The 125,249-nt window shown below is 47.7% G+C and overlaps 3 protein-coding genes across 6 annotated transcripts in view; all 3 read right to left on the bottom strand.

Annotated features, from left to right (window-relative positions):
• Positions 1-4,165: 4,165 nt before the first annotated feature.
• LOC144158417 (putative thiopurine S-methyltransferase) lies at positions 4,166-72,863 on the bottom strand. Of its 4 annotated transcripts, XM_077689293.1 has the most exons (10): positions 72,601-72,863; positions 40,898-40,960; positions 26,820-27,346; positions 25,516-25,608; positions 21,986-22,115; positions 21,308-21,360; positions 12,634-12,708; positions 12,298-12,383; positions 4,452-4,496; positions 4,166-4,381 (listed from the first exon to the last, which is right to left on the bottom strand). In XM_077689293.1, the coding sequence occupies exons 3-10, from the start codon at positions 26,918-26,920 to the stop codon at positions 4,266-4,268; spliced, it is 699 nt and encodes a 232-aa protein (XP_077545419.1). In that variant the 5' UTR covers positions 26,921-27,346; positions 40,898-40,960; positions 72,601-72,863; the 3' UTR covers positions 4,166-4,265. The 4 variants fall into 4 exon arrangements, with proteins under 4 accessions (XP_077545419.1, XP_077545420.1, XP_077545417.1 ...); XM_077689294.1 differs by lacking the exon at positions 40,898-40,960; XM_077689291.1 differs by lacking the exons at positions 4,166-4,381; positions 4,452-4,496; positions 12,298-12,383; ... (3 more) ...; positions 25,516-25,608; positions 26,820-27,346 and having other exon boundaries at positions 38,830-40,960.
• Positions 72,864-82,402: 9,539 nt separating this feature from the next.
• The window catches only part of LOC144159809 (cAMP-dependent protein kinase type II regulatory subunit-like), a 56,387-nt gene continuing 13,540 nt past the window's right edge, over positions 82,403-125,249 (bottom strand). The window contains exons 3-10 of the mRNA XM_077691491.1: positions 106,010-106,036; positions 103,257-103,309; positions 102,396-102,479; positions 99,044-99,415; positions 97,335-97,409; positions 96,112-96,177; positions 90,732-90,783; positions 82,403-82,886 (exon numbers count right to left, since the gene is read on the bottom strand). Coding sequence (XP_077547617.1) covers positions 82,687-82,886; positions 90,732-90,783; positions 96,112-96,177; positions 97,335-97,409; positions 99,044-99,415; positions 102,396-102,479; positions 103,257-103,309; positions 106,010-106,036 — 929 coding nt within the window. The 3' untranslated portion in view covers positions 82,403-82,686. The remainder of the gene's footprint in view (positions 82,887-90,731; positions 90,784-96,111; positions 96,178-97,334; positions 97,410-99,043; positions 99,416-102,395; positions 102,480-103,256; positions 103,310-106,009; positions 106,037-125,249) is intronic.
• LOC144158416 (uncharacterized) overlaps positions 121,624-125,249 on the bottom strand; it is a 12,855-nt gene continuing 9,229 nt past the window's right edge. Inside the window, exon 2 of the mRNA XM_077689290.1 lies at positions 121,624-124,304. Within this exon, the coding sequence (XP_077545416.1) occupies positions 122,405-122,959 (555 nt within the window). The 5' untranslated portion in view covers positions 122,960-124,304 and the 3' untranslated portion in view covers positions 121,624-122,404. The remainder of the gene's footprint in view (positions 124,305-125,249) is intronic.

The raw sequence follows: 125,249 nt of genomic DNA, 5'->3' as shown, positions 1-125,249 counted from the left end.
TTGTGATGACATTGCCTTGCTTATCCTTAAGTGCATACATCTGATTTTTCCCCACGCCAAGACGTCTCTTCACTGCTTTCAGGCTACCTCCGTTCTTTACAGCGTATTCGATCCTCTCCATATTATACTTCCGTATGTCAGCTGTCTTACGCTTGCTTATTGATTAACTTCGAGAGCTCGGCTAGTTCTATTCTGTCAGCTGCGGTAGAGATTCTCATGGTTTGCCGTTTCCTGATTAGATCTTTCGTCTCCTGTGAAAGTTTGCCAGTATCCTGTCTAGCCATAGTGCCCCCGACTTCTACTGCACACTCCGTGATAATGCGTGTAAGGTTGTCGCTGGCTTCCTGTGGCGTAAGCTCGGCTTCCTCGTTAAGGGCGGAATATCGGTTCTGCAGCGCGATCCCGAATTCTTCTACTTTACGTCTTACGGTTAGCTCATTTATCGGCTTCTTTCGTACTAGCTTGTTGCGCTCCCTCCTCAAATCTAGCCTAATTCGAGGTCTTACCATACGGTGGTCACTACACCTTACCTTTCCGAGCACTTCCACATCCTGCACGACGCCAGGGTTATCGCATAATATGAGGTCTATTTCATTTTTGTGCTCCCCATTCGGGCTCCTCCAGGTCCACTTCCGACTCTCCCGTTTACAGAAGAAGGTATTCATTATGCGTAGGTTATTCCGTTCTGCAAACTCCACTAGTAGGTCCCCCCTGCTATTTCTACAGCCCAGACCATAGTTCCCAACTGCCTTGTCTTCAGCCTGATTCTTGCCTACTTTAGCATTGAAGTCCCCCATAACTACGGTATACTGTGTTTTTACTTTAGCCATTGCCGATTCCACATCTTCATAGAGGCGTTCCACTACTTGGTCGTCGTGGTTGGATGTGGGCGCGTAGCCCTGCACCAGTTTGAGCTTGTACCTCTTATTTGGCCTAATTACAAGACCTGCTGCCCTTTCATTAATGCTATACTATTCGTCTATGTTGCCAGCTATGCTTTTATTGACTAGAAGTCCCACTCCCAGTTCTCTTCTGTCCTCTAGACCACGGTGACATAGGACGTGTCCATTTTTCATCACCGTAAAGGCTTCGCCTGCCCTCCTAACCTCGCTAAGCCCTATTACATCCTATTTAATGCCCTCTAATTCCTCGAACAACACCTCGAGACTTGCTTCGCTAGATAAGGTTCGCGCGTTAAACGTTGCCAGGTTCAGATTACATTGGCGGCCTGTCCGGATCCAGGGATTCTTAGCAACCTCTGCTGCGTCACAGGTCTGACCGCCGCCGTGGTCAGTTGCTTCGCAGCCGCTGGGGACTGAGGGCCGAGGGTTAATTGGCGTATTAATGGGAGGTTGTGGCCGTTACTACACCAGGGTGGCCAATCCTGCTCTGGTGAGGGAGTGCATTACCGGCAATGGTCGCCGGGGTCGGGCCGCACCCCAAGCCCCTTTGTGCAATTCCATGAATACGCGGATTTTTTTTTCCGGTGGGAATTGTCCGGCACCGGGATTCCAGCCACGGTCCTTCTGCACGCGAGGCGGGTGTTCTACCTCTACGCCATCGCTGCACAATGAACGTATGTATGTATGTATGTATGTATGTATGTATGTATGTATGTATGTATGTATGTATGTATGTATGTATGTATGTATGTATGTATGTATGCATGTATGTATGTATGTATGTTGTATGTATGTATGTATGTATGTATGTATGTATGTATGTATGTATGTATGTATGTATGTATGTATGTATGTATGTATGTATGTATGTATGTATGTATGTATGTATGTATGTATGTACGTATGTATGTATGTGTGTATGTATGTATGTATGTATGTATGTATGTATGTATGTATGTATGTGTGTATGTATGTATGTGTGGGGGTGTGTGTGTGCTTGGCTAACTTTTCATGCAAGGTACTTCACGACTACCACGGATGCTTACTTAGTTTTCTCTAAACAAGGCTCAAAATCCTTCACGGAGAAATCTAACAGTGAAATCAAAGCCTTGTTGAAGGATTACTTGCTGCGCCTTGCCGTGTCCTTTTGTACCTTAAATAGCAATATCATCAACTTTTCAGGCAGGGAAAAGCTTTAGATGGTAGTTTTCATTCAGAATACTGCAAAGTTCTCCGGAATGTTCAGCCTTTAGGATGCTAAACAGAAGCATGCTAACACGGCTCCCTCGAAAGCTCCTCGCTGAAGCACTCTCCAAGTCGAAAAGTGGAACCGCAACCTTATAAGGGCTCGGAACAAACACCTTTCGAGAGAAACGTGTTAGCTGTCCACTCAGACGTCTGCCACGCAAGAGCCATAGTCACTAAGACGTTATGCGCTGTATGCAGGATTACGAACACACCCGGCACGTGCTGATATCACGTGTCTCATGGTCGGCGCTCTCTTCACTCTCCACTGTACTATCGCCCGTTCTCCTCTGTTAGGCACTCGTGCTACACAGGGTTTTCTCTCAACTGATACGAAAGATGCGAGGATCGGGGCTATATACAGCTTCGGTATAACACTCGCACATTCTAAAATCACATTTAGGTTTGACTCCAGTTGCCGCCTCTCCAACATCTTCTTTTCCTCTTCGACTTTCTGAACTTTCCATTGCTATGCCAAGGGAAACCTCAGTCATTCAAAGGTCCCAACGGAATCATCTGTAAGTACCTTCGCAACCTCCCGAAATAAGTCCTGCTCGTTCTGTTTGATAATTTCAATAATTACTGGGAAATCTGGGATTTTCTCTCCAATCTCAAAATAGGCCTAATCTTTCCGATTCCCAAGCACAAGAAGCCTGGAACCAGTACAATTGACCTCGCCAACCTTCGTTCCATCGATCTCACACCCATATTCTGAAAGCTCATCGAACGTTTCTTAAGCAATCACTTCACCCACTATGCCTAAAATGCATTCAACATTTTCATCCAGCTCGAACCGACTTTCGCCCCAACTAAGCACAAATGACAGCTTCTGGCTTCTACGCTTTTTCTCTTCCCTTCATTTTCGTTTTTTAATGCTGTAATAAAACATTGCATCTCGAAACTCCCTTTTTTGTTGCATAATTCCTGCCAAGGAAACACAACCTGTCTGTATATGACAACTGTATTTGTACGTTTGTATTCCTTATTACTTTCTCTCCCCACTAATGCCTGTGAGGTTGATGTCGGTGTCTTTGTAAGTAAATATATAGTTAAATACTTGTTCATTTGATTGATAGTGCACCAAACTTAGTAAGCAAGACGTAATAACACAGCATATTCCCTAAGTATATTTTAAAATAACAACACAACGAAAAATGACAGCCATGTTAGATTTATATTTCAAAAAGAAAACAAAACGAAAATGAGTAAAAAGCCTAAGAAAAATTAAAAATTAACAACAATGAAAATAAGGACGCTCGAATGAAAAGGCGATTAAAAAATATTGACGTTTACTACACTCGCCAATGCGAACTTTGTGCGCAGCGCGAACTGCAGGTGCAGCACGCAGTGCGTGCTGGGTTTCTGCTCGGCTGCACCGCCCTCCCCCCACATACTTTCCTCCTCCGTCTCCTTCGCTCGCTCTGTTACGAGGACATCGCTGCCGCCACCCTACAGCACCGGGCGCCAAAGGGCTGCGCACTAAAAAGTAGTGCAAGAACAGGAGAGATAGAAGTAGTAAACTCAAAACAAAATTTTTGAAGCACCTGTACGAATACGGCGGTGCCATGCTCAAGAAGTCAAAGGGATTTGCAATCGCGTATCGTCGACAATCTGTACTGTTATTGACATGTTTTCGTATTGCTTGTATTCACTGGCGAGGCACGCATGCAAGCATCCACGTGAGTGCGCCGTCACTGGTTACGTCGGGCTCCGCGGGATGGCGGTACTTGTCCGTGCTAAGCACATGACTGTGTTGCGCTCTACCTCACCGAACGCAAGGTATTCGAGTCTACCCTCGAGTCCAATGTGAGTGCGATTAATAACATCTCTGTTGACCCCACCGTTGAAAATCGGGTTGAAGCGGAGCAGACGACGCACGCCGGTGTTTTTTTTTCTTCGGCGTGCGGGTGCAGTGGCCCAAGGCACGCCATGTCTGTGGCGCATCGACCATGCGTGTGGCCGTTTCCAGTGTTGCCAAGCGAAGACATTGACAGCTAAACTTTTCAACGAATACCACCTATAGTCACTACACTTGCCATCCGGCACTTTATTTTAAGCACCTATCCTTATAAATTTTCATGAATATTGAGAAGACATTAAAATCCTTAAAGCTCTTGACTAGAAGACACCGTTGCGTTGTTTCATGTGCCACAGCGTCTCCTTGATTATCCTGTTCTTCACGTAGGAGCGTTCAATGAAGGTCACGCCAAGTCTGGTAACCTCGAAGTCGTCCCCTGCAAGAATGTCACCATGATTAACCCAGCCAAAAACTAACACCATTTTGTTCGCTGAATTTTGACTTACCGTACAGTTCCTTGATAAGGGGCAAATCTACGTTCTTTGGAAAACCTGCGAGTATTGTTGAAACACATTTTGTAATTTGCGTAGGAATTTTCTCTCTACGCAGCGTTACTGAAGGCGAACCAAAAATTGCCTCATTTCTGCTCCTCTCGTTGCAAATGTTGACGAAAGACGATAGTCGATCGGCTGGCGCCCCTGCCATGTAAATGCTTCCCTTCTCTTTCTCGCTGACCTCTAATGCTCTTCCTTGCTTTCCCGTCTCGTTACTCCCAAAATAACTGGCTGGAGGTTTGGTCAAGTCAATTTGAATTTACCGCGTTCCACTGCTCCAAATCGGGTGCCTCGATTCCAGCGCTGCCGTACGGCGGAGACGCGCGTGAATCGAGGTACCCTACTACAACGTTTATAGAACCGCGTTGCCGTACTCCACGAGCCTGCCAAGCGGAACGCGGAGCCTATCTAGTGGAACCTTTCGTAACTGTTGCCGCAACTGATTTCTTAAAATGCCGCTAGAAGCTATAGTGGCGAGGGCGACAGCAGGCGACGGAGTAAATTTTCTTTCTGCAGTGGATGTAGTATTTCATTTCGCCAAAATCAAGCATTCCTATTTTTTTATAAATGAACACTGTAAATATCACTAATTTATTGATTTCCTGCCTTATATTTGCGTAATGTCTTGTTCTTGTTCAACAATGTTGACAAGTATGAACATTGACACCGGACTTAGACATTTAGATTTGGCTGTCGGTACATAAGACTATTGCGCAGTTTCTGTTTCAAGTTTTTTCGGTTGGCTGAATTGAGTCAAAGACAGACAGGCAGACAGAGAGAGAGAGAGAGAGAGAAATAACTTTTATTTACATAGTGGATTAGGGCGCGGTGGGCGCAACCCTGAGGGTTGCGACGACTTCAGCCGCTCGAGTCACGAGCTCCTTCTGGAGCTGGGGGTCCGAGCGGCCCAACGCCTCCATCCACTGGTCAGGGGAATTAATGAAAGGGAATGGGTCCTCTGCACAAGCCCACATTTGGTGCTGGACCGTGGCCCTTTCACCGCAGCGGGGGCAGAGGGGGGATGGGTACAGGGAGGGGTGGATGTGATGCAGGACGGCTCTGCAGGGCAGGGACTCCGTTTGCAGTTGACGCCAGAGGCGTTCTTCCTCTAGAGTGAGGGATGAGTGGGCGGGGGGAAGCTTGCGGCGGGAGAGGTGGTAATGCTGCGTGACCTCTCTGAAGGTCAGGAGACTATCCCTGGTTGATCTGGCTCCATGGAGGGTAGAGTCCACATCGTATGCCCGGGTGACAAGTGCTCGGGCTGCCGTGTGGGCCGTCTCTATCCCTCCAATGCCCGTGTGAGCCGGGAACCATTGGAGTTCGACCGTGTGGGATGGCGAATTTAGACAGAGAATTTTGTGTGCCTGGGCCGAAATGAGACCTTTGGCGTAGTTTTGGACGGCCGTTTTCGAATCGGAGAATATAATTTCTGGGGTGGGCCTTTGTGTTAATGCCAGCGCGATTGCCGCCTCTTCTGCTACATGCGGGTGTCGGGTACGAAGGGTGAGGGTAGCAAGAGGAGGAGATGACGATGAGTTAATAACGGCGATAGCGAACGCCTCTTTATGGCGATATTCTGCAGCGTCCACATAAAGGTTAGCTCTGGAAGGGGGAAATTTTCGAGCTAATGACATGGCTCGATGCGTCCGCCTTTCGGTGTGGAATGATGGGTGCATATTTTTTGGGATGGGTCGAATGAGGATACGATTCCTGATTGACGATTTAATGCTGCACACTAACGCATTCCCTTTGGCTGGGCCGATCCCAAGTCTCTCTAGGAGGAATCTGCCCGCAGAGGAGCGCGCCAGGCGGTTGACTTGGCCAGTGCGGTGGCCTTCTATAAGTTCTGCTGTTGTGTTGTATGTCCCTGTTTCCCCCAGTCTGGCAGTGGAAGCGTTCGGTGGTAACTGCAGAGCAGCTCGGAATGCTTTGCGAATTAGGCCATCTACTTTCCTTATCTCGCTGTCGGTAAGGGATAGATAGGGAAGAGCGTATGTAATCCTGCTGATTAGGAACGCTTGGACAAGTCTCAGGCGCTCTTGCTCTTTGAGGCCGTGCTCTCGAGCAACGATCCTTCGGAGCAGGCCGATTACCTGGGTTACATGTGCCGAAAGCTTTTTGAGCACCTCCGTGTTGCGCCGATTACTCTGCAGCGTGAGTCCTAGGATTGTGAGGCTAGTGACTCGAGGTACAGGCTTTCCGTCCACTGAAACGCGGATGGAAGCTTCTCGGGAAGGTCCTGATCTTTTAGCGGGCAGAACTAAAAGTTCTGACTTTGTTGGGGAGCACTGCAGGCCCGCTACTCGGGCTCCTTGTACGACGGCTCTAGCACCAGCTTGAAGGGTTTCTTCGATGGAGGCATCACTTCCCCGAGTGACCCATAGGGTAATGTCATCTGCGTACATACTGTACTGGAGGCCGGGCACTCGGTCCAGAGCGGAGGCTATGTGTGATACTGCTAAATTGAATAATAGGGGGGATAGAACCGACCCCTGCGGCGTGCCAAAAGATGGAAGCTGAAGTTCTGGTGATTCCAAGTCCCCCAGTCTTAGCGTGGCTGTTCGGTGAGATAGAAATGCGCGAACATAGTTGTATGTCCGTACGCCCGGTCCTATACGCTCCAGCCCTGCCAAGATGGCTTTGTGAGATACTTTATCGAATGCCTTTGTTAGATCCAAGGCCAGGATTGCTGCTGAGTCTCGCGAGGGAGGGTCCTTTAGCAGATCGTAATATAGTCTCAGGTGGACATCGTTTGTAGCAAGCCCGGCCCTGAAGCCATACATATTGGGTGACAAGAATTCCTGTTCTTCTGCTAACCTGTTTATTCGAGTTAGAATGATGCGCTCAAATAATTTTCCTATACATGAGGTGAGCGATATTGGCCTAAGATTTTCTATCGAAAGCTGCTTGCCCGGCTTGGGGATTAGGGTTACGTTAGCATGACGGAATTCTCGAGGAAGAGTGCCCTCCATCCAATGCTTATTAAACAGCTTAGTGAGGTAGGCGATCGAGCCGTCGTCCAGATTTCTCAGCATTTTATTTGTTACACGGTCTTGCCCTGGGGCGGAAGACGTTCGCACGTCCTGTAGCGCTCCTCTGACTTCAGCCTCTGTGATTTCCTCGTCCAAGGAGGGGTTAGGTGGCCCGGAGTAGTCCGGGTGATTTTCGTGTTCGCCGTCTGGTACATATCTTCCGATGAGGTCTCGAATTGCCTGGTTCGGATCAGTCTCAAGATGTCTGGTGAGCTGGGTAATTTTGTTGGCCTGCTCCGTTTTAGAGCGGCTTGGGTCAAGGAGGTGCCTCAGAAGGGACCAAGTCCTCTTCATGCTCATAGAGCCCTGTAGCCGATCGCATAGCTGTTCCCATCCTGATCTGACTAGTTTGGCAGAGTAACATTCTATTTCCTTGGTTAGAGTGGCTATCCGTTTCCTTATGCGCTTGTTGTGCTTTTGAGTACGCCATCGCCTTTTGAGGCTTTTAAGAGCTTCCCACATATGCTGCAATTTAGAGTCGACGTGTGGCGTCGGTATTTCCGGATCTAGTTCTTGTTGATGATTTCTTACGTCCCCCAGGAGCTGATCCGTCCATTGAGCTAGGTCGAGCGTCGGGGAGGAGGGCAGGTCCTCAGCTCGTCGTGCCTCCCGGAAAGCGTGCCAGTCTGTGATGACAGTCTGCATGCGCTGTGGTGGTGTGGGGTGTTTGAGTGTCGTGTGTAGCTGTATTATGTGATGATCACTGCCTAGTGTGTCATCGAGCCTTCTCCATTCTGTATGGCCCACTCTGTAGGTTAGGGTGAGGTCGGGGGTGGTGTCTCGTTGTACACTTGTTCCCTCCCTGGTTGGTAGGTCCGGTGGTGTTTCTAGCGTCAGCTGCTGAGACTGAATTACATCCCAGAGTTGCCTGCCCTTTTTGCTATCCCTAGGATAACCCCATGCCGTGTGTGGAGCATTAAAGTCTCCAGTGACTATTAGGGGTGAGCCCGAAGCGGCTTTTTTGGCGGCCAGGATCAGTGATCGAAAATTATGTGCGCGTTGCTTGGGGCTGCTGTAAACGTTTAGTATGTGAATGACCTGTTGTGTCCTACGCTTCGGGTAGACCGTTACAAAGTCGTGAGGGATCAAACAGCTGTCAAAGTGTGTGTGTTGGGCAGATATGTTTCGTTGTACTAGTACTGCAGTGTCGTGTTGTGTCTGCAAGGACTGGTATCCTAGACATTTGACCCGCTTTCCAGGTTCCTGTAGCGTAATTATGTCAGGGGGATTATCTACTTTTTCTAGCAGTAGCTGTAGTTCCGCCCGTTTCCGAGCAAAGCCCCGACAATTCCACTGCCAGAGCACGACTCCCTTTTTAGAGGCCTTCATCAGTGATGTCATACATTGGGGCATTTTGGGAGTTTATCCGTGCAGCCAGGTCTCTGACACTCGACAACATCTCCTGGTGCATATTTTCAAATCGAGCCTGCATTTCGCCCTGGGCGGTGAGTATGGCTTGTACCGCTTGAGTGTATTCATACTTGTGCTCCGCTAGCGACCTTTCTAGACGGCCTAGTCGCTCCTCCGAGGGTGGCTCGGGCGAGGGAGGCATTTCCCCTTCGGGTGGGTTGGGTGCTTTCCGTTTTGGCGGGGGGTCCTCTCGCTTCGCAGTGCGTAATAGATTGATCTCTTTTTTGAGGGCGGCATTCTCAGCTCGCAGCGCGGCCATTTCGAGGCGCATGGCTTGTAATTCGCGTGCTATGTCAGATGACAGGGAAGGGGTGGGTTGGATGGGGTTGGATGATGAAAGGGGAAATGCTGGCATGCAGGTTGGGTTTCTGACCAGGGGAGTAGAGGCGCTGGGGCCGCTCACCTGTTGCCGTGGGGGTCTTCCACCTTGTTGGAGGGCGGCTTTGTAGGTGCCTTTGGGTCCTGCCCCGTGCTGGTTTTGGGGTGGGTGCTGCCCCGTCTTGTGCTCGTTGCCCTCAGGAAGCTTGTCTCGGTCCTTGGAGCTCCGGGCCTGGTGCTCTGGGTGGGCAGTCCGTGTTCCGTGATGGAGTCCAGGAAAATCTACGTCCCGGCCGTCCGGACCTTGGAGCAGGTGTCCTTGTTCAGAGACCGCCTGAGCATACGAGGAGGGTGGCTTGCGGGGTTGAAAGCGTCTTGGGCAGTCCGCGGAGCCCGTGGAGTGAGGGCCCTCGCACACTATGCACCGGGGGGTGCACGGGTGGTCACCGGAGGGATTCGTCGTGCCGCAGCGGGAGCAGCGCTGGTGGGAACTGGCGTTCGGGCATACGTCTTGTCGGTGCCCGGCTTGCCAGCACGCGGCGCAAGCCTCCGTCTTGCGGCGAAAGGGTTTGCACCGGTACGTCGTTGCTCTGTATCGTACCCAGAAGGGAACTCGGTGACCGTCGAACAGAATTTGCACCATGTTGGAATTGTTCAAGCGTTTGGCGTCAAGAATTGGTAAGTCCTGGTTATAGTTGAAAATGCTGTCCTGCACTTGTTCGGGGGTGTCGTCTTCTGGAATATTGAAGATGATTCCCATGGTCGTATTAGCTGGCGCGGACACGTGAGCGGCTATTTCGAATTGCTGACCGCGGAGCACAAGACTTTGAATGCCGACATATTTGGTGGCACGGTCTTCTGAAGGTGTGCTGACGAGGAGATAATTAGCCACGTGGTGCACTCGAATTTGATCCTCACGGTTCGGTGGCACTCCCGCTTGGGCCAGGATTGCATCTGCTAATGTAGCTTGCGCTATAGATGAGAGCGCGAGTCCTCCTCGGGGGCGCAGGACAATTTTCACATCAGAAGATGGGAGAGGCGAAGCCGGCGGCGGGCGACGCGGGGAACGCTTTTTCTCTTTCCTGGGTGCTCGTGCGGCGGCCGAGGCGTTCGTGGATGCAGTAGACGCACGTGCTTGGTCGCGCAAGGCGCTTTGCCGGTGGCGAATCGTAGCCCACCCGGGCTGCTGTAGCTCCTCGGGTTCGATGTCCTCCCCTTCCACGATGCTTTCCATGCTGGGTCTTGCGATGAGCGACGATGTGCCGGAGCTCGCGCCGCCGCTTGCAGATGTTGAGCCGGCGGCGACGGCGACTCCCTAGGCCTGTTAGGCCTAGCGGAGCTGGTAGCGTGGGAGATTTCCAAAAGGCTGTAACTGACCGTTGGGTTGGTCCTCGGCCACGATGTTGGTGTCCTCAGTATTGGTGTGGCTTGCCGGTTCTCGCGGTGCACAAATTGGCAACGTGGAAATGAATTAAACGGCAAGACAGGGGTCCAAAAGCGGAGCCGACGAGAAATGGGTTCGCATCGCGTGGCCCCCTAGCGGCTTTTTTCCAGGCAGACAGACAGACAGACAGACATGTAGATAGACAGAAGGACATGCAGACAGACTATAATTTCTGCGTTTCAGTAGCCCAAGAAAGACTCGTCTTTAAAACACCGATTTCGAAGCGCAGTTCTTTATGGCGTGTTGGCGACATCGTGTCCGCCAACCATTCTGTTCATTCATGCACCGTTACAGCGCGCCGAAATGGCACCGCTGGCCGACTTACAGTTGCCGGAGCGGCAGCGGAGGGCTTGCCGATATCTGTGTGGTAGGCAGTTGATAAACGCACACTACGCGGTTGCGGTGCGTTAGCTGCAGTGGGTCCTCAAAACGAGTGTCAGGTTCATACGTCGTGCGCGGAATAAGGATACAGCTGTGCTTTAACTATGAAGTTAACCCCGAAGGCTTCAGAGGCAAGACCGCGAGTTGTTTGAAGGGGAAGCATCACTACCGTAATGTAACATCCTCGCCATGTTGTCACAGCATCAGCTCATCTGATGTTTATTTTATTTTCGAAGTAGTTTACATTTAGGATTCTAGACATCCGCCCACGTTTGAACACAATATTTAATATAGGCACCCAGAAGTTCTTCTTTAGCATTGCCAAGCATTGTGCGACTAAATTCTAATGGCAGCCAATGTATATTACGTTTGAAATACTGGGGACTTGAAAAATTGTACATTTGTCTTATATGCTCGCAGCAATGAGTGACAGAAAATTTTGCCGTAGACGTACTTTCAGCGAACAATTTTTTTTTTTTTGAGATTCCAGGCCCTGCAGTCATGCGCAACGCAGCTAAATACTTCACGAGTTCCACAATTTTGCAAATTTTGGGAAACCCTGCTGCACCAGATGAGCGCTGCTCATTTTTTTTACGAAAGCTGACATGGCCGGTACGTGTAATTACAGTTAAGGCCACACGCAGCTTTGCAGTCGAAGTTCTCCTCCATTACTTATTTTAGAGCAGCGCGTAAGCCTTCAATTCTTGTCCCAAGTTCACCCTCCCAAGAATAAGAATAAGGAAAAAATATTTTTCCTTGTTTCGAAAAAAAATTCGACCAATGAATTGTGAACATGTAAGACCGCAGAATATAACTTTGCTTTGATGCATACACAGGAAATGTTTCATTTAGATATTTTCTGACGACAAAAAGTTGATTAAATGTTCACATTAGCATCTAGCAAGCCCTGTGGTGCATGCGCATGACTTTCTACAGTTTTTTACCACACGCATACGTTCCCTCTTTGGCAACTCCTCAAACACACCCTTGCTGGGGCCGTATTTATGTTTCCTGTAGGAAAACGCACACAGTTGAGACGAGGTTCGCAATTCCAATCATGGTGTAAAGTTTCGGTAGCATTTTTGCAGTTAAGGTATACCCGGAAAAGAAATTGTTGGCGCTAAGCCTAAAAGTCACGGTTGATTGTACATTTTTCAATTATTTGAAAATCGGTGCCGTTTATACGCGAGATTTTTGATGTTCAAATACGCACCCGAAAACGTAGGGTCGTCGTACTCGGTGGTGTAGAGTCCGTACGAAAAACCGGGTGCCACAAGGGAGCGCATCAGAGCGACGTATCTGTGGCGAATTAAATGGTACAACTAAGCTGACGTCAGCGCATAAACAACGGTACATTTAAAGTAAAGCTGTAGACCGGGCTAGTTGGTAATTCATAGTAATCAAATGTAGCGCAGCAGAAGCACACAAGGCACAAAGAATACAGAGCGCTCGACCGTGTGTATTCTTTCTGTCCTGTGTGTTTCTGCTGCGCTACATTTGATTACTATGTACATTCAAGCAAGCATGATGACGTCTGGTGCGTTCTCACCGAGTTCTGTCCTCCAGTCTAACCGACACAAGTCCACCGCGATCCCAAATGATGTCCATGAGGCCCGCGCACTCTCTGAAAAAATACAAATACAGGTGAACACTTGCGTAGGCATTACAGGGTCACTAACTCATTCATTCATTCATTCATTCATTCATTCATTCATTCATTCATTCATTCATTCATTCATTCATTCATTACATAGTGCAGCCCAAGCGCTTTGCAAGAGTGCGAACAGAATTCAGTAAAAAAAAAAAACCTGCAATTCTTCGCAGACTAAGCATACGCAGAAGTGAGGTAAAAAAACGCCACAAAACAGATAAACAGCAATAGGTAGGATAAAGAATTTCCTTAGGCAAGAGAAAATACAGCCACCGAATAGGGCGTTCCCACATTCAGCAGTACTTGGGGAAGAAATAGAGCACAAGTGTCCTAGTTCTGGCATAAAAGGCGAGTTTTTTAGTTCCTGACTGCCCCTCGTCAAAAAGACGTTTGCGGGTGATATACATAAATATTCTCAGATTTATTAAAAGCGAATTCACTAGGATGTAAAGAAATTTTGAGGCCGACCTTTGGCTTTCTCAAGGGGTATTTCCACCGCCTCCCAGTTTATACGAATTGCCGCCGAAATCGGCTCACTGGAGCTGCACTCAGTCACCTCTTGGGTGTCACCTCTTGGGTTATCCCGCCTTGAAGAAATTTTTGTTGACGAGGCTATACATAACGCTGTCCTTCCTCCCGCCTCACCGCAGTATTGTTCTACTTGGTCTCTCCAGCCGAACCGTACCCTCCCTAATATTACGTAACTTTATGTTTCGTTACGAATCAGCGAGCCGCTGCGCTTCAAGCTTCGTGCAGCGCTTTTCTGTTATGTGGTGAAGCCTCCACTACGTGCGCCTTTCGTGTAAAACATAGGTATATCAGTCTTTTTTGGTAAGATGACATGTCATCACCCCGATACAAAGGGGAAACCAATAGAAATCATCATCATCATCATCATCTTCGAGTAGGCGTCTCTGTGTCGGTGACCCAGTCTTACAGCGACCGCCAACGGATCCCAACATGCGCAGCACGCCTGGGCGTGATTCAAACTTCGGCATGATTTAGACTTAGGCGACAACGCGACGTGTAGACGTAGAGACACGTCCGAAGAACGCAGACACCGTTCCGGAGACCTCCTCTCTCCCCTCTCTCTGACTCAGCGGGCGCCACTACTACCGACCCCTCCCGAACTCTGGAAAGAGCGTTGTGTGTGTCTGTACCATGTCGCGCAGTGTCCAGAAACTAGAGGGAACGCTTGTTAGACCGTTAGAGCCCCACGCGCTGAAGTTCATTCCTGTTGGAGCAGCGAATCAATGCTGTCACTCTGCTCGAGTTCTGTACTGTAACCTCGCCCGCCGGGGCATTGTTCCTGTATTGCTTCGGCTCAACTCTCGCCATGCAGTAAACGAGTTAAGTTTGCCTGTGGCTTATTGTCGTCATCTTCAAGGCGCAACATTTGCTGGCTGCTCGCAATTCACGACGCTACCACACGCATGATGGAGACGACGGAGCTCGGCTCAGAGACGCCTTCCCGAATGCATTAGTTTACAAAGGCACAAAAGACACGGAAGAAATATTGAGGTAAGCACAAATTGGGAGCCTTCTACCATATGACTAACAGAAAAGGCAGGCTCAGTTCACAGACACGGGGACAGTATCCGCGCTGTTAGTCATATGATAGAAGGCACCTGTTTGTTTATACCCGAGTCTTTCGTACGTGCCTTCTGCGCCCCGGTAAACCGGGACCTAAACCAACTCGCCACGCTTTGTTTTCACCTAACTTAACTAGTTAAATCACCTTATTTCACCTTGTCCCCTCGCCTCAAGCCAGAAACACACCAACCCTGACGCTGCAGTTTTCGCATCGTCATGGAATCGTGCCTTACCTCCTACTCGTCCCCTGATGCACCCCTCATATAAAGACGCTGATCTCCTATATGATTGATTAATTTATTGTAGGGTTTAGCGCGCCCACGCAACGCAGGCAATGAGGTGGGCCGTAGTGGAGGGCTCCGGAGGGATCCATACCGCTGTTATGACGAGATTTAACAACGTGACTCAACTAGCCCCAACCACGACTGATTTAGCGCCTTCCCTTGCTTCTGCATTTTCCCCAACCACGGCCAAGGGGTCCTCATTGGCTTAATAAATGACATTTAATTTATTCATACGTTCGTGGTCACGTTGCGCTCCACGAGAAGTATAACCTAGTTAGGCCGGCTAAGGAGTAGAAAAAAGTTCCAGTCGTGCCTATGACAGATCAAACGAATCGCCTTCTGAATTTCTTCAACTCCTAAGTACTACGCTTTTCTTCCGTACACTGTCCAGCTGTATTAAAGAATTGGTCTAATTGGAGTTTTGGGGCAATTTATACCAATTAGAGCTCTTTAGGCGCGCCGAAATCTCGTGTACACCTGGGCACATCTGCATAACAGACGCACTTCCTCAACACCGAAAATAAAATTCGTGATCTCGGGTGTGGCATCATAACGCCTTCGTTGCCGCACAACCGCAGCGGGTGCTGACAGAGTCGAAGTTAACGAGAAAACATGTTTATGTATCATGACAAACTGAACATTCAGAAAACCTTCCGCCCCCGTATTACCTAGACAGTTATCATACAAAAAACTGCATGCAGCTTAAACGGGAATAAATCGAATTGCGATCAGTACAGAAGGGGAAAACGTGCACGGAACACAATGAGGCCGAGGAAGCGCTAAGAAAGATAGAAAAAAAGCCGGCGTGCAGATGGGCTGACTAACGCAGTCACCCGTTTCAAATCACACAGAAAGGCCGCCTTGAGGAAAACTTGGCAGATAGACCAATTCCCTGCTAGGCTTTCCTTTAGTGTCAAATCTTTGATCAATGCACGCAAAATTTTATAAAAAAATTCCTTGAAAAAGATTCCAACACAACCAGGTATTCTTTAGTTATCGCCGCAGTAGTCAAGACCATTCCGAGCATCTCGTGCCACAAGATACTTATACTATGACGGCGAGCATTGAGTACAGCATTAATGTTCGCCACGAAGTTTGTCCTCCCATCTTTTTTGCTACCGTGTAACAAATGAATACGATGATATTTACGGAACTTCAATATATGTATGCAGATCCCACGAGCAATGAAGAGTGGAAGATGCAATGACATATAGAATATGTCAGAATTTTGCACATTCAATGGAGGAAGGGGTAAATTCGTTTAGAGTTCAAAAAGGTTTTGGCAGTAGTGTAACGTACCCACTCCGCAATGTGAGGAAACTGAGAGACCAGCCTTTATCACAATGATGGGGAAAAGAGTACAAGACACCTAATGAGATTGTTTTAGCTCCAAAACTTCAGCCAAGTATATCGCGAACTTGGTCTTCGTTTTCAGAGATAATCATTTATCCTCGCCCCCCCCCCTTCCCCCTCTCCATTTTTCCTCTTCGCTATAGATTCTTTCAAAGCACATTCATCAAGTTTGGTGCATGTACTGCGGCGCCTGGATGTTCAGCGTTGACACGCCATTGCCGGGAGAGTAGGAAATCCTCTCAGGCAATTAGGCTGCGGGGAAATGCCACCGAAAAAGAACAGCGTATGGAAGTGGTTCTAAAATGGGTGTCCGTGGACTCCAAAGGTCCGCGAGAGCAGTTGAGAGGTCCGCGAAGCTGCCCTGAAAACTCCCCCCCCCCCACCACCCGCCATTCCTTTCTCGATTCTGCCAGCACTTGCTGCTGCTGATGATGATGACGATTGCTATTGGTTTCCCCTTTGAAGCGGGGTGATGACATGTCATCTTACCAAAAAGGACTAATATAACCATGTTTTAGACTCTTGGTTTAATACTAGCGCTGCTTAGGGCAGGCACTAAAGCTTATTAGGCCCGAAATACCTTCTTTTCCCTGTTACAGGTGGTAACTGTCCAAGGCAATATTCCCCTCTCTGCTTTTCGTCCACCAGCATTCTAATCTTCTTTTCGTCCCCTCGACAGCCTTGAAGTTACCTTCCTCTCTTATACCCTTAAATCCTAGAGCTTCTGAAAGCCCAATATTCCCTTTATGTAGATTTGGATGGATACCCTCACATTCTAACACTATGTGCCGCATAGTTTCTGTTTCTTTTCCGCAGACCACACATACCCCATCATTTCGTGAATACTTCCTCACAAAATTCTTAGTTCGCAGGCAACCTGCTCTAGCCTCAAAAAGCAAAGCACTGCCCTGGGAATTATCGTAGAAATTTTCCTTTCTGATGTTCATCTTCTCAGCCCTGTACATCTCTAACGACGTTTTAGCTTCCATTTTTTCCCTCCATTTATTCGTTTCAATCTGCCTTGCCTCTTTTTGGTTACCTTGGCTGTTTTGGATTCCCCACTGTTCTTTCCGTATTTCATCGTTAGCCTTCTAGTCTTTCTTAACCAATGCGTGTCCGCGCTTTTCAAGTATAGGTACCTAAAAACCCTAGCTGCCCACCTTCGTTGATCCATTGCCCTCAACCTCATCTCAAAGCATATTTTACTCTGAGCTTCTCTAACTTCAAACGACGCCCAGCCCATATCTCCCTGAACTGCTTCGTTAGTTGTTTTTCCATGCGCGCCTAAGGCCAAACGTCCTACCGTTCTCTGGTTTACTTCAAGGCCTGATAGAACGTCTTATTTTAAGCAGAGTACAGCATTCGCAAACGTGAGACCCGGAACCATTACTGCTTTCCACATTCCTCTTACTACTTCATATTTGTTATACCCCCACAGAGCTCTATGCTTCATTGTAGCTGCGTTTCGCTTTCCCTTAACCTTAAGTTGCTCCTCGTGAGTACTTAAGTAGTTATCCCCTTCGTTTATCCACACTCCCAAATATTTATATTCCTTCACTCTAGGTAATTCGCCTTGCTGGATAGACACTACGTCGGTGGTAACGTCATTGAAAACCATTATTCCTGATTTTTCTGCACTGAAATTTAACCCGAGGTCAGTGGCTTCCTGGCCACAAATATTTATTAGCCTCTGCATATCGGTTTGGTTATCAGCTAAAAGAACAATGTCGTCTGCGTATAACATTCCCGGAATATGCTGTTGTACCACTTCGCCTTGCAGCATATGGGTTAGGCTAAACCCTACTTGACTTTCTTCCAGTTTCTTTTCTAACCCTGCCATGTAAAGCATGAACAGTATTGGGCTCAAAGGGCATTCCTGTTTCAGTCCCCGATGGATGTTGACCTGCTGGGCGCATTTCTGTCCTTCCCAAGTAAGGTGCACTCTATTGTCTTTATAGATTGCTATAAGGAACTGTACTAACTCGTCATCTAATCCCTGGAGTTTCAGCATTCTCCACAGCCGTTCTCTGTTTACGTTGTCATATGCCCCTTTAATGTCCAAGAACGTAATCCATAGTGGTTTATTCTGTGTTTTCGCAATTTCAATGCATTGCGTTATCACGAACAGATTGTCATCCAGTCGCCTGTCTTGTCTAAATCCATTCTGCAGTTCCCCAAGTATTTCATTTTCTTCCATCCATGCTTGAATTTCTGATTTTATCGCCTGCATTACGAGTCTATACACCACTGACGTTACTGTGAGTGGTCTGTATGAATCAATACTGGCTTTGTCTCCTCTGCCTTTATATATTAAATTCATCCTACTTTCTAACCAGTCCTCTGGTATTTGTTTGGTTTCTATCACCTTATCTATTGCCCTCATAAACGATTCTTTACTTTTAGGTCCAAGTAGGTTTATCAGTTGCATTGGTATTCCGTCCGGGCCCACTGCTGTCTGGGGGGAAACCTTTTGCTCTGCTTTTTTCCAATCAAGGTTGCTCAAACTTATTTCCCTTTCCGCAGTCTTTTGTGGCGCTGATGTTATCGGTGCAGGTTTCCCTACCACTATTGCCCTAAACTTCTCACTAATCACTCGATGAATATGCGCCAACGCGTGCTCTCCTTCTAAATGTTCCCCCTCCTCATCAATCAGGAATTTTTGATGGTTATCTTTTTTTGAGCTTAGTGATTTTACATGGTTCCAAGACTTCTTGGATGCGCTTTTGTCCTTCTTCCGTATTTCTGCCATCCATTGTTCGCTTTTCTGCTTGATCTTTGCTTGCACCATTTTCTGCACTTCTAGTTTTTTCCCACGGTAGACATCCAACTTTTCCTTCACTACCTCCGGTTCCATACCAGTTCTTTTTGCTTCTCTATGTTCTCTCGACGCCTTTCTTCGCTGGTCAATAGCCTCTTTTACTTCCTTATTCCACCAGATTCTCGGCTTTCTCTTCCCTTTCCATCGGTTTTGTTCTTTTGCTTCATTCATCTTACCCTTTATGAACGCAATCATTTCGTCGTAATCCCAATTTTTGCCTGGGTATTTATTGATTTCATCTTCCAATCTATCAGCGATGATCTTTAACTGCTCATTATTCAAATTATTTCCTCCTATTGTACCTATTTCTGCATTTGTCCGGGTTGCGCCTCCAAAGTGCAAGCTAAACCACTTGTGGTCGCTTCCTAAGCTGTCTGTTCCATTTTCATCTATCCTCATTTCCCGCAGCCTTCCGTATACTGTCTCGGATACTAAACTGTAGTCTATGCTGGACTGTCTGTTACCGCTTTCCCAAGTTATTTGTCCGTCACACTTGCTTTCCGTGTTTACTATTACAAGCCGGTTTTCCTGACATAGATCTATCACTAGGGAACCGTTGTGGTCTGTGTATCCATCCAAACCTTCTATATGGGAATTCATATCTCCAACTATGATTATTTCGCCCGAATCTTTGAACTCGTTTATATCTCTTCTCAAACAGTTTACCATTTCCTCATTTTCCTCCCTAGCACTACTTCCGGTCCACAGATACACCACTCCTAACCATGTATTTTTCCCCTCTATGGTGCCTCTAACCCATAGATGCTCTTTACAACTTTCATGCACTCTCTGCCAGTCGGTCCCTTGTTTAATGAGCATGCCAACACCTCCCCCTTTCTTCATTCCTGTGGTCCTGTTGCAACCTTCCCAGACATAATTGTCTATGATAGGTGGGGCTTCTAGGTCCCGGAGGTGAGTCTCGGCTAAAGCGTACACGTCTATTCCTTCCAGTTCAAGTTGCTTTTGAATTTCCACCCACTTATCTGGCTTTCTTCCTCCCTGCATATTTATGTAGCCGATTAAATATTTATTGCATTTGTTTTTCCCTTTCCGCTTACGGGGTCTGTTTTTGTCTTTTACAGAAAAGACAAAAACAGACCCCGTATCTGTTTTTGTCTTTTTGCTTGCAATGCAAAAAGGTGGCTTCGCCGCATTACATGTAAGTATATTTTATTCGCGTAGCACGTATTTAACATCTGCTTTCGCACAACGCGCCAGCTATGAGAACGAAAAAAAAATCCCACAGATAAGCAGCATATAGGTGGTTAGAAGACTTTTAGATTCAAGAGCAAATTGTTTAACATTATGACGCGCATCGTCATTAATGTCAAGCAGAAAAGGGGGGAGTTGTACAAGTCTGTGGGCAACGTAAGCTGCAAGCACAAATTGTTTGACATTATGACACCGATGAACTTATTCTCCATCGCGGGTTCACCCTTCACTCTCCGAAGCCCGGAAGGGGTCCCTGGGGCAGTCATGGCTGAGAACCACTGGCGTATAGAAAGGTACTGCGTACCCGCCCCATCGAGGAGGACGAATTTTTTTCGGTAACGCGTTGCGAATTGCAGCAAGTTAGGTTTCGTCAAGGGGGCTGACTAAACATCTTTACAACGTGAACGACCCTTGTTAACGCCCTGCTATGTTTGACATTTGGCAGGATTACCAAATTTCACCATTTACGTGGCTTGAAGCTTGGCTTGTAATGGACTTTGTTCCGATACCGCATGGACAGAAGTGTCCCAGAAATGTTTTGAAGAGCGCGCCGTTTCCCGAGCTTGTTCCGACTCAGTCGAGGACACTTCATGGCTGTTCTTTGAGGCTAGATATTTTTAGGGCGCAACCCTTTGGCGCCCGTCTCTGGGCTCAGCCGCGTCGGCGTCGTCGTGACCGAGCGAACGGTGGGAGGACTGACGAGTGGCGAATGATGGGAAGACGAAGACCGACGAATGAAAGAAAGCAAAGAAGGAGAGTGTCGCGAAATTGGGAGGGGAGGGTGGTTCGCCGTGGCGGCGCGAGCCAGCGCTCTCCGAAAGTGTGCGGTGAGGGCAGTATGCTGTGCCCGCACGAGGCGCTCGACGGCGCGACGCTTGGCGAAAACGTGAGGGTGGCGTGCGCGTGACTATGATGTGCGTTAGCTCAAGACGCAGTTCGCGGTCCCTTCATGAGACGCACTTCACGCCGCCGACGCAGAGGCTCACCATAGGAGCCATCAAGAGTGAGTTCTGAACTGCGAATGAGGCAACCGGTCGCGCGCTTCGTCAGCCGCTGCAGCTAAACGAGCTGCTAGAGCGGAGGCTCATCGCGGCCGACGCCAGAACCCCGAGTGAGTGCTGAACAATGAGTAGCTGCGCCTAAATATCGCATTAGGAAGTATCGTAATCGCCAGCCAATTTTTTTTAGGCTAGATATCCCCGAAAGCGCGCGTAGGCAAGATAGGTATTGTGCGAAAGCGTTTAGATAGACTTCATTTGCATCAGTTTGTCCAGTCCAAAATAGCGGGAAGAATGAATTTAGGGAAACCCACTTGGTGAATGCGTAGAGGTCGCAGATATAGACTTTCAGCATGCCATCAGATGTCTGCAAAGAAAAATAAATGCTAGTATCAGGTATTTGTAAAGAACATGACGCGTAATTTAAATGTCCGCCAGGTCAGATGTGAAATATGGACATAACGTGGCTCTTAAAAGTTTAAAACTTCATTAATGCGCCCTTGTAGCAACAGAAGCCTTTCCAGAGCAAACATTGGTCTCAGTCTTTCGCATCAGTAGCACTGCGCTTTTGCAACTTTGCAATGTTCGAGTCGTATCCAGGTTGACAATGAAAACTTTTTCTGCTCATCTCTTTCTTCTACAACTACTAAACCATATGCCACTGCAATATCCACTGATACCGCTAATATCATAACTGCCGCCACAACTGCGACCACAACAATTACTACCACTACAAATACTCTTACACCTCGCCAATCAGCTGCGCCTTCATCACAAAAACATCATGCTCTCAATAAGTAGCTAAATTTATAACTAAATTAATCTGCTTCTGTCACTGTAAGGCATTGCCAGCGGAATAAATTAAGCTAGGACGACATGCAGGAGCATGTGCACTGGAGTATACCCACAACTTTTTTCGCGATTTATTGACTTGCCCCGCCCTCAGCCGCTGTATAATGTCTAGGTACCTAGCACAGTAGACAACCGCACACCTGCAAAATCTTGCAGCCAGTGACCGGACAGTTGTTCTCCAAGACATCAAGTTGATTTGCATCAAAGAACTGACGGACCACATCCTCAAGGAACTCGACACCAACCACCTGAAAGCCGAGGTCGTAGAACCTGCAATTCAACGTTCACATGCATAATAGAACCTCCTGGAGGCTGAAAACAGTGACAATAAAAGTTGGGGGCTTTCGGTTACACATTGCCATTCGGGGGTGCGGAAAAGTCCTCCCAAGGCCCCAACACCTATTGTTGCTTTTATTCGGCCAGCTACCACAGAATGTCATGGCAATAAGCACTGGTGTGGGCGGATTGTTGATTACAATGTAGCATCCGCTGTACTGCATGTAGCTTGTGAAATGAATTACAGATCCAGGTGTCCAAACCCTGTATGCTTAGGACACTTCGAAAGCCATGACAAGCGCCCGCAAGAGACGCTTCAGTTATGAGAGTTAACAGCCTTCGCTAAACCAGCGTCGACCGAAGGCTGCGAACTCTTTCCCGCCCATAACCGCCCCTTTCTTGTAAGCGCGTAGTGTCAGCCTACTTTCCATACGGGTGTATTGCCCCACAGGGACTCTTATCTCCAGATAACTCAGCGTAAACATAGAAAGCCGAAGGATTCGAGGAAGGGCGCCTTATCACATAGCAGGCACCCAACCTGCTATTTGCAATGAGAATCTCATCGCAGGCTGTTAACTGCAGCAGGAAACACTGAATCTGGACTAAGGACGCCCTATAATGTATCTCCTGTTTTGCTACGGTGATACGTAAAGCTTTCAAGGCAAAAAGGAAGGCTGGATTTCGGTAACGATTATGGCTCCAGGAACGATTTCAGCCAGTTATCATCAGCCGTGATTGGCCATTGTATTTCTCTTAGCGAGGTCAACACCTTTTTTTTTTCTCTTGGGGTAGTCAGAAATACAAACTTGCTGTGACTAAACATCGGTTTAGATGGCCTATGTTTTTCTGATTTGCTGCACTGGAACTAGTTGGTCTTCATATCAGGCCAGCAGGGTCTACAAGGCTAGACCAGTGGAATGTTGCAGCCTCATGCGCGCGTATGAATTGGGGAGTGCTGAGACATGTGCGATTTGTGGTGAGATATTTATCCGCAAATTTCAGTGGATTTCCTCGCCGTTGAGGTATGAGGCCCACACTATGACTGTTTCCGAAGATAAGCAATTTCCCGGGGTGAAATACCAATCACGCATTCAAAGATAATATATGTTGCTAGGTGAAATACCAACCATTTAAGGGGCGGGGGTAGAGCAATGGTCACGCTAGTAGCTGGCATGTTTTCTGCCTGCTGCGCCGTGTCGGACTGTTTATATTGTTGTGATTAACGCCGGGAACTTGAATCCCAAAATGAAAACAGGCAGCACTCCAAAAAGAAATACGCAATAATTAAATAAAATAGCCTGGGAATAAGATGGTGGTTTCAGGATTCTTGACTTATTGGGCAGCATGTGTAAACTAAGCCGAGAACTAAGCAGAATCGGGAAAGAAGACTAACAAGACATCCATCCCAAAGCCTGTCAGTAAATAGTGGGAATCGAACCAACGTGTCATGGATAACAGTTGGATATTCTACCGACTGAACACCAGATTGTAGCATATCCAAAAGGTTCGGAAATATGAACTGCTGATCCAAAGATGAAAGAAATCAAGCAAAGTGAATCAATTCGTTTAACTCGCACCAAAGCCCCTGTGCAGGAGTGTGCGTTAGCAAAAAAAGTGAGCCGTACGAAACAAGGAAACCACGTTGAACTAGCTAGAAGCGTAGCATTTATTTCGATCGTATGCAATAATAAATAACAAGATCCTGAAAAACTGATCACCTGAATTTGCAAATGGGCATTGGTAGCATAAATTAGATGAAATGAGGCTAAAATTGCTCCGATGCTTCCAAGCTTATGCGTGGAAAGGGGAGGAAGTGGCATGATGCATTTCATCACGCGCCCCAAACATTTGTTTCCAGATTTCACCAATTGAACACAGAGCAGTGTAATCATAATCACCCCCTGGCACCGGGGAAAAATGCGCCCGCCCTTTGTGTTTCTAAAAGGCCGCGGCCGAAATTTCATTAGCGCACTGCGACACTCCACTGTTATTAAGATGTTTGCTAATTGCATTGGCCCCCTTTTCTTACGCTTCAGTGGCACCGCTTGCACTTGTATGTTGCTTTGCAGATGGTCAAACAGAAAGCAAGTAATCTGAACCTGATTTCTTTTTCTTTTTTCTCTTTATATGGCCCATTAAAGGAGCGATGAAGAGAAAATACAACTTCGTTTAATTTGAAAGAACTAGGATTCAGTATCTCACTCAGCTCCATTACAGCCCCAAAAGATGTTTTTTTAACGAAGAAAAAGCAAGAAGTATTTAAAAACTTTCAAATTTTGTGCCACAGTGACGTGTTATGAGCAAGAATGACGTCATACGGGCCAACAATAAAACATAATTTTCAGTGCGTTAACAGCACGTTAGCATTCAAGCGATGCGGTCAAATGGAACTAGAGGTCCCATTACAGACGTCCAGTCATGTGTCGTCGCGACAGGTCAGTTAGGCGGCCGCCAATCGCCCAAACAAGGTTCCGTGACGTCATAGAAAAGTTGCGGGAAATTGGCTAGGGGGTCGTGACTGCTTCACACGTTTTCTGTAATATCTCGGTTATTTGTTCGAAGATTGCGATGATATTGGTATAATTGTTGTCGGGACTAAGCAGTCTTTCTAATAAACCCAACTTGTATTTTGTCTTCATGGCTCCTTTAAGCGCGGTTTTCGGACCGGATGTGCTTCAGTATAAGCGAACCAGTTCTAACGTCTTTTGTGTTTCTAATCATGCGAACTTTTGCACTTTTTATTGTCAAGGTGATGATCACCAGAGTTGTGATTTACCTGCATGCTGCTCAGCAGAGGACTATCCCCTCCTTGGGAGGCCATCCATGTCACTTCCCATATTGTAAAAAGATAATACCGCAGTTGTCAGGCACGTCCGGTACATTTAGAGTGGTTAAACAGGCTCAGACTCGAGTTGGTCAAACATTAAGTTTTTGTCTTCTCTCTCTCTCTCTCTCTCTCTCTCTCTCTCTCTCTCTCTCTCTCTCTCTCTCTCTCTCTCTCTCTCTCTCTCTCTAACACACACACACACACACACACACACGCACGCACGCACGCACGCACACACGCACGCACGCACGCACGCACGCACACACACACACACACGCTCTCTCTCCCCAACTGAGGGCTACATGTTTTGTAGTATGTTTTAAAAATCGGGAAAGTATTTTATAGCCACAATTCTTCATTTACAGCGCTTTTCTAGAGTACAAAAACTTATTGACATTCGACCTAACATTCGAAGCCAATCTTTCTCTTTTCAGATATTGGAACTTCAATTCGATACAAATATTTTGATATCTGCAGGCCCCTTGCTTCCAATCGTCGCGAGAAAAATACCATTGCGCCATTCTACTTTTACAATGTGTTCAGTATTAGAAGCTGGTGTCAGCTTACCACTTGAGTTCGGTCGCATTTCCGCACATCGGCAGAAAGACCCTGCCTTGAGATTTTCCATCCAAAATAGCTGTTGCATTTTCTCGCAAGAGTCTGCAAATAGGGAGGAGGGAAAAAAACGCTGTAGTTATAAACAGGGAAAACTCGCGACACGTAAAACGCGCAAACCACTCGAAGCAGATGATTACTATTACCGCAGCAACAAACCGCTAAAGCTGTCACCATGGGAAGACTATTGCGTTGTCGCAGTAATCTCCTAAGGACAAATACCACCGCAACATCTTTTAATCACACGAAATAACTTTGTACTTATAATACCCTGACAACAGTGGATAAGAAAAGGGCTCAGTTACCTTTGGTTGAACATAAGAATACCTTGATTTTTACTGTTTTGATACCCATACTTTTTACCTTCATGTCATCCCATATTTCCTTTTCTAATTACTCTCTGTATGCCTAACTTTTTAGTGATTCCATTCACATTGAAAAATTGTTGTTGCTGTTGCTTTGTGTTTTTAGCGCGTCAGTGCAGGGCTACGCTGCACATCCAAACATTGTAATTATCCTGCTCATTTTTCTATTGTAATCCGTTCGCCTCTGTCGTTCCGGAGCTATTCACAATAACAAGTATATTTTAGGTTCCAACGTTTTTTTTTTTTTTTTTTGTTATCTTATGTCTCCGCGCGTTTGAAATCACGATACTGACTGCACTGACGCTTAACACCTAGTTCAAAGGGAGTGCTCAGATTTGGAGCATTTCTTTGTGCGCTAACTCTGCGTGCTTCCTAATATGAAAGTTATCGGTAGAACCCGGATGTACCGAATTCGAAACAGATCCGCTCCATAGTGTGATACAACCAATAATTTGGAAACCCCAGAGCGCAATCTATACCCAAAACGTATTTTGGAGGTGTTCATGCTGTTGGACATTGGTAACAATTCAAAACGTTCGAATATTTTTTTCGCCTTGCGAACTTTTGGTGTACGGTGCTGAAGCGCAGCTACAGAGCATTGTATTCAACAATTAATTGATGATAAGTTTATTTGCTCCCTCAAAACATCCGGGTGGCATTCGGTTTGTACATAACCTTGAACGGACTATCGTGCAGCAGGAAAGCTCGAGTTTTTCTAGTAAAACACAAATGTGAGGAACGTGAGAAATAGATGGTGTGCCCGACTCCTTGACGAATTGAATTACGTAGTTATCAAATAAGATTTTAAAATATAAACAATTCATTTTATATAAAACGATTGGAATAAAGGAAGCGGAAACAAAAATAATGGCCCTGCTACCATTTACTTACATGTGTATACCGTCCCGAGCCCAAGTCGAGTCTTTGCGGCTCCAGCGCCCGGACCAGTAGCCACGTGAGGCAGCTACTTCCGTACCGTCTTGAGCGGGCATTCTTAAGCCGGAGTGCGTTGGGCGCTAATCTCAACGACTGTGACTATGAGCTGTGCGGGAGAAAAACGTTTCGCGCCCGAGCGACTGGCCGCTCCTGCTTGTAGTGATTCCAACAGGTCAGACAGTAAGAAAAGTCGGCATCATCGCTAAATTGTGTGCCCCTTCCGCCTTATCAGGAGGCAGCCATTAAAGTAAGGCCAGTGGGTCAAGTCGCCAACCAGGTGGAGATAAAGTGCCACCAGCAACACGTGCAAGAGTCGTGCACGCGCTGTCAAACATACGTGTTACACACAATGATATACGGTTCCAAGGATACATTTCCGGCCAACAGCTCTGGCCTTCGTCGGGTTGTTGTCCGAGAGACTGTTGGCCAACAGAATGGGGCGCCCGCAGGTTTGCGCAGCGATCACTCACCGACAACGCAATCTGCATACACGGAGTGTTTCGTGGTTGGCGTGTACTGCCGGAAACGAACGAAAAGCAAATTGACAGCCGTCATGCCCAATAAAGGTAAACGAAAAAGATTCTTCAAGGTACTTAACGGGGCCATGCATACAAGATAGAAGTTGGTTTATTCGAAAGTTGTTTTATTGTACCCGCTGCGCGTGTCCGGAAGCAAACAATGCCGTATTCACGGATAAATTATTCAATTTAGGTTAAAATTTTGATTTTCCCGCCAAATCGTGTGTTTTGGTGACGTCTGCCAGGAAGCCATAAGAGCTGGTATTCAAATTAATTTCCAGTGCCTTATTGGGATCTGCAGCCTTCCTCACCGTCAGTCGTCCCAGATGGCGCTACAATACTCAGCCACGGAACGTTGTCCGCTGTTGCTTTGTTTTAAGTGCGAATGCACTTTATAAGCGACCCTGAATTCCGGCGACCGCCGTCCGTCCACATAGCAACAGCTGCGGGTGCGCGCGCTCCTCGTCTTCCTTGGCAACGGGGGGAGATGGGCGCGCGCTGCCTGGCCGCTGACATGGCACATACCCACGTGGGGGATTGGCCAGGAATCGGGCGTGAGAAGGGCTAATGCACCCGCTTAAAGGAGTACTGACACGAAATTTCAAAGCTGAGATCTGCTCTAGCAATCAAGTAAAACGACAACACAAATAGGTGTCTGTGAATAAATGCATCTTTCTTTCTTTGTAGTTGTGTGTGTGTGTGTGTGATCTCTCTTTCGCGAACATTACCGAACCGCGCAAATTCAACTCATGCATTCGCACTTTCACATTCTTCCCCTCGGGGAAATGCGGGGAAATTTTTTTAAACCGTATTTGCACCTGGATTGTTTTTGTTTCGTCAAAGTGATCGTTTCGTCAAACATGGGGTATGCTCGACCAACAGAGTCACGTAAGACAACGTCGCTTGCGCCAATCGGCCAGTGTCGTGTAAGACAACTCCAGAATGGTGGCCTGCTATGCAGCTAAGACAAGCATGGTGCGCCCAGTACCAACAGCAGTGCGCATCGGTACTTCTATGCTTACGTGTATTTTCGTAACTTCCACTGTTTACCCCTCACCCCCCCCCCCCCCCCCGTTCTTACTGCTATAAAAAAAGTGCCCTACATTTAAGCGAAAATAGCGCGTTCGGCAAGCTTATAAGCCCTGCCTAATTTGCATTTGCTTTTGCCGGCCTCAGCCAATCGCAGAGCTGGCGCGTAGGACATCATAAATTCTGTTGAGGGAAATGAGCTAGTGGGTCACATGGCCATTCCCTTTTTTCCTAATTATATAGCTTATTTGATTGGAGTGTGCGTTAACAGTGGTGTCAGTATGATTCTAACGAGGGAACCTTTTGAATGAACCAAATTTCTGTTTTGTCTGCATAGCCCCTTTAAGCCCGATTGGGGCTTTTATGCTGAAAGTCGTATGGGTTTTATAGTTATTAAAGACTCTCTTACTGCAGCTGCGTTGTGTTTGTCTCTTTCTCCGCTTTCTCTTCTCCGTTTTTTGACACGAATTTGTTCGACAGACAGACTAGACTGGGCCAACTTCACAGCAAAGCTTAGCCAGAATCGGAGCCAGAATTCTCCGTGGCTGGGGTGCACCTGTTCTACTCGCCTGCCGTCACGTTCACCTGTCAGCGCCGCACGCAGTGGGCTAACTCTTGTTCTGCAGCTTGTGAATTGCCCAACTGGCGGGGCGATAACGCACTCGGACTCTACTCTGGAGACCCCGTTTAATTCCAATACAATGACCATTACTAGTTCGAGTAATTAGACTTTGTTACTCTACGGATAACTATTATAACCGTTATTTTGCGTTCGTTACTTTTGTTTACACGATTCAATGTAATTTACTTTTCGGTCGTGTTTTTTTTTTTTTTGTAATGTTATATCTATATCCATGAACCTTTTGTGAGGCGAATGTAACATCTTAACCCCATGTAATAACCTCCCTAGAGGTCCATCGGGAGTTTTGTGAAATCAACAAAAATAAATAAATGAATTTACTGTATACCGTGGCGGTCATTTTCTGTAGCGCATAAACCCACCGAGGTGGCTTAGTGGCTAAGGCGTTGGGCTGCTGAGCACGAGGTCGCGGGACCCGCCGCGGTGGCTCAGTGGCTAAGGCGTTGCGCTGCTGAGCACGAGGTCGCGGGTTCGATTCCCGGCCGCGGCGGCCGCTTTTCTGATGGAGGCGAAAAGCAAAAACGCCCGTGTGTGCGAGATTTCGGCGCACGTTAAAGATCCCCAGGTGGTCAAAATTAATCCGGAGCCCTCCACTACGGCGCGCCTCATCGCCTGCGTTGCGTCGGCGCGTTAAACCCTACAATCAATCAACGAGGTCGCGGGTTCGATTCCCGGCCGCGGCGGCCGATTTTCAGATGGAGGCGAAAAGCAAAAACGACCGTGTGTACCAGATTTCGGCGCACGTTGAAGATCCCCAGGTGGACAAAATTAATCCGGAGCCATCCAGTATACGGCGCGCCCCACCGCCTGCGTTGCGTCGGCGCCTTAAACCCTACAATCAATCAATCTGTAGCGCTGTAGCGCACAACAACAGCGCCGGTTTTTTGGACAATGGGTCACTTAAGGCTTTCGCTTGAAAATAAATGGTTCACGTATATTTCAAGTTCTGTCACCAAATACTTGCAATATTCTCTCTGCCGTAGCCGACCGTTCTTTCAGACTCCGAACATTCGGACCTGCTGTTATATTCCGGATTTTCCCGAGGAACTGTACTTGTCCCACAGGAGTAATGCATATGAACAACGAATATTTCGGACAAAATATAGACAAAAGTTCGATTTTTCGGGAAGAATTTTCCGCGACAGAGCCACGGTGCGACTCCAGGACGACGCCATTTTGAATCCTGACCGCCTGGCTAGCTTCGGATTGGAGGGGAACTGGCGTGACTCCCGCCGGGGAAACCAACTTCGATCTTTCGCGTCATTTCGAGAGTTTGCACCAGGGGACAGCACCACAGTGTTGAGCGCGGAGCTAACGGATGACGAGAGTGTGCGCAAAGTGGCTACGCTTCCGCAACGCGAGGAGGAGGAGGAATAAACGTGTATCTAAGGTTGTCAGCCCTGGGGAAGAGTCCTCATTCCAGGACCCCTTGAGTCCGTCCGGCTTCTTGGGCTCGCTGCACCAGCCAAAGCTGCATGGTCGTCAGGGTCCGAGCTGGACAGTGCTCTCTCCCAGTGCTCAGGGGAGGGGAAAGGAAGGGGGGGGGGGGTAGGGGGGTTCTTATCAAAGCCCCACGTAATGTGGTAGAAGGTGCCCGGAGCCTCGCAGAAGCGGCATTGCGAGGAGTACAGGGTGGGGCCCAGAATGTGGGCTCTAGTGGGGTGAGGAAATGTGTTTGAATGCCTCGGAGGTGGCGACTCTGACTCCGACGAAGACACTCCAGACCGCCCGCACCCGTCAACGCAAGACATTGCCAACGCTTTGGAGTAATTGTTGTCCAATGTTTACGAAGAAACTGTGACGCTTGCAGAGATGCAAGCAGACGTTCTCACACGAAGGAGGAATTTAAGGCAAGGAACCCTTCGCGACTTGTTCAGTCCTAGCTGTTTAAATGAAATAAAGTTCGTTTTTGTGACCCGCAGATTTTTCGGACTGCTCTTTTATTCGAACTCTATTTCATTCCCCTCCAGGTCCGAAAAATCGCTCGGATACTGTATTGAAATATTGAAATCCCCGGGATTGTAACTTCGAATGAACGCTCTTCAGTTTTGTTTCAGAACGGCATTTCCCAGATTGTATACACTTGGGTCGAGCGAGCGAGCTAGGACGACAAGGCGAGCACTTAAAAGCATCGCCGTGTTTTGTTGGTTGTGCGCAAAGCCGGTCACTCGGAAAACATAAATAAACTCCACAATAAAATCTCCACAATCTGGGTATAGAGCACCTAGGCGGCGTCCCGGGGTAACGCTGTTCGAGGCGTAACCCAGAGGCTTCCAAAGCCAAGCGGTTTATATAGTCATAAGCGTTCGAAAATCGTGAAACGCTGGCGCTTGTCACACATCTTCCCGTTGTTTAGCGCAAAGAAAACTATAGGTACATTTGAGGGAAAATATACGTAATTAACCGGCAGCGCCCGCGTTAAGGACGCCAGTTGGGTTGGTTTTTACGATAGTAAACGCAAAATGTGGCAGTGCTACGCCGGCACGTGCTGGGAGAAAAGCACAAAAAGAACAGAACTCCCGCTGGCGCAGTTTCAGGCAGGGGCGCGCAAGCATTGCGAAGGGGGGAAATTTGAATTGAACGGGGTGGTAGCAGTATGCGGATAACGGCGGTACAGCCCACTATGGCGAAAAATTGCTCTTCACTTACGACAGCTTTTACATTGAGTGTAACGGCTTTAATTTTTTAGCAGCCGTCGCGCAGGATACAACTTCCGAGCGGGGCCGGTCTGCCCGCTCGAAACTCCCGGCGGCCGTGCTCCTCGCGTCGGCCTTGGTCTCGTCGGCACGCAAGTTTTAGAATAGGGGAAACGAGCGTTTGAAGTTCAAATAGAGGGGTCCCAAACACAGCATGCTCGCTTACTACAGTAATTGAAAATTTACACCGATGACTAGCGACACGTTAGCGTTTCCGCATGCGGTGCTGTTGCGGCGAGCAGGTCCCTCCGAGGCCCAGAAGCTCAGAAAAGGCTTACTTTATAGAGTCACCGCTTCGCGAAGCCCCACCGACGACGATCACCAGCGCAATATTTCACTGTACCATGGCCCCTCTCACGCATTTATAAGCTGATTTTAAGGAATAGTTCCGCTCTGGCGGGCGGTGACAAGTTTTTAGCTGCTGCGGTCTGTGCCGTATCGTGCATACTGTTGGAGCTTCTTGCGGATCTTCCGTCCAGCAGTGGAAAGAAAACAGGACAACCGAACGGAGGGGCGCAAAAAAGGAAAAGCAGTTGAGAGGCGCCTCTGGCCGTAAGGCACACCACGACTGGAGGGAGGGGTCCGCTATTGGTGACCGCCGAGGCGGGAGGAAAGCAACGAGAAAGACTCGGAGGGGCCCACGGACGAGCATCGCTCCGGCGACTGCTCGAATTGGCTCCAACGGGAAGTGTCAGAATTGGCTCCAAGGAAGTGCATCCCCAACAGCATTTGATAGCACCGTCATCTTGAAGCGGTATCGTGAGCAGCTCACGAGGCATTCGTTATCCACACAATAGGAGATATAGGTGCGTGCACACCCTCTATCTAGTTGTACGACTGGGAGATAAAATACATAGGATCATGATCGACGCATTACACGTGGTTGCCTTCATTTCCACAATCAACTTCCATTTTGTGTGTTTGTGTTATGGATTGCCTTCTGTCTTCCTTGTTTTTGATTCTAGTATATATTCGTTGTTGTTCTAAATAAAACTCAGTTGGCAGTTCAGCAGCGCACTGTTTGTCTTTACTCCCTGTCGTATCGTTTTTTGGCGCTGTTTTTTCTAAGTAGCATCATGCACCAACTCCGTTCACTTGTTCAGTTCGTAAGAATAAACATTTGAACAAACAAACGAAGTACTTTTTTTTTTAGTTTCTTTAAACACATTCGAAGAAAGAAGAAGTATTCCTACACATACACCGCAGAGTGTGATCCTTGTAGACCATGCAGGCAGATGCTGGATAACCCTTCACAAGCAAAGCAATAAATTTTAATCCGAAAGGGAGCAAGACAGGGAGATACCATCACCCTGAGGGAGACTCCAATCAGAAAGCACGCCCGTGAGGCTAAACATAAATGTGAATAAATCTAAAGTAATAAAGAATAAGCATGCCAAACGTCTTCTTCAGCTAAGGAAACGAAAGACTAGAAGGAGTGACAGAATACAACAACCTCGGACAGATGGGTAGTGTGATTTCAAGCACTAGAAAGGAATCCGGCGCAGAATAAGCAAGGGCTCGGGAGCACTCGGCAAGCACTCCCAAATAATGAAAATTAAGCTACCTCTGTCACTCAAAAGGAAAATCTACAACCAGTGCATACTGCCGGTGATGACATACGGAGCCGAAACTTGGCGCCTTACGAAACAACTAGAAAACAAACTTAGGTCGACTGAACGAGCCATGGAACGAATAACGTCAAGAATAACACTCAAGGTCAAGAAACGAGCTATGCGGATGAGAGAACAAATTAGAGTTGACGATATCATAGTTCAAATAAAGAAAAATAAATGGATTTGGGCAGGCCACGTAGTGAGACGAACGGACAACCGGTGGACAATTAGGGTAACAGAGTGGAAAACAAGATACGGTTCTAGATGGGGAACGCCAATAACACGATGCAGGGATGTGATAAGCAATTCTTCGGGGGTAAACTGTGGACTCGAGTGGCGCCGGACCGGAGCGTTTGGAGTTCATTGAGAGAGGCCTTCGTCCTGCAGTGGACCTGAGCAGGCTGATGATGATGATGATGATTATGATGGTGATGATGATGGTAATGTTTTCATTATTGCGCAACAAGACGCCGAGGGTGCTTATTCAATGGCCCGTACTGGCCGTCGACGTTTGCCCCTTTCGCGTTGCACGCTATTTGCGTTGTGACTGGAATGTGAGCCAGAACTAAAAATAAATAAAAACCCATAACTTTTATGCGTGCGTTTTCTAGCTACGCAAATATACCATGTCAACAGAAATAAGACGTTCAGTTAAAAACACAACGCAGTTATTTCTGATTGTTTCGTCATTACTTAGCGGGAGAATTGGGGAGGACCCTTTTACTGCCCCTGTAGCTCAGCGAATTCATTTATCTTCATGGTTTTGTGACTGAGTGTTTTGTTTGGACTTAGCACGTTTTGTAAGCTGCATTTTGTAAGCTTGCAAACAAATCCGGCTGTTCCGGGCACCTGTAAGAACTAAAAAACAACAGAAACAAAACCGACTCTTCCTGTGCCGGGAAAACGGGTGCGTGCTAAGCTTGTACAACCGTGTGAAACCGCAAACCAATCCCTTGTGTAATCACTGCCAAACCAAATGTCCAACCCCATCTTACCGAACCTCTTCAGTGAGCTGCCGTTGTCGCTCCGTCTGGCTTTCCAATTCCCGTAACTCTGGATTAGCTCACCGAGCATGCGCACGTTCACGGTCCGCTCCCGTTGCCGTTCTCTCAGGGCTGCCTGCTCTTCGGCGGCGCAGACCAAGCGCGGTCATCCATGGTCCAGCTGGCCTTGAACTTGCGAAAAACTGCGTGCGCGGAGCGAGCTGACCCCCCCTTTGCCTTCTCCAGAGGAAGTGATCCTGCGATTGGCTGGGAGTACGACGTGATACGGCGCGCCACTTGTGGGAACATAAAGTTTCCCCCGCCAGCTGCGGGTGGGGAGGGAGTTTTGGCGTACGACGCCAATACCAACACCGACGGCAACACGAGTCAGCCGATACAAGATTCTCTTGAATAATCCATCGCAGCGCAGGAATTTGCAGTCACTGTAACGTAATCGTCCAGGGCGCCTGGCTCACAACACCACACTAATCACGTTGCACAATATCTAACTGGACGTTCAAGCGTCCTCAAAGTATTATGAAAGACCCAAATAAGTAATATTGATCAAACCTGCTTTCAGGGTCGCTTATATTCGATTGAACTATAGCTGCACATACGATACGTCTTTTTAATATTTGTATATATACCTGTAGGGTCATTGAGGAGGAAGAGGCATAAACTTTATTTGTATGTTAATTGTGGACCTATGACATTGCCGGGCCTTCTCAGTTCAGACGTCACTGGGCAATCGCTGCCTGGCCGGCCCTGCCAACCAGCCGAAGCTGATCGCCGGGGTCCGGGCTGGCTTGCATGCCTTCCCACTGCTCATGGTTGCGGGAGGGTATGGGGGGAAGGGATGGTGTGTGGGAGCACGCCCAAATCATATGGTAGAGTGTGCGGGGTTTGGGGCACTATTTTCAGGTGGCGGAGTAGGAGGTGGGGTGGATGGCGTGGAGGAGGGAGCCGTACGGCTATGTGTTGGTTTCAAGGTGGCGGTAGGTGGTGGCTTCTACCTTAGTCAACTTGTCGCAAGGCGGGGGTAAGGTGCGGCATTCTAGGGAGTAGTGCGCGAAGGTATGTGTATTTTTGAAGTACAGAATGATACTTTTCCGGCAGTGGCGCTGGAGTGTTGGAGGGGAACGCCGAATAGATGTGCGTGCGGGCAGTGGCATGAGCTGTCTCATTCCCCTTGTCGTAGCCGGTGACCGGGGTCTCGGGGCTCACCGCATCGGACCAGGATTGAGGGGCCAGGGCGACAAGGAGAAGAAAGTTTTATGTACAAGTGGGGTTACATGGTCAGGATACCGGGGTCGAGCCCCAACCAATGGGCTTGCACGTCCTTAAAGGAGCCATGAAGAGAAAGCACAAGTTTGGTTCATTCATAAGATTGCCTCGTTAGAATCATACTGAAACCACTTTTAACGTAAACTTCGCTCAAATAAGCTAGATAATTAGGAAAAAAGGGAATGGCCATGCGACCCACTAGCTCATTTCCCGCAACAGAACCTATGATGTCATACCAGACAGCTCAGCGATTGGCGGAGGGCGGCAAAAGCAAACGCAAATTAGGCAGAGCTTATAAGCTTGCCGAACGAGCTATTTGCGCTTAAATTTAGGGCACATTCTTTTTTAACGCCCTAAGAATGGTGGGACAAACAGCGGAAGTTACGAAAGCACACGTAAACATACAAGTACCGATGCGTACTGCTGTTGGTACTGCGCGCACTATGCTTGGTTTAGCTGCACAGGACTGCAGGGCTTTCGGGTTGTTTGAGACGACACTGGTCGATTAATGCAAGCGACGATGTCTTACGTGACCGTATTTGTCGAGCGAGCACCATGTTTCACGAAACGATTGTCTCCATGAACAAAACAAGCCAGGTACAAATACGTTCGCAAACAAAGCAAAGGCAGAAAACGGCCTGCCGCGGCGTGGTGGCGCCATCTAGGTTCACTAACGGTAAACAATTAAGGCCCTGTGATGTCATTGCTGACCACGAGAACGCACGATTTAGCGGGAAAATCAAAATTTTAACTTAAATTAATTAATTTCTCAGTGAATAAAGCATCATTTGCATTCGGACAAGCGCTGGGGGCACTATAAAACAGGAAATCTTTCGAATAACACAAAAGTGTGTTTTGTCTTCATGGCTCCTTTAAATAAAGTTTCAGGTCCTTCTACGGGGTCTCGGGCTGTAACCGCACGAACCTATCACAGCACAGGCACCGTGTAACCATGGCCCCTGTCATTGGGCCCTCGGGGGCGTCCATTGGAAACAAACGAACCAATCACAGCGCAGGCTCCGTGTGTCCAGGCCTTCGGCCCGTGATTCTCCGGGGTCTGCAAAAGTGGTCCCACGTTCCGGTCAAGGCGAAGGACGCGGAGAGGGCACCGACCGTGACTGCCAGGGTCGCCAAATGGGCGCGTTCCTTTTCGTTGTGTAGCAATAGTCTCGGCATTTCCTTACCGTTCGACCCCGTGTTTCGAGGAAAGGCGCTTGCTTGGCTTCCCAGGAGCTCTCCGACCGTGGAAATGGTTGCTGGGCGCTTTGGGGTGATTCCACGAGCCGTACGAAATACACTTGCGATGCAGCAGGTAAGGCTCCGGTGTTTTGGTGTCTGGTCTCGGTCGCTGCACCCTCCAGAGACTTATGCCACGCGGACCACACAATGTATAGGCCAAGGGGGTTAGGAATGGACTGTAGGATGCGGAGGGCTAAGGGATCAATGATACCGGTGGCGTAATGGTGACAGGCAGATTGAGCATCTGTAACTATAGTGATAATGTATTGAGATGTAGTGGGCCATGAGGGCTATTGTGATCTTTTCTGCAGTTTTAGAGTCTTGTACGATTACTGTTGCAGAAGACAGTTCGATTCCTTGGTGGTCCGCGGTTGCAATTGCGAAGGCTGTTTTGGTATATTTGGCTACGTCAACGTAGCGGATGTTTCGGGACTTGACTCGAAGTATTCGCATGCGTGCATGTCGGCAACCCTGGTTATGAACGGGGTGCATATTCTTGGGAATTGGGGCGACGGAGATGCAATTACGTAGTTCCAGGAGGATGTGTTGGCGGGAGTTGTGGGTGTCAGGAAGTTGGTAGCCGAGACGACGGAGAAGGTGACAGCCAGTGTGTGTGAGATTGAGCCGTTTAATCTAATGGATATGATGGTCCTCTCGAAGTTCCTCAGCGGTGTTATGAATTACCACCTGCCAGAAAGTTGGTAGTGGAAGGTGTTGGAAGAACCCCTAGTACTAATTTATATGCTTTCGGGATGATTATGTCGGGTTGTTCACTCTTAACAAAAAAGCTCGTAAAAGGGTAGTAACGGCTGTATTTACTAACTCCATGCAGAGTTTACTACCCCCCAGAACGGTACGTAGGTCCTGCCACTAAGTGTGGAACCGTTACTAGTCATGATCATGCACTTAGTAACTGCTGCCTGTTAGATACTAACATTCACTGATAGTACAACATTCTATGAATTATTGAACATAATAACTACAGCTCTTTTTCCACAACAAATCACTATTAAAAAGTTTTTGCAAATCCGCATGCTGTCTTGTATATGTTCCGATTAAAATGCATAATTCTAAAATTGTCGCTAAAATATTTGATTTTTACGACAAGCCCACCGACTCTCTCAGGGGACTTTCCGCTGCGGGCTATAAAAGCAAGAACAGATGTATTTCTAAGGAAACTAAGTAGTACTCGCTCTCCTCGTGAATCCCGTTGGTTTTCTTGCTCAATTCAGTTGTTGATTGTCCGCTTGTGATGTGAGCGTGATGAATGCGTCTATCTCGCGCTGCGCACTCAGCAGATCCACATTGTTACGCGTAGCTTTTTACTAGGTCAGGCAATACCAGTTAGTAAAAGCAACTAAGTAACTAGTCAATACTGGGACAAGTAACTGGTAAGTGTTCTGTTAGTAAGTGCGCCGACCCTTTTTTAAGAGTGTTGGATTTCGCGATTGCTGAGAGCCCAATACGGGATTCCATATGTGATGCGGCTAATTAATGGGGCTTGAATGAGGCGCACGAGGTCGTTTTCTTTCAGTCTTTGTCGACGAATAGCAATCCGTCTGATGAGGTGTATTTGTAGTAGCGTTCGTTGTAAGCGATGGATGGTGGAAATGCTTGCGCCGTTCTAGTGTACATTGAGAGACTTTATGCACAACCGTAGTGGCTGCTTTTCAGATAGAGGAGAAAAGCGAAAACATTCCTGTGTCGATATTTCGGTGGACGTTATGGACCTCCAAGTGGTCACAATTATTCCGGATACACTACGGCGCGCCTCATAGCCCAGGCGTGCGGAACTTCGTCGTTTTAAAACCCCAAATTTTATTTTAGAAGTTTTATATTGCCTTCTGCATGCAACAAAATATCGCAAGCTTTTGTTAGGGATGTGGGAGCAGTGCAATGCTGTTGGCTTTACAGAGGGCCTACAAATTCGCCACCCGCAAACAGCGTGTGGCGGATCCAAAAGGGAAAGCGCGACCCAGACGGCAGATTCTCGTGGAAGCAATAGAACACTCAGTGCAAGGCAGTGGGCGCAGCTTCGTCTTCGTCGCCACAACCCGCTATCGCCCCTTTCCTGCGCCCTTCTATTCTTTATTTACAACAGACGCTGCATTGCAAAACTACATTTTATTTAGATAAGAGTTCGTACACCCAAATAGTATTTAAGGATATCCGTAACGGTGCACTGTCCCTAATTTATGTTTGTTCCTCTTCAACAAGACACCCGAGTAAATGTCGCTTTGATGTTGTCCCGCACTTCTGCCGTCGCCTTCCCAGTAAGCTTTTCCAGCGTTTCAACCAGACCCGGTGACTGGTGAACTTTTGTCAGTGCCTCCACACCCTCAACATCACTAACGTCGCCACCTCGCTTCACAAAATGGGCTGCCCTGTCTAGGAGACCACGGTTTCTCTTCAAGAGCTCTTCTATCTCGGATGCTTCCTCTGTGTCATCATCGGGATCCCAGACCACTGTGAGATCCGTAAGTGTGTAGTTTTCTCTGAGCCCCTGAAGGATAGCATGCACGTGTTCGGCAGCTATTTCGGCACACTCACAGATGTTAACACTTGTTAGGGTTTTGTTCGACGCCAGCAGCTCCGACAGTGACCTGCAGATTTCGGGCGTCAGTACATCCGCCACCATCGTGAAGTCTGTTACAGAGCGATTATCTTTGAGGGCGCTAAGGACCTTTATTAGAGCCTCATAATCATCTTCGACGCGCATGAGGTTTCGTATGGTCGTTATGGTTGAAGTGCGCCTTAAGACGTCCGCGATTCCATTGGCGAGCGCATCGAACGTCTTACCACTCGGGTGGAAGTGCAGCATCCGCACGGTATTGTTTTCTGCCACGGAGTTAAAGAAGTCCTCGAGGAGGTCAGCACGCACCGATGACGTCACTTCGACGGACACATCCGGAAAGTGCCTGTTTTCACGGACAAGCTTTGTGAGTTGCGGCAGAAACTGCTGTTTCCAGACGGTGTATACCCTCTTAAAGGTGTCCGCATACCTGTCCTCTCCACACAGAAGTAACACTTCTTCCTCTTGCATGTCCACCTCGGAGAGATCCACCAGCTCAAGGGCCGAGTTCACGACCAGAGCATTCGCGAAAGTGAGCACTGCTTTCGACGTCAGCTGGGTCCCGTCCAGAATTTCAAGCTTTTTCAGGGTGTCATTCGTTGTCAGCGCGTCGGCAAGCACTTGAGCTCCAGCGTCGCCAAGGTTGTCGGACCACAGCGCAAGCTCTTGAAGGGTCCTGCTATGTAGTAGGAAGTCCGCAATGCTTCTTACCAAGCCACCACCGTCACCTGTGACTATACACGGTGCCTGGTTGCGGCATCTCACATCCAATGCACGCAGGTTGCTGAAAACTTCAGAGAGACTTAAGCAGAAATCGTGACCATCGCAGTCGACGTATAAAAGGCCTAGCTCTTCGAGCGCCAAAGGTTTCTCCATGTCTCCGAAAATCAACTCAAGTATGTTCATTGAGGCGTACCATAGAGTAAGCTGCTTCACCGACGGGTTTGTTTCCAGGATGTGTCGGAGGGTACGGGCTTCCTCTTCCGAGAGCTTTTCCCCGTAGAGCAAACTTACAGGTCTTGACGTCGGGTTCACATCCTGGTCCGAGGAAGTGTCTCTTTCGTCGCTGTCAAAACTGGAGCACGGGCGTGCTGGAAGTCCTCTACGGAAAAACTCGCTGACATCAACTTCTTGATGCTCGGCGTCTTGGACAGTTGATTCGGACATGGCGGCAGTAAATACGAGTTGCATGCATTTAATATAAAGCACCGATGATTGAACTATGGTGTACGACTTCAGAAGGTTGAAGAGGCAACGCCATGACAAGGAGACCTGTTGCGCACATCGACTGGATCCTTGAATGCCAGATATTCTTTGTAGCGACGGTTACGCCGTAAAACCGTAAAAAAAGGGCCTTGGTCGCGATTTTCAATACGTCTGTACTGGTTCCGGTGGACGTTTTCTCCACAAAATTTCTCCTCTTCCCTTTTCACCACAGCTGTGGTGCCTCCCAATTCACCTTCAAATTTGTGTTGGCTCTTCTGCATACACTTCGCAGGATTGCCATGACCGCCAGGTGTGCCTGTAATTGCGACAGAAAAGCAGAAAAAAATGAGTGGTTTCGGGAGCAAGCAGGACATGCGGCGAATCGAAACAGCACCGATGCTGCACCCCCCTGGCAGCGAAGACTCCCACTGAAAAATAAATTTCCCTAAAACAATGGTTCCTTCGAAACCAATAGCAAGCATCAAAATGCACCAGCGATTGCGAAGACGAATTATAAATTTTGTTCATCAAATTGATTGTAATCTGAGAATACCAATTGTATTAATTTTGAAGTGAACCTCAAACATTTAGACTTACATTTCATCATCAATTGGCCTACAAGTGGAGAAACAGGTGAAAAGAAAAAAGTCACGACTAACACAAAAAATTAAACGATATAATTATAGAAAGCTTCTAATCCCAAAATTTACATTGGGTCGGTTTATATGAAAGTAAATAAAAAACGGTCAAAAATGCCTTAGGTGGGGGCGAAAGAACAGCACCAAAAACAAGAGATAAAAACAGGATCTGCTTCGTGCTGTCGCGAGCGGCGTTAAACACAGCAAAAACAGCACCAGAAACGTTAAAAACGGCGTTCGGTAAATTTAGCCGGCAAACATCCGCGAAACTCCGCTTGGTCGCGTGGTAACAAAACGCACGAAGACAATTCAACGGATACGCACTATATGACAATTTAGCAACATCGATTATCAATGCTTTCTTTCCTTGTATTTTACTCAGTAACGGTTTAAATGAAGGTTGTTCTGACTTCTTGCAGTTGATAAAACGCAATTGATTTGCAAGGAGGACTTGTGCCCGCTAACCAGATGTCACCGCTGTCACATTCCTAGCGGCGTATGGTAACTAAAGCAGGCATTTAATGAAGGTTGAGCAATTAATTTAATTTATTTCTTATTGGCCTGCCGCCTCTGTTCCTGTCCAAAAATAATCGATCCCGTAGCCAATTAGCACTACCGCCTTCGGCCACCAGGTTGCACCAACCATTTGTAAATTAAATAAGCTTTAATTTCTCTCCCACTATTTGTAGACTGCAGCAATGCTGCCTTTTCCTGGAACATTTTTTAATGAATACCGAGGAAACAGATGGGTCTCCAGCCGTTCTCAATACGAAATTTCATCGGAGCTATTTTAGGCTAGGTTTCAATACATTATTTCATGTCTTAATTCGCGCCAATACACGCGAGGCTCCACATGTAGCTGAGAGAGAGAGAGAGAGAGAGTAAGAGAGAACACAACGTTTTATTTAAGAGATCACGTGAAAGTGGCTTCCTATTCACGGGTATCCATGTGCCGTCTTGACCGCGGCTTCCCGCTGTTGCGACTCAGCCCGCCGCAATACTCCTCGGCTGTGCGGCGAAGCCTCCACAACGAGCGCCTTTTAAGCAGGCCCCCTTTGTCGGTGACTCACGCTTGCAGCCGACATTTCAAACGAGCTGTGACAGGCCTGGATCAGGCGCCTCGCTATCCGCGCGATCAAACTTCGGTGGCGTGCCGACGCAACAGGCCGAGACTTGTACGAAGGACACGGAAGTCCCGCGCCCGCTGCGAAGACCTTCTCTCTCTCCTCTCTCGGACTCAGCGTTTGCCGCTACTACCGACTGCTCACGAACTCTGTAAAGAGTGTTGTGTGTGTCTGTGCCATTCGTGACGTGTGCACAATCCAGAGGGAACGCTTATTTCGACCATTGACGCTTTGGGTATAAATAAGACCCCTCCAAGCGCTGTGTTCATTCCTGTTTGAGCAGTGAATCAATGCTGTGACTCTGCTGGAGTCCTGTACTGTAACCTCGCCCGTCGGGGCATTGTTCTTTGGCTTCGGCTCATCTCTCGCTATGAAGTAAACAGTTACGTTTGCCTACGGCTTCTGGACTTCTTCACGGCTGCAACATTGGCTGGCCGCTCGCTTCACCACGCTACCAAACGTATGTCGGAGGCGACAGAGCTCGACTCGGATCGGCCTTCCCGCATGCAGCAACGGGTTGTCAGCGGTGGGATGACAATGTCGAAACACCGCGCGAGCAGTTCGATAGCACTCGCTTTAACTCGGGAGGAATGAAAGGGAACGAGCAGTTGCGGAACGCGTAGAAGACAGATCCAGCGAGGACAGATCTCGCCCATTCAATATCGTCAGGCGGAAGCGTATTAAGAAGCAAATCGCGTCAAGCCACAAGGTGACAAAGCCCTTTGAGAACCCGGGGCGGAAGCAGGCGTCTGAGGCATTCAATGACACGTTAATTGTTTCACGTTCGGAACATTTAAGGAATGCTTAGGTGTCCTCGGACTGTCCTCGGACCGTACGCTAGCGGTATTGACACTACCCCTGTGGTGACAGTCAGGGATTTCAATCCGAATGTGTCGGAGATCGAAAAGTAATAGTTACGCGTTTGCTGTTGTAGACATTGGACTTACGAAGACACCGATCCTTCTCAACATACCCCCAGCGGCTTACGCGCATCGCTTTGACATTATCCAAGAATCTTTCTGCAGTTGCCAGGAGACTGATCAGTGTATATAATACTGACTTCAAAGCCATGGTGGCCGTCGTTACTAAGTGACGACTTCACAGATCCGCTGGTCGTCCGCATTCACAGGCAGAATGCCCGTAAATTTGTTTGAAGTTCAAGTGTTCCGGTGAACTGTGAACGCTACGAAATGCTTGTTTTTATTTCTCTGTGGATTGTAGCGATGTGGATTAGGTTGTGATAAACGTTCCGATAAACCTAGATCAGTTGCCTTATTTTAGAGAAACATGGGGCATTTCTAAATGGTGTGTTTAGATTCTTGGACCAACCCCCTTCACCTTTTTTTTTTTAAGTGAGAAACTTTATTCATAAAAACACGAAGTATGTACAGACTGTTTGGACCGATAGCTGCATAGGCTAGTGGCCGGTCCAATATAAAATTACAAGCAAATCACAAGCAATTCACAAGCACTTAAACGTCAGAGCTTAAAGGGCTGAAGAAAAATTGAGATGTACACAGGGCTACATGTCATACAACTGGAAAAGTACATATTCACAGATAGACACAACAAATACAACAGAAAAATATTGTCACTAAAAAGATGATTCACCTAACAAGAGTTTCAGATAAAATTTCACAAGACTTGTAATGCTGTTTTGCGGCCATCTTAAAATTTCTCGCTGTTTTCACGTCTATCGGAAGGTCGTTCCATATTTTGACTCCACTGAACTCGATCAGGCGTTCACCATATACATTGTTACATTTGGGAAGGTTGAAATTGAAATTCGAGGCTTGCCTTGTACTACGAGAGGGTAAGGTGAAAAGGCTTAATGGAAAGGGAGAATTGGTGTTTATTATATTGTTGATCACGAGCGAAATTTTGTAGTTACGCAAGGACCAAAACGACAGTACGTGATTATCATGGAAAACGTTGTTTCTGAAAAAACCTGAATCAGTTATCAACGCAGTCAATGCTCGTTTTCGCATACGAAGTAAAGGCGACAGGTAGGTTTTATACGTTTGCCCCCAAGATTCACAACAATAACTGATATGTGAATGACAGAATGCATAGTACAGGGAGCGTCGTACATCGTACGGAAAATAATATCTCTCCTTAAAGAGCGCGTGGCAACCAAAAGCTAGTTTCTTGCATGTGCTATTTATTTGTTCTTTCCAGTGTAAATGACAGTCAAAAATTACTCCTAGGTATTTGAAATGCGATACTTGCTGTATTAATGAGCTGCCGAGAGTAAGTGTAAAATAATTGTGGGTGGTCTTGTACCTAGAGTGAAAAATGACGTACTTAGTTTTGTCTGCATTAAGTGTTAAGCGGTTTTCAAAAAACCAAGAAGATAGGTTTTTCAGCTCACTGGTTATTCTGATTTGAATTTCCTGAAGAGATGTTCCGGAAACAACAAGAGCGGCATCATCTGCATACATTATTATTATATAACGCTCGAGTGTATTTGCCCGTATTTTGATTGTTGTTTGCTCGACCGTGAAATAATCTCGCAATGTCGTTTGTTTTTGCGTCTTTTCTCATGAATTAAAAAAAGTTCCTGACTGAGCGGTGAGCCTGGTCTTTTCACGTTGAAGCGGTCCATTGTTCGACGTCGGCCAGGGGAAGCAAAGATTTCAGGGTGAAGCTCATTATTTCAGGTACAAATCCAGTGAACGTCTGGTATTCCCTCTGACCTTCAAGCCCACCCAAGGTCAACCAAGCGCCTCATGCGGTTTCGCGGAGCCGACGAAAGCGCCACCGACCACGCATCGATCACCAGCCGAACCAATTCGCGGTGCCAAAAGAAGCGTCTCGCGGCCTTTCGAGAGCAGCCGTCTCGTTTGCTTGGCGCGGAGACGTACGTCGGAAAGCACTTTGTAAGGAACGAATCGGAACGGCATGCAATTTAAGCTCGGCTTTACGTCCATGTCAACAACCGGTGGGCGAGCCGCCGCATTCGGCGAATCACGATAGTGACTGGCGAGTAACCTAAGAGTGCAGGTTAGGTCTGTGAAAACAAAACAAAAAATATCCCCAGCTATCTCCACTAACGTTAAACCTTGGGAATGGCGAAACATGTAGTGTATAAGTGTATTCTTGACGCCTTGAAACGTTGAAACGTTCTAGATGAAACGTTCTAGCGCGAGGCGTTGGAAAACGAATGTCCCGGTGTTTTAGTACCGTGACTATATGATACTACAATGGCATGATGCGGCGACGACATGAGACGCCGACAACCCGAGCACCTAAGGGGCTTTGCCCCTGATAGAAGTGTGGTCCGTTCCAATTGATTGATTGATTGTAGGGTTTAACGCGCCGACGCAACGCGGGCGATGAGGCGCGCCGTAGTGGAGTGCTCCGGATTAATTTTGACCACCTGGGGATCTTTAACGTGCGCCGAAATCTCGTACACACGGGCGTTTTAAATGCAGAGCATTTCTTAGCCTCGCCTCTTCCTGCGTCGGACGACGTCCACAGCTTCGCGTCCGCAGCAGGTGCGCCTCTCCTCCTTCCCTCCTCTCTCTCAACAGCAGCTGGCGCGCGCATGCGTCGTAGTCAGCCCGTTCGCTCCGTCGCGGTCTCGGCGTAACAGGTGCGTGATAGCAGCGTGGTGGGGCGTGGAAGGGCGCGCGCTGCTTGCGCATGCGCGCTCTCCCCCCCGTACTGCTCTCCCTCTACTGCGCGCTGCAAACAAGGTAAATATACATGGTAGCGAAGCTTCGGGCGAAAAGCGGTTCAGAACCTATTGCCAGCGACATCAGCATGGGGGCTTATGGGAGTGGCGATTGAAGCGCGACTAGGTGAGGAGGGAACAAACACTAGTAACAAAAAACCAAGTTTTGTTCTACCACAAAACAACATTTATATTTTACGAACGATATTTATTTCTGAATCACATTTATTTAGGCCCAGTGTGCAAATAATTTATGAAAATGCTGTTCATTCTCAAAAAAAATTTTTGTAGCGCCCTCTGAAGAATGGCACATGTCATTGCTCTGTGATGCAGTCCTTGTAGTGTTCGGAAAGGCGCTCCTAAAGTTCGTCTGCTGGGAAACGCCCCTCGCGTGTTTTGGTGGTGTGCATTTGCATTCGTTCTTCCTTGTTAATTTGGTGTGCTCTTAATTTTTGCTGTGCATGGACTTGCGAGGTGCGTTGTATCGTCGGTGAACACGTTTAGTACCGTGCCCGCCGGGCACGGTGAACAACGGGACAATGCTGCCAACGGTTGGAGCGGAGCGCTTTCCTCGGTACCTACGGAAACGATGTGCTGCAAAAGGTTGCAACAACTCCCGTACGCCTGGCGTTTTACTGCACCATTTTCCTCTCATTTCCACAGGTAACGCGAAACTATAGTACTCTTAATACGTGCACGGGGGCTGTGTAAGGGGACGTGGTGGTGCTTCGAAAAAAAATGGGTCTTTGTTATGTCACAGTTATCTCTTGATTTCAGCTCAGGCTGGCTCGGAGCAAGTGGTGTCTATTTTTCTAGGACTTCTCAGCGTAGTACCACTCGAATTTAAACGAGTCGCTTTAATTGTCTATCTCAGGGTCTTCTCTATTGCATTACAACGCTTGTAGTAAGCCCGTACTTGTATGCCCAAGCATTATTTCCATCGCAGTACTGTGTTGTGCTGCTCCGTGCTGCGCTGCTGCCAGATCTTTCCTGCTATGTGCTTTTACATACTGCCGTCGCTTTCGTTTGAATTGATCCCTTTTTCCCCTTTTTACTTATCTGTTGCGACACTTGCCTAATAATGCAACCAGGAAATTGCAGGCGTGAATGCTGAGTGAACTTCTGTAAAAACCCATGTCTACTTGATAAGACGCCGGTGCAGCTGCGGTGTGCTCGCGGCACTTTCGTGAATCAACATTCCTGCGGCCCGGTTTTCTGCGTCAAGATGCAGTGCCTAGTTCTTTTCTCTTGTTTCGAAGTAGTTCTGCTGTTGACGCTTTCATTGCTCATAATGCTATGTGTACGGGTAAAGTCAATTTTTCGGCGCGTAAGTAAAATCATATGCATGTAGTGCCCACGAACATTTCGTACTTATTGTATACGTGCTGATTTTGTGGAGTGTGGTAAATTTGTCTTATGTTTATATGGAATAAAATTCAAATGCCTTGATTATAGCATGACTATGCGTTATTCTTTCTCTTACAACAGAAGTACACAAACTGAGCAAGCATTATATAACCTTGATCTATACTTAAGACACGCACGCAACCTGCGTATGTGCGACGCAATTAAACCCAGCAGTGGCGTTGGTAGAAATTGGTATCGGGGTAAGGAGTGGGCACGTTTTTTATATGAAAGGGTTGCCGGGGAGAGGGGTTAAGTGTCATTTTGTGCTCTGTATCCCAAGGCAGAAAAAAAAATTCCGGTCGGCGTTTGCCACCCACTGCAATCAAAATAAGCAACTGATTATTTTTATACAGCAGTGGAAGGCATGAATACAGAATAAAGGTTCAGAGAAGATGCAAGATGTTTTTATAATCAGCGAGGACGAATCATACGACAGTATGATAAAGTACGTTTCTTTAAAGCACACACGCCAAGGGCTCGCCAACTTGCGTCAGATGGCAATGACATGAGCCCTCAGCGATCAGAGGCCTGCTAAGGCTATATTGAAGTCAAATTTTCCCGCTAATGCCACCAAAATGACGTCACTTTCTGACCGGATCTTGCGTCACATCCTGTTTATTTTTTCTTCCGCCGGAAGTGTTCCCTCCTCACACAGATGGCGCTAAGCCCCATGAGCACCTAAAAAGCCGCCATTTTCTGAACGTATGGGCTTCTATGGAAGCTTCGCTACCAGTTATATTTACCTTGCTGCAAATATAGCGGCTAGCGGTCGCTCGTGTTTCAGTCACTGCGTTGCTCCTTCCTTCCTTGGTTGACGCTCGTGCCCACGTTTACTCGTGTCTGCTACTCCAGCATCACGGAAGAAGCGATGGAAGCAACACTGCCTTCAATCAGTACTGAGGCCCCAATGCTCTGCATTTACTCGTGTTCCCCTCGCGGGAAGGCGCGGGAATTTTTTTGCTTTTCGCCTCCATCAGAAAAGCGGCCGCCGCGGCCGGGAATCGAACCCGCGACCTCGTGCTCAGCAGCGCAACGCCTTAGCCACTGAGCTACCGCGGCGGGTTGGTCCGTTCCAAGAACTGTTGGTCCTGATAACACGCATGTCAATTTTAACGCAAGAAATAAATAACTATTCTCGGCAAAAAAGGGCTCGGGTTTAAGACCTGTAAACCTAGCTATCACGAACAAAATGTCTGCTCGCTTGGTTTTAAAGATGCTATGCACAGAGTGTTTCATGAAAGTTTGCCTTTGCTTGAGATATCGTGGCCTGTCCAGCTGTGTCCACAGACAGCCCAGCCGTCACGCCATCCATGGCGAGGCTGAGAAACGAAGCGCCGGCCAAGAAACCGCTAAACTCTCGCCTAATCTCGTGGTAACGCAGCGGCGAGCCTCCGCAGCGGATCACAAGGCGTGACGTCACACTTGCCATACTTAAGCCCGGCGGCCCAAGGTCAATTCGACGCCATGAACGACCTTGCCAGACGTGGCGTAGTAACCCTTTCGATCTATTAAGGTGTCGATTCACTAGCCACTTTCTCTCCGTGCCCCTGTGGTGTCACAGCGACTTGTTTATGCGATTGGCGATGCTAACAAACCCCGGCTGCGTGGTGGTTGTACTGGTGCCTACAGTACTATCTTGTCGGACCACTTGACTTTCAAAATGAAGATAACAGCAATGGCAACCATGTCCCTACTGGCGTTGTGTAGCACGAAATACGAATGTTTGCGAATTATCCTTCTTTTACAAACCCAATGTTCTTCAAAGTCGCAACGCACTTGAGCGAGTTATTGAGTCTCTGTAAATAAAATAAAATTTTACAGGGTCTTCACCATCTTGTTAAAAGGCACAAGTTTGGAATATTGAAAGCAAAGCGATCCGCTAAAACTACTTTGTCTTTTTCCTTGCCGTATGTCCTGGCTTTAAAACAGAATAGGCAATCCCCAATGCCGTGAATCGATCCGCCGCTTGAGGCACGAAAACCGGGCACGACGCGAGCCTTTTTTGTATTTTGTGGTTAAAACATTGTTTTCAGTGCCCCTTTATTAATTTTCGAGTGAGTCTACTCACTCACATAATTTGTTATCGCGAAAATCGAGCACACATTCATTTTTATTAACAAAAACACTGCAAGTACCAGTTATGTATCGATGTTTTCCCTCTAATATGTTTTCTTTTTGCTGAAAAATGTTGACAAATATGGAACATGTTTCTGCATTGAGTAAATTGAAAATTTTCACCTATACAAACGTCCCTTTTAAGAATTTTTTTTAAACTTGTGGTCGGGCGGCTGAATCTACGGACGGTCATACAGACAGACAGACAGACAGACAGACAGACAGACAGACAGACAGACAGACAGACAGATAGCCCAACAAAGACCAACATGTTTAAAAGACAGTGAGCTGCAAGATGTGCTATGACCTCTATCACCCCTAGTCACCAGTGGATATCACCAGTGGAAGGCACGTCAGGAAGTATCTTTAAGCCGGGAAGTACTGACAGTAGCCAAAACTAATTTAGGCATGAGCGCAATAATCATGCCAACGGCGCTATGCAAGCGCACGCTTGAACTTGATCCAGGGTCGGGCAGGGCTGAAGCAACTCCTCAAGAACAAGGCATGGTTGCCCGTGATTGCACACACAATCTAACAACACGTGAAAAGCTGCACACCGCGCCAACTATCTTTCCAGCCATCCAGGCGAGTACCTCTCTTCACCACAGAGCTGCCCGTATACCCCGTGAGCGAAGCTGGAAAATTGTCATCTGTGGACCCTTCGCGGCTGAAGACCATGCGGGAGCTCTCGCAAACTGTTACGCAAGGTTGAAGGAGACCAGACGAAAAGGCCATCTGAGTTGTCGGAGGACATCTCATCAAGATTAGGTAATCCCTAGGTCACACCAGACAATGGACAGTCATATGCGTCGAGATAGTACAAAAGCTACTCGAAATCGCGGGAAAGTCAACAAAAGCACGTAATCTACGTATCTGCCGTGAGCCAACTGCACGCTTGCGCGTGTGAATTGTACGTTGGTGAAGATTATCCGGGTGTAGGAACAAATGGTCCCAGAACAAATGATCCGGAACAAATGGCCCCGGAACTTATGGTGCCGGAACTTATGGTCCCGGAACAAATGGTCCCACCTCGAAAGTAGGAAGAAATGGCCCCGGAACTTATGGTCCCGTAACAAATGGTCCCAGGCACCTCTTCGGGCAAAATGATTCTATAAAACTCCACGTTGGTTTTCTGTTCAAATTTGTTGTATCTTGCTGGAGCGCAGTTTATAATTTCTTTAGTTCTTCATTTTTTTTTGTTTTCTTTGTTTTTCAGATTTCGTTAAACCGGTTATTTCAATTTACGCTATGATATCGATTAAACGCGGTATTTCTGCCAACCATGCAATTTTGGTCTAGTGCAGGGCATTTGGTCCGTTTGGGGAATTTTTTTATTCATTTTTCCACCGTTTTTCTCCGGCCTTTTTTATTTTCGTCTTCGCGTTTTTTATACGTTGAAGACGAATATTGTTATTTATTACTTCTCTCTCTCTTCAGTTATTCGATTTTTCTAATGTTTTCATTTTTTCTGTTTTCGACATTTTGGTTTATCAAAACATCGTTATTTCAACTATCTGCATTGTCACTAAATAACCAATGAATGTGCTACGAGCAAACACAGGGGAAAAAAGAAGCCACGTGGGAAACATGCGGCTCCATCCATGATTTACAGAATACATAGAGGCATGCCTCGGAAAGAAGCAAGCACTTTACGGGTGCGTGCGAAGTGAGTTCTATGCCCCCTCCCTTCCCCTCATAAGTTTTCTCACAGCATCCTTGATAAACACGCACCGGGGTTGCACCCAAAACCGGAGCGGTGCACGGTGCCCAACGACGGTGCGCGCCGGCACGGTGCATTGATCGAGGACAAACTGAGCGGTTCTACCCTAGCGCCATCTCTTAAACTGTGAAAGCAACTCATCAAAACGTTCACAAGTGGCTAAAAAGCAGCGTAATATGACACAGCGTCACTACAAAGTGATATTTATTGAAAGCTAATGATTATATGTACATGCAAGCCATATCCGTCACACATGAGCGACACTTCACCGTTTCCAGCTGCCTACAAGCTGCTTCTCATCTTCGTTCTGAGAGCCATAACGCGAGTGCCTGTTATGTTCCGCCCTTCCGCCACAGGAAGGGCGGAACATAACAAAGCATGTAGGTCTTCGTGGTCTAGGCACTCCAGTAACGTACTGTTCGTGTAATTCAGTCGAACGAAACGAATGCAAAGCTCCAACTGACTGGCCATGCATTCAGCCTTCTTTGCAGGGCACGAAGTTCGCGTCCTCATTTTCAATCTCCAGCCCTTATTAACGCCCTTTATGAGCCCGCGCATCGCTGTCTGATTAATTCGCAAGCAATGCATGCTTGTCAGCAACACTATACAGCCCGTTCCGCCTTCACACGAGTGCACCGATGCTACAATTCACTGTACCGATGCGCCGTCGCTGCAGCAGACGGCGGAGGAAGCCGCTTCGCCGGCGCCGTCCGCGATGCATCTCGGGATTGCACTCCGTCGCACCGTCGACTCTCACGGTGCGCGACGGGGCAACGAAAAACTGCCCCGCGACGGTGCGCCCCAGTTTATCGAGGACAGATGGTGCGCACCGGTGCGGTTTATCGAGGATAAAAAAGCGCACCGGTGCACACCGGTGCGCACCGGTGCGGTTAATCGAGGATGCTATCAGTCACCGAAACTATTTCCAGGCACGGCCAGACTTAATGCTCCCTTCCAGTTTAATGCTCCCTTCCAGGGTCTTTTTTTGGATGCAAGCAAAGCATTTGATTCTGTTATACCCACAATACTACTGCGAAAACTATATCTACTATGATTTCGAGGTCCATTCAGCAAACTGTTAGCTAACTATTTTTGCAATCGCTCACAGGTAGTCAAGATTGGTGATAACGTTAGTTCGAAAGTTCTCCTAAAATCTGGTGTCCCACAAGGGTCCGTGCTATCTCCCATATTATTCAATGTCTATGTAAACGACTTACCTAATCATATAACCCACTGCCAAATATTTCAGTATGCCGATGACACTGTTCTTCTTGCCAAGCACTCCGTTTACAGCAAATCAGTTGCAATGTTACAAGGGGATAGTCAATCTGTTATGGACTGGTTTTCCAGAAACTTTATTACAATAAATGAGCAAAAAACAAAACTGGTTTGTTTTCACAATCCACACAAGCAAATTGATCATACTGTACCCCTCGTTCTTCATGGTTCACGATGTAATAATTGTCAGTGCTCTCCTCTTCTATTATCGCCGAATGTAAAGTATTTAGGAATTATCTTCGACTCGGATATGACATGGAACAGTCACCTATCTATGCTCTGCAATAAGCTTCGGGGCTTGTCATGTACTCTTTATAACAGTCGTTTCCTCCTCCCCTTTCCAGTGCGTAAGATTATCCTACATGCACTTGGCTACAGTATCTTGAGATACGGAATCACTGTATATTTTCACTGTTCTTTCACTTGGCGTACGAAAATAAACTGCATTATAAAAACGTTGCTAAGAAATGTAGCCTACAATATCAACATTCCCGAAAATACCAGTTTGTTCTCTGCTTTACAATTGCCTACTTTTGACGCTTTGTTTTTGCACACTGTTGTCTCTCGCAATTTTTGGAATAGCGATTTTTTGTTTCGTTTTGTCCCTACAAGACCACTGAGACGTCATCCTTTGTTTATCACGCCCCGATGTTATACGCGATTTGGACGTTTTGTACGCAATTATTATGTTCCCGATATATTTAATTCTATGCCCACTGCTATTTACTCCATTTCATCTAAAAGCGCTCTGAAAATGTATTTAAGAAAAAACTTCTCTGAAGTTGCGTAACCCTGTGCCATACTGTATGTATGCATCACATATTGCTTACTTCCTAGAATTTTTTTCCTTTTGGTTTCATTGTACTACCGTTTCTTTTTCCTCTCCCTTTTCTTTTCTTTTCTTTCTTCTTTTACCCCTGCAGTATTTTATAGTGTCCTGACACTGGCTGCCGAGTACAGCCCGACAAGCCTGTCTGGCTTGGGCTGACCCGTCATGTATTTTGTTCCTCTATGAAAAATAAAAATATTATTATTATTATTATTATTAAGAAGATAGTTTCTGAGTCCGGCCGTGTTCCAGGAAGCCGCACCTGTAGCGGGACGCCGCTGGTAAGCGAGATTGGTGACAGGCACAGTCTCCAGACATGCGGATGTCTGATCGCTGGCATCGGCTGAGCCACTGGTCAAGCCATGGGCTGTCGCGACAGTCAGCACCATGGCCAATTTATTCTAAAGAGGGCAATGAGGGCCATCTCAAGCAAAGAAATTTGTTACCGAAGCGAGTGCACTTAGAGCCACTAAATAAAAAAAATTGTGGCAGCCCGTTATTTTATTCGCTTCAAACACCGGCCCTGGGCTGCCCAGTACAGCTGATTTTGATTGAAGTGTCTGCCACTGGTTTGCCTGATATTCGGAATAACAAAAAAAAAGGCGTGCAAAGGAATCACGCGAGGACGTACATGTGCGACAAAAAAACTGTATACCGCATTTCACTCAAGTAAATTCAGCCTTAGCAAATATATTATATATCAACAAATTCAAAATATATTGTGCACAAATACAAACATATAAACATACATACATTGACCCCCTTCCTTCCCTCATACAGGCGCTCATGCATAGGAGCAGTAGTGGTGGGACCATTTCTTCCTAGTTTGAAGTTCTGACCATTTGTTCCGGGACCATTAGTTCCGGGACCATAGGTTCAGGGGCCATTAGTTCCGGGACCATTTCTGCCGGGACCATTTATTCGGCGACCGAGATTATCCGACTCGTGGGGAACGAGAGGACGGAAATAGGAGCACTCTACAGGCGTACGGAAACAAGCCCAGCGGAAAATGCCTGGCCGCACTCCAGCAGAGCTCATTCGCGGGAGAACGATAACGTCGCCAAAACCGTGAGTGAATGCTTACGGCAAGGTCGACTACAACATGTGAACTACTGGCCGTGAGAGGAAAGCGCGAATGAAGAACATACGCAAACTAAAGAGTTGCCGTATTACGGTACCTTGCAAAGCCCAGCCGCTCCGGGGAAAGTCATATCCTTGGGAGTGCGACACGAAGTTCCTTTCCCATGCGTGTAGGTACGAGAAACGCACTCCCTGTGTATAAATTTAGGACCATCTACTGGTTCGCTTTGAACCCTCCCGCTATCCTTTCAAGAAAATTTGCTAAAAGAACCCTTTTTTAGGCTTCCGTTTTTAGCGTCCGAGTGGCTGGTTCTGACGCTGATGTGGCTGGGTTCATGTTCTAACAGTTTTGCAAGTACCGTGCTTTATTTTGTTGTAAAAATGTTCGCTTAGATAAATTATAGGCGTTGCTCTCGCAAATAACGGTCGTTTTTAACGTTTTACGACAGTTTGAGTGAGATACGCAGCCTATCATAACGTTAAATTAACGTCCTGAATCGCGCCGGATGTGTCCGTATTGTATAGGGGTAACGGAGCATGGGGTCCGTGGCAGCGGCTCTCGGTGATGCCGCTGACGAGGGCATCTCGAACGCCCCTGCGTTTTTGTTTGCCCGTGAGCCGCTTGGTCCTCCGGCCGAACAATACGAGAACGCGACAAAGCCAAGGCTGGAGAGTTGCGGCGCGAGTCGTGTGCGCTTTAAACCGCCTCCTCAGGCGTTCGCCTGCCGCTGTCCGTGCTGTTCCTCGCAGCTAAGAAGCAAAAATTTACCAGCCCTCTTCCAAAAGAAAGTTGAGAGAAGCGTGAAAGCTAAAAGAGCGTCCACCATTCGCCGAAATGGCGTCCAATCGATCGTCGAATCTTCGAAGACCCAAATCGCAAACGAAGAACGAGTCCACGCGGCGATTTTTCGCGCACTAAGTAAACGCATCTATCTACGAACGGTCTTAACGCATACCAAGTACGTGGTAATTATGAGATAAAGACATACTGTTCGGTCCTTCGTCATGATCCATTCGTATATTGCCTTATATCGAACCATTCTCTGTCCCAATTTTCAAGAAGCCGTTTCGGCATAAATGGGAGGCCTATTTCACGCACGCGCCGTGTGCCCAAAGATCTTATCAGAGCTTTTCGCTCGACCAACAATGATATGAACAATGAACAATGAACTTTATTGACATAGTACACAATGCCGGAGGCCAGCAGAAAAAGCCATCTCAAGAAAAGCAATCCTTTTTCTTTTCTTTTTTTGAGAGGACGCCGTTGGCGCTCTAAGAAAGCTTTCGCTTTAAAAACACCGCAGGAAATGGACACAAGTTCCTGGGGCATGTAACTGTGTTTACGTGCTTTGAGGGCGAAGGCCTGGCGATACTTATTAGAGGATTCTTTACCGCTACCTCGTATTTGCATGTTTCTTTCCTTCCCTTTTTTTAGCAGGGAAGCTGTTTAGCAAATCATAATTTTTCCTCTCCGCAGTCAAAAATACCAAGAAAATGCCGAGCGCTTGTGTATGCGTACCTTGCAACGACCGCCCTGCGTCCCCGGCGCACGTTTGTCAAGTCAAGCATGACCACTCAGGGAGATCGGCCAAGACTGCCCCCCCCCCAACTCCCCCCCAAAAATAACTCAGCGTTCGCCGTAATCGTGTTAACACTTGCTAGGAAGGAGAAAGACACGTCATAGCATTCGCCGTAATCGTGGCAATACTTGCCCGGAACGAGAAGGATGCGTCATAGTGTACGCCCCTCCAAGGTGATGTCCAATGGTTATTAGTTCCAAAAAAATGAAGGAAGCTCACCCTTATAACTACAATGAGGAAGTAAAGGTCGTTGCGGCAACGAAGAGGCAAATCGGCTGCAATCGTGGACTTGCGTGATGGTCGTGAAGGCTGCGTACAGCTTCGTTTTTTTCTTGTCACGTGCCGTCATGTTAAGGTGTCACGCGGCACACTACAACTTCTGTGTTTTCAAGTCGTAGGAGGAGGAGGATAAACATCTTTATTGGGGGAAAAGGTTGCGTGGACTCTTCAGGAGGTGAAGTCCTCAGTGGACCCCATATGCCTTTCCAGCCGCTACAGCCCGCTCCACCAGCCGAAACTGGTCGGACAGAGATGAGCTGGACAGGGCGCGCCTCCAGAGCTCGGGAGAGTTGTAAGGAATCGGCTTGAGAAGTCGTAGTTTTGATAACTTTGTGAAGAGGGCACATCACCCCTCAAAGTTCCCGGTTCTTTGCCAATTCCCCACGTGCGTATGTGCCTGAAGAAAGGAACAATTACTTCTGCTCTACCGCTGGCAACGTTCTGGAAAACCAGTGGTAGCGCATCGCTCTGCCACTGTGAAAACATGCAGTGTAAGTCACTCTCTACGCAGAAGCTGCTGGACATGGGGGCACATAATACGGTAGACGAGCTCATAGAGGCTCATCATTCCAACCAGAGAGTGCGACTGAGCCAGACTGAGCACGGCCGAGCAGTCCTTCGGAAGATTGGTTGGCCCATCGAACCACAGATACCCAAGCACCCTCTACCTCCGCCGTGGAGGGAAGCGCTTAAGACCAAGCCCCTGCCGCGCAATATGCAGGCCGGCAGGAACGACGAGAGGCGTGCCGCGCGGGCACAGGCCCTCGCCCGACAGCTGGAAGCAGACCCCCGGGTCCTCTACATGGACGCCTCACTTCCCCAGCACAGCAGCAAAGCAGTGGCCGCCGTCACGACCATCGACAAGCTGGTGACCAGCGCGTCGCTACGGACGACAGATGCCAGCCAAGCAGAAGAGATGGCCATCGCTCTCGCCCTCACGCACGGAGACGTGCATACGACCGTCACAGATTCCAAGAGGGCTTACGGCAACTACCGCAAGGGAATCGTCTCCCACGCGGCCATAGCAATTCTCGCAAAGCGCAGCCCACCGGGACGAGACGTAGAGCTCGTGTGGGTTCCGGCACACTCGACAGTGGAAGGCAACGTCCTCGCCGACCACTACGCCCGCGAACTAGCAGACCGGGCCGAGGACGAGTCGGAGCTACCGCACCCAGTTACGAGCTACCGCGAGATTACCACGCTGTACAGGAGCGCCAGGTGCAGGCTTCCCGTGCCACACCAGCAACTCGACCGCAAGCAACAAACAATAGTGCGCCGCGCACAAGCGGGGTCACTGGCGCACCCAGCTTTATTGCACAAGATGTTCCCGGCAGAACACGACCCCATCTGTCCGTTCTGCAAAAAGACGGAAGGCACCCTGCCGCACATACTGGCGGAGTGTACTGAGCTCAGGAATCCTCTACCTTCCCTCCCCCTTCCCCTTCCCCCCCTACCCAAGCGATGGGAGATCTTGATGTCCAGCCCCGACCTGTCGACGCAGCAAGAGCTCGCGTCCAGGGGCCAGGAGCTATTGGACTCATATGGGACTCGTGAATAGGGTTCCACCCCGTCTGACGCCTGCGAGCGTCACCTGAAATGGGCTCAGCGAAAGTTTATTCTCTCACTCTCTATAACCAACACAGTTATATTTCGCCTCTCCATCTTCTTGGTGAACGATGAAGACGAAATAATGAGGTTCTTTTGGTGCTCGAGCCGGGAGGACGATCTCGACTCGCTCCAATGACCGACGTCCGATGCTTGAAGAAGGTGAGGGATGAGTACTGTCCTTCTTGCTGGATATTAGGTTTATTTACACTATTTACATTACTCCAAGTATTTACATCAGGACTGAATGGCGGTTACATTGTCACTCTGCCCGCAGCACCCTGTTCGGCCAATATCTATACTGAACTAGATCCCTCACGACCGACTGACCGACCGACCCCGGACAAAACCCAACACTCTGGTTTTGACACCAAAAACCACGCCTCCAAAGGGGGGCGTTCAAGAAAGAGCGAAAACCCTTTTCAGGATGATTCATATGGACCACGGATTGGCCACAAGAACCAGCAATCCTAAACATGTCCCCCCCTGCGGTCACATGACCCAACACTCGCTCTCATGCACTCATAGTGCGTTTCCCGCGCACGCTATTGCAACCGACAAGCAAATACAAGACATCTGCCACCCAAAGTGGCAGATGACCACGCGGAGTGGTCGAACCATTACGTTAAGCGGGCGACACCTGCTCAAAGCCAAAGCCGAACGCTTAGAGCGGTCTTCGCGCGGCTACCATCTTACAGTGTCCTCGACTTGCCACCTGGCACTTTAAGGCGCGCGGCGTAGTCTTTGAGGATTTGCGAAGCCGGCGTTGGTGCTGTTCGTCTGTGGGTCATTCGCCTCGAGAATGCTCGTCTGGGTTTGGAGCAGCTCTTTCTTCCCGCGAGTCAGGCGGCGGGCAGCGGCGTCCCTTAGTCTGGGGAGGGGATTAGCCACGACTCCCTCATTAGCCCCGTTTACATTGACCCGACGAGGGCGCGTTGAGTCGAAATAAACAGGTTTTTTGGACTCGACACCCCCATGTATAAGCGGACGGGGTGGGTCAGAGAGCCGTCGCGGCGAGTCCAGTCAACTCGGAGGCAGGGGGTGGGTTAGCTCACTCGTCGGGCTGAGTCGGCGGGCCGCAGGGAGCAGAATACCGTATTTGCGCGGTTCTAACGCGCCCCCAATCGTAACGCGCGGGTAACTTCGCGCAGGAAAATTCGAAAAAAAAAGTGACACTGACGGTACTGCGCAGATGGAAAAGACATGCCACCACGTACCTGGAAGAGGGAGATTTTATTCGGCATGCAGCTCTGGAAGCCAAAAATGAATTGTGCTTCACAAGGTTACTTATCCAGCTGCTGCTGGAAATAAAGTTATAGCGGGGAACACTGAAGTTGCTTGCGATTTCAAGTGCCTTGTTCTTCATAATTCTAAGCGTTAGGGGCTAAGCAGAAGCACAAAAAAATGTGCAACAGCTGACCAGGGTATGCGGCATGCCATTGAGGAATCAGTGCGCCGAAATTCACTCACGTGGTGTTGACGGATTGTTTTTATTGGATTGAGTTGGATTTTGCGAGTACTTCGTGTCCGTTGCACATGGCAATGCTGTTGGCCGCTTTAAAGCCTATTTCGGTTTTGAGCCCGATTGTAACGCGCACACAAATATTAAGCTACCTTTTAGCAAAAGAGGGTGCGCGTTACAATCGCGAAAATACGGTAGCCCCTTTTCCGGGAACCCCGCCGCTCCCCTCACCTCGATTCTTTGGACAGGGTTCATATAAACTCGGACGCGTCGAGGTAAGCTGAACCCGCCAGTCAACTCAACTCGTACACGGGGCTTAAGAGACGGCATCCATTCGCTTCCCGTCAGCTCGTCCACCTTGACGAATGACCGAGCCACTTCCCAATGTCGGCAAGCCATAAAAAAATTCCCCGCATTTCCCCGAGGGGAAGAATGTGAAAGTGCGAATGCACGAGTTGAATTTGCGCGGTTCGGTAATGTTCGCGAAAGAGAGATCACACACACACACACAACTACAAAGAAAGAAAGATGCATTTATTCACAGACACCTATTTGTGTTGTCGTTGTACTTGATTGCTAGAGCGGATCTCAGCTTTGAAATTTCGTGTCAGTACTCCTTTAAGCGGGTGCATTAGCCCTTCTCACGCCCGATTCCTGGCCAATCCCCCACGTGGGTATGTGCCATGTCAGCGGCCAGGCAGCGCGCGCCCATCTCCCCCCGTTGCCAAGGAAGACGAGGAGATTCCTGGCCAATCCCCCACGTGGGTATGTGCCATGTCAGCGGCCAGGCAGCGCGCGCCCATCTCCACGTGCGCGGATATCGCCGGTGGACGCAGGTTCAGGGTCGCTTAAGAAGTGCATTGCACTTAAAAGCGGCATGCGCGCTGTCCGAGAGGGAAGCCCGCGCCGGAACTGTTTTCACTGCTGTGCACCCATCCGCCGTTCCCTGATACCGCCCGGTCGAGCTGACCGCATAACAACGCAACAAAGGAACTCGGGCTAGCACCCCCGTCTTTTGCCACACAAAATGAAGGAACATAAAGCATGCACTCAGCGTCCCTCAACTTCGCGTCCCTGCGGCTGCATGAAAGGAACTCAGCATGGCAGCTACAAACGGAGGCAACGCCAATACATGAGCCACCGCCGGCTTTCATTATTAAATTAGGGGCCCGAACTTAACAAACACCCTTACATCCTGGAATAAAAAACAAAAGAAAACACCCTTTAGGGTGTTTTGCCGTGTATATCACCCGTACACCCTAGTAACATAAGAACACACCCTCTAGAAGGATGTTTTTTCGGCTATCACACCCCTTCAAATGGTGTTTTTCTTTGTTTTTGATAGGGTGTAAAGGTCCTAGTTATAGATAAAAAGGGTTTAATATATTTTACAGTGTGGGTTTGAATCCCAGGAGATAGCACGTGTTTTTTATTCATTTAGTACTGTTTACAGCGGCGGCCATTTTTTCACCGAACGACAACAACCACGGTTTTTTGCAGAATGGGGCATCTAAGAGAGAGAGTAAATGTTTATTAGGTTCTCGCCTTAAAACAACACCCGTGGGACGCCTCAAGAAATGAATAAACTCAGCCCTGGCCGCCCTCGCGGCTCTCTATTCCCGTGTAAATGGGCAGAAACATGATATGTTTCCCGACAAAGCCCGTTTAGACATGAATAATATAGCGTTTCAGGTCCGCACACTGCAATAAAGGCGATGTGCATCGGTACCGGCGGTCTTCATGTCGCAGGTAGTATGAAGGGCTTCCAGGCCAGTCGACAGTTTCCCACATCCGAGACACCTGTGCTACACATACGTTTCGGAGGACTCCCGAATTCCTTCAAACACGCTGTCTTGTTGGAACAGATTGGAACGGCGGATCTGCTTCCTTCTTCCTAACGCGATACCCAGCAAAATTATTTAAACCCTTATGGGAAATTCTCGCTCTCTATAACTAACGACCTTATACCCTACAGAAAAGAAAAACACTGGAAAACACCTTTTAAAATGTTTTCCGCTTAAAATTAACACCCTTACACCTCAGCAAAACGACACTACATCGTTTTAAAGGGTGTGTTATTCATTATGACACCCCTTCTTTTCTTCGTTGTTTGAACGGGTGTAAGAATGTCAGTTATACACAAAAAGGCGTAAATCCTTTTACAGTGCACCCACAAGACTCCTTCTTCTCCCAGAAGACCCACGACAAAACCTCTTCAGCTTACGCCATTCTTTAACCCGCTTCTGCGAACATGCCTATGTCCTGCTTTGCCTCCAATAAAGGCTTTTTTCTGTCTCGTCCATCGAGTGCCCCATGACAATTTATTACGCACGTTTGCAAATAAATAGTCAACCTTCATTTAAACTTTTCTGTGTAGCACAAGCATTAGACGCTCGAATTCTCATCCATGGCGTTCAAAAGAAGGTCCCTTTCAGTCCGAATTGTCGAATCAACATAAATAGATCAGGAATTGTAGGGAAGTATAGAGCCGCTTCGGTACCTTGGTTTGTAACAACACCGTAGTACACTTTACTTAAAAGATTGTGTGCTCGGGTCCTACCCGAAAGTTACAGGTTTTCCAGCTTTGGCCAATATTTAAAAAATTAAAATTTGTTTGCACACAAAGTAGTCTATGACCACTGCCCTCATTCCTACCTTCCCGGTTGTGACAGTTTACTTTGGTATGTGCCAGCGGTCGGGCCCGCTAGTGTGAGTATGTCTGCGCATGCCTCTGCGAAACAACTAATGCCTGTCGCACCATGTAAAGCACCGCTATGACGCGACGATGTACTGCACAAGTCCTTGGACAAGTATTTTATTGCCAACATCTCTGGCATTGTATTACCATTGCAATGTCACACATTGTCGCTGTAGCACACGGCGATATATCTGTACAAGCTCCCGTAGTTTATAAGGCTGCTCTCCGTTGATATTTAGCAAGGAACCCGAGTGACTGCCGCGGCAATATCGTCCAGTACTGCTTCTTTTCCCTTCCCGGTAACCTCTTGCAGCTTCTCGACGAGACGCGGGGATGAGCGAACTTTCTTCAATGCATCGGCGCCTTCCACGTCAGTGGCGTCACCGCCTTCCTTCACGAACTGGGCTGCCTTGTTAAGGAGGCCACGGTTCCTCTCCAGCAGCTCTTCCATTTCCGCTACTCCCTCCACGTCATCAGGATCCCACGCCACCATAAGGTGCGTAACCGTGTAGTTACACCTGAGCCCCTCAAGGATAACACGCAGCTGTTCGGGGAGAATTCCGTAATACTCGCAGATGCTCACACTAGATAAAGTTTTGTTCGTGGCCAGCACTTCAGACAAAGACCTGCAGATTTCGGGACTCAATATTTCCACCATCATCATGAAGTCTGTCACCGTGTTGTTATCCTTGAGGGCGCTGAGGACCTTGACAAGAGCTTTGCCATCTTCTTCAGCCTGCATGAGGTTCTGGATCTGCGTTATGGTCGTGGTGCGGCTCAGTACGGACACCAGACCATCGGCGAGCGCGTCGAACGTCTTACCACTCGGGTAGAAGTGGAGCATGCGCACCGTCTTGCTTTTTGCCACGGCGTCGAGGAAGTCCTGCAGGACGTCAGCGTGCACCGATTCCGTCACGTCCACGGACACATCCGAACAATGCCTGTCTTCCCGGAGGAGCATCGTGAGCTGCGGTAGAAACTTTTGTCTCCACAAGATATAAAGCCGCTTGAAGGTGTTCGCGTACTTGTCCTCCTCGAACAAAAAGGACACGTCTCCCTCACTCATGTCAACTTCGAAGATATCCACTTTCTCTAGCGCGGAATTTACCACTAGGGTTTCCGCGAAGGCAACCACTGTCTTGGAAGTCAGCGTCTCGTCTACGATGTGAAGCTTTTTCAAGGTGTCATTTGTTGTGAGGGCTTTGGCAAGCACCGAACATCCTGCGTCGCCAAGCTCATCACACCACAGGCTTAACTCTTGGAGGGTCGTGTTATCCCGCAGCAGGTCAGCAATGCTGCTCGCCAAGCCACCACCATCGTCGGAGGTGTTGCGAGAAGGTTGGCTGCCTCCCCTAAGATCCAAGACACACAGGTTTCTAAAAATTCCCGAAAGCCTCAGGCAGAAATTCTGACCCTCAAAGTCTATGTTCAAAACAACCAGTTCTTCGAGCGACAACGGTTCCTCTAAGTCTTCAAAAACAGTCCTAAAGACGCTCAGAGAAACTTCCCAAATAGTAAGCTTCTTCACCGAAGGGTTCGTTACCAGAATATGTCGGAGAATGCGGCCCTCCTCAACCGAAAGCTTGTCTCCGTACTCGAGTGTTAAGGACCTTGTTTTAATGTCGCCACCCGGACCTGAAGAGGGATCTTCTTCGTGGCTTGCAGCAATGGAGTAGCGAGGTCCTTGAAGCCCTTTCTTCAAAAACTCGCTCACGACGGCTTCTTCAATCCCGATGTCTTTGCTGGTTACTTCGGACATGCTTGAAACGAAACGAAGTTTTCTGTCCTGCAGTTTACCAACGTAAGACTTGATTGGCGATCTTTCGTTATCAATGCGTTGCGCCAGGCGAACCTGTCGCGTACACTGACCGACTTTTGGTATCTAAAGCAAGAATCCTGTTAAGAAAGAACAGCCCCGCTATCAATGCCTCCAGTCTGTTGTATCAGTGAATTCGCTTCACAGGAACCGGCGACGCACACTGTACGGAAGCACAGCAGTGTTTCCCAAAATTGTATCAAATTCTTGTTGCTTCTTAAAGGCGCACTCGTGGCATACACTTGTGGAGATCGGCGCGTGCGGACAGATCTGTGTGCAAATACAAAAGAAAAAAGGAATTCATTGATTTGTAAGACTAGGCAACAAACAAGGCTGATCGAAACTGCACTAACTAAAGCGACCAATGCACGACGATAACGTAGCGAACTGAATTCGAACATTGCACTGCGAGCTGCTTTCTCAACAAAATCTTAGGAACGTTTCTCTGTATAGGAGAGTTGGATAAACGATTTCTTGCACTCCATACGTGGCTCGCGTCAAAATGTACAGTGGTCATGAAATGAAATGCGAACCCGAAAATATGAACCTGAAAACACAAATAGTGCGATTTCTTTCCATGCAAGCGAAAATGGCGCGTGGTTTAGTTACAAAAACAAAGTTGGGAAATGTGGATTTCCAAATATGAAAATAGCGTGCCATTATATAAACTCACGAAGAGTATTTTTCAATTTTGCACGTTCTGGTTCACATTTTCGTGTTCGCGTTTCATTTGACGACCACTGTACGTGGAAAGTACTAATTATCCAATTACAAACAGCACACAAAAATACTTTATTCGAGCTGCGGTCAAGAGCGTGGCAGAATAAAAACACTGCTCAGGTTGAACACTTTCAAACCCAGTTACAATCACGAGTGAAAGCAGACTATGCACACAGTGTTTTGTGAGAGTTTGCCTTTGCTTGAGATTTGGCAGCTTGCAGTCTAACTGTATTTACTGGTTGATTGGATCAATCGCCCCTTCGCTTGCACTGAAGGCCACGCACTGACCACGCAGCCGGAGCGCAATCGACGGAGAGACTGAGCGACCAAGCGCAGGCGAAGCAGCCGTTTCCCCCCTGCCTAGTAGCGTGGTACCGCTGAAGCGAGGCTGCGAGTAAACAAAGCGCTAAGAAAAAAAGGCTCAGCTTTCCCGCCGACAGCTGAAGGCCACTTACACCGCGATAAATGACCTTGAAAGGTGTAGCGCAGCAGGTTGACTGCTTTATTGATTTCAGGGCTTAACGTGTAGAAGCTATACCTGGACTTTGAGGCACGCCGTAGAGGAGGAGGCCTCCGAATTAATTTTGACCGCCTGGGGATCTTTAACGTGCGCCGAAATCTCGTACACGCGGGCGTTTTTGCTTTTCGCCTCCACCAGAAAAGCGGTGCAGCGTTGTAGATCTTTCGCTCTAATATAAATTGAGCACTCACAACTATGTGGATTACTGTTCAGTGCTACAAGCATTCGGGTTTTTGATTGTACTTGTTATTTTCCTTTCGTCCGTTAACTTCAAATGTCCAGAAGCGCTGTTGCCATTGCGCTTTGTGAGTCAACTCTCCGCGAAATGGACGCCTCTATTGCTCGAAATCTGTGTTATAACAGCGCAGTTGCTGTTGGACCCATAACAGTGTGCGCCAAATCACCACAGGCAATTAAAAATCGCAGTGATCATATAACGAAGGCTTTCCGGTGTCCTCGAAAGGTGCCGTCAGTTGCCACCTGAATTTTCAACACAGCAACCAAATCGCCTGACATTATCAAAATCGTCAAAAGGACGTGTATTTCGCTCTTATAAATAAGTTTCACGACCACTGAAAAATCATGCAAGAATTCTTCTGCAGCTGTCAGACCTTTTTACACGAAAGTGTTTTATTTCCGGATACACGAAGATTTCGCTGACGTCATATCCGTCACGGAAGTGACGCCTATACAACGAAGCAAGCGGCCTAAAAAGGGTGCACCCCTGCACACAGGGTCTTCTTGCGGGGAAGCATCCTTTAGTACTAAAGAGTATGTTATGCTTCGGGTTGTTCGTTTTCGGGTTTTATATTTTAACACGGCAGTGTTTCATGCCGGGATACACCAAGGTTTCGCTGACGTCATATCCGCCACGGAAGTGACGCCTATACAACGAAGCAAGCGGCCTAAAAAGGGTGCACCCCTGCACACAGGGTCTTCTTGCGGGGAAGCATCCTTTAGTACTAAAGAGTATGTTATGCTTCGGGTTGTTCGTTGTCGGGTTTTATATTTTAACACGGCAGTGTTTCATGCCGGGATACACCAAGGTTTCGCTGACGTCATATCCGTCAGGTGAATGACGCCAGTACACCTTTTGCCGAAGCGACCCGCCAGCAGGACGTCGCTCGCCAAGCACACCCACAAGACAGCCGCCGACCCGAAAATCATGCTCAGCTGCAGATTTCGCTGCACATTTCACTTTTGGGTTTGACTGATTCCTACGACAGAGGAATCCACCACAGTTTTTGTTTTTAAACCACACGCGTCCCGCCCGAAACTCAGCTATAACTCAACTGCCAAAATTGAGGAAATATACGTGGTTGTTACATTAACAGGCGCAGTTTCACAACTGGCACATTCCGAGGAATCGCGCTGAAGGAGAGCCTGCGAAAGGAGAGCCTTCGATTCGCATGCTGAAAAGTGAAGCTGCATGCCATACGGCGCAAAAAGAGATGTCAAACAAACAGGACGACGAGAAAATTTCTTATTTGTACTTGTCCATTTCCAAGCAGAAAAAGCAGCTGCCGTCACCAAGAAAAAAAGAACAAGGAAGTTACAACCACGCAATATTAGATAATGGATCTTATTGTCACGTGTCAGACGCGGGCGCAGGCAGAAAAAATTTGATGGTGAATATCTCTTTCGGAGAACCTGGCAAGGACACAGAACAAGTCCGTGCACACAAGCGCGCACACACAAATGTACGATAAACGTTCGGATCGATGGACCTTCTAACGATTAAATGTTATAGTGTATTATCCGTGGGCGTCGGAAATAGTGTGCAAAAAGGGGCACTTGCCCCCCCACCCCCCACCCACCCCCACGAAACCCCAGCACTTGCACCCTCCCCCATGCCTTCTCACTCTCCCATTGCGATAGAATGGGTGTGCCTCCCTCAAGACAAATCCTGCCGACGCCCATGATGGTATTATCCTGTCCAAGTCAACAGTCCTGCATCGCAACAGGAAACAATCGCAACGTGAAAGCACAATTTCGAAAACCGCGAGACGCAGAGGTCGTTAAAACAATTTAATTTATTTTTTGTGTTCTGAACAGGAATAAGCTTTTACAAATTCAACAAAATGAGTGAAAATGCGTTTACAGACCAAAGCCTCATTGCCGCAGACGTTACCCTCTTGGCGTTTCTATACTAACTCTAGAATAAGGCATCGACCGAGTTACTGACCGAAGTATCTTTGTTATCTCTGTCGGAAACCTACTGCAAGGGTTTATACTCCTAGAGAGATTGAAGAGAGTTGCCGCCATTTTTTGACCATTTTCTCCCTTCTATTGAACCCCGGCGGGAACCCCGGGTACTTGTTTGGTTATGACGAGAAAGATGACTTCGAAGCGACGCCCAGCGCACTAGGAGCCGAAACGTATGTGTTACAAGTGTACAGGCAAACAACAGGACAAGTGATAAAAACGTGTCGTAGATATCGATTCGCGCTGATGAGCGCTGGAACGAAAGTATGAGCGCAAAGATAAGCACGGACCACTCTACGGCAAAGCAGGCTTGGTATCTTCTAGTATTCATCAGCACGCAACAAAATGGGTGAGGTTCAAGAGGCGCAACGTTTCCGATAAAGTAAGTAGATCAGCCTTACTGGGAGTGGAAAGATAATGTTACCGAGAAAATGAAACGCAATAACCGATGACGGACAAAACACTCAACCCTGCCACGTACAGGCGCTTTGAATGACGTCAAATTAGTGTTTTCGGTCTCTTTTTTTTTTGCTCTCGCTCTACAAACTGCGTCCCTTACTCCTAATCCCCAACCCACGTACTAGCAGTGGGTGGCACAGCTGATTAGCCCCGACCAATCCCATTAGCGTAGCCTGGTAAAGGGGGTCCCTGGTGGTCACCGCAGGCCACGGTATATCCCTGACTAGAGGAAACCCCCGCAAGGCGGGTGCCCAGATATCAGCACCTATAAGGCGATCGCTGTAATAAAGTTTACCCCTCCTCCTAAGAGTCGTCCTTGGTGCCCCACAAACGATGACGCACAAATTAGTACTGTCCAACGTGCTGCCGATTATGAATTAGAGCGCCATTCATGGAAAAGTACCGGCCACTGAGAGCCTATGATGCAAGTGCGAAGGCTACAGGGACTATTGCAAGTCGCTTTTCCCGTGGAAGCAAGACGCCATCCTCGCCTTTGGCTTAGCAAGCTTTTAAGCTTGCTTTTTTTCTGGTTCAATTAAAGATTATTCCCACCCTGGCAACAGCTAGGTGGGGGCGGTGGTGTGAAAGGGGGCAGAAGACTACACAAGCTGCATTGACTTGAAATTGTGTTTCTATATTAGCCGTGCACGATCTTTTCGGTTTAACCCTCGACTAATACGCATCTCGCTGAGAGGGTAGAGCAGACAACTGCAAGTTAGGCCGGCAAGAGCTTGTACGTCACACACTCAGGCGTGTTTGGACTACGCAATAGCATTATCATTAGGCGCTACGCGCGACGCCCTCATAATTGCTAAGATGCTAGCCGAACTGCTGGACGCCGATCGGGAAAGGGGAGGACGTGGGTATTTTCTATATAGTCCTGACTTTGTGAGACAATGTGGTGCGAAAAGCGCAAAATGCAGGAATTCCTTTCAGGCTGCGAGAGGGGACAATGGAGTGAGGCGTGACATCCTGTTTAAGAAGAAATTCGCCAAACGAAGGTCGAACTCAGCATTGACAATCTCGAAAAGTTATAATCGGAGGCCGCAATTGTGTGCGATATCTCTACTCCTTGCTCGTGACACATCTCGTGGATACGCTCGGGGAAAAGGCTTTGTGGTGGGAGCGGATATATCGGGGCGGAGGTGGCTCGGCAGTGCTGATTTTCGCAGGTTCTCGAGGAGAGGGGCAGTAGAAGGAAGATGAGGCTTCGACCAGTTCGTGTAGAGTCGTCAGTCTGTTAATTAAAAAGAGTTTCAGTTTGTACCATTAAAGGCGTCCTTCTTAAATATACTGCGCTGTCGTATTTGGATGTAGTTGGCGCTCCACGGCGGTGCCATTTCCGCAGCTGCGTCGGCTGTCTTTCTAGGGAAAAGGGAAAATAAACACCTCTACTTGCAATTTCCGCGCTAAGTAACCCGTAGCCCTCTCCACTACTGCATGTTGAAAGCTGCAGTTTGAACCCTGCAGTTCATCAAAGCATGAAGCACAAAAAGGGCGTGGGAAAGTAGACGTGTTCCGAAGATTTTTGTTTACAAACAACTTATGCACCTCAGATTTTACACGAAGTTTTTAAGTTATGGTGTATTGTCTTTTAAAGTAACCCATGCGGTATCGCTGCACCTGATTTCTAGCTACCGAATAAAAACAAGTTTTCGCAAATGGGAGAAAAAAAATAATTCTTTTCTAACATTTATATGTAACAAAGCCCTAAAAAGGCTAATTAGGCTGACCCTAAGACGAAAACAGGTCTCTCTAAAATTTCCAACAAAAAATGGTACAGCTTGCACTGCAGAAGAACGGAAAGTTGGGCTAGTTGGTATGTGTTCATTTTGGTGGAATACAGAAGCGCTCAAAAAACAAGGACGAAGGAAGAAGGAAGAACGAATGCAAAGCGCCGTGCTGTCTACTTCTTCCTTCGTCCTTGTTTTTTGAGCGCTTCTGTATTCCACCAAAATGAACAGCTTGCACTATTGGTGCAAGGCTGGAGAAACAGCAGCGCTGGCGGGCCCTATTCCTTCGTCGGAGACGCGGCTGTTGCACCTCACATGGATTTTCAAATTTGCCGCTTAAATTTCTCCATGACTGGCAGGCCCGGATCGTTTTGTTTGCAGCCTTTCACATCTCTCCCAAAGTGGACCGCGTTAGCACGCGCTAGAACCCGCTGCAACCGGCTTCGCGAACTCGGCGTCTCGTCTGTGCTCCCCACTTCAGGCGCGAATGCACGCGAACTGACGAAGAGAACAGCCCGCGAGAGATCACCGCACGAACGCTGGGCAGTGTGTTCGCGAAGGTCGAGCTGACCGACGTCGGGCGCTCCTCCCGAGGCGCACGCTTACGCGCGCTCGGTATTTTTTCTTGGCCTTTTTTTCCCGGTAACATTAAACGAAGTAACTAAAAGCTTAAACAGCTATGTTGTTAAAACTGAAGCAACACGGTGGCAGCACGCGATCACAAATAATATAACGTCAGCTGCGACCTTCTTTAAAAGTCTGCGCGCAATCAAGTCATTCGCTTGTCCCGGCCACATAAATCTTAAAAGACGCTCATTTATTGTTGCAACGCTCTGTGTAAGGTCAACAAAAAAAGTTCACGCATCTCCACGAAGTGAATCATGACGAGCGGGCGAAGTACTGGGGATCGTTCTTACCGTAAATTACCAGTGAGAGAGATTACTGCTGCTAAAACAATTTTCAATTCAATACAATCCAATTTAATTCAATCCATTTCAATCCAATCCAATGCTCCTCGCGCATGCGCAGCACGGCTCTCCAGGAGCACTGTCGGCCATAACACACCAACCGCCCCCATCTCACATATTCTCCGATTCTAAGACGGCCGTACGAAATTTCGCGCAGAGACACATCTCCTTCCCTGCTCGCCAAATTCTTCTATCCCGCCCTCCTCCCGACCAAACTATAATCATCTACTGGAACCCCGGCCACGTGGGCTTTGGCGGTGCGGAAAAACGGCTCACCTGGACGCTCGAGGACTGATTTACCGAGCCCCAGAAATGGACGTCTCGCATCACGGCGCACGAAACTCCCGCGAACCTTTGCTTACCAATGACCTTACCACACACTACCGCCTACATCGGCTAGAACTACCTACCCCTCACACGTCCCTCCCTCTACACTATTATGGCGACAATTACAAACCCATTCCCTCCGCACCAGACACGTCCTCCACCACATCTATCCCACATTGTATCCCCACCCAGACTGCCCGGCATGTGGCGATCGAGATACCACGCCACACGCCATTTGGGAATGCTCCCTTTTACCCCGCTCTGTTTACCCAACCCTCCCACTACCTGGCTGGAGGTGACCGGGAGCTCCTCACCCGAGCTACAGCTGCTGACCACCACTAGGGCTCAAGATTACCTCGCACGCCTTCCCTACCCAAGGGACACTCGCTAAGACTATAAGCCTCGCCAGAAATAAAAGTTTTCTCTCTCTCTCTCTCTCTCTCTCTCTTTCCCTAACCTTTTGTGAACCTTTTATTTTGTTCTTGTTAACCTCTTGTGAACCTTTTGTTCACAGATGTTTCGATTTACACAGTGCTGTGCCGTGCACGGACGCCAAACAAGCCTCGGCCTTAACGTGCTTCGCCTCTAAAAGTGCTATTTTGCTATACTAAAGTGCTATGCTAAAAATGACCGCGCATCTGCTCCTTTCGTTGCAAATGCCGACGAAGGACGATAGTCGACTGGCGCCCCTGCGAAGTAAAGGCCTCCCTTCTCTTTCCCGCTCACCTCTCATGTTGTTCCTCTCGCGTCTCGTTCATCCCAATATAACACGCTTGAGGTTTGCTCAAGTCAATTTAAATTTACCGCGTTCCCCTGCTCCAGGTCGGGTGCCTCGATGCCAGCGCTGCCGTACGGCGGAGACGCGCGACAATCGAGGCACCTTATTAGCGTTCCAAGCGGAACGTGGAACCTATCTAGTGGAACCTTTCGTTACAGTTGCCGTTCGATTTCTTAAAATGCCCTCGGCAGCTATAGTAGCGTGGGAAAAAGCAAGCGACGCAGTGGTTTTTGTTTGTTTGTTTGTTTGTTTGTTTCTGCAGTTGATGTAGTATTTCATTTGCTATCGCAAAAACCAAGCATCCATGAATTTTGTAATGAAGGAACACTGCAAATATCACTTATGTATTGATTTTCTGCCTTATATCTGCGTAATGTTTTGTTCAACAATGTTTACAAGTATGAACATTGCTAACGGACTTGGACCTTTACAAATATTTGGCTGTCTGTTTCACTTTGGCCTGGTGGCTGAATCGAGTCACGGACAGACAGACCAAAATTTCTGCGTTTAAGCAGTCCAAGAAAGATTGTCGTCTTTTAAAGAATGTTTTTTAAATGACAACCTCGGCAGTAACACACGCTGTTAGAGAGAAAGACTTACTGCCCTTATGCGCACTTCAGCTCACGCTTCTAATACATGCAGACGATCAGAGGCATGAGGCCTCTTCGATTTGTCATTTCAGGATGAAAAGAACTACTGCACAACAGCTATGTATTTTTGCTTTCAATTTTTTTCATCCTGAACTGCCCACAAGCTTCCGAGTACTATTGCACTCTTGCAACTAAAAGAGAGAAGGGCTAAAACTTCACAGCAGACGACGCACACCACGACCCGGGGTGCGCGCTGCGCGTGGGCTTTCCGCTCAGACTTTCGCTCGTATTGCGCGGTCAACCAACCAGACGCACAAAAGTGCGAAAACAAATGCGAAAATGTACTCACCGAAGTAGGTCACATATACAACCGGCAGTCTGATTCGTGCCTAGCGCCGACTCCTCTGGGCCCGACTGCACCTCTTGCAGGCACGTTTTTCATCCAGTCAGAGGAGGCGGTGCCCACACAGCGGGGATATCGTGGCGTGAGTCACCGCGCGGAGGAAACGCTTGCACCATCGCTTGTCAATACGCATTACCGGCTGCGTGGGAAAATCGAGAAACAGAGTATTCCCGATAAGAACGCGTGCAAACGAAAGTAACCGTTGTTGCTCGAAGGCGCGACTTGTAGACAAAATATATACGGTGCGCTGCACGCACGCACGAAAAATTCAGCGCTAGCGCTAGAGGTTGCCACTACCACAGGTTGGCGCTGTAAGCGTAAGCGATTATGGGTTGTATAAGACGGCTCAAATTTGGTGGCTTATGTGAGCTGGGTCGTGCTCGAATGAAGATCGAATAGGAGAAACATCGCCAGAGCTAGCTGACATTTATGATTAAACTATGTTTTTTTTTGTCTGGCCCAGTACCATAATTTATCCAGTTACTACGCAAGCCAGTGAACACTTTTTAACTGCGCCGGCACAACTTTATAGTGGTGAAACCAGTGAATCCTTCTGCAACGGCCGCAGCACGTGCCCTTGTAACAGGGTTAAATGATGAAAAAAAAAAACACTGAAAAGTCAACTGGAAGTGCCGGTCAGCCGAATAAGTCGCTTCCTATATTTGGCTCCAAACCACGAGTTGAGCAGGCGATCGGAACACGATCCACGATCTTCGGATGATGTTCACTTCGTAATTTTTCACTGCCTCGCAATCTGCGGGGCGGATACTCTGTGCGATAAAATGCGCGAAACAGAAAGGACGGACGGGACGGCCCGTCTTTTTTCCGCATTTTATCCAGTATTTTCACTGTTAGTGCAACTTGGTTTGGCTAGGCGCTTACGCGAATAGTGACACAGTATACACAAAGTGTTACAATGACAAATCAGCGTCCGTGCAAATATTTCCTGAGCGAACAACTCCTGCATTCGTTCTTAAATGTTACACAAAGATCACATTTCGTGGTCTCTAAGAATTAATAACGAAGTCACTTAACCTGCTTATTTATAGCATAAATAGAAACTTTTTTTTACTATAGGAAAACGGCCCTATCTTGCCCTATTCGCCATTTTGTACCATGTTTTGTACTGACGATGATAATGATCATCATCATCATCATCATCATCAATGGCCTTCCCTTCGAGTCGGGAAGACGGCATGCCCCATCTCGCCTACGCTATGCACTTAATTAAATTTATCTAACGCACAATTGTTATTTCGCTTTAATTCTGCCCTACCGGTGTCTCGGCTGTGATGGCGCTTTATCGACTTCTTTCCTGCTTTGTTTCCACCAGTACTTTAGTCACCGTTTAGTAGAATTCACTGCTGCATAAGTTGCAAGCATATGAATAGGCTGTTCAGTATTAATAAAATCAAATATTTCGCACGCACCAATGACGAGGCAGTTCATGATTATCTCAAAGCCCAACTTGTAAACTTTGATCGCGCTAATCTATCTGTACCTTGGAACACTTTCAAAAACATGTTATTTTTTCCTAGACCATTTCTTACCCACCAAGACTAATAAAACGAACTAATTCACCCCCTGGATCAATCGAAAGATTATTCACTTAAATCGTAAAGACAAGCGGTTGCGGTATAAGCGCTCTGCCCCCTCCCAACTTTACGAAGTCCGTTCTGCGCTTGCAAAAGATAGTGGCCAAGCCAAAAGTTACTATTTTAATTCTACTGACCCAATTTCTTAAAAGAGGGCCCCCAAAAGTTTTGGTATTTTTTAAGCGAACGTAAAAAGAAGATTTATAAGATTTCACACAACTCTGGGATCCTCTGGGATCTACAATGCTCTGGCTGTGAATCGAAGGTTCCAGAAACACTTGCGCCGAGAGATAAAAGCCTGCAGAGCAGACGCCGCGGCATTCATTCGAAGACACTCGCCTGTGCTAGTCACTTTGTTGACCGCTGCTTCGCCGCCTCTGTATTCTTTTGAGTCGTTAGGGGAGCACAAGTTCGCTCCAATAAACTTGTTTCTAATTAAAGACAACTGCGTCGTCCTTGGCTTCGTGACAATATTGTAGGAACTCTTATGGTAAATTTTCTTGACGAACACAAGATTCTAAATATCCCTTGCAACATGGTTTTAGGAAGGGGTTTTCAACCACCACTCAATTATGTTCAATTGTTCATTTTTTCGCTTCGACACTCGATGTTGGTGCGCAGGTAGACGTAATGTTTTAGTATTCAATAAAGCGTTTGGTTTAGCCCCGAATCATAAATTAATTCACAAACTGCATCTCATCGGGCTCCCTACGTTTCTTGTAGCGTGGGTTTCGGATTATTTGTCATATGGAAGCCAATATGTAGACATTAACGGTTCTATTTCCAGTACTTTTCCCTCACCTCCGGAGTCCCTCAGGGTAGAGTTCTTGGTCCCTTACTTTTGCAAATTTACTGTAATGATGTTGTGTTCATCATAAAAGAACCCCTCCAAATTGGACTCTTCGCCGATAACTGCGTTATTTTTAATGATATTAACTCTATTAGTGACCAAGAAGCTTTAAACTCCTCCCTCACTGACATCCTCTCCTGGAGCCTTGAATGGGATATGGTATTAAACACAGAAAAAAACAGTCTCCCTTCGCATCATCAAAAAATGGAATCCTCACCAATGCTCGTACTCTGTCGCAGGTAATTCTTTAACCCAAGTACAGGAATATAAATTTTTGGCATAACCTTATCGAATGATCTAAGCTGGAATTCGCACCTTATTAATGTTTCTTCCCCTGCTTTTTCGTAAATTGCGTTTAATTCAGCATAAGCTTCAAGATGCTCCACCTAATGTAAAAGTACTTGCATACACAACACTAATTAGGCCGAAACTGGAATATGCTTGTTATGCTCGGGACCATCCGCACATAAAAAAGTATTGCCTTGTTAGAAACCATTCAAAAAAGAGCTGTTCGGTTGACTTATTCTAAATTTCGTCGCAGATTCTGTTTCCGAGCTGATGCGTATCAACGGAATTCAAACGCTTGAGTCCAGAAGACAGTTTCTCCGCCTTAAATTGCATTTATTTTATCACCGGAAACTTACTGTGGACTGGAGTGCCTTTTTGAAACCCCTTGCTGCTCGCCGTACTCATCATTCCCATTCTCCGTCCTTTACCCCAATGTTCGCTTCTACCAATCTATCAATTTTTCTCCCCCCCCCCCCCCCCAAAAATAATGACTGGACCAATAAACCCGAACATTTTCTTAACTCACCTGGTCAAGCAAATGTTTAATTGTGCCTGGTGGCCTGTGTTTTAGACTTCCTTTCGTTGTTTCTGCTTCTGCTGTTTGTATTTTGTATCATTAATATTATAACCCCTTATGTCCCTCCTGCTTGGGCCTCATGGCGTGCATTATGTTCTTAAATAAATAAAAATAAATAAACAATGCTTCCATCAACTTCGCAGCTCACATCCTCAGGAAGTAGGACTTTCTCCCCAATTCTAGCTGGGCGAATCTTTTGGCATTCTATTACTACATGGTTGATTGTTTCTTTGTCCCTGCTTAAACCCACACGTCTCATCCTGAGTCGTTCTAGTTCTCAAGTGGCCAGCCCCAGCCTCAAAGAGAAACGAACTGACTTTAAAAGTTCTCTTTCCTGATCTATTGTTTGCCAGCTTTATAGATTCCCAATGATCCCTTCTTTTCCATCCTCGCCGTCCACATAAGCGTCTCTGCTTCCTTCACTTTCTTTTTAACTGTCTCCGATTGGTTGGTCGCCACAGTCGTGTAGTATTTAGCCGTCCGCTTTCGCGTCCTCTTCCGACATTGGGTGTCCACACTTCTGAGATACAGGTCGCTGTGCACTCTGGCTGTCCACATCTTTTCATCTAAAAGCCTAAGCCTCTACTCAAAACGTATTTTACATTGCGCTTCCTTGGTTTCAAATGCAGCCCAGCCCACATCGCCCTGTTCAGCCTCATTCGTACTCTTACTGTCTTTTGGTTAACCTCCAGTTCCGGCAGGATATTTGACTTTAAGCATGATATGGCATTAGAGAACGTGAGCGCCGGGACCATTACCCCTTTCCATATACCTCGTACAACCTCATACTTACTGAATCCCCGAAGTGCTCTATGTTTATTATTACTGCGTTTCTAACCTGGAACAGCTGCGCCACCTGGGGTATGCGAAACGAAACGCGCGATGCCGGAGCTGCTGCAGTAAAGTGCTGCAGCAAATAACTAATTCCACGTGGCAATTGTCGCGAATTTAAAAGGTGTCAATCGAAAAACCATTTGACATCATCTCCAAAAGGCGTCACCCACAGGAGAGTGAAAAATTGGCCGCGTATCTGCTCCTTTCGTTGCAAATGTCGACAAAAGACGATGGTCTTTGTCGACATTTTCCAATTAAATGCCTCCTTTCACTTTCCCGCTCATCTCTCATTTTGTTCTTCTTGCGTCGCGCTCCTCCCAAGGTAAACACTCTAAAGGTTTACTCAAGTCAATTTAAATTTACCGGGTTCCACTGCTCCAGGCCGGGTGCCTCGATGCCAGCGCTGCCGTACGGCGGCGCGTGAATCGAGGCGCCCTACTTCAACGTTTATAGTACTGCGTTGCCCTAGTCCACGTGTGTTCCAAGCAGAATGTGGAACCTATCTAGTGGAACCTTTCGCAGCTGTTGCGACTTGATTCCTTAAAATGCCGCCAGAAGCTACAGTGGCGCTGGCGACAACCGGCGACAGTGTGACTTTTAAATGCGGAGCATTTCTTAGGCTCGCCTGGTCCTCCGTCGTTGATGGCGGCGCCGTCCACACGCTCACTGCGCATGCGGAACTCTCCTCCTTACACTCACAGCTCCGCGATACACTATAAAAAAAATAAATAGTTAGCGGCGCCCGGTTTCGATCCCACGACTCTCTGGCCGCAACGGGAGGTACGCGGTGCTCTTCCCACTACGCTATAAATCCGGGACAGGAGCAAGTGCTACGAACGCGCCTTATATCCTTGACTCATTCAAACTACGTCAAGAAGCTACTGATACAACGAAGGCACGCGAAGCTGAACGTCAACGGAAACGACGAACTGAAAACTTTGGAGGGGGATGCTGAATTTCCCGTGAAAAAGCTGTGGCGGCCAATCCCCCCACCTCTTACCTTTCCCACTGCCCCACCCCATCCATCATCCACCCTTACCGAGCGATGGGAGACCTTGTTAACCAGCCCCGCCCTGGAAGACCAGCTCGTCCTGATCTCCAGGAGCCAGGCGGCTAGAGAAGCATATGGGTCCCGTGAAGAGGGAACCACTTCCATCGACGGCGTCTAAGAAGACGTCGTAGTAGCTCGGTTCAGTAAAAGTTGTTTGTCTCTCTCTCTCTCTCTCTCTCTCTCTCTCTCTCTGCGGCGGGAAGCGCCACACGCCTTGCAGCTCAACCAGCCCCGTCCGCAGCGCCTCTGATGCTGATTGTGGCAGGATGCCCCTAGGGATTGGCCAACCAAAGAATCCATCACGAGATAGGTTCGCGTTCAACCACCGTCGTCATCTTCCCGTAGGGGAACCGCCGAAGAAGAAGAACGAGAAGACAAAGCTGCAAAGAGGAGGGCGTGTACATTGCTCTCAGCCGGTGCACCAATGTCAACAACCTTTACCTCACCAAAGCTGACGGAGACTACCGATTATACCACAGAGACATCGACAAGAACATGATGGTCGAGTTTCGGCGCCTCGAGAACCACCGCCTACTCACCGTAACACAACCGCACTTGCGTGCCTTTGCCACCGGTGTGGACCCGTACGCGGAATTCCCTCTGGCGCTAGTAAAAACCAGATCAGTCAACATAACGGCAACACAATGGAACCACACGGAACCGCCACGATGCTTCGCATCCTCATCAGGGTTCCCCACGGGAAGATGGTGTAATTTTTTCTTCTGCAGTGGATGTTGTATTTCCTTTCGCAGAAAATCAAGCACCTATGAATTTTCCTAGTAAGGAACACTGTAAATATCCCTTGTGTATTAATTTTATGTCTTAAAATTGCGTAATATTTTATTCTGGTTCAACAATGTTGGCAAGTATGAACATATAAACCGTACTTAGACGTTTAGATTTGGCTGTGAGTATATTTGGCTGTGAGGACTATTGCGCAGACTTCGTGTCACTTTGGCCGTGTGGCCGAATCGAGTAATAGACAGACAGACAGACAGACAGACAGACAGGCAGACAGACAGACAGACAGACAGACAGACAGACCAAAATTTCTGGGTTTAAGTAGCCCAAGAGTGAGCGAGTGAAAACTTTATTTAGATTGCCTGCAGGCGGCCACCTTTAAACAGCCAGTGCTTGCGGTCCCGCTGCCAGGTAAGAGAGGGCGGCACCCATCTTTCATTTCGTTTTTCACTTCACTTCGTTTCACTTCTCCGTGCGCGAGACAGAGGTGTGTGGTACACGAGGAACACGGGAGAAGAAATAACACTTGGAATGAGCTTGGTCGCGGAAGGTCGGCCGCGGGCCGGGCAGGCGCGCACGGGCAACACCTAGCAGCTAAGCAGGGCATGGAGTACAGACATTCTCACCAGGAGGCAGACGCCTCAAATGTACTGTGAGGGGGATATTAAAGAATTTGTGGTTCCTGATCTCCGCTATGAAGCAGCTGCCCTGCACGTAGCAAGGTGCATCGACCTTGTTTTTGTTTTATTCGCGCTTTTTTAAAAACGAACGACACCGCTTCCAAGTGCACATTGCAGTCGCAGTTAGTACAGAATGGGAAGCCCCGCGAATTCGGGGCAATCGAGAACACAATGAGAAATGCCAACCAAGACAAAATAATGATAAAATACATAAACAAACGACGACAAGAAATACGCAGCCCCCCAAAACGTGGCGGTAGCTGGCGTGTTCTTGCCCGGTGCCTTGTAACGCTTGTATGAGCAGCTAGCTCTAATGCATAAACTACTACCACTTCCCACTAGCGAGCGTGCAGCAGAAACAGGGTCAAAACTGCACGAATGCAGGATTCCAGCCCGAAGACACAGGCACACAGGTCTGGACGAATCCAGCGCATTCCTTCCCCCCATTCCCAACCCTTCCCGTGAGCAGTGGGAGAGCAGGTTATCCAGCTCGAGCCTCGATGACCGGATGATCTTGGTTGACCGAGCGGACAGAGCCAGGAGTTCCCATGGACTTCCGGACTAGGAAGTCACCCCACAATTTATTTTTGCTCAGTAAAGTTTCTTCCTCCGCCTCCTCCCGCGTTCCCACACTGGTGCTGTTGGGAAAGTTCACCTAAATTCAAGGTCCCCGAATGCAGCGAAGAAAGTATTTTTAATGGGCGCTAAGAAACCTCTGTGACGCTGGCAAGAAAATGCATGCGCAGTATGTTTTATGAACTGCGGCCTATGCTACGCAGTACGGCAGAGCTGGCAATATACTACGAGGTAGAGACCCCCTTCGCGCCTTTAACACTTGACGTCAGCAGAGAGGTCACACAATGAATCCATGAATTAAAAGTCTTTTTCACTCCACCAGCTGTTTGAAAACCAAAGTTGTAGTTTTCACGAAAGAGTCTATTTTAAAATATTCTATATTTAAAATAACTACGTTCCAACTTCCAAAGGGAAACCGCAATATTATTGGATACAAAAATTGCGGCTAATATACCTGTCTCCCACAAACTTTTATTCATAAAGACGTCTCAGACGCCCGAGATTACCACATACTACTTTATGTTTACAAAAATCGAAATCTAGTTTTGCAAGCAGGGCTAACACAAGCACGATGTCAGAACTCACAAGGGATACTGAGCAATTCTGGAATACCATCACCTCTGCTCCCATTTTATTGCCCGACAATCATTGTCGCCACTACTCCGCGCATTCTGGCGAGCGCAGAGGTTTTTGCTACAAATCACTTACGTACAACCCGCCAATTTCCACAGTACCCCAAGTGCGCTTAGCGATGTCATAACACACTATCACAGCCAGGAGCTGGCGAAGCGTCTAAATCAGAGACAGCAGCCTTCTACACGCAAAGCTGACGACATTACAATAAATGGTGGATCCGGAGGGGGAAGGGTGGGGTGGTCTGGATGTCCTGACCCCCCTTTAATTTCGGAATTAATACCCCAAAAAGATGACCCACCTAAGGTCATAGGAAAAAGTCTAGCTGGTGATTTTTTTGTATTCTTGTATCTGGTTTTCCAAAATTTTTGTGAATCAGAAGGCTACTATCCTACTGCTATCATCATTACCATCATCATAATCATCATCATCATCATCGCCATAACTGATAGAAGGTGACCAACCCGGCAGAAAAAATTTATATCCGCCATTGATTACGATCGCTCGCTACGCGCGATTCCCGTGCCCTCACACCTATAAGGCATGACTACAAGGACAGTCTCCAAAGTACGCGAAAACCAAACATTGAGTGACTTTAAATACGCAGAGCAGGCTTCGTAAGATCGGCTGAATAGTGACATTAGGCATCGAAGGCTTTGACGCGCCTGACTCAGCATATCGCGTTGCCGTTCCGGGCTTCCGCATTCCATTTCCAAAGGGTACCATCACTCCGACGAAAGCACTTTTTTTTTTTTTTTGAAGAAAGATGCTTGATACAGAAATGGCAGCATCTACACTCTGTGGATGTTGGTGAGGGTGAGGAGTACGGGGACTCGAAATGACATCCAGGTTGCGCCCCGAGTGACATCCGATCTACGCCCCGACCGTCATTTCATTTGAGCCGTGAGTTTCACCTTGATTATTCCCTAAATGAAACTGCAACTCACGGCTCAAGTCGAATTTCGCTTGATTTTCGCTTGATGGTGGTGTGCGCACGGATGGACGCGAACGGACATTGGGAGGTCCTAAGGTACTCCGCATCGTTACAGGCGAAAGAGTGAGCCGTTTGAGGGTACTGAGTCACTGTCGTAGCCCAATAAGGAAGACGAGTGACACTATGTCTAATCTACCAGACACAGGCTCGAATCCTGCCGGTGCCTGTGTGACTTTCTGCGATCGTAAATGCTATGCGCACGGACGCGGACGGACATTGTCCGGTCCTAAGGTGTACTCCGCACCTAAAAACGAACATGCCAACAAAAAAACTGAGTTTGATCGGCGAAAATGAGCGCCAAGCTGAATCAGCGCGCGGGAGTGTTAGGCCCCCGTGGAGCACACTTTTAGGGCAAAGGACGGCAACGCAAATGTTAGCGGCACTCCTTGACCCATCGAAGCATTATAGTTCGACTTTTCGGTGTGATAATTATTTGTTCTTTGCATGGATGAGATCCGAACCCGAAGAAGTCTTTGCCAGTTTTAGCGTGTACATCGACGGTGTTTTCGGTGCGCTGCGGAGTCGGCCGAACACGCACACTGAAGGGGGGACTCGAGAGCAAAGGGGAATAAATTAAACTTTTCTGCATTTAATCATACTGCATTTTTCAGCGAAGGCGGCCATCATACATCACACTCCGTAACGACGGCCCAGAGAGCATCAATAAAGCGAACTGAAGCTGTGGGCAATCCAATAGAACCACTAAAAATAAGCTAATCCATTGGGCCTACATGCCGAGACGCAATATTTCTTTTTCTGGCTGACTACGCTGCCAGTAGAACTATTCTATAGCTTCTCCCACTCATTCATTGCCTCATATGTCATTCTATGTTGCGGTGGCGGCGCAAAATATCCCCACCAAAGCCACAGCAGTAAATTTGGAGCACATTTACGAAATTTTGTAAATTTTATCAGAAGGGCTCAAAAATCTGGATTGGCGCAATTTGGCGCATTTGGCGCAGGAGTAGGATCACTAGATAAAAACAGCTATCATGCCCTTCGCGCGGCATCGCTGCGATTCCGTCGAGTGGGGTGAGGGGTCCGAGGAGGCCCCCAGCACGTCGTCGGTGCGGTTATTGTGGTGGCGGCTGCTGAGGCCACTGCCGGGATGAGTGCTGCACAGGAGTCCCGATTAACGGCGGCGTCGGTGACGACGACGACGACGACGACGACGACTAGTGGTGGTGACGGGGATCCGGGGATGGGGAACACATCACCGGAGGTCGGCCACGTTGGCCTTGGAGCCGAAGGCCTGCACCATCTGCTCCTCGTACTGGTCGATGTTGCGCATCATGATCTCCCTGCAGGGCCCCAACAGCCGCTCGAAGGCCGACACGTCCAGGAAGGCGAGCTTGACCATGCCCACAGCGTACACCGACGCCGCCCGCGGCTTCTTGGTCAGCAGCGCCAGCTCTGCACGCACAAGAGGGCCACGGGGGGAGAAGGGAACCATGATGAGGTCAGCCATGACATTATAGACATCCAACTAACCCTAGAGCTAGGTGTCAACGGCCAATCCTATATCGTCTCTGCCGCAGCCCTCAAAACAAAGCTGCGGTTGTCAATGGATACTTGGACGATGATATAAGCTAAACCACTAGCACACATCATGGTCTAAAATGACGCAGCTCAAACATTTCTGAAAAAATCCGACCATACTGTAGTGAGTTCTTTTCCCTCACCACTTAATCATACTACTGCCATTCCGCTCTTCAACAGCTCCTGCATTCTGTTGGAACTGTGCCGGATTGCCCGCTTTTTCTAGCACATTCCATTACAGCCTCATCCTTTTAAAACATTCCTCTCCAATACCTGAGAATCCCGCCGCAGCTGGAGACCCCATAGGTTTAATACATACGATTAGTGTCATAAGCGATTTCGGTTGCATTTGGTACCCCAGCTTCTGTTGGCCGGGTGGCGTATTTTTCAACCAAAGATTGACAAGCCTGCCTAGTAACAAGGAGCTAACATTCATGTCCACCACCGCTGCGTTATTATGGTTGTACCTTATGGGAACATGGAGCTTCTATTTACCACAGTCTGCATTTCGACGTGGTTCTAATGTCTCCTCAATACAACAGTCGACCAAAGCGTTTAGGACAAGGTAAACTTTGCCCTTTTGAGTGCTTGCCACAAGCCCTCTCGCCCTAATACGCTATGCATGGCTGCCAAGCTCACTCTTCAGACAGACTAAGCATTTGCTGTGCAGGCGGCATCTTGCAAGATCTACACCCGGAACGTGATGAATATGTCGCATAATGGCGGGCTCCTCGACACCCAAAACCACTGCAGCATGCACTACAGACATTAAACTGTCATCCACGAAGGCATGTGAACAAAAAGTGTGCGAAAATGTAACTCATCGATGCAGGATTGGCACTCAAGATTTCTTATATCCAGATTGTTATAATGACACAAAAACGAGAACGACACAACAAGAACAGTACACTTAGCCGAAGTGAAGCATAAATGAATTATTGTGCACGGCGGACTAAACCATGACTTCGCCAACCTTGATTTGCCAAAATTTGCGGTGTCGCAATTTTTACTGTTTCTTTCCCTGCATTAGTTTTATGGAAAAAGTAAAGTTGACTCAATGAAATTGCTGATTTCGTAATTTAACAAATGAAGTGCATTACCTTTTCTAGAGAAAAAGAAACATTCTCTTCTTTTCAGCTTCAGCTTTCAGGAAACTGCTCAAAGTGCCTTGGTCTTCCACTCGCATCATCAGCTGGTGTTATTCGTTATATCTCACGTTTTTCTAGCTCCCATGGAGAATTATACAAGTGTAATGCAATACGAACCAAGAGGGAAATACGCTGAAAGCTATCGAATACGCTATAGAGCACGGAAACCACGTCGGAAGCAGGCACTTTGGCGTCGAGTTCTGCGTGCGCTACTGGAGACGGCAGCACGAGAAACTGAAGGCGACCAACAAGACGCGCAAAGTTAAAAGAGCTGCGCACTGAGCTGGCTGCCATTCCCGGTCTCCTAACATCTACGGTGCAGCCTTTGGACATGTCTCTGAACAAGCAGTTCAAACATAACGTTCGAGGGCTGTACGAAGAGTGTATGGCCGAAGGAGAGCACGCTCCGACACCGGCCGGCACGATGCGGAGACCGTCGGTGGAGCTGCTGTCAAGCTGGACATCGGAAGGGGGGGAATGATCGCCGTCAAGAGTTTCAAGAAGACGGCCATATTGAATGCCCTCGATGCGATTTAAAACCACTTGGTGTGGGATGGAGACGAGGCCTCTGAAGCCGATGCGGAATCCGGAGGTGACGACGACGCAACGTCCAATGATGTTAGCAGCACTGACTCGGACTAGGACTTTTCCCACTAGTGTCCCCCACTACCACACTCGGGACGGTGAAGTTGGGCGGCTGGCCGCAATAAATAAAGTTTTAAAGACGATAGTCTTTCTTGGGCTCCTTAAACCCAGAAATTTTGGTCTGTCTGTATGTCTGTATGTCTGTCCGTCTGTCTGTCTGTGACTCGATTCAGCCACCCGGCCAAAGCAAAACAATGCCTGCCCATTAGTCTTATATAGTCACAGCTAAATCTACCCGTCTATGTCCGGTGTAAGGTTCATACTTGTCAACAGTGTTGAAGAAGAACAAGACATTACGCAAATATGAGACAGCAAATCAATACAGAAGTGATATTTGCAGTGTTCCTTTATAAAAAAATCAAACATGCTTGCTTTTGCGAAATTAAATACTTCATCAACTGCAGAAAAAGAATTCACTTCGCCGTCGCCTACTGTCGCCCGCGCCACTATAGCTTCTTGCGCCATTTTAAGAAATCAACCGGCAACAGTTACGCAAGGTTCCACTAGATAGGTTCCACGTTCTGCTTGCAACGCACGTGGAGTAGGGAAACGCGGTTCTATAAACGTTGAAGTAGGGCGCCTCGATTAACGCGCGTCTCCGCCGTACAGCAGCGTTCGCATCGAGACACCCGGTTTGGAGCAGTGGAACGCGGGAAATTTAAAATGATTTAAGCAAACCTTTGGCGTCTTTACCTTGGGAGGAGCGCGACGCAAGAGGAACAACATGAGAGGTGAGCGGCAAAGCGAAGGGAGGCATTTACTTCGCAATAGCCGATAAAGACTATCGTCTTTTGACGACATTTGCAACGAAAGGAGCAGATACGCGGCCAATTTTTTTTCCTTCGTGTCTATGTCGACCTTGTACTTTTATTACGAAGGTAAGTCCTGCTTGGAAACGTCTTGGTTATGTATAATACCCATTCAAATCTTATTTAAGCTTGTTTTTACTACTCGAATTTTTTCCCCGTATAATTATCGCACCCCCTAAATACACGCCGATTTTTCTGGGAAAAGGTGCGAATATTAGATGAGTAAATACGGTATACAGGATGACCACCACTAGCCTCCGCTAAATGTAGTGGAAACAGCCAGGCTTATGTGCTTTTACTGGTGTGACATTTTTTAAATCCCTCTATCACCATTGCTGCTGCAGCGATGACACCACCATTGGTGCCGGTCGTTCATGTCAAATCAGTAACTCCTGCTTAAATTAATCTACTTCATTCTTCACCCAGTCAGCATTAAAGAGGCCACGAAGACAGAATACAAACTCGGTGTATTAACGACTGGGTTGTACCAACATCATTGATACTAATTTTACTGCAAACTTCAAAAAAATTATCGCGGTATTAAGGAAAACAGATCGAAGAAGTGGCGACTCCCCAGCCAATTCGCGGCGACAACACTATGACGTCACGGAATTTCGTTTGTGCGATTTCTCTCCACCGACATAAGCCAGCGCACAAGAATCATGACAGGGCGATTGCAGTTAGGCGTCCAGTTCTCTTCTATCATCGCACTTGAATGTTAACGAACAGTTAACCCGCTGATCACTGTGTTTTTGGTTCTGGCCCATAGAACGTCAGGCCTGCCCCTATCACGTCACCGCAGCACGAAGTTTGAACGGTTTTCAATTCTTCTTCCATTTTTGGGGCTAGAGGTGTCTGGCGTGGCTGGGATATAGCTCTGTGAATTACCGAAGACCAATTCTTTCAAGCTGAATAACCCTCTATTTTGACTCTAGCAATCCGCATGGTCTCCCTTCTCAGCATGAAGACCCCTGTCCCTGAAGTCCAGATTCCCATATTTGTTATATGAACTACGCATCCCTGCACAAGAGTGACTAGTGCGTTATTAATGTGACACTCGGTGAGAACATACTTTGCAAGACTCACATTTCACCCGTCAGCTTAGCTCGGCATTACTGCTTCGACTCGGCATTTGCACCTTTCAATTCAACCTTGTCCCCCTGTATACCAAAACACTTACTACAAAGGTCCTATGCACTGATTTCCTTCGACGCATGGTTGGCTCACGTGAGCGCCGTGTAGACATGCGATACTTTGCACCAGAGATGATGACACAATCGAATCGGACTTGCATCTCTGTAACTAGCTCTCGCCAGTAGTACATAAGTCACCACTAGATGGAACAGAACACCAACCATACAGAAGATGAATAAGTGCAGGCTTGGGCGAGTTACTATTTCATATTGTACGTTCACTCGCGCGAAAAGACGACGACAACAGAAGAGAACATGATTTGTGTTGTGCGTTCTCACGTGTTGTCGTCATTTTGTGCAAGTGAACAAATGATATGCAGTAGAGATGGGCGAATATTCCAACGCATTATTTCATTAATGTTCCCGGCCGCGGCGGCGGCTTTTCTGATGGAGGCGAAAAGCAAAAACGCCCGTGTGTGCGAGATTTCGGCGCACGTTAAAGATCCCCAGGCGGTCAAAATTAATCCGGAGACCTCCATTACGGCATGCCTCATCGCCTGCGTTGCGTCGGCGCGTTAAACCCTGCAATAAATCAATCAATTTCATGAATGTTGCTTGCTGGGAGACTCGATTCGCAGTGCAGTTTTACCGTTTGAAGTACTTGAACCTTCTTTAAATAATTTCAAGCGTTGCCTAATTTGACTGAATTTATGGCCTCCCCTTTGTGTGTGTCATCTTATTGAAGACGGCAGTGCATTTTAGGCCCTAATTAACGTTAAGGTTTGGGCGAGTTGCTGCTCTATTAAATTTATTGATTGATTGTAGGGTTTAACGCGCCGACGGAACGCAGGCGATGAAGCGCGCCATAGTGGAGGGCTCCGGATTAATTTTGACCACCTGGGGATCTTTAACGTGCGCCGAATTCTCGTACACACGGGCGTTTTCGCTTTTCGCCTCCATCAGAAAAGCGGCTGCTGTGGCCGGGAATCGAACCCGCGACCTCATGCTCAGCAGCACAACACCTTAGCCCCTTTCTATTGAATTAATGCTTACAGCGCGAACAATTAGACGAAGGACGAGGACAGCGGCTACACGGTTCTAACCCTTGCATCGTAATCAAGTACGGAGCTTAAAAACATTTATTTTCCTTCAATAATTCAGAGGAAAAAAGACTTCACCAGAATGTTTTCTCCCAAAGTAACAGGATTTTTCCTTCAAACTTTTTACAAGGCCTGTTATGAACTGAGAGTTATTAACCCTGAACATACGTAAAAATTAGGTCGTCATAGAAATTATAAGTCATTTGCAGTATGCATATGCAAAAGCTTCCCAAATTTGAAAGCGTATACTTGGGTACAACTTAAGAGCAACAGAAGTTGCCCATGAGCCTTATTACCACAGCCGGTGGCGTAAAGGGTGCGTTGCTACACTCGGATACAATTAAAGAAAACTGCGGCTTTTCCTCATCAAAGGACCCCCACCCAGCCAATGGTGTCGCCGTATCAACGTGACGCCGCGGTAGACCGACTCCACGCCGCGCTCACGGAACAAATCACCGAGCGTGTTCTTCCGCGCTTACGGACTTCTACCAAAATGGCCGCCTCCGCTGTTCGCGTCAATCCATCGGCGTCATCGGGCTCTCTGAGGGTGAGTTTTAGTGCCGTTGAGAAGCACTCCTTGTTTGTGTGTTGTGTGCAGTGTATAACATGTTCGGTAACGACATTCGCTACGGTGCGTTTTCTTCTGCTTTGTGAGCGCTCGGCGTTGCCGGGAAACAGCCGCCGCTGCAGGCACTGGAATCTGTGCACGCTGTGTAAAAAGCGGTCGTTATCATCCTGTGCGGGCGTTTTGGTCTTGAGCGTGAAGTGCTTCTAGTTCTACCGTTTAGTCCCTCCTGTGTATGTGCTAACCACGTTATCGCATCAGTGACTGAGACTGGGGGCGATAACTCCTTATTTATTTCTCGTAGATTACGCCAGTCAGTTGTAAATGTTACTGTTGTGCATAGCGCACGACGTTAACGCCATGGACAGCTATGCACGGGGCAACGTTTTTAGACCTAATCTAAAAACGTTGGCACGGGGCGAAACGCAAACAGCGCGACGTCGCGCGCTGCATTTCGTTAGAGCATATGTAGAGCCGTGTGTCCCAAGTTTATGCCGGGCGCAAGCGTATTCGCCCGAATTGTGATCAAGTCGCCAAATACAAGAAGCTGAATTATCGCTTTTTTTGAAGGTGAATGCGTACGAGCTGTAGCTTAGCTGCATGATGTGATTTAATATGCCACCTTTTCTATATTGATTCGGTTGCGCTGAGATTCAATTGTTAAATAAGTTAATTGATTGCAACTGGTATGCTTTCGTCGCCTGTTTTTTGTTGGAGTACTTTAAAGGGTGCATGAAGAGAAAATATAACTTAGTTTGTATTTTCTCACTTTGTTTGTAATACCTCACTCAGCTCCATTCCGGCCACGAAAGACGTTTTTTAACAGATAAAAACGCAAGGACCACTTAAGAACTTTCAAATTTCGCGCCACAGTGACATGTTATCGGCGCGAGTGACGTCATATGGGCCAGCACTAAAAATATAATTTTCATTGGGTTAGGTGCACGTTAGCATTCAAGTGATTCGATCAAACGTAACTAGCGGCCCCACTACAATCGTCCAGTCATGTGTCATGGCGATTGATTAGTTCGGCCGCCGTCAATCGCCCAAACAAGATTCTGTGACGTCATAGAAAAGTTACTGGAAACTGGCTAGCGAGTCGCCACAGCTCCACACGTTTTATTTATTATCTCCGTTATTTTTTGGAAGTTTTCGATGAAATCAGTATCATTTTATCAGGACAAAGCAGCCCTTCTAATGAACCAAACTAGTATTTTGTCTTCGTGGCTCCTTTAAGCTGTTGTTTCGGACAAAAACTTTGTGAATTAAATACGAATAGGGGTGTACTTTGAGTTTCCATTATGTATGATAATAAAGATTTCGCATGAGTATTACCACTGTAAGTTCAATTTCATTGTCTTGCTTATGCTTCATGAAAGCTGTGCTTCGCGATATGGACATTTCAAGCTAGATTTCACGGGTATGACCAGCTGCAACAATGCATGTGCAGACATGAAACGCAGTACTGAAATCAAATAAACCACCTTTCAGCTCTTCCTACACATGCGCATGCATATTGTTAACCAAATCAAATTCTTGCATGAGCGCAGCACTGAAATCAAATAAACCACCCTTCAGCTTTTCCTACACATGCGCATGCATATTGTTAACCAAATCAAATTATTGCATGAGATATGTGATTTATTGAAGCTATATAGGCACTGCTCGCCTTGTGTTTGTGTCACTAAAGTAAGAAGCTGCTGCTACAATGGTCAGCTGCATGCATGTGCGGTAAATTCAAAGTCGAGCATTCAGGGTGCAGAACACGTCAGCACTTCACCCATTCTCACTGTTACGTCACAAGTGGCTGCTGGAGCAAGAAGCTCACTACTCCAGCAGTGCTCAACATCGTGGATGCAGGATGCCAAGTCGAATAGTAAGCTGCTGTTTGCCGCAGCGCTGTTCACAGCTCAACACGCGCAATGTCTACAGATATATTAGGAGCGTAAATCCCCAAAACAGCACTTCAATTGATGCCCAATTCATGACACAGACAATTGAGTGTGTTTGAAGGGTTACTTAGTGACCTGCACCATAAAAAGTTATCGGCACAGGATGATGTATGACATGTCAGCTGAGTGGATGCATGGAAACACGCATGCGGTACATATAGCTGCGCTGAAACTGATCAATGCATACCATAATTTTCTTGTTACGCAAGAACGGTTCTAATAAAAGTACTGCGCGCTTGTGGAGTTTAAAATGAGGTCACAAGAGACCTTGGTGGTGTATGTCACACGTTGATACAGAATTTGGGGCAGGTAAATTTTCGTTGCAGTTAGCCTTCAACTTGAGCTGGAGTACAGCAAGAGCACTCACCGCCAAAGTAGCCACCCTTGCTTATTCTGGACACCTCCGTCTCCGTTCCACCCTGCAAACACACACACACACACACGACAAACAGCTGGTTGACTTTTTCCACGAATGCAAGGTTGGAATCACATTACACTTTAAGCAACGAAAGCAGTGCAGGTAGCAAGAACCATAACCGAGACTAATAACATGATAACAGGTGGTCACAGTCACACGTACGTGCGCAAAAGCAAGGTGAGCCTCACACAATGGCCACCTCTGCGTGCCCACGAACGCGGAAGCGCCTTTCATAGTTTGCACGAAACCAAACAGTGTCACACCGTTGGAACGTGCCACCGACTTTTTTGTCAACTAATTTCTACCTTGTGAGGTTACTACGTGCATTTTTAAATTACAGCTTTCTTTTTTTTCGGGGTATAACTAACAAGCGCGGCGTAGTGCAGGGCTCCGGGTGAATTCGGAGCACCTGGTGATTTTTAACATGCGCCGATATCTTGTCACACGGGAGTCGTCGCTTTTCGCCTCCGTGCGGAAAGCGGCCACCGCGGCCACGATCAAACCTGCATCCTTGGGCTCTGCAGCACAATGACTTAGCCACTGCGCCTCTGCGGCGGGCAGCTTTCACGTACAATGACTTAGCCACTGCGCCTCTGCGGCGGGCAGCTTTCACGTGCATGCTTTTAGCACGTGAAAGCTGCCCGCCGCAGAGGCGCAGTGGCGAGACTGCAGTCTCGCTGGACGCATATGTGCGCCTTGGCTGTCCTTAACAACAGTCCTTGGAGTGCAGAATTGCAACATTGGTGTGCATCATTTGATGAAAGCATGTTGTGTGAGCATCACAATTCGATGATGATGTTTGGAGTTTAATGGCGCAAGGCCGATTAAGGGCAAAGAGCGCCAAACAATAGTGATTACATGAAAGTGGCATGGAAGTAAAAGTAGAACAATTCAGTAAAAATAAACAAAGTAAAACACAACGTAATGAAGATGACTGGTGTAAAGGGCCAGGTTGTCAACATGCATGATAAGAAATGAGATGTAAAAATTTTACGTCGGTAAGAAACTCGAAAACGCGTTTGATTGAAAACATGGCTTCATCTCCTAAGAAGTATGACGGGTGTGGTGGAATATGTCGCGTGTGTAGTTGTGGGAAGTGTTTGCGTCGTGTAATGTCGAGTGCCTTACATTGTATAAGGATGTGGATCACGGTTAGGGCCTCTCCACACCTGCTGCACAGAGGTCTTGGAGATCCTGTGAGCAGGTGGGAGTGTGTTATATGAGTGTGGCCTATCCGTAACCTAGCAAGGGCAACTTCAGTGTGTCTGTTGTGTGCGTCAGTCGTGTATGGTCCCAAGAGTGGCTTTATTATGTGTAGTTTGTTGTCTGTCTGTTGATTCCAGAGTGCTTGCCATGTTTCGCGAAGGTGTTGTCTGATGTGTGGCTTGAGGTCAGTGTAGGGTACTGCTGCTATGTCCGGTGTATTTGTATGTGCAGCAGCAGCGGCCATCTGATCAGCGGTCTCATTTCCCGCAATCCCAGAGTGGCCTGGAACCCAACACATGATCACGTCGAGATTTAATGCATATGCTGACATAATGGTTTTATACACTACATTAAGAACATTGTTTTTAGAAGACTTGTTGGATGACAATGCATGTACAACACTCAGTGAATCTGTGAAAATGATAGACTTGGGTATTTCATGTTGCACTATGTGATTTAAAACAAGCAAAACTCCATGGGCTTCCGCCGTAAAAATGCTGGTCTTCGCGTTCAGGGTCTTAGAGACTCTAAAATCGGGTCCGTGCGCCGCACACGACACAGTAAGGGCAGTTTTTGATGCGTCACTGTAAAACTCTGCACATTCATACTTAGACTGCAGGGACAAGAAGTGCTGCAAAATAGCAGTTTGTGGTACCCTGCTTTTAGAGCATCACAATTCCTTGCATTGATTATTTGTATAGGGTTTAACGCGCCGACGCAACGCAGGCGATGAGGCGCGCCGTAGTGGAGGTGTCCTAATTAATTTTGACCAATTGGGGATCTTTAACGCGCGCCGAAATCTCGTACATGCGGGCGTTTTTGCTTTTCGCCTCCATCAGAAAAGCGGCCGCTGCGGCCGGTAATCGAACCTGCGTCCTGGTGCTCAGCAGCAGAACGCCGTAGCCACTGAACCACACAATTTCTTGCACTTTACTGCAATAAAAGCATACGACTCTTGGTGATATGAGTGAAGAAGTTACGTAACCACACAGATACACGTTCACATACAGAAAAAAACACGACTACAAAAGAGCTAGGGGCCAGACATTGTTTCTGTACTTAATTTGTGTCCCTTCAATCATTATTAGGCCATGTTCACAGGATGGGGCTTTCCAGTCTTCTCGTTATCGTCCAACCTATATCGAACCCGTTTAGGTAAAATTACCGTGTATATCGGGCTATTTGTGGCCCTGGTATATTTGCAATGAGAATATATAGCAGAAATTACGCTTATATTAGCGTCTCGCAATATATCAAACGGCAAATGCCGCAGAAGTGTCCTCCCAAGTTGGCTTTCCCTCGCAACAGAGGAGAAATTCCACTAGCAAACCCGTAAAAATGGTTTACCCCAGCCATTATAATGGTCAGCAGGCGGCTCTTTCGCCTTCTTCCCCTCACTCCCTGTATCGTGACAGCGCGACAGCGCCGTGTAAGGCGAGCCCCCGGCGCCCCTGACACAAAAAAAATGATCCTGGCCCGCCCGGCATGCTTGTTTTTTGCATTGCGTTCACGTATTTCCCGCTTTGTGGGCTTTCTTCCGAAGTTTCACTGCGGTGGCTAGTGCTAGTGTCACTAAATAAATGCTTATTCAACATTGTCACGGGACACACAAGCGGACAATGTCCCATACTGCCTGTGTTCAGTCAGGAGACGACGAAGACGTCAGAGACGTGGTTGGGTCCTGGAGCGCGCTATCTTATGGCCACCATGTCAATATTGTAAGTAGATCGCTTCACCCCATCTCGTCCTTCTCATCTCTGTGCTGCCACCACGTAACAATATGATGGCTCTAGCTAGCGCGAAGCGGCCGCATTTGTCTTTCACCGTGAAGCCGGGAATCATAATTCGAATTGATCGCGGTGAGAGGTTGGACATCCCCACAACACACGAGAATCTTAAGAGTGCCCTCAGCACAATCGGCAGGGAGCTTACATTAACGTTCTCGGAGTATGTTCTGGGCAGATGTTCCTAAAGAAAATGCCCGAAATTTCTCAGGAATAAAATGCTGAGGAGTGCAACGAAGTCACCACTGCTGTTCCCGAAGTGTGGAGCGAGTTGTCGGAATTTCCAAACGCTGTTGCCGGACAAACCGTCGGCGAGTTGGTGAGTGGATTATTGTGTCCGGACCATGGGAGAGCTTGTAGGACTACATTGCCAAAATCGTTCTGAGCGCAAGCGAAAGCGGGTGAAACAAGGAAAGCAACTACGATCCTTCGCCAAGAACCTCAGAGGTCATTGGTACACTCGCACTTGTCCGACGCTTCTTTGCAAATATGAAAGGTTGCGGAGTTAGCTGCTCCGTCTCTTGGACAATGTGGAGAAGTGCGTGCTGGTTTGTGCAGTCAGGTCATCCAAGCAGAAGAAGATATACACTCAAACCTCGTTATAACGTAACGGGGTATAACGAAATAATGGATATAACGAAGTAAATGAAATTCCCCTTTAAATGTACATAGAGAAACATGCATTTGAAACCTTGTTTTGATGAAGTAAAATTGACCGATCAATGGATATAACGAACCATATTAGTCCCCCCAAAAAATGAGACCACGGTGCGTGAAGTATTCCGCAGAGTTCAACACTCGGTAGGCGCGGTTGCTTCAAAACTCCCGCGCAGACCTGGCGGCCATGCGCAGCCACGTGTCCCCGCTCAGCCAGCGGGGCGGAGCGAGCGGGCGGGCGGGCGGGCCACGCAACGGCAGTGAGAAAAGGCGCAAGGTGGTTTCCCTCAACCCCGATGCATTAAACGCGGTCACTACGGAAGCACCGACCGACGATGCTATTGTCGCAGATTTCACCGCACAGACCACCGAAAGCGACGACGAAGGCGCCGTGGTCTCCCATGCACACACGGTCGACGTGCCAAACTCGTCGCACTCGAAGCGAATGACTTTCGAAGTCATTTCATCGGTGCCCATGATCACGACTAAAACGGCATCAACGCGATGGCCACCGCCAGAAAGGAGGTTTTAGGGGCGAAGCAACTCAGGACCTCGCTTTATCCGTGGCTTGTCCCTTGGCGTCCGCGTACACAGCGCTGCGCATGCGTGAGAAGCATTGGATTGGATTGGATTTGTGAATTGGATTGTATTAACTTGAATTGTATCGGATTGGATTAGATTGGAATTGTATTTACTGTACACGCGCATTGTCAATCATTTACATGCGCGAGTGGGCAATGCCACGGGTGATTTGCGGTAAGAACGATCCTCAGTGCTTCGCCCATTCGTCATGATTCACTTCGTGGAGATGCGTGAATTTTTTTCGCTTGCGTTGTCCGAAAGAAAGGAGCATTAGGTCGCGACGCGGTTTCCTTCTTAGCATGCTTATAATTGTGCACCCAACTAGCATACATTGCTGCAAACTGTTATAATTGATATAGCAAAATAATGGATATAACTAAATTATTACGGCTACAACTTCGTTATAACAAGGCTAGAGTGTAGGACTATTTTTTGTAAAGTAAGGCACTGTCATCAATAAAGTGTTTTTTTTTATAAATCGCGTCTGCTTTTATGCTATCCAATTTCTTAGCATGCTTATATCGAATTATGCCCTTATCGAACTGACACGTGTTGCTTGCGAGTTTGATATAACGGGGTTTGACTGTACAACACTTTATATTTTGCAAAACCTTTTTAAGGGAATGACAAAGGTTAGAAGCTACATCTCAGTAGGCCCTGCTCTATTTTCCGCATTAGCACAGTTAACCAGGCACCCTGTAGAAGTGGAAACACAGGAAGCAGGCTTCTTGTGACTCCTCTAATCAGAGACAGCTTCTCGCGAACACCGCTAAACATGCCAGCATTTCTGGTGCCGGTAAATGTTTCGATCACTGATTCCTGCCTGGCTGTTGACTGCTAAGCCCTGGCAATCTCTACCCCACTTGCAACATGGCACACTTCCTCTGTTTGTCTGCTCTGGGCCTTAGGAGATGATCACACAATGCTTCCTAATCCAATCAGTACCGAGCTGCAAGGTGTAATCGATACTCGGCTTGTTTGTGCAACTGATCAAACTTCCAGGCTCGAGACCTCAACACGCATCCACATCTGTTGTGTAACAACTAACTGCAGTGACCGCCACAACAAGGGGCACAGAGCGAACAACTCGAGCCACTCACATCCTTTTTGAGAGTGATGCGGACTGTGCCGTCTTCGATGAAATACATGCCATCCGCAGCGTCGCCCTGCACGGAACAAACAGTCAATTGGTCAGTCTACGAGCGTTAGACTACCATCCGCGTTCACACTTAACAGCGGTATTCTCATTTTTAACAAGCATTTCTCGCGCTCCTTCGCTTTGAGTGCCTAACAGGGATACCGCCATCTTCACGCTTCAACAGAGTCGCATTTGTTTTCGTTCGGTTCAGATTGCAAGATTGTGTGCGTTTTTTAGTTTCACGGATATCATCGTTACAATTTTATTTTGGCTTTTACACAGTAAGAGTTCTCACAACTACTGTAGGAAACAAGGATTTCTGTCAAACTGTGAAGTTGTGGCTCTTTCCCTCTCAAATAGTCGGCTATTTGCCACAAAACATACAGAAACTAAACACTTTACAGTGGCATGTTGTGGCAGGTCATTGTTACCGCAATTCGGTGTTTTTATTCTGAGCTCCACTGGGTGAAATGTAACAGACGATTTTTTTTTTTGCGCTACATGCTTTTTTTTTTTCAGAGTTTGAGGATTTAATGTGGCAAAGCAAATTAGATCGTGGGCTATGGGGTGTGACATAGTTAAGGGCTGCGGATTAAGTTGCCCTACCTGGGGATCTTGGATCCCCGCTGAAATGTCGGGCACATGGGCATTTTCATCCTACATGCGCAAACTTTCTGAAACTGTACGAGCAAGTCCCCAGCAAATGCCTGCTACTATGGCAGATGGGACTAATGTGCTCACACAAGGCTCCTCTTATCCCTTCGAATGATCTAACCGAAGAAGTTCCAAGTCGTTTCAGCAGCTTCAACAATTTTAGCTCACTGGTTTGCTCTCAGATGCAAACTTAGATGCAAACAGGGAGGGGAGTTTCACGTGCTCTCCCATGCCGGGGCAGATGGACCACCCCAAAGGCTCTAACACGCTTCAATACAGCTCGATTACCATTGCACCCGACATTTCAAGCTTCTAACATCAAGGGCACAATTTTCTGCACAACAAGCTCAGCAGTGAATTTATGTGGTATGTTGAACAATGCAATGACGGCAGCGTTTTCTACACAGACATTTCCGGCGAACGGGAGTCAATTGCTCAACAAAGCACAAAGGCACGACTTAAAACAATTGAGCCAGGGAATCTTTAGGTGATCCCTGGAAGTTTGCTAATGAGGCAGTGGCATTGACTAACCTGCATGATGATGAGGTCTCCGTCACGGTACGACCGGGGCATCAGAGCATCGCACAAATTCATGCGCTCGTACTCCTGCAAAGAGGGAGAGAGAAGAGAGAGGAGATAACGTGAATAGTTCGAGGCATAGCTTAGTGCGGCCTCCCATAATCACGTTTCATCTGTCTCCGCGATATCTTCAAGACAGTCCATCATCAATGCCATCCCACCACTACCTTCGTCCAAATCCAGGGCAGGCAGGCTCCCAGCTACTACCTCTCAATGGAAACAAAAGCCCGTCAAAACAAAACAATGGGGAGAGGTTGAAGTCATATGCATCATGTTAACCTTTTGTGGGCCATTGTTGGACCCCGCCCGACAACGCAACACGGCCATAGCGGTCCACCGTCAAGCGCCGCCCGACCAGAATGTTCGGGGGTAAATTTCACGTTTTTTTTTTTTCTTTCACTGCGATGTGCACGCATTTTGTGTAAACACAATGTCCCATCTCTTGAGCGATAAGGTGAAATTTGTTTCTTGCAATAGGGTGCAGCACAATCTTCAGTACAGGCCTTCTGGATCCCAGAACGTTCTCATTTGTGCGCTGTTCGCTAAGAAGTATGGCCGCTTTTTCACCACGACGTTTTACGCTAGTGCATTTAGTGAAAGCAATGATGACTTTGTGGCAAGGAAGAGAATTGCGTGCCTCCATCACATAATGATGACGAGTGATTCCACAGAAGAGAGTGTTCAAATATCGCGGTGTTGCGTGCAGAATGAAAGAGAAAAAATGAATATACTGCGAGTTTTTGTAGTACAGATTGTGTTCAATATATTTATTTAATATAATTCAAATAGTGTTATTTGATTCGAGGTCAAATTGAATGTAACATTAAGGCCCGTTCACACTCACGAATTGAGTGGCAAAAGCGGCGCAATTTCTGTCGCTCTAGTCCATTCGTCTGAACCAATTTATGCCACCGTGACAAGAACTACTTAACTGATGCTGGGTGACTATTGCGACAGAAATCCAAGTCCCCGGTTTGCTGAAGTTTATCTTTAAAAATTACATGTTAAGTTCTTTGTTTTCATTATAGAATAATCATCTTTGTCTCTATAAAAGAAGCATGAGGGTAGAGTTGGCCAAACGCCAAGGAGTTAAGAGGCGCTCGCCAAAAGCGCCTACCTACTGCCATTTGGCCGCATCGCACCGGAGCCGAGCGGGAAAGCCCATTGCCACAAGTGGAGAACATTAGTGTGGATTTTCAAAGTTAGAAATACCGCGAAGAGCTATTCAATGTACTCAAATAGTGCAATTAGAATCGATGCCGAATCGAATGTCACGTTAAGGCCCGTTCACACTCAAAATTGCAGCGGAAAAAGCGGCGCAATTTCTGTCGCTGTAGTCCATTCCTCTCGACCTCTCGAGAGCTACCCGAGCGATGCTGGGCGACTAGAGTAACAGAAACCTCGCAACTTCTGCCGCTCCCGTCGCAAGCGTCAACAGGCCATTATTCGGTTTCGTATTTAAAAGTTTCTATATTCGCACACTCTGTACCCTTGTGACACGATAGAGAGTGATCTGATTGTGAGCTTCAGCGTTCTGAAGCTACCCATGAGCTGTGAGAAGGCGCGCCATATTGGGGGTTCCAGTTTCAAATATTCGCACACCCTCACTTGTCACCCCTCCGGCCCGAAAGAGCAAGCGAAAGAAGAGAGGCCGGACTCACGTTGAGCGACTTGAGCATGGGCACCTTCTCGAGCAGGTTCTCGTACTCCTTGCGCTTCTTGAAGGCGCTCTTGAGCACGATGCGGCGGAAGGTCTGTCGGTTCATGGCCCACAGGGTGCCCTCGGTGACGGCCGTGATGGTGGCCGCCCGGGGCATGTTGTACATGAGGGCCAGCTCGCCGAAGCTGCCGGAGCCCTCGTACTTGCCCACCAGCTTCTCGCCCCCCTTGCCGCTCCCGTCGCCCACGTAGATGTGGTACGTGCCGCTCGAGATCACGTAGAAGTTGTCCCCGTCGTCGCCCTGCTTGATCACCGTCTCCCCGGCCTTCACCTTGCGCTCGAACATGGCGTCGATCACCTCCTGCATCTGGGCCTGCGTAACCAGCAGAGGAGAGGTGTTCTCTGTCTTAGCCACTCTCCAGAGGGCGGCAAGGAGAACGGCAATCGAGCAAAGGAGAATCAATGATTACGATCAGGCAGGTTTGCGTCGCAACTTGATCTCGCTCTAAGAAGCCAGCAGGAACTGCCCTACCTTTTGGTTATCTTATTTATGCAGACTTTTGCGGTCAGGGCAGGAGTTGTACAAAAGAAAGCACTCGAATCGTACATAAAGTAGGGTCCCACAGGACAGGCATGTGTTTTTAGAAAAGGAACAATACCATCAAAGAGCGACGTTTTCAAGTCGAAATGAATAAATAATGTAAGACAGTTGAATTCTTAATAGCTGAATTTCTTCTCTCTAGAAGTAAATACCACACATGCTGTATACACATTTATAAAAATTTCAAACCCTAAACGTGGTCTACAGGGTGTATTCACAGGGTTCTGGACCGCGCGGCGGCGACAACGCCATATTTGAGATTGCACTCCGTGCGTGGGCAGCGCGTTTCCCGACGCGAAACGTGGTTTGCGGCGGGGTGCTGGAAAGAACGTTCGTGTGGACGGTGTTTTCTTCGTCGTGATTCGTGGGTTTGCGAATGCCTTGTCGTAACGAGTAGCTAGCATTGTTTTCGCTTCGAAATTCCGGACTGCGCTTGTCTCTTACAACGGCAGACCCTAAGCAGCCTGACTACAAAATCAAGTGCGCCGGATATTCTTTTTTCCTTTCGCCGTTTCGAAGCGACGGCTCGGGCAGAGCTTGAAGACGGTCTGTATTCATTCGACGAATTCCCAAAGCAGTTATCGACGATATGGCTAATCAGTACCGAATCTGTTGGAGCACGTTTCATTCAGTTGGGCCCTGGGACGATGGGCGTCGGAGCTTTTACCTCGCACCTCGTCACATGTTTGAAACATTACGCGGTGTTAAAAATGTTCACAAATATGAAGGTAGCCGGCGCACTTTATGGATGAGATGAGCCATACTGGGTGCCCGGCCTCAACGTGGGCTCCTTCGAGTGTTGAAATGAGCGAACTCGTACATGCAATGTCGCTTCCCAGGTAATTGCGGGCATCCAATTCTTCTTCGTCGTCTTCGACTGTTCTCTAATTACCAAGCGTGTTACGGGATCATACACTTAAGCTTGACGCTGGGTACACACTTTGACTACTTCAAAAACAGCATAAAGACGACGACGTATGCAGGCACAGACTAGAGCACTCTTGTCACTTGTCTCTGCGCTGCTTTAGAAGTATCCAAAGCGTGTTCCATAATCTTGTTCTGCTCATAATTTCCGCTTCGTCTTTACCGAAAGGAAAACACTTCGGAAACATCGGTGGGATCTTTGTCGTCGCCACCATACCTAATTTTATCACGTACGTACCTCTCGATGGTTTCCACCCATACCCTGTGCGCATTTGTTCCGCTTCATTAGGATCTCAAATGGACGCGTCGTACGTTCAACGCACAGAACACTGTCGCCAGAGCACCTTACCATCTCTCGTACTCCTATAAGAAGCGCGCAACATGCCTGGGTGGCACAGTAAAACCAGCTCCTCATCTTACACGCCACCACCACATCGAATATCCCCGCAGCCTTGGGTGAAGAAATTTTCTCAACTCGAGCCACGGTCGCTTCAAGCAACGCAGGAAATAAGGAAATCGCCGCACGCGTGACACCGAGATAGCGCGAAATCGCCGAAACGGATCGGGCTGTGCACGCCGCTGGCCGCGCCTGTAAAACCGTCGGAGAGTTGATTTCGTCGCGCGAAATCATACCTTCTTCAAGCACTACCCTGGCCTTCGCTTCGAAACAGCAAAAGAAAAAAATACCCGGCGCACTTGCTTTCTTCGGTCTGCGGGTCTGCGGTTGTAGGAGACGTGAACAGCGCATCCGGAATTTCGTAGCGAAAAGAATGGTGACTACTGGTTACGACAAGGCATTCTCAACCCCCGAATCACGCAGAAAAACGCCGCCCACACGAACGTTCTTGCCAGCACCACGTCGCAAACCAAGTTTCGTGTCGGGAAACGCGCTGCCCGCGGGGCGCAGTGCAACCTCCATTATTATGGCGTCGTCACCGCCGCGCAGGTAGCGCCACCGCGCGTTCTAAAGCCCTGTGAATACACCCTATAAATGACTGCACAGTTTCACACTTGACTGCACTTTCTGGTAATTGGTTCCTTCACTCAAGTACACATTTTATCCTTTAAACAGTGAACTACTGTAGATTACATGCAAGTTATTGCAACTGTAGCTCACTTCATGCATCGAAACACGTGCAGTCCTCATATCATCAGGACTGACCGATACCACTTTTTTACAGTACTCATTTTTTAACATTATACTTAACATACCATGTTAACATTATACTTAAAAACCATCGTTTGTGGCTGCAATAAAGTTGAGTGAGTTAAAAGGCATTTTTTTTTTATTTAACAAAGCTGTATTTTGTCTCCATGGTACCTTTCAAGTCCTCAACGATCTCCAAGAAGTTGTACAGCTCCTCTTGGTTACTAATGGCCTCTGACGTCATTTGTGAACCCCAATTAATACAAAGTCAAATGCAGAAAGAGAACAACACGAAGCCAGCACTAACAATTGGCTCACTCAGGCAGAGAAAAAACAATGAAAAGTGTTGCAATTCAAACCTATCCCTTGTTTTGGTACTTGTGCCAGTTTTTCTTCCTTCACAAACCAACTGAATATCCCAATTTTAACGTTTAACGTGTCAAACATGCACTTGGGCTAGGAGGCACGCCGTAAGGGCGCTAGAGTAATTTCCTCCAACTGTGAATTTTTGAAACGCAAGCAAATATCTTAGCACAACGCGTTTTTTTCTTTTCGCCTCCATCTGAAAAGCAGCCACTGCAGCAAGGATTCGAACCCGCACCCTTGGGATCAGCAGCAGACCACCTTAGCCCCTGAGCCACCGCGACAGGTCGCAAACCAACCGGCCCACACGACACTGACCTGATCCAGGGACTTGAACAGCAGGATATTCTTGACAGCCTGGCTGAGCTTCTCGCGCTGAGCAGGAGATTTGGGGTGCACCTCCTAATGGAGGGGGAGGGGAAGAAAATCTGTCGACTCACTCCACGCAACAAATTCACCACTGGTTCAGCCGTTCATATCACTCTTCCCAACTATCTACTGCGCATTCTCATGCAAACTCTCACCAACAAGCTTCCAACTCGTGACCTCTCCCTCAACGTTGTTTAGGCAAAAATAAAACCGCATCCAGGCAAGCACCCCTTTACGACCTCCTAGCTATGGCCTTCATGCCCTTTCTCTCCAAAGATTTCGCACTCAGCGAAAGAAAATTCTTTTTTTTAATCCATGACGATTAGACATTTTATGCTGACACATCGCAGCTTCAACTTAACCCAATGAAAAATGCAATTTGACTTTGCTTGTTTAGTTTTCACTCAATAATTCTAAATGGTTTTTTACTTTACTTTTATATTCTTTTTACTTTTTAATGGCTACTTAGGAGGCGCTCGAGTTAACAACTCGTGATACTAAATTTGAACTTCACTGATATTTTGAAATTTTGCAATTTGTCACAATATATTACAGTTATTTTTGCACTTCAGCTTGCTAACATTCAGCTATTCGCCACATTTGAATGTTCTCTTTCCTATTTCAACCAGTTCAACCAAATCGACACAGTGGTTTCAACCAATTTCAACTGATCTCAACAAAATTTGAATAGGCTTGTTCAGGCTGATGAACTATCTTTTCCACGGGGGCACAAAGTCAAGTCTGCAGTTACCCAGAGCGTGTGATCCCACAACCTTGCTCACTCCTGAGCGCTGCCCACAGGGTTCTCACCTTGGGTCCTTCAACTTCATCATCTTCAGCCGGGTCGTACTGTTCAGCAAATACTGCACAACACCGCCACAAGCAGTACGTCAGCGCATGCCATGTAGCACAGTTCCACAGCCCTATTCAACAAACTTATCCACCACTATCTCTAGCCAGTACCGTATTTGAACATCGAGCAACACCAGTGAAAATTACAGGCAACTGGGACAAAAAAAAAAGAAAATAGAAACAGAAAATTTGTGAAGTACCGACGGAATCCTATGGTTAATGGCAAGATCGCTGTTACTCAACAGAGTCGTAATTCATGAACATCCATGCTTTTTTTTTTTCCTCATCGGAAGGCAAGTTTACGGAGATGCTACAGGATAAGCATAGAGAAAGAAAAACTTCTTTTTCATTGTGATAATGTGGTCACGCTTAAGCTGCCGTAGTTATCACTCTCTAGATAAGAAAGCACAGTTGCCTAGTGACACAGTCCCCAGTCTGCTGAAGTTAGTCTTTTTATTTTGAACTTTTCTTTCACTATGAGGCATTTGTTTTTTTCCCCAATGAGAGAAGACACGAGTGGCGAGTTGTCCCAGGGTCAAGAAGAAAAAAAACAGCAGTGGCTCAGCTCGGCTATGCCACGATATAAGTAGCGTGAGCTAAGGTTCAGCTGGTTATTCTAAGGTTTCGTGGTTGTCTAGGATTAGCTGATTATCATGCTTACTGCTGCTAAAACTATTTCCAATCCAATCCAATCCAATCCAATCCAATTCAATTCAATTCAATCCAATCCAGTCGCGGCGGTGGCGGCGGCGGCGGCGGCGGCGGCGGCGGCGGCGGCGGCGGCGGCGGCGGCTCCGGCGGACCAGCTGTGCGCTGTGAGACGTCACTACTCCTTGCGCATGCGCAGCACGGCTCTCCAGGAGCCACGCGAAACTGCTCAACCTCGGTCAGTGTAGCTCACGCTGCAAAAGGCACTCCCCCAAATTACCCCCCCCCCCCCCCTCATGTCGTTCGTCCGCACATCACCGGAGCAGTGCGGAAAAGCCCGTTGCCGCTAGAAGAACCCAGTGCACGTTTTCGAATTTGCAAAAACTTCGAATATTGTCTAATAGTGCCATTCGACTCGAAACTGTAGCAAATTGCGCGTTATTCGCGTCAATATTGGAAAGTTTTGAATATTCGCGCATCCCTACTATATATGCCCTTCTTTCCGTGGGTCACTGCTTGGATATTTAACGCTGATTTCCATTTCTTCACACCATTTGTGTCTAAGCCTGTACCTGAGCTTCGTAATCCAGACTCCCGTCTTATCCAGACTCGCTGATTATGATGATGCCATCCAATCGCATGCCAAACTTGACCCTATTTAGCATCCTATATAGATACCTTCTACGCAGGCTGTCAGCAATTTCTACAAAGTGCGTCCCACTTGCCTGGCAAATTTTGCGACACAAAACTCCTGCCTATCGTTATAAAAAACTACCTGGCACACAAGAACATTAAAGGGTTTGACAAGCATTCGTAGACGCTTCTGACATCAAAAGTCATCTTTAAACAGGTGCAACAGGTTCGAGCGATAAATATTTCCTATAAGTGGCATGTAAAGGGTGCACCCCTGCACACAGGGTCTTCTTGCGGGGAAGCAACCTTTAGTACTAATGAGTACGGTATACTCAGGGTTGTTCGTTTTCGGGTTTTATATTTTAACACGAACGTGGTTTATGCCACGATACCCCAAGATTTCACTGACGTCACATCCATCACGGAAATGACGCCAGTACAACTTTGCAGAAGCGACCCGCCAGCAGGACGTCGCTCGCCAAGCACACTCGCAAGATAGCCACCGACCCGCAAATCATGCTCAGCTGCAGATTTCGCAGCACATTTCTCTTTCGTGTTTTACTCAGTCCTATGACAGAGGAATCAACCACATTTTTTTCTCAGTTTTTTTTTTCTCCGTGCTTCTGTACCACGCTTTCGTGACGTCACAAACTGTGGTACCCAAAAGCGTATGTGGCGCCGCCCCATGTTTTCACGTTTCTAGCATTTCGTGTCCTATTAAACAACTGCCAGTTGCGAGAATGGTGTATTTAGATTCTCAAAACCGTAATCCATCGATACAGGCCAACCTGTTTTCACCCTTTAGTGACCCTTTAGTGATAAAGCAGTAGCGACATACAGAAGGTGCTACTTCCAACTGAAATTTATGTCGCAAAAAACATACTTAAATGCAAATTAGGGCTCGGTTCCTGCTAAAACCTGGACTCGACGAATCGTGATAGAGAGCACCAACTAACAAAACTTGGGCACTGTCTGTCAACACAAAGTGGGATTGCTCCACTGGTTCGAAGCAAGAGTTACTACCAGGAAGGGAGACACTCTATAACAGAGGAGGAGAAGGGGTTTTTCTCCTCCATAGCCTTTTTCAGTGAAGGCTCTTGCGATGACGACCTGGGGTTCGGAATTTTAAACGAACTTCACCGAACTCTGAAAGTGGTTCCTCTGGTGGCTATCACACCTTCGTTAGTGTCCCATTTGTACAACGCCTCTTAACATTGCCCACCATTGAAGACGAGGACTCGTCAAATATTTCCGACCTGTACGTTAACGAAAGACTCGGTCCATACGGCTTGTGCGTTCAATTTTTTTCAAATCTGCCCGTTCCTTTGAACTGTTTCTAAAGCTCTTTAGGTTGTAAGATTTTTTTTTTTTTTGGCAACTGTGCATCCTCCCACATTGGTGACAAATAAAAGAGGGCGGATGGGACTCACCGGACTTGCGTCTCGCAAACTTGGAGGCTGCATCACAAAGCAGGAAATCCCGGAGGGTTATTGTGGGCCCTCATCGCGGGCTTTTTACTACACCAGCTACTGATACTACACTCATAGGCTAGCCATATTAAAACACCACAGCCACCACTACCTATGTTGGCGATCTGCAGTCTGAATGAGTTGTTCAGACACCAAACACACATGGAAGGGCTTTTTTGTCATCTTTCAATTTGCCTTGCGCAAGTAGACATATGGGTCAACCTTGTTTAGATTACGATCCAGTCTTGCCTGGTCATGATCACAGGTCAATCATCTTACTTTTGGAAAATCCTCTTGGGAAGAAACGTCAACGTATTTTTACACAAACGCGGCAATGCCAATGTGACCTTGCAGCTTCAGCACAGTGTTGGTTAAAATGAAGCACAGCAGCTGGTGTAGCAGACAACGAAAATTGCTTCATGCCCATTGCAAATAATCAATCAATCAACCAACTCTGTTAGTTTCTAGAAATTATACATGGGGGTTGTATTATACGGATGGAAGTCCCAAGGTGAGAGACTGCGACGAGACCTCTTCCATGTGCATTCTTCTTCAACCACGATTTTATGAGAGGTTAATGTCGCTAGGTTGCTTGGTCCTTTTAGAGCTAGAATTGGTCCTTTTGGACAGTATTTTAAAAGCAACGACCGCAGTAAACAGCTAGCTCGGTTGGCAAACACAAAAACCTACTCTGCCGCTGTACTTGTTGCCCATATAACAGAAAGAATATCATGCAGTTGGGCCTCAGAGAGCTGCTTTTTTTTCAATACCTGAGAAATGGTTCTCCCCCGCAATTAGACGAATAACGCTAAGTTATGACTAAACGCGTAGCTTGTATAAACGATATCCCTACAAAGCAGTGATATGAACTGATACCTTAAAGGAGCCATGAAGAGAAAATGCAAGTTGGTTTTATTCGAAAGAGTTCGTGTTTTATAGTGCCCCCAGCGCTTGTCCGGATACAAACGGTGCTTTATTCACTGAGAAATTAAACAATTTAGGTTAAAATTTTGATTTTCCCGCTCAATCGTGCGTTTTCGTGGTCCCAAATGACATCACAGGAACCGACCGCTCTGCAGCCTAGAGTACCTTCATTCACGCATCCGCCGTACAGGGTAGAGACACGTATACGCTGGCGCCGCCATTTTCGGTTGCTCGCTCGCCGCCGAAGCAAGTCATTGTGTCAAAACCGCGCTAAAATTATCGCCGCAACGCGGTTTACTGAAGAAGTTTGAATCATATTGTCTGTTTCGCGTTGCTAGGTCTCGTGGGTCTCGCTGAAGACCGTGCGCTGAAGCCCTCCGAAGTAAACGTCCCATGAGTATTTCTTTTTACTACCAAAACACACGAGGCCTACGGACAAAAGCGCAACAGTTCTTTGATAATGTGGTTCTTTTCGATCATGACGTATACTGCATTACTGAGACGTGGCTCTCAGACCAAACTGCTTCTACAGATTACTTCCCGGACGAGTACGCTGTCTTTCGCCATGACAGAGACTACGAACGCACCGGTCAAAAGTACGGTGGAGGAGCTTTAATCGCCCTGCGAAAGTCCATGGTTGCGTTTCGCCGAGCTGATCTCGAATTGGGAAATGAATGCGTTTGGGTCGAAACAAAGACAAACCGCGGAAAAAACCTGCTCATTGGCGTGTATTATATGCATCCAACTCTAGACTTCCCCGCATTCGCGTCCGTTTTTCAGCACCTCTCAGAAAGTATAGACCCTGGAAAGTACAACATTCTTTTATTCGGTGATTTCAACGTGCCCGGCCGGTGGTGGAATCCCGGGGAAAATGTTGGCAATTCTACCAAAGCCGCTCACGTGTTTAACTTTTTCTCATTCGCTGGATTGGCATATGCTGCACTTCCTCCTAACCCCGCAGGAAATGGCCTTGACATCGTCTTCTCCAACTTGACCTCCTTAGACCTTAAACACGCTCGAGAAGCCCTTGTTCCGGTCGACCCGTGGCATGAACCATTCACTGTCACGGCTTTACTACCGGTTGCCTATGAGCGGCGCATGGAGACCCCATTCTTTGATTTTCCCCGTGGCGATTACAATGCCCTCTACATAACGCTCCAGGAGACGAATTGGGAGCCAGTCTACACATCGCATAATGCAGACGCAGCGGTGCAGCTGCTCACAAAAATTGTCCAAAAAGCAATGGACGAGCACATACCAAAAAAGTCTAAGCGCCCTCATCAATTCCCTTTCTGGTTCAGCAAAGAACTCCGCAGCGCGCTGCGCAGTAAGCGTCGATTCCACAAACTAAGGAAAGCTAAAAACGACACGTCCGCCGACACTAACTTCAAAGAACAGCGCTCACTTGTGAAAGTGCTGCTCGCTCGCGACAAAAAACATTTTTCGGACTTCACAGAATCTTCGCTCACCCGATCCCCGAGCGACTTCTGGCGGATCTTTAGCACGCGCACAAGAAAGGCCCCTGAGCGGATTACTCTGCAGGATGGCGACACCATCGTTTCCGACCCAGCCAGCATTGTTGAAATATTCACAAAACACTTCTCGTCCGCGTACTCCTCGTCACGCGACAGCGGCTTCCCGCTTCGGCTCGCGCAGATAGGTGATGTCATACACACGCCCAACATAACCGTTGAGGATGTCACGGCTGCTATCCGCAGCCTACCTTCGAAGAAATCCTCAGGCCATGATAACATCCCATGCTTCATTGTAAAAGGCTGCTCTGCCGTTTTCGCGCCGTTGCTCTGCCACATTTTTTGTCTCTCGCTTGAAGAGCGGCACTTTCCGACAAATTGGAAACCCGGCGTTGTTTTTCCTCTCCATAAGTCCGGAAATGCGTCGGTGCCTGGGAACTACCGACCAATATCTCTCCTTTGTTCTTTCTCAAAAGTTTTCGAAAAAGTAGTACACCGTTATCTCTTGTCCAAAATCCGGCCCCTCATTCATAGTAATCAGCACGGTTTTATACCTGCCCGGTCCGTCGAATCAAACCTTGCCTGCTTTCTGAGTGACGCCAGCAAGTACATACTTTCACGTCAACAAATTGATGCCATCTACTTCGACTGCAGCAAGGCCTTCGACCGCGTAAACCATAATTTGCTCCTTCGCAAACTGTCTTCTTATGGCTTGGCTCCTGCTTTCTGCGAGTGGTTTGCAACCTACCTCAAACAGAGAACAAACTTTGTTCAGTACGCTGGTGCTAAGTCTCGCAGCTTCACTGTACCGTCCGGGGTTCCCCAGGGCTCTATTCTCGGTCCTTTATTGTTTAACTTATTTGTGAATGATGTGCAGTTAATTATAAAGCATTCATCTCTATTGCAGTTTGCAGACGACATGAAACTCTATCGCGCAGTGGGATCACAGGCGGACTGCGCCCAGCTTCAACGCGACGTACAAGCAATCTCCCTCTGGTGCAAAACTAACTACTTAGATTTGAATCCATTGAAGACCGTTACAATTACATACACTCGGAAAACCTCTCCTTTAACCTTCCCATACCACCTCGACTCTCTGACGATAAGAAGAGTAAGCGAAACACGTGATTTGGGCGTTCTGATGGATTCGAAACTACGATTCACACCGCATGTAAACTACCTCGCACGCTCATCTCTTCGGACTTTGGGCGCTATCTCTCGTGCAACAAGGGACTTCTCAGGAGGTTCGTGTTTCCTTGCTCTGTACAAAGCCCTTGTACTCCCAAAGCTGGAGTTTGCATCGGCAGTCTGGAATTGCATGACTGCGTCGTCGTCTTTGCGCTTGGAAAGGGTTCAGAAAAGGTTCACGCGCATCTTCTCTCGCCGCTACACCCTACACGAGAAATACGCTTACAAGGATGTCATCAAGCGGCTGAAGCTCGAAGAACTGCAATCTAGACGCACAAACCGCGATTTAGTGTTTTTGTTCAAGTGTATCCACTCCAGATTCGACAGCCCGAAATTAGTGAGCTCTGTTCGGCTAAGGGCACCAATTCGAGCTCTCCGCCCCCACCTTTGCTTTGATGTGACCACCTCAGAGATGCTGTCTCCAGTGTGCCGTGTGCAACGTGTGTACAATGATGACTTTCGTGCATCTTTGGACGTCTTTTCCGGCAATGTTAACTCTTTTAAACGCGCCCTGAAAAATGCATGCATTTGAAGCCGCTGTTGCCCATTCAGTATGGTATAGAAGTTATCTCGTGTTCGTGTTTTCCGTTCCCTTCCCATTTTCTACACTTGCACCGTTTGCCGTACACATACTCCCGTGCACCTATGTATGTGTGTCCGCAGGTGTGTGTGCATGCATGCACGTGCGCATTTGCCTGCACTTGTTCACCTTCACATGCACCCGCGTGGGCATGCGTGTATGTATGTTTTGTTTGCACTCACGAGCGTATGTGCCGTGCATACATATAAATTTTGCTTTATATGTACTTATTACCAGTATCCATGTTCCCCAGTAAGTTAAGACGGTGGATTGTACTGAACTTGCGTGTATGCCAATGTACTTTGTAGTATACCTTGTCACAAGCCCTGTCTCAGCGCGTGCTAATGTACCTGACTGTAATCTCAATTCCTCAATTCCTTAAATGTATACATTGAGTGTGTGTGTGTGTGTGTGTGTGTGTGTGTGTGTGTGTGTGTGTGTGTGTGTGTGTGTGTGTGTGTGTGTGTGTGCGTGCGTGTGTGCGTGCGTGCGTGCGTGCGTGCGTGCGTGTGTGTGTGTGTGTGTGTGTGTGTGTGTGTGTGTGCGTGCGCGCATGCCTGCGTGCTTACCTGTGTGTGAGTGCGTGTGCGTGCCTGCGAGCACGCGCGTGTGCGGTGGTACTATGTACTTTGTGATCCCTGCACTTCATAACCAGTCTCCATGTCTTACCGTTTGTTTATCTGTGTGTCGCCCTATCCTTTTTGTGTGCACCACCCAAGAAGGCCTAGTGCTGTTGGTGGGCACCACCCAATAAAGAATAAAGAAAGAATAAAGTGGGAAACGAAAAGAATAACGCGTTGAGCCCGTTGGCCCAATTGCGGCGGCACGGGACCGTTCAAAGGTTGTTTCCACCCTGTACAGCGGTGTTGGTTTGTTCCCGCGTTTCTTTACGTTCCGTAACCTAGATGGCGCCACCATACCGTGGCAAGCGTTTGGTTTGTTTTTGCCCGCATTTAAACCTGGCTTGTTTTTGTTCTGGGAGAAAATATTCGTTCCCTGAAACAGTGCTCGCTCGACAAATGGGGTCACGTAAGACACCGTTGCTTGCATCAATCGGCCAGTGTCGTCTGAGACAACCCCAAGCCCCGTAGTGCTGTGCAGCTAAACCAAGCATGCTGTGCGCAGTACGAACAGCAGAACGCATCAGTACTTCTATGTTTACATGTGCTTTCGTAACTTCCACTGTTTGTCCCATCATTCTTATTGCTTTGTAAAGAATGTGCCCTAAATTTAAGCGCAAATCGCTCGTTCGCCTAGTTTGTAAGCTCTACCTAATTTGCGTCTGCTTCTGCCAGCCTCCGCCAATCGCAGAGCTTAGCTCATGTGACATCATAGGTTCTGTTGCGGGAAATGAGCTGGTGGGTCGCATGACCATTCCCGTTTTTCCTAATTATGTAGCTTATTTGAGCAAAGTTTACGTTAAAAGTGGTGTCAGTATGATTCTAACGAGACAATCTTTTGAATGAACCAAACTTGTGTTTTCTCTTCATGGCTCCTTTAAGCTTAAGAAAATACTTTTTTGTTGTATTACATGCATTCTACACATGCCTTCTTAAACAAGCCTTTTTACACACATATTTCAAGCACCAAGTTTGGCGCATTACAGTACCAGGTATTGCCGATCTTAGTCGAGGCTTAAGGTTCAAGAGACATTGTTCAATTATGTTAAAGTTAACCTGGCATTTCTTTTAACTTGCAAATGTTATTACGTCCATGTGGCAAAAATTTTTGAAAATAAAGATCCATCCATTTCTTGTGACTGAATACCCGTGTTACAATTTTTTTTCTCTTCTGAAAGCCGTTAATGTATGAAAACGTAAGAAGCGTCTGCAGACTGCTTCAGCCAGCTGAGTAGCAATAGGGGTAGGAACCGCACCGTTATCTCATTAACACAGAAGTTACTGACCCGTCATTTGGTATTTCCAGGAGACACGCAGTTTCAATAACTACCGGAATAAGCACCGCTTGGCGCCATATGGTTTACACAACGCTGCGGTTTCCGTAGGAAATGCGGTGCTGAAAGATCTCCAGTTACGTCTGTATGGCGCCTGTGCGCGTAGGTACGCAGCGCATTCACTTCCTGGCAGGGCTGCGCAGCTACTTCCTTTCGCGTGCATGTCATATTGTGCGACCACCAAACGGTTGGCTTCTCCGCAAGGCTGAGTCTGTGGTGGAGCGTCATGTAGAAGCGGGATACGTGATTCGCCATGGGCTGCAGCACCGTTATTCACTCACTGCAACCACCCAATTTAATTCAAATTTCCCGCCTTCGCAGTGCTCGCGCGCCCCTGGCTGAGAGAGAGAGAGAGAGAGAGAGAGAGAGAGAGAGAGAGAGAGAGAGAGAGAGAGAGAGAGAGAGAGAGAGAGAATAAACTTTATTATGAGGAATATCAGCGATTATGCATCATGAAAGCGATGGTGGTGGTTAGATCGCGTTGATGGTTGTCAGCGTGAACTGATCAGCGACCTCGGCAGCCCTGGCGACCAAGCGGGCCTGCAGGTCCGGGTCCGAGCTGCGCAGCGCGGCCTCCCACCGCTCCTCGGAGGGTATTTCGGGAAAGGGTTTTTTTCGGGCAAGCCCAGATGATGTGGGATAGTGTGGCATGACCGCCACATAAGCAGCAGGCCGAAGTAGGATACCGAGCTGGGTGGATGTGGGTCAGGAGGGCGGGATTTGGAAAGGTGCCTGTCTGAAGAAGTCGCCACTTCTGAGCCTTAGAATTGTCTAAAGTTTTGTCCGCCGGAGGATAGGTTAGGCGGGAGAGGCGGTACTGCATAGTGATGTCGTGAAAAGAGACCAGACGATCCCGCGCAGATCGCGCCCCGTGGTAGGGATAGAGGCTGGGCCCAGCCCGGATCGTGAGTCCTCGGGCGTGTTCGTGGGCCGCTTCGTTCCCTTCGAGGCCTGAATGCGCGGGCGTCCAGGTCAGAAGAACTTGTTGTTTTAGGGGTCCGGCAGAGTTTACTGTCAAAATTCTGAGGTCCGGCTCTGAGATGCGTCCGGTGGAAAAATTTTGAATTGCAGTTTTAGAATCACAAATGATCGTGCTGGAAGTGAGGTCGAGTGTTACAGCTAGGGCTATGGCCGCCTCTTCCGCCGTCTCTGGGCGGGTGGACCGAACGGTGGCCGAATTGAGAAGTTCCTTGCCGTTGTTCATGGCTACAATCGTGTATGCGTCGTGGAATCTGTATTCTGCTGCGTCAATATACACAACTCGGGGATTGTTGCCGTACATCTTGTGGAGTGCTTCCGCTCGCTTTAGTCTTCTCGTGACGCCCTGGCTGAAACTGCGACAGCGGGAGTTCTGTTATTTTTGTGCCTCCCTTTGATCTTTTTCCTCCCGCACGTGCCGGCATTTCACTGCCACTATTTTAGGGCGCAGCCCTTTGTCGCCCGTACGTGGGCTGAGCCACGTTGCCGTCGTCGTGACCGAACGAACGATGGATGGACCGACGAGTGAAAGAAAAAGCGAACGATAAAAGAAAGCGAAGGAGGAGAGTGTCGCGAAATTGGGAGGGGAGGGCGGTTCGCCGTGGCGGCGCGAGCCAGCGCTCTCCGACAGTGTGCGGTAGGGGAAGGGAGGGGGCGGCATATATGCCTGAAAGAGGCGCTCAACGGCGCGACACTTGGCGAAAACGTGAGGGAGGCGTGTGCGTTCGCTTAAAACGCAGTTCGCGGTCCCTTTGAAGAACTTCGCGCCGGCGACGCAGAGGCTCATCATCGCTGCCGTCGAGAGAACCCACGAGTGAGTGCTCCCTCAGAGAACTGCTGCGGCACCCAAATATCGCATTAGGGAGTATTGTAACGCCAGCCAATTTTTTCGCTTAGTAAAAACCAGCCCAACAAGCCTTCCTAACTAAATAAACGCGGATGCTGCGGTTAATTACGTATATTTTGCCTCATATGTGCCAACAGTTTTCTTTGCGCTAAACAACAGGGAGACGTATGACAAGCGCTAGGTGTTCACGAGTTTCGAACGTTTACGACTATATAAACCGCTTGGCTTTCGAAGCCTCTGGGTTACCCCGTGACGACAGCCGCTACGACGGAACTCTGTGTGGCTCTACTTGGGTCCAGCGAGCTAGCGACGATGCGAGTTCCTAAAGTGGGCTGCACTTAAAAAAAGTGAGGTTAAAATTTCGTTGTCGCTCCGTAAAACAGCGCCGCGTCGCTGTGTTGTCTAAGTGGGCGGCACAACACAAAAAAAATTTACTCCATCTTCCCGCGAGGGGAACCATGGGGTAGATGCAACGCATCGGGTGTTGCCGTTGCGTTTCCGTTATGTTAGCGATGTCAGCGTGTGGATTGCTGTTGTTGTGTATCCTATTTACGCAGCATGTTCACGCCCGATGCGTCGCATCTACCCCATGGTTCCCCTCGCGGGAAAATGGTGTAAATTTTTAACCGAGCGCAAGCTGCGCGCTAACGCACAGCTGGCACGGCGACGGGAGCGAGCGCAGCCGAGCGCAAGCTGCACGCTGACCGCGCTGACGCGCAGATGGCGCTGCGGTGAGAGCGGCGGAGCGCGCAGGTGTCGCGGCGAGGAGAATGGGGGTGGGATGCGGACTACGCCGCGACAACGACGCGGGACAAGGCGAGTTAAAGAGATGCGTTGCATCTAAGAGAGCGGCGAGAGCGCGCGGAGATAGATGCCTTCGAGAGTGGAGGGGGCGACGTATTTTAAACAAGGTTGAGAATTCAATGCAAAGGGAAAAATATATCTGCAATTTGCATTAAGTGGACACGAACAGTGCAATTTAAGTGCCTGTACCGCATATTTGAACGACAATGTGAACAAAAAGAAAAATCAAATAAGCGACCGGAGAGGAGACGGAACTGCTTCCCTCGTAGCGTTTTTTTTTTCTCTCAGAATATTGAGCAGCTAAAAGCAAGAGTGGCTAGCCGGTCGCGGTGGCAACCACTTTGCGGCCAAACGAGTACGTTTTGCTCGTATAAACTGCGTTACAAAATAGCGTCCATCTGCACAGAGTTCTTATTTTTGGATGCAGTCCGTGGTGTCAATCGTGAAATCTGTTGATCCTCTATTTATTGAAGTATCGAACATAAGTTGCAATAAGCGAACCAGGCGCTTCCAGTTCATTACAGGCCAAGCTGCATCTTCTTTTCGAAAATCCTGCCTAATGTGTCCTCACACGTGATTACACAGTACTTAGTAAAGCATGTTGCTCGTCTAGTTGGTGTTGAATTTTAAAAAAAAAGTGCGCGTAAAAGCACAGTACTATGCCGAAAGACCGAAAGGGAAGAGATGAGCAGCTTTAGAATGGGCAGTACTCATAATTCTGTTCCAGACCACCTCCGCGTGCTAACCGTAGCACAAATCAGTTCGCAGCCCCTCCAATTGTTGCCGCGTTCGCGCGCAAGAAACACCCACATTCTTACCCCTCTTGCCTCGGTCCCACTCGAGCGCTACAACTCGTAAGCAAGTACGACGGCATCTTTTACCGCGCGAGCCAGACGAACCGCGTCCGCCTGGTACGTGTTTGCGGCGACGTAGCACCTTGGACGCAGTCGTGAATGCAACCAGGCGCAACAGCTGCACTTACTAGACCAGGAAAGAACAGGCAGTGGGCTTACGTTTCTTCCCTCCTGCAGAAAATGAGAGAAGAGAAATTATTGTTTAGGAGGTCAGCCTCAGACGGTGCACCGCAGGGAAGCCGTCAAACGACAAACGTACCTTTCTTCTCTCCTACACAGGTGCAGATTGCGAGGTGATAGATAGAGAGAAAGACAGAGACATAACAGGGTGAGAAACGCTAACGTGGAAAATCGCAAGAGGAAACGCGATGCCTACCTTTGGACATGATGGCCCGCTTCGTCGTCCTCCTCCACTACGGCCGCCACGTTCATTTAAAACAGCATCAGGCGTTTCTCGTGGTGTCACACGAATGGATCATACCCATTCGGGGGGATTGGCCAACAAGAATTTGTTTTGGTCAAGAAAATCAATTAGAGAAGACGAATATAGAGAACCAGAAGAAACGGGAAGAAAAGAAGGAAAGGGAGAGAAGTTGGAATAGAAAAAAAGTCAACCTGGTTTAAATATTCGAGGGGCGTTTGAATATAAGAAAGGAAAAAATTATTTGGAAGTGTTTGGCCCAAGGTTGGCGCAAAAGAACTCAGGGGCGAATTCTGAATTGTGTTCGTTTTAAAAGCGTCCATTTCAATCGTGACGTAGTTGCAATTGCGAAGCCTGTGACAAATGACGCAGACAGAAACGGACGGCCCGCCGTCTTTGGCTGCGTCACATCCGAGTGTGCCTTCAGCCAATCAGGACTCGCTCGAAATGAACTTGAAGCAGACATGCAATGAAAATTTCTCTTTTTGCGTCCCCTCCTTGGCCTGCTACCACAACGCCAGGAGGCGCTAGTATTGTTCGTGGCAACGTATCTTTACTGACACGCCTACACGTTCCCGGTTCCGTGAACCATAATCAGCATCATCATCAACCACCTCAACGGTGTGCGTGCGCTCAGGTCAACCGATCGACGCAGTCATGGATAGAGGTGACACCACGTCACTCCTGAGTCCCAATTTGTTTCCGACAGGAAACCTACGACAGGCGCCTTCGTTGCGAATGTAGTGCCAACCGAGAGTAATTAAAGAACGAACTCCCTCTGGGAGGAGTTTTCAGAAATTATTGTGAAAACAGGCCCTGGTCAATTACCCTTTTGTGTTTGGTGTTTTAGCTGGTCTATTGATTGGAGAGATTGGAAGGGAATGTGCGCCCGGCTACTCCATTTCCTCAATAAAGTGTCACAGACCCGGCTATACAAATCAACCTTTCACGACAATATTCGTGAGTTAATAGTTGTATATAAAATGTCGTCCCGGGTTGGTGTTCATGGATTCATGGTAAAAAATTATAAGCCGCGTAATACTTTGACGCTGTTCCTGCAGAGGTTAAAAACACATTCAAGGCACGAACAACTTCATTTTGACGACCCGCGCTGGTTTTTATTTTAGTTCGTATCTGCTTGTAATATATGCTTTCCTTGATTTTGGGCCTTTTGCCCCTGTTTTACTTTGATGCCCCAAGGCTGGTGCCGGCGTCAGATGCGTTATATTGGATTACATGCCGCGGTGGCTCAGTGGGTAGAGCATCGCGCTACTGAACCCAAGGACGTGGGTTCGATTCCCGGCCGCTGCGGCGGTTTTTCTGGTGCAAGTAGAAAACGGAAAAGCCAGGGCGTTGAGATTTCAGCGGAGGTCAAAAGATTCCCAGTTTGTCAATATTAACCCGGGGCCCTCTGTTGTTGCACGCCTCATAGCACAGGTGTTTTGTCGTGTGAAAACTTTATATTTTTTTCTTCCGGTGGACAGGTCATGCGTAAAATGTGGGCACGGCTGGCGACTGCATAATACTACCACCGACAAGGCGTAGAACGCACTTCACTGCACAGGCGTGGCATCAGCTGAAAATGCGTATCGTTTCTTTCGTCTCCGCCGTACTATCTATCATTGACCTCCTTTCCGCTCTTCAGTTGCCGCTGCGTCATATTGCCGCGAACCAGGTATGGGTTTGTTTATTTATTGTTTGTTTTTACTGCCGGGTCACGCCCGTCTGTGTTACCTGCGTTTTAAACGAAGCGCGTCTTCCATTCTTTACTTTTATGCCGCACGGGATATCACATTCAGATAAGCAGACTGTTTCGCCCTCACGTCACTAGCCCAGAATAATCTTCTGTGATCTACAATGTTCTGGATGTGAATCGACGGTACCAGAAACACTTGCGCCGAAAGATAAAAGCCTGCAGAGCAGACGCTCGCTTGCGCACGTCACTTTGCTGACTGCTGCTTCGCCGTCTGTGTATTATTTGAGTTGTTAGGGGAGCACAAGTTCGCTCCAATAAACTTGTTTTTCTTGAAGACAACTGCGTCGTCTTCGGCAACGTGACAATTTCCAGATTCAGGCGAGCCCTCGCATCTCGCTGCCTCAGTCATAGCTTCCGGGTGGCAGCGATGACGTGTTTCCGCGGACGCTTAATGAGCACGGCTGATAGCGGACGGCTTGTATGCAATCTTTACGACATCCCTCATAACGGCCACCCTGCGCAGAGATTGACTTTGCGCAAAAATCATTCCCTTCTATAAAGGCGGCAAGAAACTGCAGACAGAAATGTACAGGCCAATCTCACTAACAAGTTGTTGCTGCAAATTGATGGCAAACATTCTCAAAAACGCGATAATAAATTACTTAGAAGAAAGCAATCGATTTTACCAAAAAAAAAACGCGGCTTTCGCAAAGGTTTTTCGACGGTGACTCAGCTGCTTCAAATAACTCATGACTTTGCTTCAGCAATAAATTCCAATCTCCAATTTGATACAATATTTATTGACCTCTCTGAGCCTTTTACTCCGTCCCGCATCGGAAGCTAACTGGAAAACGTAAGTAAATTGGCATAATGTCTGGAATATTATCGTTGGTAACAACTAATTTATCAAACTACAGTCAGTACGTAGCCATCAACAAAGCGGAGTCTGACCGTCTGGAGGTTTTTTTTAGGTGTCCCGCAGGGTTCCGTCTTGGGCCCGTTACTTTTTCTTGCGCATGTTAATGACGTTGCTGAATGCATTGAAGATGGAGTTAGGATTCGTCTGTTTGCTGAAGATTGTATTGGTCCTTCAATCGTAGGTGATACCTTGGGCCAATTAAGACTAAAGTCTTCGCTATGTCCTATATCTCGTTGGGGTGACACCTGGAACTTAAAAATTAACACTATATGTGTAAAACAAACTGTACTAGCATAAGTCGGAAAAGGTCACCTCCAGAATTTAACTATACATTGATTGGCTCCGAAGCGTCACGAACAAATTCTAGAAAATAATTAGGCCTAACATTCACGCATACATTGAAATAGGATGATCATATAGAAAACACGTGCAGCAAAGCATTTAGACAACTGTGCAATTCCTCCATAGAAAATTGTCGGCAGCACCGCCTCACGTCAAAGTAACAGCATATAAAACAAGACCCATCCTCGAGTATGGCAGTATAGTTTGGAACACACATCACCAATATCTTGTACAGAAATTAGAAAAAATTGAGAATAAGGTACACCGTTTTATTTACTCTAAATGTTGTAGACACGACAGTGTAACTTCGCTGCGTTGTCAAGCACCCATTCCAACTTTGCCGTCAATTCGTTGTGTTGCAGCTATGAAGTTCACGTGCCTTTACTGTCAGGGAGCTATAATTATATAGAAAAGTGATTAAATCCAACCTCCACATCAGCATTCTACAAGAACCAATAATGAAAACATATAAGGTCATTTAACACGAGTGCAAATACATTCAAGTATTCTTTCTTTCTGCAGTCTATCGAAGACTGGAACTTATTACCACCCGAGGTTATCAGCGCCGAATCGTTGACAGCTTTGTCAAGAAGGCAGAACTGTGGTTGACTTCGTCCCTGGAACAGTAAAAGTGTTTGGAAAATGTGTACATTCTTTCATCCTGTTTGTGTGCCTAATCTAGCCAGGATTACAAGGCAAGCACGTTGTCACCTGTTCTTTCGCACATGATTTTGATTTTGCACTTTATCGCCTCCTTTTACCAGATGTTCTGTTGCGCTTGGAAGTGTCTCACCACGCTATGTGTGTTTGAAGAGGCTGTACAATTTTATTCTAAATCGTTTTTCCTACAGCTCTGTAGTAACTAAACCGAACAGTTGAGAGAGCGCATGTCTTCTTTTTATTTTTTGCGTACTTTAGCAATGATGTGGTCAATTTGTAATGTTTTTTTTTTTTTTAGCGTTCAGTAAGTACCGATGTGCAGTGCACCCATCGTTGTACTTACGCGTAGTGTACTCATTTTTCTACTGACGCTTGTAGAGCGCAGCGAGCGCCCACTTCGTGTAAGAACCTGACAAGGCTTACATTATTGATAAATAAAAATAAAGAAGTGCTCTGTTTGGAGGAGGGGGAGGAGGGGAAGAAAGCATCTGCATCCTGCATGTGTGTCTGGGAGCGGGGGTGATACCAGAGGAAGTTCACCATGGAAATTTGCGTACATAAAGTATGTCCACAGTGCCTTTTCTACAGAGAAGCTGTTTCGCAATCCATGAATTCTGGCGTCCGGAAAAACCCTGAGATAAAAAAAATACCGAGCGAATGTGAGCGCGTGCCTCGCGGCCACCGCCCGGCTATTAAAAAAAAAACCAAGAAAGTACCGAGCACTCATGAGTGCGTGCCTACCGGCGACCGCCTAGCATCCCCGGCGCACTTTTGCCAATCCATGCATTGGCCAGGGTTGCCAAAAAAGAACTCCAGCGCTCCACGTAATCATGGCAACACTTCCAAAAAAATGAAGGAAGCTGACACTTATACCAACAAAGATGTAGAAAAGGTCGCTGCTGCAGCGAAGAAGCAAATCGCTGCAATTGTGGACTTAAGCAATCGTGATGGTCGTTAAGGTTCCGTACAGCTTTCCTACCTTCAAGTCTTACGCGTTAGTGTGGGCTTCCTTAATTTTTTAGTGCTTAGATTTTGTTGGTCCGCACATTGTAAACAAAGCCGTGGCTGAAGAGTGCCAGAAATAATAGACTACGATCAAATCACGTCAACAACAACCAACAACAACAACCCTTGTGGCCCACAGCGGAGCCCCAGTCAACAGGCTTCGCAATATTGCCCGGAACATCCGCTTCTCAGCTGATGTATTAAGCGAGAGCAATAAACAGCATTGTTAAATTGACGCTAAACTTGTTCACTGCGTCATACGTACCATTCTTCTTTAAATTTTTCTGTGGGTACTAAAATAAAAATTTGAATCCAATTATCATTCCAATATAAATAACAAGGTGTGACGGTATATTCACTTAACTTCCTATGTCAAAAACTTTGTGCACTTGCCTATACCTTTTTTTATAAAGGCGATACCAGGCGCAAACAATGCTTTAACGTTCCAAAACAAGCTCTTAATGAGTTTTCCGTGTGCCAGATATTCTTTTAACAGGAATATTCCTCGTGCGAAATGCCCTATGAAAATTTCGCATTCCCGACCAGTTTATCTACGACGAGTTGGGCTATGACTAGTGGCCTTGTAACGAATGCACAATACCCATAGGCGTCATTATTCGGCATCGTGTATACATCACAGTAAATTTCAGGACTTTTTTCTCCGCCAGGAACGCGCCGCCGTGTCGAGTGTCGCCGTGAGGGACGTACGTGGCAAATTCTGATGTCCAAATTACGTACACTTTATGTATACAGCCCATATACAAGAGAACTGAGATGACACGCAGTGGGCTTAGAAAGTGCTTGCCGGGGCCCAACCGGCGCCCTGGAATTCTGCCGGCGAGCTCCCACAAGTTCGACAGCAAAAAACCCTCTTGCTCTCAAAGGGCCTCGCATCATGCTTGGCCCTTCGAGAGCAAGAGGGTTCAACCCAATTCAACTAGGTCCAATCCAAAATCAGGTAAGCTGGGTAGTAAGTAAGTAAGTATTGTTGAATAATGCGGACTTAGCCTTGCATAGCTGCCGGCAATTGATCCGCCTAATCGTCCCCAATACCATATCAAAACTCTCAAAGTCATCACACCTCACTTAGTCCTAAAATAACAGACACACAATGTCACCACACCTCATTTAGTCCTGTGGACTGCAAGAATTCGAGTAGGAGATGAGACACCTCTCTTCGCACAATCCAGTGGTCCATAGGAAAAATAATGTCCTCCGATGTAGCATGGGGCACTCCTAACTTCTGGAGATCACGAAAAAAGTTCGTCCGCTCAGGGTTGGTTTTGGAGCAGTCCATAATGAAGTGATCAATGTCACCAGTCACACTGCACGAGGGGCCTCCTTAACGTTTCAGTGCATTTTCTATGCGACCCTAGCCCTATGCGCCATGTTTCTTCAACTCCGAAAAAAGACATGCAAGAAGTTCACCGCCAAAGCAATGTTCTGTGCAGCCAACGATTCATCTCTACTCACACCTCGCTATTAAAAACGCAGTGTAACGGCTATTGTTTGCCAGTCGTGCGCTGCCTTATTCACAGTCGGCAGATAAGTGCCCGGCTGTCAGCGTTGCCACGGAACAGTCGGCTGTGTCGACGCTGAAGCCGGGAATTTCAAAAACCGAACCGCATGCCGCACGTGGTGGCAAAAGCCCGCACTACTGGTCATGAGCGGGAAAGCTGGACATGGACAATTCTAGGATTTTATTACCCTTGCTATGACAGGAATTTTCGCTGTAGCACCCAGTGCAGTTGCAGGTTCCTCTTCACTGAGCGACTGTCGAGCGACTGTCGAGGCAATATCCTCCAGTACTGCTTCTTTTCCCTTTCCGGTATCCTCTTGCAGCTTCTCGACCAGACGCGCAGATGAGCGAACTTCAACGAATCTGCTCCTTCCACGTCAGTGACGTCACCACCTCCCTTCACGAACTGGGCTGCCTTGTTAAGCAGGCCACGGTTCCTCTCCAGCAGCTCTTCCATCTCCGCTACTCCCTCAACGTCATCAGGATCACACGCCACCATAAGGTGCGTAACCGTGTAGTTACACCTGAGCCCCTCAAGGATAACACGCAGCTGTTCGGGGAGAATTCCGTAATACTCGCAGATGCTCACACTAGATAAAGTTTTGTTCGTGGCCAGCACCTCAGACAAAGACCTGCAGATTTCGGGATTCAGTATGTCCACACTCATGATGAAGTCTGTCACCGTGTTGTTATCCTTGAGGGCGTCGAGGACCTTGACAAGAGCCTTGCCATCTTCTTCCACGTGCATGAGGTTCTGGATGTTCGTTATGGTCGAGGTGCGGTTCAGGACGGACACCAGACCGTCGTCCAGCGCATCGAACGTCTTACCACTCGGATGGAAGTGGAAATATGCGCACCGTCTTGCTTTCTGCCACGGTGTCGAGGAAGTCCTGCAGAACGTCCGCGTTCACCGATTCTGTCACGTCCACGGACACATCCGAGCAATGCCTGTCTTCCCGGAGGAGCCTCGTGAGCTGCGGTAGAAACTTTTGCCTCCACAAGATATAAAGCCGCTTGAAGGTGTTCGCGTACTTGTCCTCATCGAACAAAAAGGACACGTCTCCCTCACTCATGTCAGCTTCGAAGATATCCACTTTCTCTAGCGCGGAATTTACCACTAGGGTTTCCGCGAAGGCGACCACTGTCTTGGAAGTCAGGGTCTCGTCTACGACGTGAAGCTTTTTCAAGGTGTCATTCGTTGTGAGGGCTTCTGCAAGCACCGACACCCTGCGTCACCAAGTTCATCACACCACAGGCTTAACTCTTGGAGGGCCGTGTTATCCCGCAGCAGGTCAGCTATGCAGCTCGCCAAGCCACCAGCATCGTCGGAGGTGTTGTGAGAAGGTTGGCTGCCTCCCCTAAGATCCAAGACACGTAGGTTTCTAAAAACTCCCGAAAGCCCCAGGCAGAAATCCTGACCCTCAAAGTCGATGTGCCAAACAACCAGCTTTTCGAGCGACTCAGGTTCCTCTAAATCTTCAAAAACAGTCCTAAAGACACTCAGAGAAACGTCTCAAATAGTAAGCTTCTTCACCGGTGCGTTCTTTACCAGAATATGTCGGAGAGCGCGGGCTTCCTCGGGCGAGAGCTTGTCTCCATACTCGAGTTCTAAGGGCCCTGTAGCGATGTCGCCACTCGGAGCTGACGAGGTATCCCTTTTGTCGTCGGCAGCAATCGAGCAGCGAAGTCCTTGAAACCCTTCGCTCAAAAATTCGCTCACGACGGCTTCTTGAAGCCCGGTGTCATTGCCAGTTGCTTCGGACATACTTGAGATAAAACAATCTTGTATGCCCCGCAGTCCACGTGTATCTGCCCAGATGCGTTGACAAGCGAACGTGTCGCGTACACTGTCCCAACCCTGGTACGTCGGATGATCTTTCGCAAAGGCGGGAACGCCCTAACACAACAACTTCCAACAGCTTCCAGTGTTTCCAGTCAGTTTTTCAGGTGGTTTCGCTTCGCAAGAACGACGAGGCACGCCTCACGAACGAACAGCAGTGTTCTCTCAATATTCTGTTCCAAATTCATGTTGCTTCTTGAAGACGCCCTTCGGGCCTACACTTGCAGAAATCGGCACGTGCGCACAGGTCTGTCTGCAAGTACAAAAAAAAAGAAATAATTGATTTTGAGAAGGCAACAGATAAAGCTTATCGAAACTGCACTAAAGCCACCAATGCACGACGATAACGCATTGAGCTGAATCGGAAGATTTCACAGGGAGCTGCTTGCTCAACAAAATTACGCTGTACAGAAAACGTGGGCCAAAGCAACGATTTCTTGGACTTCATCGATCTGACGCGTCTGAATGTGCGTGGAAAGTGATAATTATTTCATTACAAAGAGTTCACAAGAATACCTGGTGATGATTGTAGGGTTTAACGCGCCGACGCAACGCAGGCGATGAGGCGCGCCGTAGTGGAGGGCTCCGGATTAATTTTGACCACCTGGGGATCTTTAACGTGCACCGAAATCTCGTACACACGGGCGTTTTTGCACAAGAATACCTCATAAGAACGCTGGCAGCAGGACATGGCATTACGGTTATCTACTTCTCCCTCATGCTTAGTTATGTATGTGATTTTACTTCATTATGTGAGCGCTTCACTGCTCTTATTTTTATGCGCATAGTCCGTCCACAGTTTTGTTATTGAATTGCGCTGTCAGTTCCTTTCTGTCTATTGTTTTAAGCTGATTGGGTGATTGATGTTTGTGTGACCACTGGGCTTCCCCGTCCGCATACAAGCTCCTGCGAGTTCTTCTGCGGGAATGCAAGAAAATATATTCTATCGTGAGTGAAATAAACTCAAACTTCGAACTTCAAAGCTTAAAAGTGCGATCAAAAGCGAAGCATAATCAAAATGGTTTGTTTATCACTTCGAAATGTAGTTATCACTAGCGAAAGCAAAAACTATGCACGCCGAGTTCCGTGAAAGTTTGCTTTTTCCGAAGATTCCACAGCCTGTCGTCTAGCAATATCTACTGCATGACTGGATTCATCATTTCACTTGTTCTGAAGGTCCCGTACAGACAACCCAGCC

The sequence above is a fragment of the Haemaphysalis longicornis genome, unplaced genomic scaffold (genome assembly GCF_048455015.1).
Source record: "Haemaphysalis longicornis isolate Haplotype H1 unplaced genomic scaffold, Haemaphysalis longicornis Haplotype H1 scaffold_10, whole genome shotgun sequence".
NCBI lineage: Eukaryota > Metazoa > Arthropoda > Arachnida > Ixodida > Ixodidae > Haemaphysalis > Haemaphysalis longicornis.
The sequence above is the reverse complement of the archived record's forward strand: the minus strand, read 5'-3'. Positions and strand labels throughout refer to the sequence as shown.

Excerpts from the sequence above, each read along its gene's own strand:
- LOC144158417 (XM_077689291.1), bottom strand. The coding sequence starts at position 40,629 with ATGCAACTCGTATTTACTGCCGCCATGTCCGAATCAACTGTCCAAGAC.